Source organism: Neofelis nebulosa, chromosome 2 (assembly GCF_028018385.1).
Source record: "Neofelis nebulosa isolate mNeoNeb1 chromosome 2, mNeoNeb1.pri, whole genome shotgun sequence".
Classification (NCBI taxonomy): Eukaryota; Metazoa; Chordata; class Mammalia; order Carnivora; family Felidae; genus Neofelis; species Neofelis nebulosa.
The window spans coordinates 103,089,913-103,219,869 of record NC_080783.1 but is presented as its reverse complement, the minus strand read 5'-3'; the positions used below and the strand labels follow the sequence as shown (position 1 = coordinate 103,219,869).

General features: G+C 42.8%; 2 protein-coding genes and 4 long non-coding RNA genes across 12 annotated transcripts; 5 read left to right on the top strand and 1 right to left on the bottom strand.

Annotated features, from left to right (window-relative positions):
• Positions 1–19,549: 19,549 nt before the first annotated feature.
• On the top strand, positions 19,550–90,105 carry C2H2orf76 (chromosome 2 C2orf76 homolog). 7 transcript variants are annotated; one of them, XM_058715499.1, is made up of 8 exons: positions 28,239–28,312; positions 40,107–40,231; positions 43,400–43,605; positions 53,213–53,357; positions 68,346–68,396; positions 72,750–72,787; positions 81,268–81,349; positions 89,929–90,105. In XM_058715499.1, the coding sequence occupies exons 4-8, from the start codon at positions 53,225–53,227 to the stop codon at positions 90,003–90,005; spliced, it is 381 nt and encodes a 126-aa protein (XP_058571482.1). In that variant the 5' UTR covers positions 28,239–28,312; positions 40,107–40,231; positions 43,400–43,605; positions 53,213–53,224; the 3' UTR covers positions 90,006–90,105. The 7 variants fall into 7 exon arrangements, with proteins under 7 accessions (XP_058571481.1, XP_058571478.1, XP_058571483.1 ...); XM_058715496.1 differs by lacking the exon at positions 43,400–43,605; XM_058715497.1 differs by lacking the exons at positions 28,239–28,312; positions 43,400–43,605 and adding an exon at positions 39,796–39,989.
• On the bottom strand, positions 22,546–28,182 carry DBI (diazepam binding inhibitor, acyl-CoA binding protein). The gene is made up of 4 exons (XM_058715502.1): positions 28,042–28,182; positions 26,877–26,994; positions 24,250–24,312; positions 22,546–22,842 (listed from the first exon to the last, which is right to left on the bottom strand). Exons 1-4 carry the CDS (start codon positions 28,048–28,050, stop codon positions 22,769–22,771), a joined length of 264 nt encoding a protein of 87 aa, XP_058571485.1. The 5' UTR covers positions 28,051–28,182; the 3' UTR covers positions 22,546–22,768.
• On the top strand, positions 81,357–89,919 carry LOC131503823 (uncharacterized). Its single transcript, XR_009257630.1, has 3 exons — positions 81,357–82,217; positions 82,456–86,933; positions 87,157–89,919. It is a non-coding gene; the product is annotated as an uncharacterized LOC131503823 (long non-coding RNA).
• A 4,341-nt stretch (positions 90,106–94,446) lies between the features above and the next one.
• On the top strand, positions 94,447–103,801 carry LOC131503819 (uncharacterized). The gene is made up of 2 exons (XR_009257628.1): positions 94,447–96,655; positions 97,071–103,801. It is a non-coding gene; the product is annotated as an uncharacterized LOC131503819 (long non-coding RNA).
• A 356-nt stretch (positions 103,802–104,157) lies between these two features.
• LOC131503818 (uncharacterized) lies at positions 104,158–108,386 on the top strand. Its single transcript, XR_009257626.1, has 2 exons — positions 104,158–106,285; positions 106,518–108,386. It is a non-coding gene; the product is annotated as an uncharacterized LOC131503818 (long non-coding RNA).
• A 9,943-nt stretch (positions 108,387–118,329) lies between these two features.
• Positions 118,330–120,429, top strand: LOC131503817 (uncharacterized). The gene is made up of 3 exons (XR_009257625.1): positions 118,330–119,413; positions 119,673–119,862; positions 119,988–120,429. It is a non-coding gene; the product is annotated as an uncharacterized LOC131503817 (long non-coding RNA).
• The last annotated feature ends 9,528 nt before the right edge of the window (positions 120,430–129,957 follow it).

The window sequence follows — 129,957 nt, the reverse complement described above, 5'->3', positions numbered from 1 at the left end:
GAGTACAGGACAATCAGATCCTTTGAGAGAAAGCGAGACCACATTTACATAACTTTCATGACAGTATATTGTTACAATTGTTCTATTTCATTATCAGTTATTGCTATTAATCTCTTACCGTGCCCAAGTGATAAGTTACACTTTATCGTGGGTATGTATGTATAGGAAAACACAGAGCGTACAAAGGGTTCAGTATGATCCGCGGTTTCAGGCATCTACTGGGGACCTTGGGATGTATCCCCCATGGATAAGGAAGGACCACTGTATAAACAGAGGGTCTACTGCGTGCAAGGTGCAGCTCTAATCCCACTGTCTAGTAGGCATGGGACAGCAGATACATAAATAGATCATTTACACACCATGCCTGTGACTGGTCCTCCGAGAGACATGTACGTAGGATATCATAGGATCTCGGAGAAGGGGTTGGCTATGTGTCCATAAAAGGGAAAGACTCCTTTTCCTTACCTTCTGGGGTTAGTACACCAAGTTTTGTTTCCTCCACACAATAAAACCTGGCTGCTTTATGGGGCAGATGCTGAGTGGCAGGCATTTTGTACATCTAAACACATCAGATTTTGTTGAATCCTAATAACAGCCCCCTTTCCGGATGAGTAAATGGAGTCATGGAGAGGTTAACTAGTAAGTGGAGGTGCCGGGATTTGAATCCAGACCTGCCGGCGCTGAAATAAATCCCTTGCTTAAGGCGTTCTGTTCTAGGGTATCCCAGGAGCTGTATGCTTTGCTCATCAGGCCCCCAACTTGCTGACCCAAAATGTCCTCTGCCTTTACCTTGCTTATTACCTTTATTTCTGGAATGCTAGTTGACTCATCATATGTTGTCCCAAGACATGTCTTCCATAATACCTTTATAGGCTTTTAATAGGCAAATTTGAATAGGCTTAAAATATAAGATGTATTTAAAGTACAACATTATATTTTCCTCTGATCGCATATTTTTGTTTAAAAATATTAGCCTTGTTGAGGTGTACTTTAATACAACAAAATGTACCCATTTAAAGTGTATATTTCGATGGATCTTGACAAATTTATTTATTTATTTATTTATTTATTTATTTATTTATTTGAGAGAGAGAGGGAGTGGGGGAGAGGCAGAGAGAGGGGGCGGGGAGACAGAGGATGTGAAGCAGGCTCTGTGCTGAGAGCAGAGAGCCCAATGCGGGGCTCCAACTCAACCAACTGAGCCACCCAAGCGCCCCTTGATGAATTTATACACCATGTTAGACCGCCATAATCAAGATAGAGGACATTCATACTATACAAAAGAATTTCCACGTGTCCCTTCTCAGTCAATTCCCCATTTCCATCTTGGCCCAAGGGAATCACTGATCTGGGTTCTGACCTTATAGATTAGATTTGTCTTTTCTGGAGTTTCATATAAGTGAAACAAAAAATACCTACTCTTGTGTCTGACTTCTTTCACTCAGCAAAATGTATTAGATATTCATCCCCAGACCAGTATTTCTATATTACTGTGGAACAGGAGTTTCATTGTGTTAGTATGGCACGATTTGCTTTTCCATTCTCCCATTATGGACATTGGAGCTTTCTCGGTCATTGACAAAAAAAACGGCTACGGACGCCTGTGTACTGGGTTTTGTGTGGGCACATGTGTCCATTTGTCTGTAGTCGATACCAAAGAGAAGAATTGCTCAGTCATCTGGTAAGATTTTTGTTTAACTTTATAAGAAACTACTAAATTATTTTTTAAGTTTATTTATTTATTGAGAGAGAGAGAGAGAGAGAGAGAGAGAGAGAGAGCATGAGTGGGGAAGGGGCAGAGAGAGAAGGAGAGAGAATCCCAAGCAAGCTCTGTGCTGCCAGCACAGAGCCTGACTCGAGGCTCAATCCCATGAACTGTGAGATCACGACCTGAGCTGAAATCAAGGGTTGGGTGCTTAACCGACAGAGCCACCCAGGTGCCCCAGAAGCTACTAAATTATTAAGTGGTTGCACCATTTTATATTCCCATTAGCAGTGCATGAAAGTTCCAGTTGCTGCACATCTTCAACGCTTAGTAGTGTTAATCTTTTGTAATCTGAGCCATTTTAGTGGCTATGTAATGTTACCTCATTGTGGCTCTAACTTGCATCATTCTGATAACTAATGATGTTAGGCATCTTTTCTTGTGCTTATTGGCCTTTTGCATATCTTCTTTTGTGGAGTGACTATTGAAACCTTTTGCCTAGTTTACAGTTGGGTTACTCGTCTTTTTTTTTAGTGGGCTGTAAGAACTTTTTGCATATTTGAGATACAATTTCTTTGTCAGATAAATGTATTTGTAGTATCTTTTCCCAAGCTTAGGCTTGCCCTTTTATTTTCTTAACTATGCTCTTGAAAGGGTAAAGGTTTTAATACTAATGAAATGCAGTTTATCAATTTTTCTCTTCTAGGGTTTGTACTTTTTGTGTCTTATCTCAGAAATCTCTGCTTACCCCCAGTTTTCAAATGTTGTCTCCTATGTTTTCCTTTAGTAGTTTTATTTTTTTTAATTAAAAAATTTTTCAATGTTTATTTATTTTTGAGAGAGAGACAGAGCATGAATGGGGGAGGGTCAGAAAGAGGGAGACACAGAAATTACAAGCAGGCTCCAGGCTCTGAGCTGTCAGCACAGAGCCCTACATGGGGCTCGAACTCACAAACCGTGAGATCATGACATGGGCCAAAGTTGGATGCTTAACCAACTGAGCCACCCAGGCACCCCTCCTATAGTAGTCTTATAGCTTTATCTTTTATATTTGGGTCTAAGATCCATTTTGAATTAGCTTTTTGTACCTGGTATGAAATACGGGACAGATTTATTCATTTTTTTTTCCCCATAAGCACATGAGTTGTTTCAGCTTCATTTGTTAAAACAAATGAAGGGTAAGGATAGCCTTACCCCCACTGAACTGTTTTGGAGCCATTGTCAAAAATCAAATGACTAATAAAACTACAGTAATTAAAAAAGTGTGGTATTAGGGCCAGCCAGATTAGGCACGTAGAACAATGGAATAGAATAGAGCCCAGAAATAAACCCACATGAATATAGTCCATTGATTTTTGACAAAGGAACAAAGGCAATCCGATGGAGAAAGGGTAGTTTTTCAACAAATGGTGCTGGAAGTATGGCACATTCACATGCCAAAATAAATAAATAAATAAAAAATATATATACATATATATATGGGTTATATAGAATATATATAAATATATATATAGAATATATATATGGAATATAGAAATATATAGAGAATATATACATATATTATTCTAGACACTGACCTTACACCTTTCATAAAGATTGACTTGAAATGGATCATAGATCTAAATGTAAGATGCAAAATTATAAAACTTTAAAAAGATAATGTAGGACATAAACCTATGGCTTTGGTGAGGACATTTTAGGTACAATACCAAAAGCCCAACCCATAAAAGAAAATTTTAAATGCTTGCTTTGTGAAAGACACTGTAAAGAGAATGAAAAGACAAGCCACAACCCAGCAGAAAATATTCGCAAAAACACATGTCTGATAAAGCACTTGTATCCAACCCAGACAAAGAACCCTTATAACTCAACAATACGAAAATAAACATACTGATGCCAATACTACCCCCACTATTTTGCCCAATTAAAAAGCGGGCAAAGGAGCTCCAAAGACACCTCATCAAAGAAGATAAGCAGATGGCAAGTGAATATGTGAAAAGATGCTCGACTTCATAAGTCATTAGGTGACTGCAAATTAAAAGAACAAGATATTACTATACACCTGTTAGAACAGCTAAAATCCAAACACTGACTATACCAAGTGCTCACATGGATGTGGACCCAAGGAACTCTCATTCATGGCTTGTTGGGAATGCAAAAATGGTGCAGCTACTTGGGCAGGCAGTTCGGCAGAGGGTCCGAAAGGATGCCTTCCAAAGATGATATGCAAATGGGCAACAGGTACCTGAAAAGGCGCTGACCATCACGAATCAGAGAAATGCAAATCAAATCCACAATGAGATATCTTGTCACACCGGTTAGAATGGCTGGTATTCAAAGACAAGAAATAACAAGTGTTGGCGTAGATATGGAGGAAAAGGAGCCCTTGTTCATGGTTGACGGGAATGTAAATCGCTGCAGTCACTATGAAAGCTTTTTGAGATTACTCAAAAAAAAATTAAAAACCGAAGTACCATATGACCTAGCATTCCACATCTGAGTATTTATCCAAAGGAAATGAAAATTCTAACTCGAAAGATATATGCACCCCATGTTTATTGTAGCATTATTTACACCGAGAAGTGTGAGCCAGCCAGGGTCTATCAGTGGATGAATGGATAAAGAAACCGTGGCACCTAACAGATGTCGGCGAGGAAGCGGAGAAAGGGAAACCCTCTTGCCCTGCTGGTGGGAATGCAAAGTGGTGCAGCCACTCTGGAAAACAGGATGGAGGCTCCTCAAAAAATTAAAGATAGAACTACCCTATGACCCAGCAATGGCAATCCTAGGTATTTATCCAAAGGATACAAAAATGCTGATTCAAAGGGACACATGCACCCCAATGTTTATGGCAACACTATCAAATAGCCAAATTATGGAAAGAGCCCACAGGTCCATCGACAGATGAATGGATAAAGAAGATGTGGTATATATATACATACAGTGGAATATTACTCGGCAATTGAAAAGAATGAAATTTTGCCATTTGCAACAACGTGGTTGGAACTGGAATGTATTATGCTAAGCAAAACGTCAGTCAGAGAAGGATAAATATCACATGATTTCACTCATCCGTGGAATTTAAGAAGCAAAACAGATGAACTTAGGGGAAGGGAAGGAAAAATAAGATAAAAACGGAGAAGGAGGCAAACCATAAGAGACTCTTAAATATAGAGAACAAACTGAGGGATGTATGATGGGCCTTAAAGAGGGCACTTGTTGGGATGAGCACTGGGTGTTATCTGTAAGTGATGAATCACTAAACTCTACTCCTGAAATCATTACTACACCACACGTTAACTAACTTGGATTTAAATAAAATTTTGAAAGAAGCTGTGGTACATGTGTACAATGGAATATCATGCAGCCATAAAAAGAAGGAAATCTGGCCATTTGTGACAAGGTGGATGGACCTCGAGGGCATTATGATAAGTGATATAAGTCAGACAGAGAAGAACAAATCCGTGTGATCTCTCTCATATTTGGAATCTAAAAAACAAAAACCAACCTCATAGAAACAGAGAACAGATTGGTGGTTGCCAGAGAGGGAAGGAGGGAGTGAAATGGGTGAAGATGATCAAAAGGTACAGACTCCAGTTATAAAATAAAGAAGTTCTGGGGATGGAATGTATAGCAGGGTGGCTATAATTAATAATACTGTATTGTATATTTGAAAGTTGCTGGTTGCCAGAAGCAGATGATGGTGGGCGGGTGAAATGGGTCAAGGGAGTCAAAAAGGGTAAGCTTCTAGTCATAAAATAAATAAGATAAGGGGATGTAATATACATCATGGTGACTATAATAATACAGTATTGTATAATTGAAAAGCGCTAATTTTTTTTTAAATGTTTACTTATTTTTAAGACAGAAAGAGAGAGACAGAGCATGAATGGGGGAGGGTCAGAGAGAGAAGGAGACACAGAATCTGAAACAGGCTCCAGGCTCTGAGCTGTCAGCACGGAGCCCGACGTGGGGCTCGAACTCACGGAGTGTGAGATCATGACCTGAGCCGAAGTCGGACGCTCGACTGACTGAGCCACCCAGGTGCCCCTAACTGAAAAGTGCTAAAAGAGTAAATCTTAAAAGTTCTCATCGCAATAAAAAAATTCGTAACTGCATAGTGATGGATGTTAACTAGACTTATTGTGGTTATCATTTTGCAGTCTGTACAAATACCAAATCATGTGGTACACCTGAAACTGATATAATGTTATAGGTCAGTTATATCTCAATGAAAAAAGATTAAAAAAAATTAATTGGTCGTATAATCGTAGGTCAATTGCTGGACTCTATTCTCTTCCATTGCTATCTGTGTCTACCCTGATGCTAATACTACTCACTACTGTAGCTTTACAATAAGTCTTAAAGTAAGTAGTGAAAGTTCTCTAACTTACTTTTCTCTAAGGTTTGAATTTCCGTGTAAATTTTAGAATCAGCTGGCAAAGCCTGATGAGATTTTGATTGGGATGGTGTTGAGTCTACAGATGCATTTGGGGAGAACTGGCAGTTTAACGTTGAGTTTTCTGATCCATTAGGATTGTATACCTCTTTAAGTGTTCTTGAATTTGCCTAGCAATGCTTTGAGGTTTTCATTGCACAAGTCTTGCAAATATTTTGTTAAATTCATCTATAAGTATTTCACGTTTTTGGATGTTACTGTAAAAAAAATTTTTTTTTTTACTTTTGATTTTCAGTTGCTCATTGCTAATACATAGAAACAGAAGTGATTTTTTATTTTTAAAAAATTTTAATGTTTATTTATTTTTGAGAGAGAGAGAGACAGACAGAGCATGAGTGGAGAAGGGCAGAGAGAGAGAGGGAGATACAGAATTCTAATCAGGCTCCAGGCTCTGGGCGATCAGTGCAGAGCCCAATGCAGGGCTTGAACTCACCGTGAGATCATAACTTGAGCTAAAGTTAGACACTTAACTGACTGAGCCACTCAGGCATCCCAGAACTGATTTTTTAACATCGATCTTGCATCCTATGATGTTGCTAAACTCAATTACTACTTCTTGTAGATTTTGATAGATTCCTTAGGTTTTTCTTCGGATACAATCATATCACCTGTAAATAAAGATTGTTTTACTTCTTTCTTTCCAATCTAAATGCCTTTTATTTCTTTTTCCTTACCATGTGGCCTTGCTAGAAGCCCCAGTGACTGTTGAATAGAAGTGGTAAGAGTGAACATCTCTACCTTGTCCCTGTTCTCAGAGGGAAGGCTTTCAGTCTTTTTCCTTTGAGTATGATGTTAGCTCGAGTTTTATTATCTATGCCTTTCATAAAGTTGGAGAAAATTCTTTCTGGTCTTAGTTTGTTCAGAGTTTGTATTATGGATGGGGGATGCCATCTGTTAAATGCTTTTTCTGCGTTTATTGAGGTGATCACATTTTGTTTTTTGAGTCTTTCAATATGGCGAATTGCAGTGATTCGTTTCTGAATGTTGGGCCAACCTTGTGTTCCTATCATAAATCTCGTTTTATTCTTTTTATATATTGCTGGATTTGATTTGCTATTTTTTTAGTAAGGATGTAACATACATCTATGTTATGTTTTGTCTTTTACCGCACTTACTGCAATATTTATGAGATTTATCTGAATTGTTGTGTGAGTAGTTTGTCCATTCATTACTGTATATTACTCCGTATTACTTATCTGTTCTCGTGTTGATGGACCTGTGGGTTATTTTTAGTGTGGGGCTATTGTGAATAGTGTTGTTATGGACATTTTTGTGCAAGTGTTTTGGTGATGCATTTCATTTGGAATACCCTGGAAATGACTTACTGGGCCCTACGGTATAGACGTGTTTCACGTTAGTAGATACTATCAACCAATGCGTAAGATATTTGAGCTGAAATATTTGTGCTACTAGAATATCAACAGTGTATGAGAGTTCTGATTGCTTTACATCCTTGCCAACTCTTTTTAAAAATTTTTTTTTAACGTTTATTTATTTTTGAGACAGAGAGAGACAGAGCATGAACGGGGGAGGGTCAGAGAGAGGGAGACACAGAATCCGAAACAGGCTCCAGGCTCTGAGCTGTCAGCACAGAGCCCGACGCGGGGCTCGAACTCACGGACCGCGAGATCATGACCTGAGCCGAAGTCGGACGCTTAACCGACTGAGCCACCCAGGCGCCCCTTCATCCTTGCCAACTCTTGACATTTATTTGTCTTTTTCCTTTTTGCTATTCTGGTGGCTGCATACTTGTGTCATATTGTGGTTTCAAATTGCCCTGATGACTAGCAAGGTTGAGCACCTTGTCATGTGTTTACTGGCCATTTGCATAGCCTCTTTTGAGAAGTTCAAGTGCTTTGCTCTTTTTTTCCTTTGTATTACTGTCTTTTTATTATTGATTTGTGGGAGTTCTTTACATATTCTGTATAGGAGTATTTTGTAGGATAGACATTCTGCAAGCCTTTTTTTCCCCTCTCTGTGACTTGCCTTTGGACTCTCTCAATGGCGTTTCCCACTGTTGTTTTAAATTCTATTTATTTATTTTTTTTTTTAATTTTTTTTCAACGTTTTTTATTTATTTTTGGGACAGAGAGAGACAGAGCATGAACGGGGGAGGGGCAGAGAGAGAGGGAGACACAGAATCGGAAACAGGCTCCAGGCTCCGAGCCATCAGCCCAGAGCCTGACGCGGGGCTCGAACTCACGGACCGCGAGATCGTGACCTGGCTGAAGTCGGACGCTTAACCGACTGCGCCACCCAGGCGCCCCTTAAATTCTATTTAAAGGAAAACGTTTTTTTCCCTGGTTACACATGAAAACTAGATTCCCAGTAAGCCCTATAGCTTGCTAGTTTTTTTCCTACATGACAAAGTGTCCTTAGATGAGGTGAAAAAAAAAAAAAACCTCCCATAAACAATACAAATGTATGAATTCACCTATATGAACTTGTAGAACAGGTAAAACTAATCTAGGATAGAAAAAAAAAATGAGAGCAGCGTTTGCCTCCGGGAGCATGGTGAAAGATATCGCCTGGGAAGGGGCATGATGGAACTTTCTGGATTATAGCAGTGCTCTATATTTTGATAGGGATCTGGGTTGCACAAGTAAATGCATTTGTTAAAAGCTATCAAGTGGTATATTTAAGATGCTTGCATTTTATTGGAGATAAATTTTACCCCAAAGACACAATAAAATTGTAAACAAATGTTCAAGTACTCAAGTACTCAAGTACATACCTGTTTAAGTATTTAGGGGGAAGCATACTAACATCTGCGACTTACTCTGAAATGCATGGAAAAGAATTCAGGGAAGAGGTGCCTGGGCGGATCTTAGCTCAGCTCAGGCCTCGATCTCAGGGTGATGAGTTCAAGTCCGGCATTGGGCTCATGTTGGCTGTGAAGCCTACTTAAAAAAAAAAAAAATAGAAGAATTCAGGTTGCTGGATAAAGGAGTGGATGAATTGCTAGATGATAAAGCAACTGGAGTAAAATGCTGTGCTAAAAGTCTAGGTAGTAGAGACATGGGTGTTCACTGTGAAAGTCTTTCAACTTTTCTGTGCGTTGGAAAGGTTCCCTAACAAAATGGAGAGAAATAAATAGTAAGTCGAACACCCTCAAAGTCCCTTGAAGTTGAAAGGAGGCCAGCTTTTCACCAGCTACTGCAGACCTTCCCTCCGTCCGTGGGTCCCATCTGCGCTGGAAAAGGGTTTCCTGCCTAAGAGCCCCTGACACGTTTCCCTCTGTCCGTGCAGGAGCTCAGATTCATGTGTGAGTGTTTGAGTCTTGATGGCTCCATTCAGAAGGGTGACTCTATCACCGCCACACCACCTTCGTTCGTGGAAAACCCTTGGCCTTCTGCTCCCTCCGGCAGAATTAGACTTTGGAGAGCAGAGCTGGGACTGAGACAGAGCCTCCAATTGCAAGAAACCATTTTTTACCCTCCAAATTATAATTTTAAAAACGATAATACTCTGGGCACCTGGCTGGCTCAGTCAGAAGAGCATGCAACTCTTGATCTTGGGGGGTCGTGAGTTCGAACCCCATGTTGGTTGTAGGGATTACTTAAATAAATAAAAACTTTGGGGAAAAAAATAAAATGTTAATACTCAAGGCTGGCAAGGATGTAATGATGAAGGGCCCTTTTATACATTACTATTAAGAGCTTTTTTTTTTAAGTTTATTTACTTATTTCTTTTGTGAGAGAGTGAGAGAGACAGCATGCAGGCAAGCCAGGGAGGGGCAGAGAGAGAGGGAGAGAGAGAATCCCAAGCAGGCTCCATGCTGTTACTGCAGAGCCCAACTGGTCTTGATCCCACAAACCGGACCCATGACTAGACCCAAACTCAAGAGTTAGAGGTTTAACTGACTGAGCCACCCAGGTGCCACACCAGTAAGAGCTTCTTCTGTACCCAAGGGATACAGGAGTACTGATGCATAGGGGCACTTGTACCCCAATGTTTATAGCAGCACTCTCAACAATAGCCAAATTATGGAAAGAGCCTAAATGTCCATCAACTGATGAATGGATAAAGAAATTGTGGTTTATATACACAATGGAGTACTACGTGGCAATGAGAAAGAATGAAATCTGGCCCTTTGTAGCAATGTGGATGGAACTGGAGAGTGTGATGCTAAGTGAAATAAGCCATACAAAGAAAGACAGATACCATATGTTTTCACTCTTATGTGGATCCTGAGAAACTTAACATAAACCCATGGAGGAGGGGAAGGAAAAAAAAAAAAAAAGATGTTAGAATGGGAGAGAGCCAAAGCATAAGAGACTTCTAAAAACTGAGAACAAATTGAGGGTTGATGGGAGGTGGGAGGGAGGGGAGGGTGGATGATGGGTATTGAGGAGGGCACCTTTTGGGATGAGCACTGGGTGTTGTATGGAAACCAATTTGACAATAAATTTCATATATTGAAAAAAAAGAGCTTCTTATGGACATAATTTATATATGTATAAAAAGATTCTATATTCTGAATCAATAAGTTATATCCAAGGATGTACCTATATATAAGTGAAAAATCAAAAATTTTTTAAAGATCTAAATATGAAGATATTTTATAAGTTATAATAATAGCAAAAATGGGATATTACCTATCAGGGTACTAATTAAATGGCAGTTCAGCAATATGTTAGAAATACTATGCAGACATTTTTCATGACATACTCTTTTTTTTTTTAAATATAATTTATTGTCCAATTGGCTAACATACAGTGTGCAAAGTGTGCTCTTGGTTTTGGGGGTAGATTCCCGTGGTTCATTGCTTACACACAACATCCAGTGCTCATCCCAACAGGTGCCCTCCTCAATGCCCGTCACCCATTTTCCCCTCTCCCCCACCACCCCCCATCAATCCTCAGTTTGTTCTCTGTATTTAAGAGTCTCTTATGGATTGCCTTTCTCCCTCCCTATTTGTAACTATTTTTCCCCTCCCTCCCCACCATGGTCTTCTGTTAAGTTTCTCAACATCCATATATGAGAGAAAGCATAGAATATCTTGTCTTTCTCTGACTTATTTCACTCAGCATAATACCTTCCAGTTCCATCCACGTTGCTGCAAATGGCATGATTTCATTCTTTCTCATTGCCAAGTGGTATTCCGTTGTATATATTAACCACATCTTCTTTATCCATTCATCAGTTGATGGACATTTAGGCTCTTTCCATAATGGGCTATTGTTGAGAGTGCTGCTATAAACATTGGGGTACAAGTGCCCCTATGCATCAGCACTCCTGTATGCCTTGGATAAATTCCTAGCAGTGCTATTGCTGGGTCATAGGGTAGTTCTGGTTTTAATTTTTTTTAATGTTTATTTATTTTTGAGAGTGAGAGAGAGACAGAGTGCAAGCAGGGGAGGGGCAGAGGGAGAGGGAAACACAGAATCTGAAGCAGGTTCCAGGCTCTGAGCAAGCTGTCAGCACAGAGCCCAACACGGGGCTCGAACCCACGAATCGTGAGATCATGCCCTGAGCCAAAGTCAGAGGCTTAACCGACTAAGCCACCCAGGTGCCCCTATTTTTAATTTTTTGAGGAACCTCCACACTGTTTTCCAGAGCGGCTGCACCAGTTTGCGTTCCCACCAATAGTGCAAGAGGGTTCCCGTTTCTCCACATCCTCGCCAGCATCTGTTGTTTCCTGAGTTGTTAATTGTAGCCACTTTCATGATATTCTCTTACAGGAGAGAAATGAGGTTATAGAACTTTATACATGATGTGATCCTCACGATATGTTAAAAGATTATGAGAGATTATTTGTTCTCCTTTTTATAGTTTCTGGTATTTTCCAAGTTATCTATAATACATGCACACTGTTTTCAAATTAGAAATGGAATTTCATTTTATTTTATTATTATTTTTTAAAATGTTTGTTTATTTTTGAGAGACAGAGTGCAAGTGGGGGAGGGGCAGAGAGAGAGCGAGACACAGAATCCAAAGCAGGCTCCAGGCTCTGAGCTGTCAGCACAGAGCCCGATGCAGGACTCGAACCAACAAACTGTGAGATCATGACCCAAACTGAAGTCGTATGTTTAACCTACTGAGCCATCCAGGCACCCCAGAAAAGGAATTTTAAAGGCAGCAGTCTGAAACTGGGACATGAAAGAGAGGTCTACCGGGGATTCATAATATGATGCATTTAAGGAGACTGTACCTTGAAAGGTTTGTTTAAAAACTCTTAAAATCATTTGCAGAATATTTTGCTTATAATATGAAGACAGTGCCGATCTCCATTTAGGCTCATTTTGATGGAAATGTTAAGTCAGTGGGTAGAAGGAACAAAGATTACCACTGACGAACAGAACTTTGTCTGCATTGGGCTGGAGCAAATGCGTTACAAAATTCCCAAGAGTATAATTGCAAGCAAGGAACTGTCCATAGTGGCAAAGGTTGCTGCCATTGCTGTCTTGCCACATGGATGGCACTAGCTGCAAATTCCTACCATCCGCAGAGGAAGTGAAGGGTCACTGGAAGGGAAGGGAAGTAACTTTCACTTAGAGAGTCCCTAGAGTTTGCTTCGTGATGTGAAGTTTGCAAGCATTGTCAGTCGTCTAATCCTTAGAGCAGCCTTGTGAGCTGTGCATTATATTGTTGTAGCCAGGAAGTGACAGAAACCCACATCAAACTAGCTCAAGCAAAAAGGGGATGTAATGGTTCAGTTATCTAGGAAGGACAGCTTGATGGAGGCCTCATGTGTTAAGGTCATGAATCTCTGGAAGGTTCTACTCCTGCTAATGACTGCAACCGTGTCTTCCAACGATGGGACTTTGACGCTTCTTCCATTAAGAAATGGGGCTTGTGTTCTCTCTCCTTGAAATTGGGTGAGCTTATGATGATGGCAGAGGGGATGCCGTGTGACTCGGGAGGCGAGGTCGTAGAGATTCTGCCAGCGTCTCTTGGGACACTCACTTTGGGAACTCGTGCTATGAGGAAGCCAACTCCATGTGGAGATGACTGGGTAGGGGTGCTGGCTGACAGCCAGTGTCAGGCACCGGGTGTGAGCCTGAGTGAGGAGGCTCTCAGAGGACTCCATGCCCACCATGGAAAACCAGGTGAGCCATTCTGAATGACAGCCATCCCATGGAGCCCAGTCAAGTCCAGAACGAGGAGAATGAGAATGACATATTGTTGTCATGAGAATGACATATTGTTGTTATTTGTAGCCACTAATTTTGGGGGTGACTTGTTACACACTAACAGAAAAGTGTTTTCTGGGGCACCTGGGTGGCTCAGTCGGTTGAGCATCCGACTTCGGCTCAGGTCAGGATCTCGCGGTCTGTGAGTTCAAGCCCCGCATTGGGCTCTGTGCTGACAGCTCAGAGCCTGGAACCTGCTTCGGATGCTGTGTCTCCCCCACTCTCTGCCCCTTCCCTGCTCATGCTCTGTGTCTCTCTGTCTCTCAATAATAAATAAACGTTAAAAAAGAAAAAGAAAAGTGTTTTCTTTCAGTGTCCAAATGAAGTCTGAGGTCAGATCTAGTCTGTTGAGTCATGTCCACCCCCGGTAATCACTGTGGTCCAAGGAGTGGAGTTCTGTGACCAAGGTTGCCACCCGTACATTCTCCCCTTCCCCTTTTAATGACACCTAGTTCTCTTTGGGTTGGCCAGGTGCCCAGCCTGTCTTATAGCTAGGCAAAGCTACGTGGCTAAATTCTGGTCAATGAGATATAGGCAGAGACGTATGTGGTTCTTTAGGGACAGATCCTGTATTTGTTTCCTATAATCCTGCCTGATCTCCTGTTGCTTAATAATGTATTACAAATTTAGTAGCTTAAAGCAACACAAATTTATTGTCTTATGGTTCTGGAGGTCAGAAGTCTGACACGGATCTCACTAGGCTAAAGTCAAGGTGTCAGGGGGTCTGTATGTCTTCCCGGGGGCTGTAGGGGAGGCTCTCATTCTTTGTCTTTTTTCAGTTTCTCGAAGCTGCTGCATGCCTTGGCTCATGACCCCTTCCATCTTTAAAGCCAGCGATACTACGTCACTGTGATATTGATTGTTCTCTCTCTTTCTTCTACATTTAAGGACCCATTGGGCCCAGCTGGATAACCCAGGATCCTCTCTCTATTTTAAGGTCAGCTAATTAGCACTCTTACTTCCATTTGCAACCTTAATTGCTCTTTGCCATGTAGCCTAACATATTCATAGGTTCTGGGGATCAGAACATGGACATCCTTGGGGTCTCATTATTCTGCTTACCGTAGATGGTTAGAGGAGAGTGGGTGTCCTTTTGTCCTTTCCTCCCCCTTCCTGCTATCTTGAATGGACTCAGATATGTCCACTTCTGGGACGAGGTACTGTGGTTGGCAGCCTGCCAGAACCACTTTCGGCAGTCGCTCAAATGAAAGAGGGAAGGGATGCTGGCTGGGCCAAAACACCAAATGTCTTCTGTAAGCATCTGCTACAATAATGCTGCATAACCAACACCCCCCCCCCCCCCGAGATCTGACGACATTTATCATCAGTGGGTAGTAGCTCACAGGTCTTCAGCTGATGGTGGCTCAGTCGGGCTTCTCTGCGACAAACCGGGCTTAACTTTAGGCTGTGGGTTAAGTTAGGTGTGATCTATCTGTCTCTCATCCCCCTGGGACAGCGGCTCCTCAGGAATATTCTTCTCATGGCAGATGGCAAAGCATATGAGGGCAAACCAAGCCAAGTAGGCCCATTTACAGCTCTTGCTTGCCTTGTGTCTGGTCACATTTCATTGGCCAAAGCGAGTCTCATGACCACACCTCGTGTCAATGGAGTGAAGGTGAAAATTCTGGCCATTTTAGTGGGAGGGTCTTCAAGGTGAGGCAGCAAAGTTGCAGGGGTATGTAATTCTCTTCTTTCTCTTTTTTTAATTTTTTAAAATGTTTACTTATTTTTGAGAGACAGAGCATGAGCGGGAGAAGGCAGACACAGAGTCCAAAGCAGGCTCCAGGCTCTGAGCTGTCAGCTCAGAGCCCAACGTGGGGCTCGAACTCATGAACTGTGAGATCATGACCTGAACCAAAGTCGGATGCTTAGCTGACAGAGCCACCCAGGCGCCCCTGTAATTCTATCCATGAAGGATACAAAGGGTTGGGAGCCATCATCCACTTGGCCACGATAGTGTAAAGCAAACCATTTCCCTCACCACTGGGGGAGGCTTGGAGGGATTTTTCTTTAGGTCCACTTGACCTGAGGGACTACTAAAGTAATTTCTTTTCCTCCCACTATTTAAAAAAAATACATAAAACATATAGAGAAGTGCAGAGACTAATATATCACATACTAGAATATGTTCTTACAACCCAAATTTGAAAGATCATTTTTACTCAAAAGAATCCCCTAGATTCGTATTCTGTTCTTTATATACATATATATACATATATGTATACATATACATACATAGTTATAATTTAGTATATATATTTCATATATAATATATACATTTTTAAGTGGGTTCCACATCCAACATGGTGCTTGAACTCATGATCCTGAGATCAGAAGTTGCATGCTCTACTGACTGAGCCAGTCAGGTGTCTCTATTCTTTTACTACTCCTGGAACATCAAATTTTTGAGACCCCCAGATAATAAATGCATTAGTTTCTGATCCAGAATCCTGGTTCCCATACACTGTAATATTACCATACTTACTTTATGTGGACGTAGTCCTGACTATTCACGGTACCTGCCTGTATCACTTAGGAATTGTATTTGGCTGTGAGTAATAGTACCCTGAAAAAAAGGTGACGTAAATACACAAGGGATTATTCTTTGAAAGAAGGAAGTCTTCAGGTGAGCAGCCCAAGGATGATCCAATACTTCTTCAGAATCATCAATCATCAGGAATCGGGATCCTTCTCTGTTTCCATTCTCGAGATTTCCTCATGGTCCTATATGGCTGCTGGAGCTCCCTCTATCATGTCTGCTTGTATATCTTTTTTCTCTCTCATCACTCCCTGTGTATTCTTCTAAAATTAGGTACTTGGTTGGAGAGGATGACCTTTGTGGACCCAGGAGAATGTCCTTTGGTCAAGTACATTAGTGGTGGAGTACATTTGTGACCTACAACTTCCCAGATTTCAAACCTATTCTCTCCAGCTTACTGTTCCCATTTTTTTTTCTTCCTCCCTATAACAGAATTACATATCCATGTTCTTTGCCAGGAAACTCTGTAGTGCCTCCCATTGGAGTAAGCAGAGTAAACATTCCTGCCCTTCTGCCTTTGGACTTGGCCATGAGACTTATTTTGATTAATGAAATGTGAGCAACTATGACCCAGGCAGAATCTCTGAATGTGCTTGCATGCCTTGGTTCAGCTTCTCGAACTTTCTGCAATCTTCTAGGAGAAGAACACACTCCCAGATACCTGCTAGTTCAAGAATAAGGAGATACATGGACCAGACCCAAACCCAAACCTCAACCTGGATTCAGGTTCAGCTGATCTCAGGGAAGCCCATCAGGGTCATAGCTGAACAGCAGACCCATGAGTGAGAAGTATTTGCTTATTTTTATAAGACTGAGTTTTGGGAACTCTTTGTTACAGAGCATTACAATGACAAAAAGTTGACTAATACATCCACCAGGCAGGTCAACTCAAGAAAAAGAGTTAAGGATACTATTTTACACCTTTTGTGTTGAAAGTAACAAGAAGCCAGCTCATATCAGTATGAAAAGGGAATGTATGGCTCACATTTCTGAAAAGCTCAGGGGTAAATCTGGCATCTTGCCAGCTGAATACAGAACCCAGATGATATTGCAGAGCTTTGTGTTTCCTCCTACCTCTCTTTTGCCCCTGCTTCTCTTTGAATATTAACTTTAGTTTTTGTTATGGTAAATAATTTCTAACATGCTGCTGGAAGCTCAAGCTTATGATTGGGAATCTCTACAGCTAGAGATTCCCAAGGATGCGGGAACTTTCCATTGAGACCTGGCCAATCAAGGTGCTTCATGCTCCTGGCTATGGGATTGGTCCACTCATGGTCAGGTAGCCCAAGAAATCATTCTTGCCTAGAATTTTCGTGCTGGGATCCTTAGGAAAAAGTATCTGTCCTATATTCTAGGGTTCTATTGAGCTAATTCCTCAGGAATAGTGGAGCAGAGATATTTCCTCAAAGAAGGGATGCTGGTCCAACTACACATGAACACAAAAGATACACAATTTAAGACTGGGAAGAGTAGGCTACTTCAGTCAGAACCTCTCAAATCCTAAAACCCTAAAAAAAGATGAATTCATTCTTTATTCAAAACTCTTCTGTTGACCAATAATAGCTATCATGTATTAATTTGTCTTTTGTGTATTAGGCATTTATTCAATCCTCGCTCGTAGAGATGAGGCAATTTACATTTTTTCCCAACATTTATTTATTTTTGAGAGACAGAGAGTGAGCAGGGGAGGGGCAGAAAGAGAGGGAGACACAGAATCTGAAGCAGGTTCCAGGCTCTGAGCTGTCGGCACAGAATCTGACATGGGTTCAAACTCGTGAACCCTGAGACCATGACCTGAGCCAAAGTCAGAGGCTTAATCGACTGAACCACCCAGGTGCCCCAAGATCATCCTATTTTATACACAAACTATCTCGGGCTCAGAGAAGATAAGAAACTTGCTCAAAGAACAAAAGTGGTCACACCGCGATTCAAATTCAAATCTGTCTGCAAAGCCCAGGCTCCTTCCTCCCCAACATATTACCTGATGTACTGGCAGGGCCACACTGAGGCAAGACCATGTTAAGGGTGGGGTAATCACCTCTCCAAAACCCCTCCCACTTTGCAGTCCTCCTTTTCTTTCGGCACCTCTCCTACTCAGTGGCGATGCTCTGGGGCTGGTGGGTGAATTCTGTGTGGTCACCTGGGAAGCAACTGAAGCTCTACCTGTTCATGATAAAACTGCTAACCCCCATGCTTTAAGGCCCTGGATCTCTAACACAGATGAACCCAACCGAGAGTGTTCGCAAGATAGTCCTCCAGGTAATGGTGTCACATTTGCACTTGACAAAGACCTTCAGGGTCTTACTTCTAGAGGGCTGCCGGTGGAGGGAACCAGCCCACAGGCAGCCACACAGAGTGGGCAGGCACATTAGTTTCCTGGGGTTCCTGCAACAAATCACATAAACTAGGTAGCTTAAACCAATAGAAATTTATTCTCCCATAATTCCGGATGCCAGAATTAAAAAAAAAAACTTCTTTTCCCCCAAGGGCAAGAATGTCTTTGTTGAAGTGGGATGCTGGGGCGTGGGTGGGGGGGGAGGGAGACTCTCAAAGGCCTGGGGCTCTCCCAGTACTCAGCTGCATGCCCCACTGGGGCTGGCAGATCCAAGTGGTGGTGACAGCCCGGGGCCAGCAGCCAGGATCAAGGGCCCCAGAGATTACCCCTCCCCACAGTGCTGTGCCACATGCTTGCTTTCTCACCAATTTCCCTGGAAAGACTTTATCAGACTTTACAGCTACATACAAAAGGAAAATATCCGTAGTCTAGAGCTATGTTCATTCATTACTTAGCAAGGATACTCACCCCAAATCATAAAACATTAAGAAAAAGCTATCGGTTGGGGCACCTGGGTGGCTCAGTAGGTTAAGTGTTCGACTCTTGATTTCGGCTCAGGTCATAATCTCGTTGTTCGTGAGTTTGAGCCCCACGTTGGGCTCCACGCTGACAGTGCAGAGCCTGCTTGGGACTCTCTCTCTCCCTCTCTCTCTCTGCCCCTCCCTCCCTCATGCTTGCTCTCTCTCTCAAAAAAAAAAAAACAAAAAAAAACTATAAAGAAAATTACAAAAAAAAAAAAAAAAAGGAAAAGCTGTCAGTTGATCAATTCCTGGTCTTCCAAGGGTTGAGTTGTATCCAAGGCGGGGCAGTGGTGGGGGTGGTGTTGCAAAGCAGGGGGCGGATTCTCTGGATGAAGGCAGAGAGGGCATCCCAGGGCACCTCTGTTGCCCTGCAGTTTGTGGTTTACAGATCTTTCGAGGCGAAGATGGCACCTGAGCTGTCTTTAAACTCTAGACTCCTGAGGGAGCTTTGCTTATTTTCTGGTCTGTTCTTAGCTACCCCTTGTTCTTTCAAAAGAGAAGTCATGCAGAATCACACAAATAAATAAGAGAGGAAACATTCTGATCTCTTCCTTGGGAGCTGCCAAGGGCAGAGGCGTTGTCTTGCCTTGACCCAGGCCCCAAAGGCAGAGCTCTGCTAAAGCCTGCCTCTGCTGGTTATTCTTCCTGCCCTGTCCTCAACTCCAAACACCTGTAATTTAATTTTAAACACCTTTAATCATCTGGCTACTTAAACCACCCCCTCACAACTTCCCAGCCTGACTCACATCAAGGCAGGCATTTCCGGTGCCTTCTCTTTCCCCTCCTATGGCTTTCCTTCCTGTTTATTCTGGACAATGCCCTTCTGCTCAGCCTCATTTTATTGATGAAGAAACTGAGGCATATAGTGGCAGAGCAAGTCCCTTATTGATCTTTGACACTGGTTCCCAGGCTTTTGGCTTTTGGAACTACTCTTGTGTAGGGAGAACATCCTGAGACAACCTACACTCACTTGCATTTGCAGTCACTTCCCACTTCATGGAGCCTGGCCAAGGTGGGGAACAGCCTTCTGTGGCTCTAGGCCAGGACCTGTCCGGATAATGGGGAAGGAAGTATCAAGGGGGAGGATGTGCATTAGGAAAGGCCTCCGGGCTGCTAGGAAGTTGTGTCTGCCAGGCATTGTGAGGTTCTTTACCCATTCTATCAGCCCATTTTCTAGATGAAGAAAATGTGGCTCCAAGAAGATTCGTGATCCGGCACCTGAGAGATGGCAGTGGGAGTCACGGGTAAGTCTGTCGCCAGAGGCAGATTGGAGGTAAGAAGTACCTCAGGGGAGCTGTGGGTGCCTCACCGAGGAGAGGGGAGGACTGGGTGCCCTGCCCTGCTCCTCTGCCCTCCTCGTTTGTTCCCAAATGACACCCTGTGAATCCTCCCTGGGCTGTATATGGACTTCTGCAGAAGCCATTGGAGCAGGCATGACCCCTGAGCCCACTGGTGATGTGTTCTTAGAACACCACAACTTGCTACTTTGGTAGAAATCAGTACCACTACTCTATAGTGTGTGTGTGTGTGTGGGGGGGGCTGGGTGGGGATGGGGGTGCTTCAGGGCTCCCCAAACCTCGCAGAGCCTCAGAATCACCTGAAATGCTTAAAAAAGTATGTTTCACTGGGGCCCTGCTCCATCCTGGGAGATGTGACCTGTCTCCCTGAGCCACTCCGCAGGAAGACTGGCACAGGTGGGGCGTTTCCTAGCACCTTCTGCTAGCCCAGTGAGGCAAGTGTCACCCTTGTCCTCTGAGCGACAGTGGAGATGCAGGTCTGAGTGGCAGCCAGTGGCCACGAGAGAGAATGTGACAGAAGGGGACAAGCAGGGCCTTCCTGGACAGAGACTCCTGGGTTTGGATCCATTCACGTCACCTGGGCCTTAATTCCCTCATCTCAATAATGGGTCCAGCACTCCCGATTACAGAGCATTGAGGTGTGGTGCCCACTTCAAAGCAGGATTAAATTCACCAACCTGAGTGGGAGGCTGGCCCTGCGGGTTCTCACAACTGACAGCCAGTGACTGGAGGCCGTGCCAGTTGTGGGCGGACAGGCCTTTTGCTTCTGGGCTAGGTCCTTGACTCTGACAGACGTTGATTGCGAGGGACTTTCCCAGGGACAAGAGTGGTTTTCAAACTGGCGGGACAAAACTTCTGGATGAAGTGCCACACACCGGGGACCCGCTCTGTGGCAGGAGTTTCTCACACAATTTCATCTCACGCGGACCCCCACCCTCGCGGTAGGCGTGCTGGGCCTGAGCCCGGAGCCAGGTCTGTGTGGACAAGAACCACGCCCTGGGCTCCATTCAGGGTGGTTTTTCCTTTGGTTTACACCAGAAGCAGCCAAAAACTGATCAAAGCAGATAATCCAGATCATAATAGGTGTGTGGCTATGGCTCCCTACCGCCTCCCTCAGGGATCATGGAAGCCTGGGAGTTCTGCGGCCTTGGTGGCTGGCACCACCAGGCTGGTGCAGGGCAACCGGGTGGGAGGAGAACAGATCTGTGGGCCTCCTGCCCCACATGCCCTCAGTCACATTAGCGCCCAGGGGAGACTTCCACCTAAATGGCATCGCTACTCAGGAAGTCACTTCGCTCCAGTTGCATGGCTAGGCTTTGGGACTTTGACCCCATGGGGAGCAGGTTCCTGCCTACCCCTGAGCTTCTGGGCCTAGTTTTCCATGTGCAGGCTGGGCTGGAACCGGACGGTCACCATTCTCAAAACCCACTGATGTAGTCAGGTTCACGGAACGCCTCTGACCACATCTCCTTCCCAGCAGCCGCCTATCACATTTGATGACGGTCAAATTTTGTATTTTTCAACTTCATTATCAAGGCTTCTCACTCTCTAGTCCCATTTTCCATCGAAGGTGTGCCATACTCCAGCCATATCAGACAGTTGCCCTCCCTGCCGTTCCAGCACGGGTCACGCCTGGGGGGCCACCTTGTGTGGTACGGGCACCTGAGCCAGGGAGACGTGCACGTGAATGCTGGCTCTCAGATTATTCACCAGCGGAGTGACCTTGGGCAAGTCACTGTAACTCCTGTTCTTCTGGCTGAACCACGTCTAAGACCAGGGCACAGGCTTTGGAGGGAACGGAGAGCTGCTTGGCCTCGAGGAGCTTCTCCTTGATTTTAGCCTCCGCAGCCACAGCTGCATGGTGGGAAAACCCCAACCTTCCTTGCAAGACCGTGGAAATGAGTGGAGTAGAACATCTGGTGAGGAGGGCCTGCCAGCTGTCTCTTTTTTTCTTTTCAGCAACCTACACCCGCCAGGGTCGAGCTCCAGCCTTTCTTCTCTGTAACCTTAACCCCTGGCCTCCAGGGTCCTGATCTCCTTTTTTCCCTGCTAAGCACCCACACCACCCGACTCGGTTATGCCCGCCCAGCTGCCTGTGAGCCTGGGGCTCTGCGGATGCCCCATGGCAGGTATACAGTTCATTCCTGACAGGGGCCTCTGGCCTTGTTCATTTGCTCTGGAACCACGGACTGGATGGACCTCAGACGAACCTTAAATATTTGTCAACCCTGCTTTCCTCAGAGCTTGAGGCCAGCAATGTCCCCAGCACAGGACTGGCAGTCCCTGTGGCCTGAAGTCTCAGCCAGCGCATGCAACTGATGTGGCTGGAATGGGGAGGAACAAGGAGTTAGGAAAAGCTATTTCTCTAATTCTTTTCCTCCCCATCAGAGGTGTGTGCACTTCAGGCTTAGACTAGGTGGGTCCCCTACCTCGCACCCTAGCAGAGTGGAGGATGAGCTCCAACGCTTCCAGACAAAATCTTTAGAAAAAGGAAGTGAGGAAGAGCCATTAGAACGGAGGAAGTGATTTCAAGAACTCAGATTACCAAAGACTTAAAGTAACAAATGCACTTTTAATTGATCTACAGATAAAAACTACTCAGAGCACGTCAGTAACCATTTCAGCCCCTACTCTGTTAGGGCCCTATCCTGTAGAGTCTTCAGGATCTAGGTTAATGGGCTATTTTCATCATTTCACGTCATCCACAGCATTAGAAAAACAAGGCATTGTTATCAGTTTAGATGAAATGCATTGCCGGCAGCCAAATCCAGTTCCTTATATTCCATATTTTTTCTTTAGCTCTTCTACTTTGTTGATGTAAGCTTTCATGGCATCTTCCTTGGAAGTCCCTGGAAGGAGTCAACAGGGTTATTGGTCAGAGAGGCAGCACGGTAGAAAAGCAGCAGACTGGAGCCCTAGACAGCCCCCAGTTTTAATGCTCTGAGGCTCAGTTTCCCTTGTAAAGTGGGGATTCCACTACCTGCACCTCACAGGCTTGGCCTGAAATGCCTAAGGAGCCTGGCCCACGGTGAATGCTCCACAGAGCCCTGAACCCATAACGTGTGTACAGCTGTCCTGAGGCTTGTCATTGGCCTGCCGGCCATGTGAGTCCCCCACTGCTGGAATGAGCGGTCAACCTGAGCCTGGGCAGAGAGGCTGGACACTCTGGACAGGCAGGAAAGCCTAACTAACACGGGGAGCTGTAGTGACTTTAGTTGTCCTGCTTCCTCTCATGGTTGGCTTTGGCCTATCAAGTAGCCCTCTGCCGGGCTCTTATCTGCCAGATGTGGCCATGAAAAAGCAAAGCCAGATGCCCTCTTCTCCCCAGAGGGAAGCTGTGAGTAAAGTTTCATGAACTCTGAGTGAAAGCAGCTGGCTCATGGAGTGGAAGGAGGCAAAGTTTTGCCTTCGTGCTGTGGTCCAAAGGGCACTGACCGTACCCCTTAGTAGTAACACCCAGTTTCCTGGGTTCTGCGGCGAAGGGGAGATACGCCGGGAATCCGAGTGCTTTCTGAAGCACTGGAGAGTACACGGACACTGGGACAGAAAAGCCCAGTGACAACGGGCAGTCAGACGGGCATTCCTGTCCCAGTTCCTTGCAAATCCTAGGAGTGTATTTATTGTATTCTGGCCCTTTTTGAATTCAAGGGTTTTCCATTTGCAGGAAGACAGAGGGCTTATTCAGAAACGAGCTAGCAAGAACACAAAAGCTGGCAGGCACTTCACTGCCAACTTGCGGGTCCTGCTGCTGCAGGTGGCACGTGATTAAGTCGGAGCCGGGCTCCTTCTTGGCTGCCGTTGCTTAGCATATAATAGCTCCATTCAGGGGCCTACGATGTGCCAGCAGCCTGCCATGCGTTAGCTCATTCCTTTCTTTTATGTGCCTTTCTGGCTGGAAGGGAGCTGGGGAAGGCTGCTTGGGTAGGGGGTCACTACCCGGCCTTGTCGGGGAGAGGAAGGTGCAGGAATATACGGAAAACCCAGGCCAACTAATTACCTCCCAGCCTTTTCTCAGCAAGCCCCAGCCCCTCGTCTCCCGATGATGCCATTGCGCAGAGATGGGCTCTTGGAGGAGCCATACATGGTATTAGGAGAAAAAGTAGGTGGCCCAGTTTTTTTCCATTCTGGCTAGGCTAGGCCGGTTTCTAGCATGGGCCTCATCCACTTTGTTTTCTCTCTTCACCCCTAACACTTCATAATGAAGAGTGTTTCATTACTGGGCTTTACAAGCCGGGGAAACTGATGAGAACAATCACCTTTCAGCTGATTCCAGGCATCCCACTTGGCCTTGCCTTTGAGATCCAACAGTCCAGGCCGTTCTGAAACAAGGGAAGAAAGGACATTAGATCCGCTTCAAGCCTTTTTTTAAAAAAATGTTTTATTTTTGAAAGAGTGCATGTGCATGCGTGGGGGAGGGGCAGAGAGGGGCGGGGGCAGAGGATCTAAAGCAGGCTCTGTGCTGAGAGCAGACGGCAACCTGATGCGGGACTTGAACTCATGAACCGTGAGATCACGACCTGAACCGAAGTCCAACCCTCACCCGGCTGAGCCACCCAGGTGCCCCGGATCTGCTTCAAGTTCTAACGGAGAACATTACCGATGTTCTTGCCCTGAAAGCCATCTTTCACTTCATCTGTTCCTTCCAGGCTCTGTTATGGAGTTAAATGGGTCTAGTATAGTGGGTTCTGTCTTTAGAAACCCAGATGTACAGAAACCCAAACTTATGGTCTAAAGAAAATAGTAAGAGAACTTTTCATTACTAGATGGTCTTTGTTTTAAAAGTTAAACAACTCCAAGATTTCTTTTTTCTTTTTATTTAAAAAAAAAATTTTTTTTTAATGTTTATTTATTTTTGAGACAGAGAGAGACACAGCATGAGCAGGGAAGGGGCAGAGAGAGAGGGAGACACAGAATGTGAAGCTGGCTCCAGGCTGTGAGCTGTCAGCACAGAGCCCGACGCAGGGCTCGAACTCATGAACTGTGAGATCATGACCTGAGCTGAAGTCGGACGCCCAACTGACTGAGCCACCCAGGCGCCCCTCCAAGATTTCTTTTAAAAGGCATACTTAAAGACATTTTTTTTTTTAAAAACACGTACTACATCCATTTATATGGCTTGCTATATAAGCTATATAATGCTATAAAGAGGGCTACTATAAAGTTTCCCTCCCACCCCTGCTCTCAGCCACCCAGTTCTTCTCCTTCATGCTATTATTGCTATCAGTTTTCTGGGAGTCCCTTCCTGTGAACAGTCTGTTCATATCCTTGCCCCATTTTTCTACCAAATTGTTAGTCTAATTCTTGATGATTTGTGGGCAGTTGTTCCCCCTGAAGGCAAAGCATCCTTAAAGTTATACCATGATTTTATGTTCCCAGGCCTGTCCTCAGCTGCACCTGGGAAACACCCTCGCCACCTCCCCGCTGACCTATTTTACTGCCATGCCGAGAGCAAAGGCAAAAGGAGCAGTGGCAGTGCCCACCGCCGGGACCACTGTGTCTGAGAAACATCAAGTCTCCGCAGGTGCTTTCAGGGAGGTATTCCCAGGGGTACCAGGAGGTGCACCTGCAGAGTCATCATCTAGGAGAGCAAGCGCACTCCAACAGCCCTTTTTGTGCAGATGGAGACATACATTTGCACTAACTCAGGGCCACCTGCCTCTTGTGGCACCTGATAGGTGACTTGTGCGACTGAGGACCGAGCTTTGGATTTTTTTTTTTTTAACTCTTTCTAATTTCAATTTAGATGGCCACACGTGGCTAGTGGTGACTGTATCTGGACGGTGCCGCCCTAGAAGGCGCCGAAGCCTCCGCTGTCAGGAAGTGAGAGTTACTCAAGCCAGTCTTTGTATGCTCCTGCAAAAGAAGGGCAGAGGCCAGTGTCTGTGAAAATCCTGTCTGGCAGAAAAGCATCTCAGCCCCTCCGGCCACCCCCACTTCATCTCTCTCCCTCCTCCCTGGGAGGATAGAGAATTTATAAACCTAGCATAAAACTCATCTTTGCCCCTAGACCTCTCTCAGCTAAGCCCTTCCTGTGAACTTTGATTTGGTGCTGCTCATGATCCTTAGCTCTGGGCACCATCTCCTGCTTCCAGATGGCTGGCAGCCACCGACTTGCTCCACCCTCCACCCCAACTGCAGTGGAACTGGGGGCCATGCCACCCTCCTGAACAGACAAGGGGGTGACCCGACCTCCTTCTGGGCTGCCATGGCCACCGCCTCTGAGCCCTTGCATAGAGTGAATCGTGCTGTTGCCTCAGTATACAGCTGGGTTTCAGGGACTTAGGGGCAGAATAAAAACCGTCCAAGGGGGGAAAGGCTGTCTTCAGACTATGGTAGTCTAGACTGTGGCCTCAAAATCTGTACCAAGATTTTTTGATAGGCGAGAAATGGTCATCAGGGCTGTGGTCAGCAAAACGGCTTCTGACCTGCCACAGGAAGCCAGCTGCTTCTCTGCTCCCGATATCAGGCTGCCAAGTGCTCTGACTTCCGTCCTGACTGTCTGGGGAGGCATGCTACTGAAGCAGTGTGGTTCAACAAAGCTACTACTGGGTTGAGACCAAGTCTCTTCCAAGCTGGGGTCTTTGCTTCTTCCCAAGTAGATGGAAAATGCTGGTGATACCCCGCAAAGTCCTCCCCAAACTCGGGTTTGAATTCCGCGACCTGAGCCACTGAGAACAGTGCAGGGTCTGTGAGTCCCATTCAGGAACGTGATCTTCGTGAGGAGCGGGGGGAGCCCCATGAACTATTACCATGTCCCACGTGAAGAGTAGGGCTTCGGGCGGTTTTGAGAGTGCAGTTCCCACAGATTAGAAGAGCTCCAGCACCCATCAAGGCTGCTGAGCCTGCTTTGACGAGGGGCCTTCCCAAGCTCATCTCAGCATACCTGTGTTTATGTCACCCACAGTTGCTTGTTTGTAGTGGCCGTAGATGAACAACATCTCATCATCTGCTGGCTTGGTCTTGAGGTGCTTAACATCCTCAGCAGCTTTGTCAAACTCAGCCTAAACGTGGGGGAGAGGAAAGGCCTAAATAGAGCTCAGTAATGGGGAGAGACAGGTTGGAAAGGCAGCACTCCTGAGATGCCCCTGAGGAAAAGCAGTGTCTTCTCATCTCCCCAAGAGGGAAGCCAGAAAGATTCAGCAAAACAAGGAAGGGAAGCACATTGGTTCACTCATTCGATGGACAACTATGTACTGGATGCTCTCACTATCAGGTGCTAGAAACCCAGTGGTGAAGGAGGAAAGTTAGGAGGGCCTGCAGTAGGCATTCACTTCATTGAAAAAGCAGCATGGCCAACTGCCTGACCACCCCTGGGCCAGGCCGGGGTCCCAGTAAAGCCTGGACTTGTGGACAGGACTAGCACAGCGTGTTTGAAACAGCTGAGATGGGTACAGTTTTGAGTGCGGCTGGCCAGAGGCCATTGGACCCCTCCCCCCCCCCCCCCCCCCCCCCCCCGGGACCAGGCGTCCAGCGCCAACCTCTCTTCTGGTGTTCCAATTGGAGAGAGGTGATGAGTCAGAGGTCATTCCACACAGCTCGGTCTCAGAAAAGAGGCTACATTCCAAGGAGGGAAAGGCCTCTGGGTCACCTCTCCCCTTCTCGTACGTTGGACACTCGGCCCCTGAGTCCCCTGACCTCTAAACTGTTAACAACCACTTCCTTGCTTTCCCATTCTGCATGGCTTCCCTACTCTTGCCCTGACCTTCCGGATGGGGAACTCGGTCCCCTTGCTCCTTCAATCCATGCAACCCTCTACCTGCCATCTTTCTCCCTAGGACCCTCTTCTCCAACTCTTATTCCTGCCTCACCGCGGAGTCCACCCCACGGGCAACTTTCCAGCAGTTACCGGTGGGTACCTAAGTCCAAACCTGGAAAGTTCCGCTCACAAAGCTCTGTGCAAAGAGAGCGGGGCACGGGTCCAGGAGGCACAGCGGGGCCGGGACGGGAAAGACTCTGCGGAGTTCTGCTTACGGGATAGTACCCCCCTCGGCCCCCCCCAGTTTCTAGCCCCGCCGCACCTTGGCAGCCAGGCTAGGCACAAGCTATACCTGAGACATGCCGGCGGGGTTGCAAGGATTCCAGAGAGTGAGCGAGGCGGCCAAGAGCAGGAAGCAGTAGCACAAGACTCGACTGGCAGCGCCTTTAGAGGCGCAGCCGCAGGCGGCTCCAACCGGGCCTGGCCAGCGACAGGCAGCCAATCAGAAGCCAGCCTCACGCGGGGGGCGTGTTCAGCCTCCGCCGCGCGGCCAACCTCTCCCGAACCCACGTGGGTTTGCTCGCACAGGCGCAGAGTGGAGCCGAACGGGACGCCGGGAACAGGTCTGGGCCGCGGAAGTCGGGCGTGCTAGTGGGTCCGTGCAGGCAGTTCCGAGCGGGGTTCAGCTCCGGGCCGCCGTGGGGGAATGCACCGCGGGGCAGAGAGGAAGGGGCGGTGGCTGAAGAGCAGAGGCTTTTAAATTTGTTTCATTAAATCGTGTATCTGGAGTGAAGAGCCCGGAAGTTGCGGCTCTGGACTAGCAACCTCTCAGGCCTGGGGAGGGCGAGTGCGCTCCGCTCCTCTCGGGGGTCTAGAGGAGACCCTCCGGGATCCGTCCGTGGAGAACTGCTCCGTGGGAAGCTGGACCGGCCCCAGAAAGGCAAAGCCGAGGCTTCTTCCCCTGAGCTTTGGGCGTGTCTGTGACCTGCCCGTGGCTTTAAGTTTGCGGTCCTGCAATGCACAGTTTTGTGTTGCATTTCTCCATCGGGTGCATTAAAAGCTTTGCCAGTGTCTTATTTGCCTTAACAAACCCGGCCCGGACCAGGTACCCAGCAAGTGCCTGTCAAGTGAATGACTCTTCATTGACAAATGTTTACTGAACTCTCTGCTACCTAACTTGCGCTCTTTTAGACCTTGATGATACAGCAGTGAAGGAAACAGATAAATTCCTGCATTCCTGGAACATTGGGGATGATAGTTAACAAAATAAGTAGAAAGTTTGTTAGGGAGATAGGGGGTTGGAAGTTTAGTTTTACATGGGAGGTGGAGGGCAAGGGAAGGTAACATTTGAGAAAGCCCCTCAACAGAATTTCCAGGCAGAAAATAAGTGTAAAGGTGTGACCAGGGAGTGGAGGGAAAGAGAAGAAAGACAGGAGACTGGAGAGTTGAAAGAGGTGGCAGGCTGGCTAGGTGACGGAGAGCGTGGCCTTTATAGGTACTATATGGGTTTTGACTTTTATTTTGAGATGGGAAGTCAGGCTTTTAAGCAGAGGATGAGACTGAGAGGTCAGGTCTTTACAAAGTTAGGGTGATATTCTCCATGGGAACAGAAAGGAGCAGCACAGGTGGATGGCAGAGTTTGAGGATGATAAGAATTTTCTGGTAGTGGTTACAAAGCTGGCTGAAGGGAGGGAATTGATGGAAAATTCTCTGGAGATCATTTTAAAAAAGATGGGGCTCCTGGGTGGCTCATTCGGTGAAGTATCCGACTCTAGATTTTGGCCCAGATCATGTTCTCACCGTTGTGAGATTGAGCCCCATGTCCGGCTCTGCGCTGACAGTGGGGAGCCTGCTTGGGATTCTCTTTCTCTCTCTCAAAATAAATAAAAATAAACTTGAAAAAAAGGAAAGGAGATGATTCCTCTTCAATTCCTAATTTGTGTCAAGAGGACTAGACTACAAATCCACACACCCCCCTCCCCAATTTATGGCCATAGGAGTTTAGAAAAAAAGGTGGGGTGGAAGATTTCGGAGGTAATTTCCTAACTAGTGGTAGGCCAGCCTTTATAAAATGTTTGGGGAGAAGTGGAGGCCAGTAGCAAAGAACAAATCCGGAGGCTCTATTTTAGTCTCTGTGTAATTTTGGTAGAGAAAGCAAAGCCAAACAAATTGACAAAAAGTTTGGAGTTACACTGGGGGAGATTACATTTGAATCTTAAGAAGTATAGTTTTTTTTCCCAAAGTGACAATTCAGAGCTGTTTTTGTTTTTATTTTTTTTAAATCCCCTTCTGAGGCACAGATGAAGCCTGGATTCATTTTTGTTCCATCATGTAGTGCTTACAGATGGGCTAATGGGAATTCAGATTATTGCCTGTGTGGGTCAGATTTCTAGTCAAATGTATCTTAAAGTCACTAGGTTTTAACATTAGGTTATTATGTTTGGCACATTTGAAAAGATTAGGTAGCTCTGACAGTGTAACTTCATATTCCTCAGAGATTGGTTGATGTGATTGAGTTTTGACTGGACGCTGTAGAAAGCAGGACTAGTGTTTTAACATGGTAGTCTCCAGTTTATTTTATCTTTTATTTTTATTTTATTTTTGCTAGAGCGTAAGCGGGGAAGGGGTAGAGAGAGGGGGACAGAGGATCTGAAGTGGGCTCTGTGCTGACAGTAGAGAACCTGATGCGGGGCTTGAACTCCCGAACTGCAAGATCATGACCTGAGCTGAAGTCCGTTCAACCCACTGAACCACCCAGATGCCCTTCCAGTTTGTTTGTTTGTTTGTTTGTTTTAATTTTCAAAAATTTCTCATTTTTTTCTTCAAATTTTTATTTAAATTCTGGTTAGTTAACATACAGTGCATTATTGGTTTTAAGAGAATTCAGTGGTTCATCACTTAATATACAACACCTAGTGCTCATCATAACAGGTGTTCTCCTTAATACCCATCTAGCCCATCCCCCACCCACCTGCCTCCATCACCTTTGTTCTTTATCGTTTAGAGATCTCTTGTGGTTTGTTTCCCTCTCTTCCCCCCACCCCGTATGTTCATTTGTTTCTTAAATTACACATGTGAGTGAAATCATATGGTGTTTGTCTTTTTCTGATTTATTTCTTTTAGCATAATACACTCTAGCTCCATCCATGTTCTTCCAAATGGCAAGATTTCCTTCTTTTTGATGGCTGAGTAGTATTCCATTGTGTATATATACCACATCGTCTTTGCCCATTCATCAGTTGATGGACATTTGGGCACTTTCCATAGTTTGGCTATTATTGATAATGCTGCTGTAAACATCAGGGTGCATGTACCTCTTTGAATCTGTATTTTTGTATCCTTTGGGTAAATAACCTAGTAGTGCAATTGCTGGGTCATAGGGTAGTTCTATTTTTAACTTTTTGAGGAACCTCTATACTGTTCTCCAGAGTGGCTGCACCAATTTGCATTCCCACCAGCAGTGCAAGAGGGTTCCCGTTTCTCCTCATCGTTGTCAACACCTGTTGTTTCTTGTGTTACTTAATTAAAAAAATTTTTTTTTTTGCATTTATTTATTTTTGAGAGACAGAGACAGCATGAGCAGGGGAAGGGCAGAGAGAGAGAGGGAGATACAGAATCAGAAGCAGGCTCCAGGCTCCGAGCTGTCAGCGCAGAGCCTGATGCGGGGCTTGAACCCATGAACCGTGAGTTCATGACCTGAGCCGAAGTCGGATGCTTAACCGACTGAGCCACCCAGGCACCCCTGTGTTACTTAATTTTAGCCATTCTGACAGATGTGAGGTGGTACCTCATTGTGCTGATGATTTGTGTTTCCCTGATGATGGATGATGTTGAGCCATCTTTTCATGTGTCTGTTTGCCATCTGGATGTCTTCTTTGGAAAAATGTCGCTCTTCTGCTCATTTCTTACTTGGATTCTTTATTTTTCGGGTGTTGAGGTTGGTAAGTTCTTTATCGATTTTGGATACTAGCCCTTTATCTGATATGTCATTTGCAAATCTCCTCCCATTGTGTAGGCTGCCTTTGAGTTTTGTTGATTATTTCCTTTGCTGTGCAGAAGAGAAGCTTTTTATTTTGCTGCAGCACCAATAGTTCATTTTGCTTTGTTTCCCTTGCCTCGGGTGACGTGTCGAGTGAGAAGTTGCTATGGCCAAGGTCAAAAAGGTTGCTGCCTGTGTTCCCCGCTAGAATTTTGATGCTTTCCTGTCTCACATTTAGGTCTTTCATCCATTTTGAATTTATTTTTGTGTATGGTGTAAGAAAGTGGTCCAGTTTCATTCTTCTGCATGTTGCTGTCCAGTTTTTCCAACACCGTTTGCTGAAGAGACTGTCCTTTTTCCATTGGGTATTCTTCTCTGCTTTGTCAAAGATCAGTTGACCATATAGTTGTGGGGGCAATCTCCAATTTAAGTGGAGTTGATTTGTTGGTTGCTTGTTTGGAATATGCTCCACATTCCTAAAACAAAGCACTTTTTCACATGATGGTTTTGTGCCCAGGTGAATCCACAAAAGTTGCTTAATGCAGTTGAACTATGGAACTAGTAAGGATCGCAGATCCCAGGGAGCAGGGTGCTAAGTGGTTTTTCTTGTTGTGGAGCCCCCGCTAGGCCAGGTTTTGAAATAGGTGAAGGCATGCCCTCCAGCCTGCTTCCTGCTTCCTGCTTCCTTCCCTGGTTCCTCAGGGACTCATTTTGAGTAATTTCTACCTAAGGAAATGGTGTCTTAAGGCCTCCACTTACTGCTTCTAGTGTATGCAGTTGGAATGACATTTAGCTTTTGACCTAAAGAGATAATAGCAAGCTGGCATCTGCGATTTAGTTTTTTAAAGTAAATTTTAGAGTATGTTTGGGGGTCAGTAAATTATATGAAATTTTTAAATGTTTTATGTATTTTTGAGAGAGAGCGAGCAAGCATGAGTCGGAGAGGGGCAAAGAGAGGGGATAGAGGATCTGAAGCAGGCTCTGTGCACTGACAGCAGCGAGCCTGATGTGGAGCTTGAACTTGCGAACCTTTGAGATCATGACCTGAGCTGAGGTCGGGTGCTCAACCAGCTGAGCCACCCAGGCTCCCCTAAATCATATGAATTTTTAATTCTATATTTGGATAGCATTGGAAGGGAAATTGCTTTGCATATCCCCAGAAAGTGCAAGTTCCTCAGCTTTGTTTATATCCTTGCTAGCAACTAGCACACTTTGTAATTATTTTATTTACAGTCATTTTTTTAATTTTTTAAATTAAAAAAAAATTTTTTTTACATTTATTTATTTTTGAGAGCCAGAGAGAGCCAGAGCACAGGTGGGGGAGGGCCTGAGAGAGAGGGAGACACGGAATCCGAAGCAGGCTCTAGGCTCTGAGCTGTCAGCACAGAGCCCGGCACGGGGCTCGAATGCACAAACTGTGAGATCATGACCTGAGCTGAAGTCGGACGCTTAACCGACTGAGCCACGCAGGCACCCCCATAGTCATTTTTATTTATGTATTCTTCGGTCTGATCTCCCTCCTCTACATAAGCCAAGGAGAATAGGGATTACCCTGTATTGGTCAGTTCTGTATCTCCAAGTGCCTGGCACTTCTTAGACACCTGAACAAAATGGCAGGTGAATGAACAGAGTCATTTGCTCTTTAGGAAATGTAGTCATTCTGATTAGCTGTGAACTTGGAAACTATTAGAACTGAATGTGCAACTCTAGGCTATGGTAAAGTAGATTAATTCTGGTAAAAGGACTATGTAACCTCTTTGTATCACAGTCAGCTGGAAACAGAACACCTGAAATATTAAGAGAAGATGGGGAACCTGATGAGCCAACTAGTCAGCCTAATCGGCCTTCCCACTTAGTGGAGAGGCTCTTGTCATTGCCGCAGCCTGCCCTCACATCCTTGGGGTGCCAGTCTTGAGTACTCACAGGCTACCCTTGCTGGGTCTCAGCGTAGAGGCAGCCGGGCAAGATGCCTTAACAGAGGTTGAAAGCAGTGCTTGCCCAGTGGGTGTGAGTCGTAGTTTTATATTAGGTGTCTTGATGTAAACTAAACCTCTAATTTCTAAAAGGAACCTAGTTATTAAAAAAAAATGGACTACAGTTACAGGAAAGCTTTGCTAGAAGGCAAAGGCTAGAGTGCTCACAAATGATGAATTATCTCCATCCAGTATTTATTTTCATTTCTTGGTATGCGATTCCTGAGGCACGGCTCAAGCAAAGCTGGGAGGAGATTAGTGTGTTTTAAAGGGAAGGAAGCACTTGGGAAATGCTTCTGGGGTAGGAGGTGGGCAGAGTTGGGGGCGTTTGTTTTGTGAAGGTGGAGGAAGGAGGTAAATGCTGAGATGGGGGGATAAGAATGCAGCGTGGCTTTTCTCTCTGTTCCCTCTGGTTTTTTCCCCCATTCTTTTCTCTTCCTGTGTCTCTCGTACTCTTCTGATGGCATAACTCGTTTTTGGTGGTCAGGCAGCTGGAGGTGTTAGCCAGTCCCTCCCCTTTGCCATTCTCTTGTTCCTGTGAGTGTTCGTATTCAGAGGAATTGTAGCAAGCTGGATGTGAGAGAAGAGTGTGTGTGTGAGACCTGTATGTGTATGATTCGCTCCTTGTCCTGTGTCTGTCCAGCTAACATGGTGGGGTGGTATTTTGGGCTGAGGTGAGACTAGGAGACCAGGGCTTGCGATCAGGGGGGGCTGTGATAGGAAGTGTCCTACGTTGTCTAGGAGTAGGGAAGACTTTCTTAAGACTTATTTAAATGTAAATAAACACTGCTGAGATATTGCCTGTATCCTGTCTAGAAATACTTATGACTGGGGCGCCTGGGTGGCTCAGTTGGTTAAGCGTCCGACTTCGGCTCAGATCATGATCTCACGGCTCGTGAGTTCAAGCCCTGCCTTGGGCTCTGTGCTGACCTCTGAGAGCCTGGAGGCTGCATCAGAGTCTGCCTCCGTCTCTCTCTGCCCCTGCCCTGCCCACACGCTGTCTCTCTCTTTCTCAAATATAAATAAACAATAAAAAAAAAAAAGTATTATATTTATGACTAGGGATAGGAATTAGAAATATTAAAATATGATGACAGGTGTTTTGACTGATAATTCCTTTGGAGACAATGCCAATTTTTTAGAGATTAAAAAAAATTATTTATTTTGAGAGAGAGAGAACATCCATGCACGCACTTGCAGAGAGAGAGGAGGGAGAGAGAGAATCCCAAGCAGGCTCTGCACTGTCAGGGCAGAGCCTGATGTGGAGCTGGTTCCCACAAACTGGGAGATCATGGCCTGAACCAAAATCTAGAGTCGGAAGCATAACTGACTGAGCCACATAGGCTCCCCGAAACAATGCCATTTTAAAAAAACAAATACTTTATTTTTATTTTGAGATAATGCACTAAAAAAAAAAATCCCTAATTTTTATTTTGAGGTAATCGTAGGTTCACGCGCAGTCGTTAAATAATGCAGAGATCCCTTGTACCCTTTACCTGTTTTCTCCCAATGGTAACATCTTGCAAAACAATAATACCACAATTGAAGTACTTAAGGTACAGGACATTTCCATCATCAAGGAGCCCTCCTATTATTCTGTAATAGCCACAACTGCTTCCCTTCAGCCCTAACCCCTCCTTAGCTCTGATATGATTATGTGATTTTTCTTCTTTAGCCTTCTGCTGTGGTAGATTACACTGATTACTTTTGAAATATTGAACTAACTTTGTTTCCTTGGAAGAAACCCCACTCGGTCATGGCATGTAATTCCTTGTATATATTGCTGAATTCCATTTGCTAATAATTTAAGGATATTTATGTTTGTATTCATAAGACATGTTGGTTTGTAGTCTAGAATGATTCTGTCATTCATAACAAGTCTGGCCGGTGAGTTGATCCTGACCTGAATGTGTTGCGGTGCAAGGTGGTGTTACTAATCACTTTAGCTACAACTGGGGACAGATTTCTCAAAATAAGCCAAGTGAAAGAAGCTAGACAAGAAAGTATAATCCATTTGAGTCCATTTATTTAAAATTCTAGAAAATGCAAATTAATCTATCATGACGGCAGATTAGTGATTACCTCGGGAGAGGACCGGTGATTATATAGGGGCATGAGTAAACTTTGGTCGGGAGGCAGGGGAATGGATATTTTCATGATCTTGAATGTTGTAATGCTTTTACAGGTGTATACAGAAAGTCAAAATTTAAATAATTTTGTAATATTAATTATTAATATTAAACAATTTTATTAAAATTAAATGATTATCAATTAATATTTATTAATAGTAAATATTAATTATTATGTAATTATTATATAAGCAACTCATTGTATGTCATTTATGCCTCAATAAATAAAAGAACTAATACATGGAAAAAACACACCTGGGGACAGATTTCATACTACCTTTTCTAACTGGAAGACTGGTCGTAGGGAAGACTACCCATAGGACATACCTAAAGCAATGAGCCATTTAATCTTCTGGAAGCTCCCGCTGAGTAACTAGATTAGTTTTGGAGTGATCACCTGTGTTGGTTACCCGAGAGCTTGCTTGTGGTGTTTTCTTGAAACACCCTCGGGTTTAAGATGCAAATAACAGCGCTTTTGAGAAGGAGGCAAGTTAATACTTACACACACACACACACACACACACACACACACAAATCACAGGCCTGGTGGTGCACATGCAAATTTCTTTCCTTGCAAAGAAATTTCTTTACAGTTTACCCTGGGAGCCTTGTGGCTCACAGGTTGTCAAGGCCTCCAGTGTAACCTTTGGCCAGCTGGTGGACTGGAGGGTTTTCACTTGAGCACACATCATTGCATGTGGAACTTGCCTTTGGTGGGGCTGCCTCCTGAGGGCAGTCAGTCCTGTCTGTCCTGTCCGTGCTACCAGCTGAGTGGCATTTGTCTGTGGGAACAGGTGGAGGAGACATCTGGAAATGTTGACAAGTATTTTGCATGGGAGGCATCGGAGCTGGGATGTATGTGTCAGATAGACTTGTTGGTAACAGTGATCGTATGGTGGTCAGAGCCATCTTTTAGGGGTCGGCAGATTCAGGTGTCAGGAGATTGGAGGTGCTTACAGTAGTTTGGGGGAAACTCAGCAGGGTATTTTGCCTCATGAGGACTATTGCAGGGGCAGGCAGTTGTGAAAGACAAAAGATCTCTAAAGAGCTCCCTGCCTGCGTTTCCTGGGTTGTAAATCGTTCTCTCCCTAGATGCTGAGGTTATCTCTCTCCCTCCACCTGTACAGAAATCTGCGTGTTTCATTCCAGCATCTATCACTTCACCTTTCTTCTAATCAACTCCTACTCCCTGAAGAGAATTTTTTTCTTTTTAAATATTCTATTTTTAAGTAATCCCTACGCCCAATGTGGGGCTCAAACTCACACCCTGAGATCAAGAGTCGTACGCTCCACTGACTGAGCCAGCCAGGCACTTCCCCTGAAGGGAATTTTTATAAAACTCACAGAGATGCATTATGTCCCCTACTTTGGACTGCGGTGCATTTGAGTGGGTCATTATTCTTGTGATCTGGGACTTGGTCAATTCAACAAGGGAATCCAGGCAGCTGAACCAGAATTCAAATCCCCTAAGCCCCTTTTGGCGACTTGTCACATGGAGGATGTACCAATTAGGCTGGCAAGGGGGTTTCTGCAGAGGAAAGAAAGAAGCATCTTACAAAGGAATGGCCAGTATGGAATCCCAGGATTTCACATTGGTCTGTATCAACCCCCTCACCCCCACTTGCAATATTGTTTGTTCCGATCATTACCCAGGAAGCTCTGGAGAGAGGCTGATCCTTTTCTGGGGACGGCCACATTCAGGGAACAGACCATTGTACTTTGTATGTTATGTGCTCCAGGAGGAGATTAGGTAGGTAGGGTGAGAAATCTTTTTGAGTTGATTTCTCAGGAGCCTTTTTTTCAGATGATACCAGATGGCTGTGGATGGTAGGGAGGAGTAGACAGTCTATGGAATACCTTGACCGTTAGCCCTTTGTTCCTTAGCATTTGTGATGAAAGATGCACCATTGTCAGACTGCAAATAGTGTGGAAAACCAAACGCATGGCACAGATTCTTTTCAAAGGTCACAGTGGTTTCAGGTGATTTGGGACATTAAGACTATAACCTGGAAAAAAAAAATGTCATTGGGAGTGTGGCTTCCTGAGAGGAGGTCCAAGGTCAAGTGTAAGCAGTCTGCCAGAAGCCGGTGGGGGCAACAGTCTGTGTGGTGTGGCCTCCCTCACCACTGGACCAGCGCGTCAGCCTCTGGCTGGAGTCACAAGTCTGGCACGCGGCGGTGGCCATGTATCAGAGGTGGAGTTCTTTTTGTTGTGCCCGCCTGCGAGGATGGACCAAGGCAGCCGTGCGGGCAGCCCGGGTGGTGTAGATGCCATCAGTAGCTGGAGTGCGGCTCCACCAGATTTGTGGGCATCTGGATGAGTTGCCCCGCTGGTTTGGTCAGCAGTCAGCAGCTGAGAATCGTTGCCACGGTTCACAGCCCAGCGGACGGTTTTCCAAGTGGCAGATCAAACCACTAGGCCTTTGGCGACAGCACAGGGGTCAGTACAAACATCAGATTCATCCATGGGAACATCAACCAGAGCTATGGCAACGGCCTTGAGTTCTGCCCACTGAGCAGAGGGGTCATGTCCATTTTCAGTTCTTCCTGGGGAGGGGATGCAGGGGAACTTGTGGTGGCGTTTCTCTGCCTGTAGCTCCTCCTGATGGGGGAGAATCCCCCCTGGCACTACGGACAGGGAAGTAGAAGTAAGTGTAACCTACCATTTATACATTCACGTGAAAAAACTATATAGTACTTTGGATTGGCCTGAAGGGCCCCATCCACTAGGTCACATTAGTCTCTCTCCCCCACTGCGAATCTTATCCAAACCCCATTGGCTGAATCTGAGTACCTCCTTACACAGGGCCAGGTAGGGTGGTGACTGGGTACCTGTATCCACAGAGCCATAAAAGTTGGAGTCCTTCCCTTCTGAGAAGTCCCCCAGCATACTTAGGTGCATAAGGCTTTCTAGTCTCTCCTAAGGACAGGGAGACCTCAGCCTACCCATAATTGTCCTCCTCCTCCTTTTTTTTTAATAAAAAAAAATTATTTTTATTTTTATTTTTAAAATTTCCATCCAAATGAGTTAGCATATAGTGCAACAATGATTTCAGAAGTCGATTTGTTAACGCCCCTTACCCATTTAGCCCATCCCGCCTCCCACACCCCTCCAGTAACCTTCTGTTTGTTCTCCATACTTAAGAGTCTCTTCTGTTTTGTCCCCCTCCCTGTTTTTATATTATTTTTGCCTCCCTTCCCTTATGTTCATCTGTTCTGTGTCTTAAAGTCCTCATATGAGTGAAGTCATATGATATTTGTCTTTCTCTGACTAATTTTGCTTAGCAGAATACCCTCTAGTTCCATCCACGTCATTGCAAATGGCAAGATTTCATTCTTTTTGATTGCCAAGTAATACTCCGTTGTATATATATATACCACATCTTCTTTATCCATTGATCCATCGATGGACATTTGGGCTTTTTCCATACTTTGGCTATTGTTGAAAGTGCTGCTAGAAACATTGGGGTGCATGTGCCCCTGCGAAACAGCATACCTGTATCCCTTGGATAAATTCCCTAGTAGTACAATTGCTGGGTCGTTGGGTAGTTCTATTTTAATTTTTTGAGGAACCTCCATACCGTTTTCCAGAGTGGCTGCACCAGCTTGCATTCCCACCAGCAATGCAAAAGAGGTCCTCTTTCTCTGTGTCCTTGCCAACATCTGTTATTGCCTGAGTTGTTAATGTGAGCCATTCTGACAGGTGTCAGGTGGTATCTCATTGTGGTTTTGATGTGTATTTCCCTGATGACGAGTGATGTTGAGCATTTTTTCATGTGTCGGTTGGCCGTCTGGATGTCTTCTTTGGAGAAGCGTCTCTTCATGTCTTTTGCCCATCTCTTCACTGGATTATTTGTTTTTCAGGGAATTGTCCTTCTTCTTAAAGCAGATCTCAGGGTAGAGGGTGAGGGGAAGGACTGGGGGTGCAGAGCAGGAGAGGGGCTCTCTGCCAGGAAGCAAGGCACACTTTTAGTTCCGAGTGGCCTGGTGGCTGTTCATCGTCCAACTTAATGAACGTTTCAGTCACCCAGAGCTCTAGATCCTCATTGCGGACATCATTTGTTTAGGCTCTGGGGACTCCTTTGCTGATCCAACAGCTACAGCCACATTGCCTCTCATCTGAGAGGTGGCGTGCAGCATTGCCAAGGACGGTGAGCCACAGCCAAAGCACCACTGGACAGCTTGTGTCAGTGCTACCCTTTGCTGCTTATCCTCTAAAGGTTAATCAGCCCTTACTCCCCAACACCCACCTCTTGGACAAGAGCATTTGCTGCCAGACCCCAGGGGATCTTCTTATATCCCCAAAGCCCACAAGACCTTTGTCTTTTCTGTTCCAGAAAGCCATGTCTCTGCTAGCATCCATCGTCAGCAGCAACTGCCAAGAACTGTGAAGAACCTGACATTTTATCCTAGTTGAAAGCCGACAGTCAGCCCGGTTTGCTGGATGCCGGCAGAAGACATGGTAATCTGGGGTCAGAGACAAAGGACTGTCTCTACACGGCGCAGTCAGCAGCATGAATTGCGTGTTTGTGTCAGCGCCTCTTGGCCCATATATCCCATGGGGGCAATGCAGAATGGTCCAGAAAGATGCTGCCCACTCAGTGGGTTTGAGTCATGGCTGTAGAGTCCTGAGTTTAGGAAATCCCAATCTAGGTGCTGGCAGAGAGCATGAGACTCCTGGGTCACGGACAGAGGACTGTAGTACAGCACAGCCAATAGCATGAGTCTCACGTTTGTGTATTTCCTCCTCTTGCCCCATGCGTCTGCGGCTGTAGAACCCTGAGTTGAGGTAATCCAGATTTTTTTTTTTAAGTGGTACAAACAAACCTGCCTAACCTTAGCCTGGAAGGGGACTCTCCTTTTGTTCTACTGGACAGTAAACAACTCTGCCCTCTCCTCTGGAGGGAGAGGATGTCTGTGTTTCTAGGCTGTTTACCAGACACACATCTGTGTGTAGGTAGTCCGGAATGAAAGCAGCCGTTTCCGCATAAGATGTGCAAAAGTGTGAGAGATCCCTGGAGAATTGCCTCCCAATGCATTGTACAAGGGTTAACGTTCTCACTGAGGGCTGTGAATCAAAAAAAAAGTAGAATTTATATTCAATATACCTTGTTTAAGAAGGAAAGTGTGTGGAATATTCTTTCCAAATAGTTAAGTGTCTAACCCTTTGGGAAACTCGACTGTCCAGGATAGTAGTTCTTAGAGAGTCTTACTTGTCTTGAACAGAGAACCCAAATTGTGATTTTTGTGTATTTACCCCAACTTGAGGGTCACAAAGGCAGGTCTGTGGAATTACAGGTGTTGATTTTTCAGGGGGTGATATACTCACGACATTCAACATTTTATTTATTAGAATTGCTTATGACTCTGCCTCAGGAAAGGGCAGGTGCTAATGGCATTATGTAATAGAGTAGTTACAACACTGAGAAGCATTTTTGTAGTCATCAGATTTAGCTGATATTTATTTTGTACTTAAGGTGTTATGTAAACCCCTAAAGAAGAAGACTGTTTTTTTAACCCACCTAACAAATAGTTGAGGTTGGGGTGCCTGGGTGGCTCAGTTGGTTGGAAATCCAACTTCGACTCAGGTCATGATCTCACGGTTCGTGAGTTTGAGCCCCGCATCGGGCTCTGTGTTGACGGCTCAGAGCCTGGAGCCTGCTTCAGATTCTGTGTCTCCCCCCCGTCTCTGCCTCTCGCCTACTCGCCCACTCTCTCTCTCTGTCTCTGTCTCTGTCTCTGTCTCTGTCTCTCTCTCTCAAAAATAAACAAACATTAAATAAACGGTTGAGGTTAAAAACTTCAAAATCATTCATAAGTTAATACATTGAAAATATGTTTCTCAAATGTCTTATTTCCATGAAAGGTGAATAAACTGAGTTTTCTAATAGTGCTTTGATTTCAGTTATACCACTAAATACTTAGAAGAAAAAGGCCAAGGGGTTTTCAAATGTTTATTTAATCCTCATGTGGTCTTAGTCTATAAATGTATACTTAAGTTCATATTTTAAAAAATTATGCTTTCGAGAAAATTTAAAGCAAATTCCTGTTCAGTTTTTCTCTTTTTATTGTAATGACCAGCTTTTACTATTTCATTGTTACTGAGATCTATTTTTACAATAAAAGTTGGTTCTCCCTCTGGAGGTTAAAAAAACAAAATATGCTTTTGAAGTAGGCCAGAAGAGATTAAAGTGGAATGAGCCTTTCACTCTTAGTCATAGTCTTCAATGTGATGTGATTTAATTTATGAACTTCATAAATAATTCTTATGAACTTTAGTTACACTGAAATATTATATAAAGGTATTAATTTGCCAAGGTTAAGTTCTGTTTAAAAGGTGAACATTTATCATTCGCCATCTTAGGATGCTAGGTGCTCAGTACTTTTAAGAGTAATAAAAATAATGAAGGTATTTTTCCCCCCTCCTTCTGGTCTTAGGCACCCCCACCCCCTGACTTTAGTGAAATGACACATTTGGATGACATTTAGCAATGCATAGGATTATTTACAAGCTTTAAAGCAAACTTGATATATGGCAGCTTTGGTTCTATAATACTTAAATTTAGGAAGTAGATATAACTTTACAAAGATGTTTAGTTTTTCAAAGTGATGCACCCTAGGAATCTGTTAAAATTCAAGATGTAATACACCACTTCTCGGAAACCTGCTGGTTGAAGGAAGGAAGGTCACCCAGTGCCCTCTACTGTCTGGTGGTTATAGAATCTTCCCCTCTTTGACTGCTTCAATGTTGACTACTTTCATACTCTTAAAGCTTCTAATAGTTAACTCGTTCTGGATTCCATTCTTTTACAAAAAGGTCAAGAGCATGCCTTCTTCAAATGCTTTTAAAGGCACATGTACTTTTTTTTTTTTTTTTTGGTAAGAAAGTCTTCATTATTTGCATATTCTTTATTTATGAATTCGCCAACCCACTACAATTTATTTGTAACCCTGAAAGCAATACTCAGAGTCGTTTTTTGGTGGAAATAACATGGGCAGAACAGTGAAAAATAGGAGTTCACCAGTGTTCACGCTCCCGGCTGAGGTCAAACAGGGGGACCTTCTTGTTTCAGCTCTCAGGTTGTAAACAAGTGGCTGGTTTATGTTCTGTTTAGTGCCATACTTTTCACATCGTTGTGCTTTTTGTTGGTGAACCCACTCTCCAAAATGGCTACGTGTAGTGCTGAAGTGCAGTCTGGTGTTTCTGAGTGCACGAAGGCTGTGATATGCCCGAAGAAGAAAAATACGTGTATAAGATCAACTTTTTTTTTCCCAGACCCGAGTTACAGTGCCGTTGGCTGTGAGCTGAATGTTGATAATAAATCAACAATATAAAAGAGGCATCTTTAAACATCAACACACATAAAGCAAGGTTATATTTTGGTTGCTTGATGAAAATGTTGTGACCGGACATCCCAGAGACTCATGAGAACCTAACCCTGTATGTCCTTAGGGACAGTGGTTCAATATTCACTGATTCACTTTCTAGACCTTGTCTACTTCAAATAACCGGAATTGGCTGTAGTTCGTTAGAGCTGATAGAGATAACTTAAAGTTAACAATGGAGTATTCTGCGAATATGCATGTTTTGTGCTTGTCCTAATGCTAGGCTCTGAGCTTTTCACCTCAGGACCCTGTGCCAACTGGCTTATAGTGCTTCAGCTTGGAATTTTGCCACGAGGAGGGGGAGCCGGCTTGGAAGGAGAACAGCTGGGCCTTCAGGGAAGCTGGCATGCAGCTTGGCTTGGCTTTCCCTGACCATTCCCTGCTGAATTTCCACCTTTGCTGGTTGTGCTTCTGGAGCCTGGGTCGGAAAAAACAGCTCCAACCTATCCTGTAAGGACCCGGGAATTCTGGTCCAGGAGGGAGGCTGCTGGGCTGCGTCCATTCTTGGCTCTGAATGATGCGCTGGTTACCTGTTAGGGACCTGGGAGCTCCAGGTGAGGGGGTTCCTACACACATTTTGTGTTTGCTTCTTTGCTTTCAAGAATTTATTTATTTATTTATTTATTTATTTATTTATTTATTTATTTATTTTTCAGTTGATGGACATTTATTTAAAAAAATTTTTTTTTTTTAAATATGAAATTTATTGTCAAATTGGTTTCAACACTTAGTGCTTTTAAGAATTTAGTTTGCTTTGGATACGGCTTTTACTTCATGATCCCAAACCAGCTGGGGAAGTACCAGAACAGGTTTTTTTTAGGCAGGGAGGTTTAATGACCTTCCTAAGCCCCAGGCACTGTTATGTTGCTTTTGTCTGTCTGCCTGTCTTCCTTCCTTCCTTCCTTCCTTCCTTCCTTCCTTCCTTCCTTCCTTCCTTCCTTCCTTCTCTCATGCCCCTCACCCCTCGGTGCTATAACATTTCAAACCCCCACCTTACATCATATAAAATGTACCCATATGCTACATAAAACCTGACATATAATTATGAACAGAGCCGAGTTGCTGTTGAAAGGTTATATGTTGTAGGTATTTGATTGAATGTTAATTTTGATTTTTTAAAACATTTTCATATTCTGGAATAATAAGGTTTTTTGTTTTTGTTTTTGTTTTTTTTAAGGTCTCAAACACTTTCACGGGCTGTGGAAAAGCTCATAGACCCTAGGTACCGTGACTGCGCAGGACTGATATGGCAGGGTGTCCGTAGGAAAGGCTTCAGATTTTCCTCATTTCCTCAGCCCTTCAGCTGCACATTACTTCTCCTGACATCGTTGGGGGGCTCTGATGTGCCTCAGGCCACACGTATTGCTGGGTCTACAAAAATAAGCCATGGAACCTTCTTTCCCTCAAGGGGCTTGTACGCTAACCTGCTTTAACAGTTGTCTTCCCTGCGGCATGACCCAGTGCTGTGGGTGAGCAGAGGGGCTGTTGGCTCAGCCTGGGGCAGAGGCGGAGCTGGCAGCAGAGATGTCCCGGAGCAGGTGGTCTGGACTGAGTTTTTTTTTTTTTTTTTTTTTTTTTTTAATTTTTTTTAATGTTTATTTATTTTTGAGACAGAGAGAGACAGAGCATGAATGGGGGAGGGTCAGAGAGAGAGGGAGACACAGAATCTGAAGCAGGCTCCAGGCTCTGAGCTGTCAGCACAGAGCCTGACATGGGGCTCGAACTCACAGACTGTGAGATCATGACCTGAGCCAAAGGCAGCCGCTTAACCGACTGAGCCACCCAGGCGCCCCTGGACTGAGTTTTGAAGGATGCTTGCTTGCACGGTGAGGCAGAGAGGCGAGGGGCAGAGGGAGTTTGGGGGGAAAGCCGGGGGGGTGGGTGGAAAGGTATGGCAGAGGCTTAGAAATAGCGTGGTATGTGTGGGAAACTATGGGCTGTCAATGATGCTGGAGTGATACATGGAAGGTGGACTGTGGTGGTGACAGGTAACATCAGAGACGAGGGAAGGGCTGGGTACCCAGGGCCTTTGTGCCATCTTGGACAAGGTTAGACTCGTCCTGGGCGTGTGTGACCTACTTCTGGTGCCTGGGCTGCGTGTGCTTCAGATTTATTTGGTAACCCTTAATGCATTATTGGTTGCCTGAGTCTCTAGCCTTGTCTATCCTTTACAGTATTGATAAGTCCTGGGTTGTTTGCTTTTGTCCAGTTATCTCTTCTTAAACGGAAATGGCTTCATTTTAAAAATACCTTTTTCTTGGTGCATACCACATGAAAGTAAGCATACAGGGAAACAGCTAAACTTAAAAACACATAATTGTTATTAAAACATCCAGCAATATTAAGAATATATAAAACAGGTAGCAGTCTCTGGTATGTCTGCAATTCAGAGATAGCCACTGTCAGCATTTTGGTAAAGCCACTGTCAGCATCTGGACGTCTTGCCGTGCTTATGGAGATACTACGTACCTGCCGTTTTCTCGCTTGTGTTTATTTTTATTCACTAATATGCCATAGGCAGCTTTCAAAGTTAGTGTCCCTGGAACCATATTGCCCTTAGTGGCTGCAGGGGATTTTATCTTACGGCAACTGTGTGACACAATTTACTTAACCAGTTCTTCACCAGTGGGCCTCTAGATGGATTCTAATTTTTGTTAACTGTTGGAAGCACTCTAGTGAAAAACAGCTTCATTGAATGTACATCTACATGTACTTATCTTTTCTTAAAATATTTTTCTTGTGAGAAATTTTAAACATAAAAAAATAGGATAGTATGACGAGGCCCTGTGTATACCCAGCTTGAGCAGTTGACAATGTTCTAGTTCTATCATTCGTTTTTTTTCCCCCCAAAATTAAGTTTACTTATTTTAAGAGAGAGAGAGACAGAGACAGCACAAGCTGGAGAGGGGCAGAGAGAAGGAGAGAGACGGAATCCCAAGCAGTCTCCTTGTCATCAGCACAGAGCCTGATGTGGGGCTCAAACTCACAGATTGTGAGCTCATGACCTGAGCCAAGATCACGAGTTGGATGCTTAACCGACTGCACCACCCAGGTGCCCCTACCATTCTTCCTCCTCCTCCTCTTCTCCTTCTTCTCCTTCTTCTCCTTCTTCTCCTTCTTCTCCTTCTTCTTCTTCTCCTCCTCCCCCTCCCCCCCCCCCCCAAATCTACACTCTCATACTTACTTTTCCTCTGTCAGGGTATTTTTTTTTTTTTAATTTTTTTTTTCAACATTTTTTATTTATTTTTGGGACAGAGAGAGACAGAGCATGAACAGGGGAGGGGCAGAGAGAGAGGGAGACACAGAATCGGAAACAGGCTCCAGGCTCCGAGCCATCAGCCCAGAGCCTGACGCGGGGCTCGAACTCACGGACCGCGAGATCGTGACCTGGCTGAAGTCGGACGCTTAACCGACTGCGCCACCCAGGCGCCCCTCTGTCAGGGTATTTGAAAGCAAATCATTCATACCATTTTGCCTATGTATACCTTACACTTTTTTTTTTTAATTTTAATGTTTATTTATTTTTGAGAGAGAGAGACAGAATGCAAGTGGGTTAGGGGCAGAGAGAGAGGGAGACACAGAATCAGAAGCAGGCTCCAGGCCCTGAGCTGTCAGCACAGAGCCCGACGCGGGGCTCGAACTCACGAGCCGTGAGATCGTGACCTGAGCCGAAGTCGGATGCTCAACCGACTGAGCCACCTAGGCGCCTTACTCTTTTAAGATGAAGATACCATATACCTTACTCTTTTAAGATGAAGACTCAGAGGGGGCGCCTGGGTGGCTCAGTCGATTAAGTGTCCAATTTCGGCTCGGGTCATGATCTCACAGTTTGTGAGTTTGAGCCCTGCGTCGGGCTCTGTGCTGACAGCTCAGAGCCTGGAGCCTACTTCAGATTCTGTATCTCCCTCTGTCCCTCTGCCCCTCCCCTGCTCATGCTCCGTCTCTAAAAATAAACAAACATTAAAAATAAACATTAAAAAAAAATTTAAGATAAGGACTCAAACGTAATATCAAGTAAACAGAACTGACATTAATTCCTAATAAGATCTAATATTATGCAAATCACAACCCATCTAAATGTTGCTTTGGTTGATATCTGTTTAAGTCGCTTTTAATTTATAATTTTCTACCCCTTCTTTATTTATCATGTTATTTGTTGAAGAAACCAAGTCATTTATTGAGTAGAATGTTCCAGTCTGAACTTGACTGATAGCCTCCTTCTGGTGTCATTTGACGTGTTCTTCTACCTGTCGTGATAGCCCATAAATGGGAAGTCAGATCTGGAAACTAGCATCATTCATGAGGGTTGATTGTTAGTAAGTTCAGGTACCATCAACCCCCGATGTATCTGTTCTAAAGTTTCCCATCAATCTTGTGCCTCGTCATTTTGGCATCCCTTTATGATCTTTCCTTACATTTATTATTTCATAGGATTTTCAAGATGATGATCTTTAGCAACTACTAATTTTGGGATAATTGTAGATTCACATGCAGCTGTTGGAGATGATACAGAGAGCCCCTTTATGCCCTTCATGCAGTTTCTCCCAGTGGTAATACCTTGCTTGAGTATATAGTCCAGCATCACAACCAGGGAATTGATACATTCCATGGATGGTATACAGATTTCACTAGTTTTACGTGCACATGTATTTAGTTCTATGCAATTTTATCATACATGTTGATAAATGTGGATAACACCGCAGTCAAGAATCAGAGCATTTTTATCATAAGGCTCTCTTATGCTACCCTCTTATAGCTACACCTGCTCCCTTCAGGTTGATCAGCTTTTCACATTATTGACTTTGTAAAGATAACCAAGTACCTTTACCCATGTTTCTACCAAGATATTGGTCTTTTCTGACCAATTTCTGTTGTTATACCTATCAGCCTTTTTCTGGATGGTTGCTGATTTTTATTCAGTTAGGAAGGGCTTTCTTACCTTAAGATTATAAAAATATGTGCCCATTCTTCTTGTGCCTGTCTATGATTTTACAGTTAAATGTAAATATTTGTTCCTTATATGATTTATTTTTGTATAAGGAATGAGGTAAGAATGTAACCTTACTTTTCTCCAAATGTCTGACCATTCTCCTAATGCCATTAGTTAAATAAACTATCTTTTCCCCAGTAGTGTAAAATACCACTTTTATCTTGTACCAAATTCTCTGACCTAGAGTCTGTTTCTGAGTTTTCTGTTGTGTGCCACTGATTTGCCAGGTTTTCCTGCTTCATTATCACAGCTTAAATGGCTCAAGTTAATTAAATTACTTAAGTTGTCCTTTAAAATTTTTACTCTTGACTTTTGTAAGAATATGAATCATACCAGCTTATTCATGTATTACTGTTATATGCCTGTTGCTTCATAATGTGTTTCAATAATTGGTGCTTTTTTCATTTTTTTTTTTTTTTTTAAATTTTTTTTTTTTCAACGTTTTTTATTTATTTTTGGGACAGAGAGAGACATAGCATGAATGGGGGAGGGGCAGAGAGAGAGGGAGACACAGAATCGGAAACAGGCTCCAGGCTCTGAGCCATCAGCCCAGAGCCTGACGCGGGGCTCGAACTCACGGACCGCGAGATCGTGACCTGGCTGAAGTCGGACGCCCAACCGACTGCGCCACCCAGGCGCCCCTTTTTTTTTTTTTTTTTTTTTTTTGCTTTTTTCATTTTTTATGACTTTGATGACCAAGCTCACAAATTTATTCTTTCCGATAGATTTTAGAAATATCTGTGACACGTTCCTAGAGCACCTTTTATACTTTGATTGAGATTTTATTCAGTCTATAGAATAATTTAGGGGAGAATTGATTCTTTTACAGCTTTGAGCCTTCATAGTTAAGAACATGGTCATTTCATTTATTCAGATCTTTTGTCTGTCCTTGAGTATTTTTTATTAATTTATTCCCAAGTGTACTGCTTTGGTTTCTCTGTCCCTTCAGTGGAATGTCTTTTAAATTTGACGAGATTCATTTTTTTTTTTTAAGTAGGTTGAACCTCTGGGAAAATGTCACGTTTTATAATCTGTAATATGAGCTTTCTAAACTGGCTCTTCACTATGTCTGCATTCCTAAACCAACAAGCTGTAATTCCCGCAGTCCTTAAAACAAATCCGGAAATGGCTGGTTTCTGACGGTAGCTGTTATTCTTTAGTTACTGATACAAATAACAACAAATTTCCCATGAAGATGGCAATGCATTGTGGACCAAATTAGATATGAATGCAGACTTGCAATTTCAGCTATTTAAGTATGACATTTGGGAAGCTTTGTATTAAGGGAAAGAAACAAACCTGTAATTATAAAGCAGTTTCATAAGGCATGCATGTGCCAGCCTGCCCAGCCTCCTTAGACCATTTACACGATTCATTTATGGCACCTGGGAATCTAGGATCTGCTGCTGCTGTCTAAATGAGCTGCCTTTATGTCCAACCCTATTTTATCCCAAGTTGACTATTGCTAAAAGCAGCTACCACTATTCATTGAGATTCTACTGTGTGGGATCCAACTTTGTATTATAGCAAAGAGGTAGAGGTGGTTTTTAGTTAGTTCTATCTGTCTCTAAACTCTTCGGGCACGTGGACTACTCTATAGGGCTTCCTGGCATGTGTGGCTTGCATGTGTGTGGGTGTCGTTTGGAGGGCTTCTGTGTTGTGGGAGCTTGATGACAGGAGGAAGAAGTAGTCTTTTAACAAACCTGCTAACGCTGCTTCTAAAATACAGAAATTTTAGATGTATTTTACTCAGTTGATTGAGCATCCACCTTCGGCTCAGGTCTTGATCTCACGGTTCATGGGTTCAGGCCCCGCATCAGGCTCTGTGCTGACAGCTCAGAGCCTGGAGCCTGCTTCGAATTCTTTGTTTCCCTCTCTCCCTGCCCCTCCCCCACTCACTCTCTGTCTCTCTCTCTCTGTCTCTCTCAAAAATAAACAAACATAAAAAAAATAAAATACAGGGCTCTTTTATAATACCCCTTTTTTTAAAGGAGTTTGCTTTATTAAGTACTTCAGTATATTTTAAATTGTAATTTTGTGGATGTCTGCTGAAGTGCTATTACTTGGTAGATTCTTGGATCAGAATTTGTGGGGGGGGGGCATTGTAATCCAGTTTAAGAAGAAATAATGTCATAGCTAATATTGGAATTATCAAAAGATTTGTTAATTTTTTTATGTTTATTTTTCAGAAAGAGAGCGAGCTTGAGTGGGGGAGGGGCAGAGAGAGAGGGAGACACAGAATCCGAAGCAGGCTGCAGGCTCTGAGCTGTCAGCACAGAGCCTGACACGGGGCTCGAACTCACGAACCGTGAGAGCATGACCCGAGCTGAAGTGGGACGTTTTAACTGACTGAGCCACCCAGTTGCCCCAAAGATTTGTTAATTTAAGGCCATTAACCACTATGCAAGACTATAAGATGAATCCTTAACTTTATTTTAGGGGGAGAAAATAATTTTCAGTTCATTAAGGACCATTCATTTAAATATAAACAATATTAGTTATAAATTATGTATTAAAGCAGCTTGAACCTTTACTTTTCATATATAATGGTCTATATATTCCCTCAACCTTAGTAAAATATTGTATCAGCATCTTATGATGCAGAAAGACTTTCTAGGCCAAATTAGTGTAGCTTGTGGTGTATATTATGAAGGAGTCCAAACACATTAAAAGGTGTAAAGAATAATGTACGACCCATATACCTAACACCTTGCCTAAGGTATAAACTTCTACCAATATAAGTGGTCTGTGTACTTCTTTCGTATTGCATACTCCTTCCTTTGGCTCAGAAATAACAATTATCTCTTTTTGAAACGTAATACAAGCTATGTTTTTTTAAATTTTTTTATTTAAATAATTTTTTTTCAATATATGAAATTTATTGTCAAATTGGTTTCCATACAACACCCAGTGCTCATCCCAAGAGGTGCCCTCCTCAATACCCATCACCCACCCTCCCCTCCCTCCCACCCCCCATCAACCCTCAGTTTGTTCTCAGTTTTTAAGAGTCTCTTATGCTTTGGCTGTCTCCCACTCTAACCTCTTTTTTCTTTTTTTTCTTCCCCTCCCCCATGGGTTTCTGTTAAGTTTCTCAGGATCCACATAAGAGTGAAAACATACGGTATCTGTCTTTCTCTGTATGACTTATTTCACTTAGCATAACACTCTCCAGTTCCATCCATGTTGCTACAAAGGGCCATATTTCATTCTTTCCCATTGCCATGTAGTACTCCATTGTGTATATAAACCACAGTTTCTTTATCCATTCATCAGTTGATGGACATTTAGACTCTTTCCATAATTTGGCTATTGTTGAGAGTGCTGCTGTAAACACTGGGGTACAAGTGCCCCTATGCATCAGTACTCCTGTATCCCTTAGGTAAATTCCTAGCAGTGCTACTGCTGGGTCATAGGGTAGGTCTATTTTTAATTTTTTGAGGAAACAAGCTATGTTTTTGAACTTTGCCTAAATGGTAATGTGCTCTGACTCTTCAGCAACTTGCTTTCTTTTTGTTTGCCATAATATATATTTTTAAAAGTTTACTTATTTATTTTGAGAGAGAGAGCACAAGGGGGGGTCGGATGGGGAGAGAAGGAGAAAGAATCCTAAGCAGGCTCTGCGCTGTCAGCACAGAGCCCTATACGGGGCTTGAACCCACGAACCGTGAGATCATGACCTGAGCTGGAGTTGGACACTTAACCGACTGAGCCACCCAGCTGCCCCTCGTTTGCCATAATATTTTTGAGATTCATTTATGTTGGTGTGTATAGTCCATTTATTTTTAGTGCCTATACTGTTTCAGCGAATGCCATGGTTTGCTTACCTCTTCTGTTGATGGACATTTTGTTTCCAGTTTTTAGAATTAATAAACAATGTTCTTTTGCACATATTTGGAAGGTTCCCTCAGGTACCTATGAATGAAATTGCTGGATTGAAAGGAGCATATATCTTCAGTTTTACTGAATATTGCCAGATTGTCTCCAAAAGTATACCTGTTTGGGATGCCCACCTTCCCTGATTAAATTCTCATTGCTCTACACCCTTGCCGACACTAGATATTATCAGATTTTTTAGTCTGTTAGTTCAGTAAGTGATCTCATTATTTTGAATTTCTCTGATTACTAGGGAGGTTAGATGTCTAATGTGTAGTATTACAGGTATTTTTTCCCAAATATAATTGTATATTACGGCTGCAAATTGTACGCAGAGTTGAAAGCATGAAGTACTTATTACTGGATAGAAATAGACCATAATTCTCTCATTAGATCATAAGCAACTTTGCAGATTTTTGAGGAGGGAATAATTTGGTGTGATTTTCTGATAGTGTATTAGAGCATGGACTTTGGAAGAAGTAAACAAGGGAGCCACGATTCAGGCATCAGTTTGGAATTAAACGTGGCTCCATTATTTACCTGCTTTACGGCCTTGGGCAATTTGTGCAGTCTCTCCAAGTCTGTTTCGTCATCTTTAAAATCAGTGTAATACCTCATGGTTTGAGGATAGAGTTAGGGGAGATGACATTAACAGCTGGCACATAGCACGAGCATGTAGTTTTAGAATGAGGCAAGCGTGCTTAAACAATAGTGTGAAAGAGGGAAAATACCACAGCAGAAAATGAAATCAGCACTGAAATCTGGCAGCAGTTGTGAGATTAAACTGTGATGTATTGTTAGCTGACTCAGTCTCAGGACCAAGCGAGGGGACGTCTGGCACAGCAAATCCCATTCAGTCATGTCTATGCCATGCATCCATTTGGAAACCCCACTTCTTCCCATACACGCACCCACACACCTGTGTCACTTGTGTTCGTCTGGGCCCTGTTCGTTTTGTGCCAATCAGGACATCAGTGACTGTGACAGAGCTGTCCAGGGTCACAGTGGATAGACGGGGGTAACCTTGGGACCCTTTTGGGTGCCTGGGATCTGGCCTGGGTTTGGGGACTCCGTCAGTAACCATGCAGCGTGGGAACGATGGCCGGGCGCCCTGGAGCTGATGGTGGAAATGCACGCTTGTTGGGTAATTGTGAATGGATGTTATTCAGACTGTTCTCATGTCCCTCGCCACAGGAATTTCTCCGCATGGCTTCCAGAGAAGTGACCATTACAGTACGCCTCATTCGTTCTTTTGAGCATCGCAATTTCAAACCTATAGTGTATCATGGAGTTAATTTGGACCAAACTACAAAGGAATTTATAGTATTTCTAAAGCAAGGTATGAGATGTCTTAATCATTTCATTTTATCAATATTTTGAGAAAAATAGTTGACTACTATATTGATGGTAATCTTTTAAAACTACTTTGAAAGATATTAATTTAGGTTCTCAGCCAGGTGCTAGGCCAGCTCCTGGTCTGGGCTTTGGCATCAGCCAGAATATCTTCCCAAGGCTCTTTGGGCATTGCGTGTGCCCTCCTCGGGAATCATTACCCTCATGTTTGGCTTCTTCCTCCCCCTCCCACCTTTTTTTTTTTTCTTTTTTTAAAGTGTATTTATTTAAATTGAGAGAGGGAGAGAGAGCCTCTGCAGGGAAGGGGCAGAGACAGAGGGAGACAGAAAGAGAGAGAATCCCAAGCAGGCTGTGTATGTACTGTTAGCGCAGAGCCTGACGTGGGGCTCGAACTCACAAACCATGAAATCATGACCTGAGCTGAAACCAGAAGTCGGATGCTTAACCGAGCAAGCCACCCAGGTGCCACTTCCTCCCCCCTGTTTTTTTAATTAAAAAAACTTAAGATCTCGGTTTGCTTGTGGTGGGCTTATGGATTTGGAGATTGATTAACAAGGGAATGCGGTGTAGCTCATGGCGTTACCTGGCTGAGCACACAGAGGGCCTCATGGGGAGCATGCTCGGAAGGTGGCAGGCCTCCGTCTTTATAGCCGGAAAATCATGAGTGCTGTGGGTCAGTGTGATCACAGAAATGACAGCCAGACCAACTGGTGTTTGTTTTTCATTTTGAGCTTGACGTTCGATAGGCATGAAGTCAGTGAAGGCTTTTTGTAGGACCTCGATGGGTTTCTAACCCCTGTTTTTAATTATTGAAGTGTTCCAATCAACTTTGATAAAACATCTAGAATAAGCTTTTATTATTTTAATCGAAATGTAATTTATATATGATGTAATGGACAGATTACATACAGTTCCCTGAGTTTTGACAAATGTATCACTTTATATCCAACTTAATTTTTTTTTTTTTACTTTGACATAATTTCAGACACAGAGAAGTTTCAAAAATAGGACAGAGAATTCCTAGATGCTCTCACAGAGGTTCCTGAAATGTTAGCGGTTTGTTACATTTTTTTTTAACCTTAGCCTCCCCTCCTCCCCACCTTTGTCTCCTTTTCTCCCTTTTCTCTTACTGAACTTACCCCTTCATTTTTTTCTTTCTGAACCATTTAGAAGTATATTGCTGACATGATTCTCCTTTATCTCTAAATATTTAAGTGTATATTTCCTAAAAGCAAGAAATTCTCGTACATAATTACAGTACAATGATCAAAATCAGGAACCTAACACTGAAATATAGCAAAAGAAAATTCAAGGGCACATGCTACATTCAATTCCTTTAATCTGACTTTTTTTTTTTTTTTAATGTTTATTTTTCTTTTTGAGAGAGAGAGAGACAGAGTGTGAGCAGGGAAGGAGCAGAGAGAGAGGGAGACCCAGACAGAATGTGAAGCAGGCTCCAGGCTCCGAGCTATCAGCACAGAGCCCGACGTGGGGCTTGAACTCACGAGCCATGAGATCATGACCTGAGCCGAAGTTGGACGCTTAGCCGACCGAGCCCCCCAGGCTCCCCTGACATTGTGATTCCTTTAGTCTGCAGTCTTCATCACGTTGGCAGCTTTTTTTTTTTAATTTTTTTTTAATGTTTATTTATTTTTTAGAGAAAGTGTATGAGCGGGGGAGGGGCACAGAGACAGGGAGGCACAGAATCCAAAGCAGGCTCCAGGCTCCGAGCTGTCAGCACAGAGCCCGACGCGGGGCTTGAACTCACAAACTGTGAGATCATGACCTGAGCCAAAGTCAGATGCTTAACCGACTGAGCCACCCAGGCGTCCCACGTTGGCAGCTTTGAATAGCACGGGCCAGTTGTTTTATAGAGTGCATCTGGGTTGGATTTTTCTGGTGTCTTCTCACAGTTGGGTTTAGGTTATATGTTTGGCAGAGCAGTCCCGGACGTGATACAGGCTTCTCTGTGCATCACACCAGGAGGCTCCACTGTCCATCAACACCAGTACTGGCAATGGTAACTCTGATCAGTTGGTTGGAGTGGAGTCTGTCAGTTTTCTCCACTGCAAATTTTAATTGTAATCAAAAAGTAGTTTGTAGGGATATATTCTGAGGCCATGTGAGTATCCTGTTACTTCTCAAACTTTGATCCACCAGTTTAGCATTCTTTGATGATTCTTGCCGGGATCAGTGATTATGATGATAATTGGCAAATGGTGATTTTTCCTATTCTGTCCTTCCTCTTACATATGGTAGTTGTTTTTCTCCACTAAGGAACAGCCCGCACCTCCGCCATCCCATTTATTTATTTAATCATTAATCATATCACTGTGAACTCGCAGATTCTTACTTTAGTCAGAGGATTATAATTCTTTACTCTCATTATTTATTTTGTTGGTTTTTTAAAATTTTTTAAAATTTATTTTTTATTTTTATTTTTTTTAACGCTTATTCATTATTGAGAGAGAGACAGAGCATGAGCAGGGGAGGGACAGAGACAGGGGGAGATACAGAATTTGAAGCAGGCTCCAGGCTCCGAGCTGTCGGCACAGAGCCCGACACGGGGCTCGAACTCACAAACCGTGAGACCATGACTTGAGCCGAAGTCGGATGCCCAACCAACTGAGCCACCCAGGCGCCCCTCATTATTTATTTTGATGCTCCAGGTATCCCCATTTTGGCTGGTGACAGCCCCTTCCATCGGGCCCCAGGCCCTTCTAACACGTCCCCATCATTCTCTGAGCACTTCTTTACTTTTTTGGTACAAGGTGTTCCAGACTTGTCCTGTTCTTTCCCTGCTTCAGCCCTGGAAGCAGCTATCTCTCTGAGGAGCTCTGATTCCGTTACTGGAGAATGATATTGCAAAACCAGTATCTTGGTTTATATGTATGCAGTGGAAATGTATATAGCTAAGTTTCTAAAATGTGGTAAATTCCTTTTTTTTCCCCCACCATCATCAGTATTTTATTTATCCCTCACTGCTCTGAACACACGTGTTGTCTCACACAGATGAGGACACCAGTCAGGACTGCAGTGCAGGTTGATTCATTTTTCCATACCCTCCCCCCTCCCCCCTCCCCCCTCCCCCCGCAGCCTGGGATGGACTCCCAGCTGGCCCTGTCCCGGAACATGCCAGATGTGGTCAGACTCTGGGCAAGGCCAGGCATCTGGCAGACCAGCCTCTTCGGGAGCAGCGGTCTCCACTCGGGGCCTTCTTCCATCAGTCTGGGTCTGAGCCTAGAGCACATGCTCCAAATCCAAAATGTGGTGAATTCTTGACATTGTACTTCCTGATTGTCTTTGTAAATCTTCTCAACTCTTCTCCCTCACATTTCCTCCGACCTCTAATTTTGGTAGTTTTACTACTCAGTATTACCTGTATAGGTCAAGGTGGGCGACATATACAGAAGACAGACCAGTCAGTTGGCTTCGTAGTGACTGTGAAAGATTTCATGAGAACATAATTGTTTGTGAAAGTAACTACAGGCTGACGTATAGAGTATGTGTTGTTGTTGTTGCTGTGTTCTTAATTCTTAGGGGGGAGTTGAGAGTTGGCACTAAGATATTGCCAATTGCAGAGTGTCCTGCTTTTGGAAAAGATAACACCAAAAAGCATATTTGGGTTTTGAAGTAAAAACAAACCCCTACATTGCTTACTTTAAAACCTGTCTGTGTGTTATGGCTGACAGCGTTTCTTAGTGTTGACCTTGTAAGCGCTCTGATGTTCTTGGTATGGTGTAGGATAGGTTCTTCCTGAAGTCCTGGAGAATGAGGTGTGATCTTCAGGCTGCTGCAGTGGCAGGAAGAGACATAGTCCCCCCGGGGTCACTGTACTCTTCTCCTTCTAGGTACCCTAGGACGCCTTCTCCGTTAGAGCAGCAGTACCGATCACAGCTCGGTGCTCGGCCGCGCCTTCCCACATCTTTTACCCGTGTTAGTAACAACATGTCTGCTGCTTGTTTTAGTTGTGCGGGTGGGACACTAGAAGGTGAACTTTTGGGGTGTGGGCTCTGTGCCCAAGCCTATCCGATTGGAAGCACTGTGGAACCTCTCTGAAAGGTTGGTGGGCCACCTGTCTACCTTTTACAGTTTTGTATGTGACGAAGACCAAAGAGTTTATTTCTGGGGAATTTTTCAAGTAATAATGATAACCAACTTTGTATGTGGTCCTGTGCTCGGAGCTTAAACTAGGTGATCTCATTTCATCCTCACAGAATCCTTCTAAAGTGGGATCGGTTATGTCCTCATCTTACAGGTGAACCAGCTGAGGGACAGAGAGGTTAACACACTTGCCTGCGGTGACGTGGCTAATAAAAGCCAAAGCTGCAATTCGACACAGGCAGTTTAACTGTACAACGCGTGCTCTTAAACACCGCGCTAAGTTGCCTCCTTTCTGTTCTCCTGCCTCACTTGCTGAGGTGGGATCTCTGAGCTAAATGGACCCACTGTCAGTGAGTCTTTGCGTGGAGTTCACCTTGCTCTAGCGTTTTGAACACGGACAGCGAGCAGAGAGGTTTGCCACCATGGCACAGTGAATTTTGCACACAGCCAAAAGTGGTCATTGTGATGAATGATCTCTTGGGGTTATTTAAAACATTTTTTTAAATGTTTATTCAATTTTTAGAGAGAGAGAGTAAGAGTCGGGGAGGGGCAAAGAGAGAGGGAGACACAGAATCCGAAGCAGGCTCCAGGCTCTGAGCCATCAGCACAGAGCCTGATGCGGGGCTCGAACTCACTAGCCATGAGATCATGACCTGAGCCGAAGTCGGATGCTTAACCGACTGAGCCACCCAGGCATGCCGTGATCTTTTGGGGTTATTTTAGATGACTTCTTGCCTTTCTAACTGTTCTTCACTTTTTTGTCATCCTTCATCTAGTCTCCTGCTTTGTCTGTCTGTACTTCTCCCTCAGCCAAGGAACTTTGGTTAAATTGGATTCATTCTTCATTGACAATCACTGTTCCACAACATCATGCTATTAAAACCTAAAGTTATATAAATGCAGTAAATATAAGCTCATTTATTTATAAATAAGTATATAAATACAGATTATATTTATGTATGAGTATATAAATAAAATAAAATAAACCTGTTATTAACATATGGGGGATGGATGTTATTCAGATATTCTGATCACAGAGGTACTGTATATACTACCTTATATAGATGACTTTCTAGATTCAGAATAGTGTCCAAACCAGCTATCTAGCTAATATAAGACCTTTTCATTAATCTTTGATTTGGAAGCATTTAAATATTTTGTAACACGTGAGACCTTCTAAATGTAAAATCATTTCACCCACAAAACAGAAAAAAGCTGTGGAGGGTTTGTCCAGACTTGGAGTTCAGAACTCCTTCATCCCTCATATATCATCTCTGTATGTATGTGTGTTTTGAGTACTTTCTTACTTTATGGCACTATAAGATGCTTCAGGCTCATTGTGTAGATTTCCTGTCCCTGTCCCAGAATCAGCCATTTCTCAAAGGATCCCTGGTTCCTGAACGCAGATCTGGGTGTGGTCATTACTCTTGGGGTATTCTTTAAAGCTCTCTCAGCTGAGGGGGACCTGGGTGGCTCAGTGGGTTGAACGTCCGACTTTCGGCTCAGGTCATGATCTCATGGTTTGTGAATTCAAGCCCCATGTCGGGCTCTGTGCTGACAGCTTAGAGCCTGGAGCCTGCCTCGGATTCTGTGTCTCCCTGTCTCTCTGCTTCTCCCTCACTCACGGTCTGTCTCTCCCAAAAATATATAAATATTAAAAACAAACAAAAATAAAGCTCTCTCAGCTGAAAGGGCAACCTGTGCGCATACACACATCCCCAAGTGTTTTCATGTCACCATCTGTATCTGTGTGGTAAACATGAGTCCTTCCTGATGTTTTCCAGTCCATCCTAACATGTCTCCTTCTAGCTTCCTCCCCTGGTGGATTTGTGTTTCCACTCCAAGAATGAGAACTCTGGCTCCCATCCTCTGCCATCCACTTACTTAATTCTTTAATTCCAGTTTACATGTCTAGCAGTATCAGAGTTTTTCATCTATACCCTCTGGGAAGCAACTTGATATTAACTAGAGCACAGTGCTTTTGTGCAGCTCCTTTTGCCTTAGTCTTACAAGAATCTCTTCACTGCCACGGTTAATTAGATCAGCAGCCTTTCTTTCACTGCCTTCAGGAAGGTTGCTTCATACATTTGCAATGCAGCTGGATTCTTTGGTCACTATCTGCAATCTTTCCTGGGATCTTCTGCCCTCCTAAATGGTGGTTTCTCACTTTGCACACATTCAAGCTCACTCTTTGTGCTCTAAAGTTCTGTGGGCTTCAACAGATGACTAATGTTGTGCAGCCACCGTGACACTGTTTACAGAATAGTTTCACCACCATAAAAATCCCCCATGGTTTGCCTGCTCATCCTCCCCCACAAGCCACAGGCAACCACTGATCCCTTTAATGCCTCTAGTTTTGCTTTTTCCAGGATATCATGTACTTAGACTTACACAATATATAGTCTTGGCGGACTGGTTTCTTTCATTTAGAAGCATGTATCTCAGGTTCCATTGTGTCTTTTCTTGGCACACCATGTCTTCTTAATTCCTTTTGATCTGGAGCAGCCCCCCTGCCTTTTATCTGTCACTATATTGATTTTTTTTTAATCTCGATTTATTTGATTGTTTTCTCATGATCAGATTCAGGTTAAACATTTTTGGCAGGATTACCACCTAGGTTGCAGGTGGACAAGATACGACAAGCTAAGTCTGACCTGCCACCTGCTGCCCAACCTGCTTCTGTAAACAAAGTTTATTGGAACACAGCCATGGCTGTGACGGAGACCATGTGGCTCACAAAAGCTAAAATGTTGACAAGCTGGCCTTTACATAAATAGTTTGCTGACCTCCGATGGAGGTGACTCATTCTTGTTTGCATCATATCTGAAAGCGCTTGATGCTGCTTTGTCCTGTTACTGGTCATACAGATTTCAGCCATTTGGTTAAGGCACTGGCTGCTGGATTTCTCTGTTGTAAAAGTATCTTTCTAATTAATAAGTAGCGTATGGAGTGATAAACATTGAGACCATATACATATCTTGTTTCCAGCAGTTTTGGTATTTCCCAGTGATCCTTATCTGAATCGCTGATATTGCTAGAAATCAGGATTTTTCTTCTTACTGTGTGATTCTTTCTACATTTATTATTTCACATGCTGCTGTAAAGAAGCAGTCCCCTGGTCCCCCCCCCCCTTTTTTTTTAGAAAGGAACAGGGTAATTTTATAGTAGCGTAGTCACAGCACATTATCACCTTGTCACAAAGAGACTCGTCCTTCAACGCTATGTTGAGGTGATGCTTTCTAGTTTGTACTAAAAAATATACTGTAGATCCTTTAGTGTAATTTTTTTTAATGTTTATTCATTTTTTGAGAGAGAGAGAGACAGAGCACGTGCAGGGGAGGGGCAGAGAGAGAGGGAGACACAGAATCTGAAGCAGGCTTCCGGCTCTGAGCTGTCAGCACAGAGCCCCACATGGAGCTCGAATCCACGAACTGCGAGATCATGACCTGAGCTGAAGTCAGATCTTAACTGACTGAGCCACCCAGGTGCCCCTAGATTCTTTAGTTTAAATTCTGAACTCTATAAACTTAAAACACAAAATAACACTCTGTTTTCTGTGGCTGTGACTTATAGAATGAGAGTATAACAACATAGGGGATATGATAAGTTAGGGGCAGTTAGTGCTTACTTCTAGGAAAGGAGAGATAAGGGGACTAGGGAAAGACAGGTTTCAGCTGTATCTATATTGTCTTATTTCATAAAAAGTAGAAAAGGATCTGAAGCAGTCATGACAGTATGTTCAATTTGGTTGGTGGGTTAAAGGAATTTTCTATTCTCCACACTTTTTATGTTTAGAGTATTTCATAATTAAAATGAATAGCATCTCGATAGAGCTGAACCTTGGAATCTTACTATTATATAGATAGGACCCCTTGTTAAGTTATAATATTGGACATTATTCTGATTAATGGTGGGTGTTTGGTGTTCTTGCTTATACTGATTAGTCATTGAATTGGTCACTTTTTTCCCTTAGGTGTTTGTGCTTTCCCAAAAGTCTAAAAATAAGTTACAAACTGTACTCCTTCTATTTTTATAGCCTTTACTATGAGGTAAAGAATTATTTTATTGCCTGTTGATATTTTAATAATTTTTGAGACTTTATTGATTTTTATATTGAAATGTATGTTTTAACACTTCAGACTTCTTTGGGGGGCATCCTAACTGCCAGCAGTATATTTATTAAGTTGCCTTATTTTGCTTATCAATTTTTCTATGGATGCCTTTCATGGAGACCTAAGTGAATGAGGAAAGTTAGTGGTTACCTTCTCATCAACTTTCCAATAATGAAATATTAAATTAATTTTTGCAGAATTCATTCTGTAATCCCAGATTCTCCTGTAAAAGTTCGTTAGGTCTCAAAGTTAAGTTCAAAGGTGAGGAAAGATAAAGTAAAAGAAAAACTCTGTGTAAAGTTGGACATCCTCTTCAAAATGTAATAGGCCCCAGACTTTTCCTTTCAGCTAAGGTGAGGAACAGGAACTGAACTCACTCTTGCCTGGAACAACTAAAAAAAAAAAAACAAAAACAAAAAAAACCAAACTATGCAAAATTTATGCAACAGTGGTTTTCAGATACCGGACACCAGGCAGCATAAGACAGTGGTCCCTGGGATAGGGGAAGCAAACAAGGTGACCCCTGTGATTGTGCCACCTTACCACCTGGAGGGAGTCTGTAGGCTACAGAGCAGGTAGGACTTGGTGAGTTCCATGAGTTCAGCTCAACAGCTGGCACACTGGAGGGGAGCCTGGAGACTTCATAGGACAGAGACCTGGAACGGAGAGGGCTGTGCAAAGGGAATGCTCTGAAGATTTGCAGAGCGTGTGTCTTCAGTTGAATACGGTCAGCACAAGGGTACAAGGAAACTACCGGCAGTCAAGGTGAAGAACAAGCTGAAGGAAGCAGAAGGCAGCACGCTCAGAGCTCAGACAGGCCTGAGAATAGTTTTTTTGTTTTTTTTTTCCTCCACACCAGCCAGAATGGAAGAGCTTGTGATTCACAGGTTATCAGGCAGAGTACCTAAAGGGGTATTGCTGAAATTGTAAGGCAAAATGAGCCCTAGAGTAAATTCCGCTCTGCTCTCACCTGACAAAGCTCGAAAGCAAGACTCGAAAGGATCTAAGTTTCCAAGTAGTTTAACAAAGCTCAGGATGTTTCTAGAAACACACAAATATCCAGCACTCAACAAGATAAAATTCACAATGACCTGAGTCAAATCAGAACTTACCAGGCGTGCAAAGAAGTGAGAAAATATGACCCATAATTAGGAGAGAAATCAGTCCAGTACAACCAGCCCAGAAATGCTGCAGATGACAGAATTAGCAGACAAGGACAATTGAAAATTATTATAACTATACTGCAAATGTTCAGGAAGGTAGACGGACAGTTGAACATGTTAGCAATGGAAGATGTGAAAAGAAAAAAATCCCACATTGAACTAGAGATGAAAACTACAACGTCTGAGATGGATATTCACCGAATAGGATTAACATGTAGATCAGACGCGGAAGAAAAGATTCTTAAACTGAAAACAAAGCAACAAAAACAGTCTAAAATAAAGCATAGAAAAAAACCCGAAAGAAAAATAAATAGAGCAGTAGGGAGGGGTGGGGCAGCTGCCATTAGCTAGATATACGTGTAATTGGAGACCATGAAGAGGGGAGCTGGGACAGGGGGACAGAAGATGTATTGGAAGAAATGATGGTCGAAAATTTTACAAATGTGATGAAAACTATAAACCCACATATTCAAGCCGTTCAACAAATCCCAAGCAAAAGAAGGATGAAGAAAGCTATACCAAAGCATATATAATGAAGTCGCTTATAGCTGGTGATAAAGAGAAAGTTTAAAAACAGCCCCCCCCCCACCGCCAAAAAAAAGAACACATCATATAAGGAGGAACAAAGAGGAAAGACACAGACTTCTCATCAGAATGAGTGCATGTCAGAAGATGCGGAGCGACATCTTTAAAGTATTGAAAGACAAAAAGTCAATCTAGGATTCTATTCCCATCTTTCAGAAATGGAGGCATAAGAAAGACTTTTTAGACGTACAGAAGCTGAAAGAGACCATCACCAGGAAACATCAACTACGGGAAATGGTAAAGGGCCTTCTTCCAACAGAAGGAAAATGATACCAGATGGAAATTTGGAGGCACACAAAGAAATGAAGACTATTGGAGATGGTAAACATGGGTCAATATGAAAGGCTTTTTTTCCCTTATTTAAAAAATTTTCTTAAAATAGGTTTCATCACATAAAGAAAAACACTAACCATGTTGTGGCGTTTGTGGAAAATATATGACAGAACTAGTACAAGGCCTAGGAGGGGAGAAATAGAAACATAAGATCCTTTTTATTTAAAATTTTTTTGTTAAAACATTTCTGCAATGTTTATTTTTGAGAGAGAGAGAGACAGAGACAGAGTGCGAGTGCGGGAGGGACAGAGAGAGAGGTGAGACATAGAATGTGAAGCAGGCTCCAGGCTCTGAGCTGTCATGTCAGCACAGAGCCCAATGCAGGGCTCGAACCCATGAATCGTGAGATCATGACCTGAGCGGAAGTTGGACGCTTAACCAACTGAGCCACCTGGGTGGTCCTCTTTTTTTTTTTAATGTTCGTTTATTTTTGAGAGAGAGAGAGAGTGCACACAGGCCGGGGAGGGGCAGAGAGAGAGAGAAACAGAATCCAAAGTAGGCTCTGCGCTGTCAGCACAGAGCCAGATGTGGGGCTTGAACTCATGAACCGTGACTTCATGACCTGGGCCGAAGTCAGTTGCTCAACAGGCTGAACCACCCAGGTGCCCCTGGAAGCGTAAGATTCTTTCACTCTCTATAAAGTGTTACAGTGTCGCTTGGAGGTAGACTGATAAGTTAAAGATGTTTACTGCAAATCTTAGAGCAACCACATGTTCGGGCACACACACACATTACCTGAGTTATAGATAATAGGCGAACAGAAGGGTTAAAATGGAATCATAAAAAATTGTCAGAGAGCCATTTGTCAAAAGAATGTAGAAGAGGAAATAACAGATGGACAAAGCCAAACCCAAATAGCAAAGTGGTAGATTTCAATCCAATCATATCAGTAATCACATTAAATGTAAATGGTCTGAACTCCCTAATTAAAAGACAGACATAACAAGCAGTCCTAAATTATGTGTTACCAATAAGGCATGCACTTTTTTTTTTTTTTTTTTTACTGTTTTTATTTATTTTTTAGAGAGAGAGAGTGAGTGGGAGAGGGGCAGAGAGAGAGAGAGGGAGACACAGAATCCGAAGCAGGCTCCAGGCGCTGAGCTGTCAACACACAGCCCGACGCGGGGCTCAAACCCACAAGCCGTGAGATCATGACCTGAGCTGAAGTCGGACGTTCGACTGACTGAGCCACCCAGGTGTCCCAGGGCATGCACTTTAAATATAAAGATAAAAATCAGTTAAAGGTAAAAGGACATAGAAGTTATACCATGCTGATACTAATCAAAAGAAAACTGATATCAGATAAAGTAGAATTCAGAGTTAAGAATATTGCTGGGGATAAAGACTCTCATTTGATAATGGTAAGACACCGATTAAGATGACATAAGGATTCTAAATGTTTATGCACCTGACATGACAGAACTTCAAAAATGTATGAGGTCAAAGCTAACAGAACTGCAAAGAAAAATAGGTGATTCTGCAATTATTGTGAGAAACTTCAGCACTGCTCCCTCAAGAATTGATGGAACACAAAGAGAATCTGTAAGGATACAGAAAACTTGAACAGCACTTATTGGACTAAATTGGCTACATTGACGTTTGTAGAACACTCCACCGGACAACAGAATACACATTCCTCTCTGGTGTACACAGAACATATACCAAGAGACCATATTGCAAGCCATAAAACTAAAGTCATGATGAATGTAGAAGGATTAAATTCATACAACGTAGGCTTTTTTGACTACGGTGGAATTAGATGAGAAATCAGTAACAAGTATCTCTGGAAAATTCGAAAATATTTGGAAACCAAATAGCATACTTCTGAATAACCTACGTGCAAAAGCAGAGGTCAAAAGACGCAGTATTGTGACCTGAAAAAAAATGAATGCACAACTTTGCAAAATTTATGGGAAACAGGTAAAACAGTACTTAGAGGAATGTTTATAGGACTAGAAGTGCCTAAATTAGAGAAGAGCTCTCAAATCAATGATTTCAGCTTCTATGTTAAGAGACTAGAAAAAGAAAAATTAAAACTAAAGTAAGCTAGAATAAAAAAATAAAGATTGCAGTAGAAAATAGAAAACCACAGTGAAAATGGCATCCAAAGCTAATTCTTTTTTCTTCATGATTAAAAATTTATTTATTTATTTATTTATTTATGTATGTATTCATTTATAACTTACATCCAAGTTAGTTAACATATAACATAGTGCAATAATATTTTCAGAAGTAGATTCCAGTGATTCATCTCCTATGTATAACACCCAGTGCTCATCCCAACAGGTGTCTTCCTTGATGCCCCTTCACCATTTACCCCATCAGCCCCTCCAGCAACCCTCGGTTCTCCATATTTAAGAGTCTCTTATGTTTTGTCCCCTTCCCTGTTTTCATATTATTTTTGCTTCCCTTCCCTTATGTTCATCTGTCTTGTATCTTAAAGTCCTCATATGAGTGAAGTCATATGATATTTGTCCTTCTCTGACTGACTTACTTCGCTTAGCATAATACCCTCTAGTTCCATCCATGTTGTTGCAAATGGCAAGATTTCTTTCTTTTCGATTGCTGAGTAGTACTCCATTGTATATGTATACCATATCTTCTTTATCCATTCATCCATTGATGGACATTTGGGTTCTTTCCATACTTTGGTTATTGTTGATAGTGCTGCTATAAACATTGAGGTGCATGTGCCCCTTCGAAACAGCATACCTGTATCCCTTGGATAAATACCTACTAGTGCAATTGCTGAGTCATAGGGTAGTTCTATTTTTAACTTTTTGAGGAATTTCCATACGATTTTTCATAGTGGCTATACTAGTTTGCATTCCCACCAGCAGTGTAAAACAGAGCCTCTTTCTCTGCATCCTTGCCAACATCTGTTGTTGCCTGAGTTGTTCATGTTAGTCATTCTGATAGGTGTAAGGTGGTATTTCATTGTGGTTTTGATTTGTATTTTCCTGATGATGAGTGATGTTGAGCATTTTTTCATGTGTCTATTGGCCATCTGGATGTCTTCTTTGGAAAAGTGTCTATTTTGCCCATTTCTTCACTGGATTATTTGTTTTTTGAGTGTTGAGTTTGATAAGTTCTTTACAGATTTTGGATACTAACCCTTTATCCAATATATCATTTGCAAATACCTTTTCCCATTACGTCGGTTGCCTTTTAGTTTTGTTGATTGTTTCCTTTGCTGTGCAGAAGGTTTTTATTTTGATGAGGTCCCAATAGTTCATTTTTGCTTTTAATTCCCTTGCCTTTGGAGATGTGTTGAGGAAGAAATTGTTGTGGCTGAGGTCAAAGAGGTTGTTGCCTGTTTTCTCCTCTAAGGTTTTGATGGTTTCCTGTCTCACATTTAGGTCTTTCATCCATTTTGAGTTTATTTTTGTGTATGGTGTAAGAAAGTGGTTCAGTTTCATTCTTCTGCATGTTGCTGTCCAGTTCTCCCAGCACCATTTGCTAAAGAGATTTTTTTCCATTGGATACTCTTTCCTGTTTTGTCAAAGATTAGTTGGCCATCCATGTGTGGGTCCACTTCTGGGTTCTCTATTCTATTCTATTGATCTGAGTGTCTGTTTTTGTGCCAGTACCATGCTGTCTTGATGATTACAGCTTTGTAGTAGAGGCTAAAGTCTGGGATTGTGATGCCTCCTGCTTTGGTTTTTTTTTTTCAACATTACCTTGGCTAGTTGGGGTCTTTTGTGGTTCCATACAAATTTTAGGATTGTTACAAACATATACTTATTTTTCCCCCATTTTACTCAAAACGTGGCTTGCTTGAAAAATAATGGTCAGCCTTTCTTTACCTTTAACATATCTTGAAGATCTTATATAGTAGAGTGCTTTCTTGGCCTCTTTTTTTTTTTTTTTTTTTTTTGTACAGTTGAAAACTATGTCTCATTGTTTGGGCATATTATAATTTATTTGCAAAGCCCCCCCACCGGAGGACATTTCTTTGGATTTTCCTAAGCATTTGCTATTGCAACCAGTGCTACAGTTAGTATCCTGGTATATGTGTCATATTGAACACGTGTGCAGAGTGTGCAAAGTGTATCTCTGTGATCAATTCTGCAAGTGGAATTGCTAGATCAAAGGGTATATGCATATGTAATTTTGATATATATCAGATTGCCCTCTGTAGGTATTGTAGCATCAGATGTTATTAATGAAAACTAATACTGGTATTTGAAATACTCCTTTAAAAAGAATATTTAGTTTTTGTTTTTTTGCATTCTTTGCTGAGGTAGAGTAGTTATATTGTAGGTTGTCTGAATTTTGGGAAGAGTAATGACTGTTCTAGATCATTGGTTTCCACTATTGGCCAAAGACCCTGAAGGGGTCATATGCTAAACTAACACCAACTGTATAGAAAATACTACCTCACACATGAATGCTATATATTTCAAATGTGCATAGATGCTGTTGTATTGAATAAAATGCCAGTGCATTTAAGAACGTTGCTGAATCCTTAGTTCAGCTAATAACGGCTCAACATCTTCTCAGTGGTTCCATTATTTTAGGTGACCTTTGGATTTTGGTGGCATGTTAGCTTCATTTTGTGTTCTATTGACCTTTTCAAAGTAGCTTAGTCTGGAGGTCTAGGAGAACAGAGCAAAAGACTATGCATATACCATGAGTGTCTATTTGAATATAATAAAAATAATATTTCTTTTATAGATATTCCTTTGAGGACCAGCCTGCCACCACCATTCAGAAATTATAAATACGGTAACTAATTTTTTGTATTCTTTAAAACTGTATATTAATATAGTTTCACATTAGTTTTACGTTGCTAGCAATTTGAATTTGGTTTTTAAAAATTAGTTTACTATCTGTAAATAAAAACCAATATGGAAGTTTATTTAAAAATCTCGAAATCCTGGTGTATCATTAAATTGTAATTGTGTATGAAAGTGGCCTATTTATGAGGAATAAATAGCATATTTGGCAAACCATGTCTAAAATGAATTTCTTGGGGCGCCTGGGTGGCTTAGTCGGTTAAGCATCTGGCTTCGGCTCAGGTCGTGATCTCGCGGTTTGTGAGTTCGAGCCCCACGTCGGGCTGTGTGCTGACAGCTCAGAGCCTGGAGCCTACTTTGGATTCTGTGTCTCCCTCTCTCTCTGCCCCTCCTCCGCTCATGTTCTCTCTGTCTCTCAAAAATAAATAAACATTAAAAAAAAATTAAAAAAAAATTAAATGAATTTCTTTGTAAGGTGACCAGAAAAGAAAAGTGATTAAAGACTGGGAATTAAAAGAAGAGATTAAACATTAATTTAAATGCCAGTAACTTGAGCATATTACATAGCAGTTTTGTATGTTGCAGTGTTGTTTAAAAATGTAGTAATGAGGCAGGAAGTTGAGTTTCATTATTTGGTAAAAAGATGGCATGGTTATTAACCTTCAGCAGAATGACACTCATCAAACTTTGAGTCTGAGACTTCACTTGAAAATTATGACGCACCTAATAAATATTTCTGTTAATTGGTACAGACATTTTTTGAAGTATAAATTTTTTATTACCTTAGATCATTTTTTTTGGAGTGGCTTTTAATTCTGTTCCCATTTGGTAGAGCAACTTATGACCTAAAATACTTTGAAATCACAATCTTCACCGTGTGTATGCATTTTAATATCCAGAGACTAATTGTGAGGTCATAAGGGGTAGTTCAAGCAGAAGTTGAAGGCGCTGAGTGGAAAGTACTTTGATTTATTGGGCTTAAAGAATTTACATACTAAATATTGAATAAGAGAAAGGAATAAAAAAGCATGGTTAAGTAAATATGAAACTTCTCAATTCTGGCTTTCATGGCTTTCAGAGTATAATCACTTGCAATATAACCTTAAACTTGAATCAACCTACAAATGCCGTTTCCTTTTTTGCATGGTGCGTGCGTGCCTCTCTGTGTGTGTGTGTGTGTGTGTGTGTGCGTGTGTGTGTGCATGTGCATGCATATGCATACATACTCAAACTTGTGTTCCATGTAAGTTATTTTGAAAAATAAGTTTTAGATACTGGCATTAGAATGTCTGACTGTTAATCATCATGGTGGTAGATCATGTGCCTTTTATATTTCTCCACCTTTTTAACACTGCTTTGTTCTAGGATTTGTGTACTATTTAGGTGAATTGGCAGAAGAAGTGAATACACTTATCTGTGAAATTAGAAATTAGAGAACTAGGGTTTTGATAGACTTCCAGGGACTTAGTAACTCAGTCTGGGTTTGGCTTTGTAACAATCTGCTGCTTTGTGTTCACTCAGAACAGCCAAACATTACTTTCTCACCTGTCATTGTCCTTCGGTATTGCTACATACTCTGTGGGAATAGAATCCATTGGGTGATGGGGAGTGGAAAGGGTGCAGAGTCAGATTTCCTCTCTGTTGGTTGCGGTCTTTGTGCCCTTGGGCAAAGGGCTGGCTCACTCGACTTGAGAGTCTGAGATTTCTCATGGGCTCTTCTCCCATTTAATTGTCATCTACATCTATTATTGATTTATCCTGACCAGACTGTGTGTTCTAAAGCACATCGGATGCTGTCTTATTTTTAAACCTTGTCACCTAGACACTGTGCATGTGTGTAATAAATATTGGTGGCTGTGCAGCATGGAGCTTCTAATACTGTTTGTTTCATGAGGCTGTGTCAGATTAAACAATGCTCGTGTGAACACGTCAAATACCTAACAAGTTTTTTATTTTTATTTTTATGAGGTTATGTTCCTCAAGGAATTTCCATTAAGGGTGCAATACCCATAGATGTTGTTTCTGTTAATAATGCAGATATTTTTGGGGGTGCCTGGGTGGCTCAGTCGTTTAAGCATTCAACTTCAGCTCAGGTCATGATCTCGTGGCTTGTGAGTTCGAGCCCCACGTCGGGCTCTGTGCCAACAGCTCAGAGCTTGGAGCCTGCTTCAGATTCTGTGTCTCCCTCTCTCTTTGTCCCTCCCCTGCTTGGGCTCTGTCTCTGTCTCTCTCTCAAAAATAAATAAACATTAAGAAAATTTTAAAAAATAATGCAGGTTTAAAAATTTTTTTTAATTTTTAATTAAAAAAATTTTTTTAATGTTTATTTTTGAGATAGAGACAGAGCATGAGTGGGGAAGGGGCAGAGAGTAGGGAGACATAGAATCTGAAGCAGGCTCCAGGCTCTGAGCTGTCAGCACAGAGCGCGACGCGGGGTTCGAATTCACGGGCTGTAAGATCGTGACCTGAGCCAAAGTTAGACGCTCAACCGACTGAGCCACCCAGGCGCCCCAATGCAGTTTTTTTTAAAAAAAGAAGTAAGAACAAGTGAAAAAAGATTGTTTAACAAGAAAGGGACATTATTATTAATATAATATATTTTGCTAGCTTGTTGTTTCTTATCACATCTTACCCGTTTCTGTTGGAGGGAAAAATCTATAAATTTCTGTTCACATTATTTCTTCTTCTGCTAAAAAAAAATGTAGCCCTCTTATTATGGGTTTGCAGAACCCATTAGAACAAAGATATTTGTAATTTAAAGGCTCATTAGCAAAATATATAGAACATAATTAATATTTGGTAAGACCAAACTACAGTTTTGCATATTGATTGTAACAGGCTTTAAGTGGGATTCTTTTTTTTTTTTTAATTTTAATGTTTATTTATTTACTTTTGAGAGATAGAGAACACACATGTGTGCACATAAGTGGGGGAGGGGCAGAGAGAGGGAGGGAGAAAGAATCCGAAGCAGGCCCCAGGCTCCGAGCTGTAAGCACAGAGCCTGACCTGGGGCTCAAACCCACAAACCATGAGAACATGACCTAAGCTGAAGTCAGATGCTTAACCAACTGAACCCTAAGCAGGATCCTTTTACTTAAAAAACTGTTACTGGCTTTTCTAACTTGTATCTAATAATAAACCAGTATCTGTCTATAGTGAGAAAAAGAGAAAAGGGAACTTGGAATAATAGGTAATCCAAAAGCCAATTTGTTTATTTTCTTGTGTACCTTATAAGCTTATTTTTAGCAATTGTGGTATATTTACCTTCCTAATACTCATTTTTCACTTAGATTAGATTTAGTTTTAGTTCTTAACAATACATAGAGTTTTAGGATTAGGCTGACCTTGTATTAAAAATTGCAGTTGATAATTGAAAGCTGACTTTAAAATAATGGGTAACTCTGAGTGCTAGTTCTTAACTGGATAGCTACCCTATTCTTTTGTGTTATTAGAACAGAGTTAAATCAGGGCCTGTTTTTTTAAAGTAGATCCTTTTGTTTTACTATTGGAATTCCTTATGGAATCAAACGGCATGATTGATAGAAATAAATTTTAGTTTAAGCTTAAGAGTTTATCCAGATATAATAATACATGTAATCACAATACACTAATTAAATGGTGAAATAAAACCAAGTGAAGAATTGGAAACTTTGTGACTTTAAGCCTGTTGAATGCTGAGCCTATTTATAATTAAGAGGTCATTGTTAACAGAGTCAGAATTTGCCCAATGCGGAGAAATTACTTCTTGGAAAAGCACAGTGTGGCCTGACTTCAAGGTAAACAGATGAAAGAGTGAAGGAGGATTGAATAAAGCAGATTAGACCGTGTGAGCCTGTGCATCATTTGAAAACCAGGAGGCAAATACTGGGTACTCTCTGGGCATTAGCAGCCTTGGCCAGATTACCAGGGTGATCCTTTGACCTCCTGCCACTTGTATGCATTCTGAGAGCCGGGTAGATTGTTTTGAACTGCTTATGTTAATGTCCGATAATTTTTTTACATTATTTGCTCGTTGTAGCATTCTGCAAGTCCCCCCAGGAACAAGACAGAGTGACATGATCCATCTGGCTTCTGTTCTAAGGGGAAGGTGTGCCAAGGTGACTGCAGGTTACGGCATATAGTTGTGTGTGCCAAAGGCCACGGCTTTCAGATATCTTTAAACACAGTGATCTTTAATGGCCTATAGGAGTACTTTTTCTTCTACTGCACTACATTTTTAAGTGAACTGGTCGTAAGGCAAGGACGTAAGTTTCTCAGTTCTGTAGCTGTATCTTTCCATTGCAAATTGTTAAAATGAAGTTTTAGAATAATCTTTGTAAAAATACTTCTTTCTTTCTTTCAGATAAACTAAAGATTGTTCATCAAGCACATAAATCAAAGGTACGTTTCATATGTACCGCATCTGGCACGTAGAAAGTAATCGCTGTCGGCTGTCTCAGTGAATAAGGGAACAAATGCATGCACTTCTAAAATATTTTCCATTATAGTAGCATTTTTTTATTTCATAAGTACCCTTCCTACAGCCTTACTTTTCCATTAAGGAAAAAAAAAAAACCTCACCAAGTCATATCCCTGTGAGTAGTAGATCTTGTTAAAAAGTATTAATTTTGGGGGTGCCTGGGTGGCTCAGTCGGTTGAGTGTCCGACTTCAGCTCAGGTCATGATCTCGTGGTCCGTGAGTTCGAGCCCCGCATCGGGCTCTGGGCTGATGGCTCAGAGCCTGGAGCCTGCTTCCGATTCTGTGTCTCCCTCTCTCTCTGCTCCTCCCCCGTTCACGCTCTGTCTCTCTATCTCAAAAATAAATAAACGTTAAAAAAAAAAAAAGTATTAATTTTTAAAAAAGCATACATGGGGGCGCCTGGGTGGCTCAGTCGGTTAAGCGGCCGACTTCGGCTCAGGTCATGATCTCGCGGTCCGTGAGTTCGAGCCCTGCGTCGGGCTCTGTGCTGACAGCTCAGAGCCTGGGGCCTGTTTCGGATTCTGTGTCTCCCTCTCTCTGACCCTCCCCCGTTCATGCTCTGTCTCTCTCTTTCTCAAAAATAAATAAACGTTAAAAAATTAAAAAAAAAAATAAGATTTGCTTCTCATACAGACTAAAGCCATCTTTTTTCTTGAATGTCAATGACTTTGTATCGACGCCTCATTAAAGCTGTAACCTTAGTTTATTATACAAACTAGTCAAGGATGAGGGACCATAATCTGTTCTTCGTATCTCCAATATCTAGCACAATGCCTCATTCATGAGAGTGTTTTTATAACAATTTAAAAAAATTTGTTATGTTTATTTATTTTTGAGAGTGAGACAGACAGAGGGTAAACTGGAGAGAGACACAGAAAGAGGGAGACACAGAATCCAAAGCAGGCTCCAGGCTCTGAGCTGTCAGCCCAGAGCCTGATGAGGGGCTCGAACTCACAGACCACAAGATCATGACCTGAGCCGAAGTCAGATGCTTCATGGACTGAGCCACCCAGGCACACCATCGATTTTTGAATTAAGTATTTATTTTTGAATTCACCTAATTTCATTGTCTTCTCTAGTCATAGATGCCTACCATAAACTCAGTCAGCTTTCAAATAAATGTATACCAGACATTACAAAGAAAATGGCATCAGGGTATGGCTATCAACTGTGAATTAGTAACTTCAAAACACATTTTTTTTCTCTTGTAGCTTAAAATAGCACACATTTATTCTCTTCTAGTTTTGGAGGCCAGAAGTCCAAAATTAGTTTCACTGGGCTAAAATCAAGGTGCTGGTAGGACTAGTTCTTTCCAGTAATTTTACTTTTTTTATACCACGGATTATATGTACCAATTTGACGTTACCCCTTGTCAGATGCTTTAAAATTCAGTGCCACATGTGTCCGGGCTGCGGTGTGGAATCTGCACTTTGTGTGAGTGCTAGAATGTCCCTCCACTATGGCCACCGACTTCATTCTTTTTCTGGGACAGGAGGGTTTACAACCTTGTCTCTAAAATGTGGAGAATAGGAAGTTTGGGCTTGTTGCAGAGGGAGAAAAATATATACGTATACATATATGTGCGTGTGTGTGTGTGTATACATACATATGTATGTATGTATACATATGTACATGTATACATACATATGTATACATACATACGCACACACGCACATATATATATAATAAAGTTATAAGGAAACAATATGCTCTTTGAAAAGGTTGTGAAATAGAGTGATGTCATTCTCCATTCAGTGTTGCATTTTTACATTGTTGGACTTGTCCATATGATCGTACGATTAGGTACAAAGACCTGATTCATAATATTCAAATACTCAATATCATGACATTTAAAAAAAAATCAGGAAATTTTCCTCTTGTAGTTGGAAATCTATTAGAATTGTTTCTTATGTTAAAAATGGTTTTTAAGTTTATTTATTTTGAGAGAGAGAGTGGAGCAGGGGCAGAGAGAGAGAGAGGGAGAGAGAGAATCCTAGGCAGGCTCCGTACTGCCAGTGCAGAACCCAACATGGGACTTGAACTCATGAACTGTGAGATCATGACCTGAGCCGAAACCAAGAGTCTGATGCTTAACCAACTGAGCCACCCAGGAGCCCGTTTCTTATATTTAAAACATATGTTCCAACCTGGCATGTTAGAGTTATACAATTAGAGCTTATCTTTCCAGTTGAACAATGTCTTTATTTAAAGAAATAAAGTTGCTTTAGAATGTTTCTGGAATCTGGCTTTATAAATTTTCATCTAAGCCATAACCATTCTAGTTAAGTACAAACTATACACCCCAGGGATGATTCTTCCACGTTTCCTCTTCAGCTTTTTATAAGGAAAGGGGTTAATATATTTTTACAGATACAGATTTAAAACTTAAGAAAAACTTTACCCCAAAGCCCTCATTTGTGCTTTATCCAGCTTCCAGTCATTTTTCTCATTTCCCCATCTGCATCCTGTTTTCTGTTTTCTGTTCTTCGTCTGTGGGGCTTGTAAAGCAACCCTGGACCAGCGACCAGCCCATCAGTTTTCCAACAACCCAGCAACCCAGCTGTAGTTTTAGTCTCCTTCCTCAGCCAGAGGAAGAGACTTCCAACTGTCTTAATGACCTTGATCACAAAGGCATTTCCCCCATTTCCTCAATTTTCTACTTTTAGAGACTTCTTAATTACCAGGTATCTACAGAAATTTCTTCCCACTATTACAATGAAACTATCTGGATACCTTCCTGTGAGAGCCTCCTGTTTGGAGGAGCCTACTGTTTGGAGCTCACAAGCTCAGTTTTTTGTTTTTTGTTTTTCCCAATGTTTATTTATTTTTGAGAGAGAGAGAGAGAGAGAGAGACAGAGCACGAGCAGGGGAGGGGCAGAGAGAGAGAGACGGGGGGAGACACAGAATCCGAAGCAGGCTCCAGGCTCTGAGCTGTCAGCACAGAGCCCAACACAGGGCTTGAACCCGTGAACTGCGAGATCATGATCTGAGTTCAAGTCAGATGCTCAACCGACTGAACCACCCAGGTGCCCCTGAGCTCAGTTTTTGTTGAATGAATGAGTCAATCAATAGTACAGTGTAAATAATTACTGTAATATGATTTATGGTTATCAAGAAAATGTACCTGTGTGAGTATTATGGGGCCGTTTGTAAAGTCAGAATAATTCCTATTAAAAAGTTTTAAAATGAAAACTCTAGGGGCGCCTGGGTGGCTCAGTCGGTTGGGCGTCCGTCTTTGGCTCAGGTTATGATCTCGAGGTTCTTGGGTTTGGACCCCACATCGGGCGCCGTGCTGACAGCTCAGAGCCTGGAGTCTGCTTTGGATTCTGTGTCTCCCTCTCTCTCTGTCCCTCCCCTACTTGTGCTCAAATAAATTCAAAAATAAATAAGCATAAAAAAATTGTTTTTAAATTAAAACTCTAATTTCTCCTATTTTGTGAGTTTGGAAACCAGGTAACTACTCTTGTTAAAAGTTTATGAGAGGAAGAAGTCATACCCTGCAAGAAATTTTTTAAGAAATGTGCAAGATCTTTTTTTTTTTTTTTTTTTTTTTTAAATTTTTTTTTTAACGTTTTTATTCATTTTCGAGACAGAGAGAGACAGTGCATGAATGGGGGAGGGTCAGAGAGAGGGAGACACAGAATCTGAAACAGGCTCCGGGCTCTGAGCTGTCAGCACAGGGGCCCGATGCGGGGCTCGAACTCACGGACCGCGAGATCGTGACCTGAGCCGAAGTCGGCGCTCAACCGACTGAGCCACCCAGGCGCCCCAAGAAATGTGCAAGATCTTTAAGAAGAAAACTTCAAAATGCTAGTGAGGGTTATTCAGTTGTCCAGGTCCATTGAACTGAACTCCCCTTAAGATCTTTGCATTTTATTTATGTGAAATTCTACCTCAATTTAACAAAAAAAATAGACACACCAAAAGGATCCAACATAAGACTTAAATGGAAATGCTTAGGGTATTTGGATAGGAAGATGCACCAGCTTGAAGATGTCTGTTTTCTCTTAGTTAACTTATGAATTTAATGTCACCCCAATAAAATACAGCAGCAGTTGTGTATATATATGAATTAAAGAAGCTGATTGTAATACTAACATGCAAAAAGGAAGAACAGTCAGGAAAAAGAAGAGAAAGGAGAGTGGCCAGCCCTGACATGTATTAGCCATATGATTAAACTAAAGTAAATAAAACAGCGTAGTACATGAACTGTTAGGTGAATGGCACAGAATTAAAAGTACAGAAAGAGACCCAAATATATATGGTAATTTAGTGGATAGTAAATTCAAAGCTGTAGAGAAAATATGGAGGATTCTGTAAGTGTTACTGGGACAACTGGGGAGACGTCCAGAAAACAGCTAAATTGAATCCGTATTCTTTTCTTCATGCCAAAATAAATATCCATCGGGTTAATGACTTAAGTGTGACAGTAGAGCCCACAGGTAAGAATGTGGATGAAACAGATTGAACATGGGTAGATCATTTGTTCGCGCCAGGTGATGGGTACGTGGAGGGTTCAGTATGCTGCTCGGTAAACAGTGTATGTTTGAGATTCTCCATAATTAAAAGCTTAGAAAAAATGAAATTGATGAACATGTTTGAAGAAAACGTGAAATTTTAGAAGGGATTTTGGAATGAAGGCCGTTCTAAGTAAGATGTAGAAAACCCAGAAACTGTCAGAAAAATTGCTAAGTTTACTTCATGTATTTATTCAACAGGCATTCAGCACTTTTACTAGAAAAAAAAACATTATAAGAAAAAAATCAAGGAAGGAATGAACACTGGAGCAAAATTTTCTTTTTTTTCTTTTTTTTTTACTTTATTTTCGATTTTGTAAAATTTACATCCAAATTAGTTAGTATATAGTGAAGCAATGATTTCAGTAGATTCCTTAATGCCCCTTACCCATTTAGCCCATCCCCCCCTCCCACAACCCCTCCAGCAACCCTCAGTTTGTTCTCCATATTTATAAGTCTCTTTTGTTTGGAGCAAAATTTTCTAAGTTATATTACAGACAAGGCCTAATTTTCTTAGTGTGTGTGTGTGTATGTGTATTACAATTCTATTTAAAAAATTATCATTTGAGGGGCATCTGGCTGGCTCAGAACAGCATGTAACTCTTGATCTCAGGGTTTTGAGTTCAAGTCCCATGTTGGGTGTAGAGATTACTTAAAAATAAAGTCTTTTAAAAAAAATTATCCTTGGGGCACCTGGGTGGCTCAGTCGGTTGAGCGTCCAACCTCGGCTCAGGTCATGATCTCACAGTCTGTGAGTTCGAGCCCCACATCAGGCTCTGCGCTGACAGCTCAGAGCCTGGAGCCTGCTTCCGATTCTATGTCTCCCTCTTTCTCTGCCCCTCCCCTGCTCATGCTCTGTCTCTCTCTGTCTCAAAAATAAATAAAAACATTAAAAAAAATTTTTTTTTAAATTATCCTTTGAGCCCATTAAAAAACAAAATATTTATGACTTTACTCAAAATAAATACAAATTAAGACTGCACATAATCTTCATCTGTTAGGTTGCCAAAGATTAGACGGTGTTGATAATACACCGTGTCAGGGGGGCTGTGAGAAACAGGTACTCTCTCTCAGTAATTGGTAGCATTCCTGTAAAGTGGTACCACTTCTGTGAAGCATAATTTAGCAATATCTGCCAGAAAAAAATTGTGTGTATTCTCTGACCCAACGATTCTACTTCTGGGAATTTATCTTACATATAAAACTTGTGCAAAATCTATCTTAGCCATAAAACTTGTATGTATGCAAAATATCACACGTATGAGAGGTTATTTGTTGCAGGGTTCTTTACGGTGGCAAGAGATGGAAACAATCTAATGGCCATCAGTGAGGACAGAGTGTGTGTATATGTGTTTATGTCTCTTCAGTGGAATACCCTGCAGCCTTGCTAAATTATGAGGCATCTCGTATACCGATTTGGAATGATTTTAAGCTATGTTTTAAGAGAAAAAAGCAAAGTGTTAGAATATAGCGTACAATATGCTGTTATTTGTTTGAAAAATTTTACATGCACATTTCTGCCTGCATGAACATATACAGAGACAGTGTCTGGAAGGATATACCAGAATTAGTAGAAGTTATTTGTAGGAGAACTGGGCACCTGGTAGATAGGGATTGGAAGGAGACGTACTTTACACTTCCATCCATATGTACTTGGAGAATTTTGTATTATGAGTATGTTACTTATTCTAAAATGATTTGTTTTAAATAACATTCCCCCTCCCCCCACCCCACCCCCCCCAGCCGCCGCCTGTTTAATCTCTGTGCTCTGGAGATCAAGCCCTGTGCTCTCTAGTAGGTGAAGTTGTGAACTGTGGAGCATGGCTTCTGGGCCTTCTATTTTGGCTGCTGGAGTGGCCTTTCTGTTGACTCTCCCTCTTAACCATATTCTAGAAATAGACTATGTTGCTAAGCAGCTGCATTCTGGTTGACAAGTGGACTGTGTGTTCATCTCTGTGTGCTTTTTGGGGGCAGATATCAACTCAAAGTCTTCTCCTATAGTTATAATATTTAACTGGATTTGTAAAAAAAAAAAAAAAAATCATTGGAGGACAGATTCATCCACCACCACCTGAAACCTCATCGTGAAAGGTTACAGTCAATATCACATGGGATCAAGTTAATATGACATGGGATCATGTGTTTACTCGATAGGGCAAGGTTTTTAGATACATGGAGGTAAGCTTGTTTTTCCCTGAAGTCAAGCTGGTCAGAGCTCAGGCTGCAGTTCCATGTACTCTGGGTCTGTTTTGTAACCTCTCTGTTTCTTGAAATACTGTGAGGATGAGATGATGATGATGATGGTGATGGTAGTGGCAGTGATGATCATGGTGGTGGTGGTGGCGGCGATGATGATGATGGTGGTGATGATGATGATAATGGTGGTGGTGGTGATGATCATGGTGGTGGTTGTGATGTGATGATGGTGGTGGTGGCAGAGGTGGTGGTGATGATGGTGATGGTGGTAGTGATTATGATGATGGTGGTAGTTGTGGCGATGATGGTGGTGGTGGTGGCAATGATGATAATGATGGTGATGGTGGTGATGATGGTGATGGTGGTGGTGATGATGGTGGTGGTGGTGGTAGTGATGATGATGGTGGTAGTGGTTGTGGTGATGATGATAACGATGATGGTGGTGGTGATGATAATGATGGTGGTGGTGGTGATGGTGGTGGTGGTGGTGATGATGATGGTGGCAGTGGTTGTGGCAATGATGATGGTGGTGGTGGTGATGATGATGGTGGTAGTCGTTGTGGCAATGATGATGGTGGTGGTGGTGATGATGATGATGGTAGTGATGATGGTGGTAGTGGTTGTGGCGATGATGATAATGATGATGGTGGTGGTGATGATAATGATGGTGGTGATGGTGGTGGTGGTGGTGGTGATGATGATGATGGTGGTAGTCGTGGCAATGATGGTGGTGGTGGTGATGATGGTGATGATGATGGTAGTGATGATGGTGGTAGTGGTTGTGGCGATGATGATGGTGGTGGTGATGATAATGATGGTGGTGGTGGTGGTGATGATGATAATGATGGTGGTGATGGTGTTGGTGGTGGTGATGATGATGATGATGGTGGTAGTGGTTGTGGCAATGATGGTGGTGGTGGTGGTGATGATGATAATTATGATGGTGGTGGTGGTGGTGATGATGATAATGATGATGGTGGTGATGGTGGTGGTGTTGGTGGTGGTGGTGGTGATGATGATGGTGATGGTGGTAGTGGTTGTGGCAATGATGATGGTGGTGGTGGTGATGGTGGTGGTGGCGATGATGATGGTGGTGGTGGTGATGATGGTGATGATGATGATGGTGGTGGTGATGATGGTGGTGGTGGTTGTGGCGATGATGATGATGATAATGGTAGTGGTGGTGGTGATGATGGTGATGGTGGTCTCCTGGAATACTGTGAGGATGAGATGATGATGATGATGATGACGACAGCAACAACAGAATAGCAGCAGCTAACGTGAAGAGTCCTTGCTCTGTGACGGATAACATATTGACGGTTTCATCTCATTTCGTCTTCACCACAGGGCAAAAGAGAAGATTCCTTCCTCTCCCCTTTTCTACAAAGGAGGACACTAAGTCTTGGAGAGGCTGTGTAGTTTGTTGAGAATACACAGCGGGGCATTGGTGGAAACCAAATTTTAATCTGGACCTGGTGCCAAAGCCCTGTGCTCCCCAAGCCCTTGCGGAGCGAGCACACATAATGGGTGCTCACATGTGTGTGCTTCTGCCCTGTCGGTGGTGGGAACAGCATGTGACTCCGGTTATTGCCGTGACCCAGGGTTAACAATCCTGTGTCTTCGAGAAGTCTTACCAAACACAAAGCACCTATAAGCACTGGTAAGATGCAGGTTTTCTTTCTTTCCAGACGAATGAGCTTGTGTTGAGTCTGGAAGATGACGACAGACTCATGCTGAAGGAAGACAGCACGCTGCGAGCCGCTGGAATCGGTGAGCGAGAGGGGCCCTGCGGTGCTGGAGGGGCGCTCGCTCCCCCAGCCTCTTTGCTGACGCCCGGCTGATGATGTTTGGATAACTCACCGCAAAGTAAATGCTACCCTGGGTGCTCTTTACACTCCCTGATAATTATTCAGAGGAGGAGGACGAGAATGATGTACATTCAGATCATTTGACTGAGGGCAGGAGATATCTGCTCTCCAAATGTGCAGAATGCAAATAGTTCTTTTCAGCAGGTATGCTCAGAATTCTGCTGAGAGTTATTTTAAGTGATTGACAGGTTATTACTCACTTAATAACCTACTTACTCTCATCAGCATCATTTGAACTGACGGTTTGAGAGAAACGGACCTGGTAGAAGTAACGTGGAATAATGAAGTAAGATGTTGTTTGTATAACGTGCAGCGCAGTTTCTAATAGTCTTCTGGATCACTCAGGGCCCGCCAAGCCGTGGAATTTCAAGCAGGAGCCTAGTGTGTGCGGTTGAAAAGGGGCCCCACCTAGCTCTTCAACCTGCGTGTGGTTCTGTTTTAAAGAAATACCATGTGACATGTTTTGTGACCATTAGATGTCACTCTAATTCTGTGTATGTACACCTAAAGATCATCTGGCGATAGCAGTGAAGATTTTCAGAGGCGTGAGCAGTTAAAGGCACTCTGCCTCTGACGTACCTCTGCGGTCAGTGACTCTAATGAAACAGCACAGATCACACTTCCTTCATAATTATTTACATGTACTGGTTAAGGGGTACTCTAAGTGAGGTCCCTATTAGGAGGCTTTCCATCTTTTTGGCAGGTGTTCTTTTGAGTCATTTTAGTGACATATGTCAGGAGTTTGGTTTCGAAGGGTCCGTGTGGCTAAGGTAAGTTCCTGACATGTCTTCTTTTTTTTTTTTTTTTTTTTTAACGTTTATTTATTTTTGAGACAGAGAGAGACACAGCATGAACGGGGGAGGGGCAGAGAGAGAGGGAGACACAGAATCGGAAGCAGGCTCCAGGCTCTGAGCCATCAGCCCAGAGCCCGACGCGGGGCTCGAACTCGCGGACCGCGAGATCGTGACCTGAGCTGAAGTCGGACGCTTAACCGACTGAGCCACCCAGGCGCCCCCTTGACATGTCTTCTAATTTAAGTAGGATTTTGAATAACACGTTACAAAATCTTAGACTGACTTTCCCTGTTTGTTTCCACTATTAGCTGGATTTAGTGTCTTTTCATATTATAAATAGGTAAGATTGCTATTGTTTGAAAACACAGTTTTTATTTTGGCATTTATTTCTTCAAATGCTATTATATTATTACAGCAAGTGGCACCTGTGTTATTGACGCATACAGCACCTAGAAGTTAGCCCCGCTTGTTACTAACGCATAAAGCTGTAATTATTATAACAGATTGCTGTGGTATTAATGTATGGATTGAAAGCTGCATGGAAAAGATCAGAAGCAAACTAAAAAAGAAGTCAGAGTTCACAATATGATACAGTTTTGACATCTCAAATAAGTGGGGAAAGAGTGAATTAGCTAGAAAATGATGTCAGGCCCATTGCCAAAGCATTCAGGAAAATAAAATTTAAATCCTTATCTCAATCTTTATTCCAAAATAAGTTGTGGATTGATTAAATGTCACAATGTAAAAAAAATTTTTTTTTAAATAAAATGTAGCTTAGTAATTTCATAATTATGGGGAGAAGAGCTCTCCAAGCATGACTTTGAAGGCAGAGCCATAAATCGGGGCAAAATGATATATTTGACCACGTAAAAACTAAAAATTGTAAACAGAGTTAAAGCAGAAGCACCAAACTATGAAAAAAATACTTTGTATATGACAAAAAAGTTATTAGCCTGAATTGATAAAAGCTCTTATAATTAGCTTGAAAAAGATAAGAAATCCTACTGGTGGAAGAAATAGCTAACATATGAAAAATAGTTCAGCCTTATTAGTCCTGAGAGAGAGAGATACATGATGATAGATGCTATTTTATGTAGTAATAGTAATCTAGTGGTTAAGAATTAGAGACTGGAGCCAGAGTGCTTGGGTTTACAACCTCATTCTGCCACTTACTGGCTGGGTGACCTTGGACAAGTACCAATTTGTTATTTATTATTTCTTTTAAACATTAAAAAACATTTAAAAAAAATATTTATTTTTGAGAAATAGAGCACGAGCAGGGGAGGGGCAGAGAGAGAGGGAGACACAGAATCCGAAGCTGGCTCCAGGCTCCAAGCTGTCAGCATACAGCCTGACATGGGGCTCGAACCTATGAACCGTGAAATCATGACCCGAGCCAGAGTCGGCCGCTTAACCAACTGAGCTGCCCAGGCGCCCTGACAAGTAGTGGTTTCAAGACTAGCAGACATGAAGAAAAGTGGTAGTATCCAAGAGAATGTTGGGAAGTGGATACTCTTTTGTACTACTCTTGGGAATGTATATTACCTCTAACTTCCTGTAGGTCAGTTTGGCCAATGAGACTTTCTCGCTCCTTAACTTTGTCTTGTATCTGTTACCAGGCCAACAGGAGTACGCTTCCTCAAACTCTGTGACTCCCCGGAGGTTGAGGTGTGCCTTCAGAGGGGTGGCAGGGGTTCTCTCCCCTTCCCTGTTTGTGAAATCACTGGTGTAGAGCTTTCTTTATTGAATGGAAATAGAATATATTGTGTGATACCATTACTGTTTAAAATATATGTTTACACATCTGTATGTGTATATGGAGAAAAGATCATGTAACAAAATTTTAGAAATGGTTCTTTGGGTGGTGGCACTTTAAACAATTGATTTTTTTTTCCTCTCCATATTGTCTAATTGTTCTTGTAGTGGAAAATTTTTATACAGTTCACATATACTTAATTTGTAAATTAAGGAACCAATTTTAAAGAATAGACTCCTGAAAATTGGTTTGAGTGAGGGCTCTGCATTTCACTTATTTTGTGACCTTTGGGAAGCCATTTAGTGTTTTTGAATGTTCTGATCTCTATAACACAAAACAGAACCAATTAGACCTGTGTCAGACTGTTGTCTTAAGAGTTGAATGAAAAAAATACATGAAAGCATCTGGAACGATGTCCGTAGAGACCCTCAGAAATACTTATTTGGAAACCATTTTGGAGAAGGCAGTTGGCAAATGTGAATTGTTGGTTTAATTGTCTTTAATCTCAGACTCCTGTATGGGCACCTGGGTGGCTCAGTTAAGTGTCCGACTCCGGCTCAGATCATGATCTCACAGTTTGTGAGTTCGAGCCCCACGTCAGGCTCTGTGCTAACAGCTCGGAACCTGGAGCCTGCTTTGGATTCTGTGTCTCCCTTTCTCTCTGCCCCTCCCCTGCACAAGCTCGCTCGCGCGTGCGCACGCTTTCTCTCTCTCTCTCTGTTTCTCTCAAAAAGTGAATAAATAAACATTAAGAAAAATTAAAAAAAACTTTCAGACTCATGTAATGAACCACCTGTGAAGGTAAGCATCAAATCCATCTTTTTGTCATTCCTGTTTTAAAGCCATGGGTCTTTGGCGAGAATCAGATCCTTTCCACGAGTCCCAGGGTGGTACAAGAACCTTGCAAGCCCCTAGCCCTGCTCAGGGGTGACGCTAGTCCCGGCCTGAGTGGCTCTCCTGTCCCACGCATCCCTCCGTGTTGCCTGGGGCCGTGTAGCTGTACCCTGGAGAAGCTTCATTTAACACCTAGGGAAGGACGCGACGGGCCCTGGAGACCAACCAAAAATTCTAAGTGGGAGTAGAGTTGTAAAAACGACCCTTGAAGTGTGCGACTTTTCTGGGGAATTGCCCCTCCCTCAGTGCTGTGTCTGGTTCGGTTTTTAAGAGGTTTAAGGGAAAAACTCGACGTCGTCCCTCTCCCTTTGTACCACTTGATCTTGCTGTAGAGCTGTCACTCTGCCATCACAGCCAGTTGCCATGGGAATAATGCCAATGTAACAAATTTATCATTATGACTTCTCTGCAGAATTCATGAAAGGGAAAGAAGGACTGTGTGTGTGGAGGGGAAATGAGGGGAACAAACTTGTTTGAAGATCTCTTTTCTCACGGAGAAATTCTCCAGTTCCTGCTCCGACCTTTTATCTGCATCGCAGATCCCAATTGTATATTCTGCGCCTGACGTCAGGGCAAATTTTCGCTTGCGGACTCAGAGCTAAAAGACAGAAGTAAAAAGATTTCCTTTTTGGAAGGAAGAAGAAAGCTTGGCTCAGAACTGTTATTTGTAATTGAGAGATTTTTACCTTGTTATTAATGATTGTGGTTTTGTGCACTGATTCCCCTAAGTGGTAGATTTGCATGTAAGTATTTTGGGGGGTATCTCTTTCCTTTTGCAACACTCTGCCACTATTATCTTTTGAGTCTTCTTTCCTTAGGAAAGAAATGGTGGCAGGGTAACTCTTTTCAACCAGTTGTGTTTTGCTGGAAATATTTTAAGACAAGATACAGTGGGCCAAACCAGAAGTGCTGATCTGAGGGAAGAGCTTGCGTAAAACCAGATCCTGGGATCCTTCCAAAGCTCCCTTGTGGTCTGTTTTCCTCCTGCGTGTCAACTCTTGGTGCCTGCCCACGACGAGATCCCTGACTCTGTGCCCAGCACCTTCTGATGACCTCACACGTACAGCTGATATTGTGGGATTCTTTGGCTTCCATTCCTTTATCAGGCTCGTGTTTGATTTGTGTTTCCTGAAGGTTTGGGTCCCTTTCCCATTCTCTTCTGGGTAGTAATATCTTCGGGCAGATGTGCTCTCCTCCCTTGACAGCGCGGGAAGGGGGCTGTTCTGTACTTTAAACATCAACACAGTGGTAGTCTGGTACTCAGGGAAGTAGGTGCTAGACCCAGGAAATTGGGCTTCCAGAGCAAGAGGTCTGGACTGTTTCCTTTCTACCTTCCCCTCACCATTGTGGACATCACAGGCCTGTGTCCAGTCTGTCAAAGGTCAGATTTCTTTTACTATTCATTTTCTTCAAACTGTAGCTTGAAACCCTCTCTGCCAGCTGATCTCAGGAACACCAGACGCTTGAAGCAAACATAAAATAAAAACCACTGTGTTTGGGAACTTTCTGCCTGATCCCTTTGGTGCAAAGTTAGAAACATAAGTCAGCTGTGAGCACAGTTTTGAATGATTTGTACATTGGGATTTTGTGAACCTTGCAAGGGTAAGATGTATTCCTGGGCCAGGAGAGAGGGCAGAACTTTGTCCTTTTGGTCTCAAATTGCCGCAGAAACCAAACCTCGCTCTTCGCGTATTGTGTGTGTGTGTGTGTGTGTGTGTGTGTGTGTGTACGTGTGTCCATAATCTGCAATTATTATCACATTACAGACTGCCTTGATCATTATCTGTCCCACAGAGTCAGCGCACAGGTCTCTGTCTCTCTTCTCAGACAACAGTTCCTGTGCCTTATGCTACATTGGTGCTGACTAGTACAGGCTAGGGAGTTTGAAACTGCAATAAATCCTTGTCGATGGGTGAGTTTTTTGAAATAAGCTAGTTAAGGAGTTTAAGCAGATTGCCTTGAATTTTCCTTGAGATTTCACATTTAAAATTGGTTTTTCTTACATCCTTTTATATAAAGTCATTATTATTTTCCTTTTAAAGGTGAACGTATGGGGCACCTGGGTGGCGCAGTCGGTTAAGCGTCCGACTTCAGCCAGGTCACGATCTCGCGGTCCGTGAGTTCGAGCCCCGCGTCAGGCTCTGGGCTGATGGCTCGGAGCCTGGAGCCTGTTTCCGATTCTGTGTCTCCCTCTCTCTGCCCCTCCCCCGTTCATGCTCTGTCTCTCTCTGTCCCAAAAATAAATAAAAAAAAAAAAAAATAAAGGTGAACGTATATGGTGTCTGACCTGTTTAGACACATGGTATACAATTATTCATTTCATTTTCAAAGTTTGAATGTCCTGGCTTATGTTCATTTCAGCAAACTTGAAAGTCTGCATTAAAATGGTGCGTGGTATTTGAAGGATTCTTACTTGATATCATTTGATAGTAAGACAAAGGATGAACTGGCAATGTATTTATTGGATTTTAGATTTTACATTCATTTCAGATCCACTTGCCAAGGCGCTCTGCACCCTGTCGCCTACAGCACATTTAATTTAAAATCAGGTGCCCTGGGGGACTGGCACACAGTAGCCTTCCCGAGGGTTCTTCTGAGCCATTTTAAATAGAATTGGAGAAGCAAGAATTTAAGGGATGATGGTGCGAAAGAGTGATTATGGAGAGGTCTTGAAAATCTTTTGTAATTTGTTTTCATTTTAAATTCACAAGTAAATTTGCATCATCAATACAGGAAATCGTTGTCTCAAACATTTTCAACAGAATTTTATAGATTTTAAAAAACATTCCATTTTGTTTGAGGACCACATTACTAAAGTTTACAATACGTCTTAAGTCTTACTTTTTAATGTTCCGAGTAACCTGCTTTGAATTTGTGTCTTGTTTTCCAGTTTTTTAAGGGTGTCAGTTTTACCAGCCTGAAGTTTTTGAGTGTAATCCATTTGTCAGTCTTGGTTTTTTTTTGTTTTTTTTTTTTTTGAGGAAAAGTATTCATCTGGAAATAAAATCTTGATCTTAGGAGGATCTCATTTTGAGCCTGTATTATGGGAGAAGGCATAAATACTTTAGATAAATAATGAGTTGATCTGTAAGTTAATTAAACCCGAGCAAACCTGCATGTCAGAACAAAAACGCTTCGTCAGTGTTTTCTTTACATCCGCTTATTCTGAACCTGTTACTGCGGTACTGAGGAACCATACGATGCATCCCTTTTTCAAAAGGGGTACAGATAAATGTCAGCTGCAGTAAGTGAAAACCGTGATTACAGTTAGTGTGTATTGAGCAAAGTGCTGTGTGGGCAAAGCACTGTGTAAAGTTCTGTATGTAAATAGCACATCCTAGATAACACTTTGCATTGTGATTATTAAGAACAGGGTGCCTTTTGCCCATTCTCCATTTGAAGAACGCTTAGCATCGCTTGTAAATGATACAGGTCTACCTTTGGGCTTGCTTCACTTCAAAAAAGGAAACCCCGGGAGCTTTTTATAGAAAGGACAGACCCCAAAACATCTTCTCTTTGAATACTGAATTTTCTGAAGCCCCCTTGTCAACAGTTTACTGATTCCAAGTGCGGGGCCTCTTAGCCATTCTTTTAAAGGCTGTTTTCTTGTAAAATGTAGCTGTACGTGAGCTTCTGGTTTGCCTGGGCTGCATTTGTTTACAGCCCCTCCTCACCGATTCTCAGTTTCTCTCTGCCCACCTCCTCCCCACCCCCAGGCTCATTGTGCCGAGATTGTAATCTGATTTTCATCAAGATTCATCTTCACTTAATCTTGAAGATGCAATGAGACTGGAATGAGGATCTGAGACTATGGGTGTCTTTATTTTCTTCTTTCCACATTTCTGTGTTTTCTGTAATGAGCACGGGCAACTCATGATTGAGAAACAATAAATTTAATATTCTTAAGACCAGCATTTTTTTTTTTTAACTGAAGTGCTGTGCCAAGCTCCTTAATTTCATTCTTTTGTGGTAAATTCTAGCGATGAGATGAGTTTGGTAAACTAAGAGACCCAGGGGTGGTAATCCTTGGCATCTTTCCCTATTATCCTATTTATTTGGCTTGAAGAGTTTTACTTGTCTGTTTTTAGAGGATATGTTAATTGAGTGATCAGTATTCATTACAAATAATCTTGTCTGTTTTCTTGTCGAGATTCTGAAGGCCCTTTTGCTCTTTCTGTAAAAGCTAAGCAGACTGTATTAACTTCTGGTTTAATTTAAAAAACGAATGTGGAACTTGTTGGCACACACCTTAAAGAATTGCATGTTTAATAATTGGAAGGCTTTCCATCAGATTTGTCTCCAGTCTGAATTAATAATGTTGCTGACTTATTGTTTTAGAAGACGGAGTCCTTGACCTGCTGGGTTGAAAGAATGTGACTGCTTTGCCCCTCTGTGGGTCCTTTAGCTGTGCTATATCCCCTGTGAATAATTAGAGGTGTTTGAAGGTATTGCGGTAGAAGCCAATTTGTGTCTTTCACTTTGCATATTGTTGAAGCCTCATGAATTAGTCATAAGCAGGCAAAAAATTAACTTCTTCAGACACATATTTTGATGGGTCATGAGGGAGAATGTAAAGTGATCTGTAAAGTATTCTACTGATCCTCTAAGTATTAAATTATTATACCTACAGGCTAATTTCAGAGAGAGAAAAAAAGAGCATTCTTCCTCCGCCTTCAGTAACTGAGCAGCAGATTTGGGGAAAAAAAAATAAACGTTAATTTTCTGGGACTGTTAAGAGGTCTATAACATGAACAATTTTATGGTTTCCTGGACACCAGAGTCTTGTACGAATTCTTGTTTTTAATTGTTTTCTTGTGTATTTTTCTTTTTAATTTTAAATTATTCGAGTCCAGAATTCTTACAACCAATACTTCTTGTTGATTTGATGAAATGTGAAACCAAACAAGTAGCTCATTTTTCTCACTTTCGACGTCTGAAACACTGAATCAGAGTAATATGGATTTCAATACTTGCTTAAAAATCTAGTTTTACATTAACATTTTTTTTCCATTGTCTTTTTTTTTTTTTTTTTTTCAGCTCATGAAACTGAAATTGCATTCTTCTATGAAGAAGATTATAAGAACTACAAAGCTAATCCCATTTCATCCTGGTGAAAACCCTTTGGGGTCTCCCTTTTTGCAAACCTGTCTTAAGCTTTTTATCCCACTAGTGAGTTTTTTTTTTTGAAATTGATAAATAAACTTAAAAAATCAATCGCAGGCTCTGCGATTTTTGCTGAAGTCTGTGGTGTTTTCTGTCCCTGCAGGTCTGTACTTTTTCTTTTTTTCTTGTTGTAAAATAATGTATTTATTTATGAGAAGAAAACAGACGATTTTTTTTTTTAAGTGAAAGAAATGGTTATCCAAAAATCATCATGGACGATTGGTTCTCTAGTCATAACTTATTTTTCTGAAATTAGGGGTTATTTGGGTGGCTTGCATGTTGGGTTCCTTAAAAAGATTGGAAGATGGGGCGCCTGGGTGGCTCAGTCGGTTAAGCGTCCAACTTGAGATTCTCTCTCTCCCTGCCACTCTCTCTCTCTCTCTCTCTGCCCCTCCCCTACACGTGCTCTCTTGCATGTGTCCACCCTCTCTGTCTCTCAAATAATAAATTTCAAAAATAATTTTTTTAATAAAAAAAGAATGTAAGACTAAGGTCATTCTGTTCATTTTGTGTTCTTCCCATGGTTTCCATTAGAGCCACTGTGGACCGTTACCGTCTTTGGTTAGCAGAGATTATGAGTCTCTCGTGACCACCAGTGGCATCTTTTTGGCCACAGGGAGAGGTTTTCTGATGTAAGAGTGTTTCTTTTCTTTTCATATTTCAGCCCACACAAGTAACACGACTGATTTCCCACCCCCCGAGCTGTGTTTCCTTACTTCAGGAGCAAACTATAATAGAACCAAACTCATTTTTTTGGAGAGAAAAGGTAGCAGGATGTTTGCACTTCTGGAAGAAAATTGTTCATTGAGAACAAGTCTAAGTCATGGAAGGTACATTTTTTTCAAAATAACATGATACTCTGGGTTCCCTATAATGGCTACTACCAGTTCCTAAAGAGTCCTGATTTCAAAGGGGCCTCTCAGACAGCATGTGGATCTAATGAGAACTCCTACGAAGTTAGTCGGCCCTAGAATTATTCCAAGAACCCTCAAAATTGCTAGTAGGACAAATTGGTTTCATTGTGGTAGAGGCCAACTTAAAAAAAAAAAATCAGCTTTGAAAGTCTGATTAACATAATCAAAATATGGTTTTTGGGGGCTTGTTGAAAGATTTAGTATAGTAGAGCCTTACTTAAAAGAGAAAGTTTATTCATGGTTTCATTCATTAAAAAAGGGCTGAATGGACCAATGACCCAGGCTCCTGAGGAGTGAATAAACACTTAAATAAGACACAGTTTTTGCCTCAGCAAGTGGGGAAAGATATTTAAGCAAGTAATTTTAATATAGTAACAGTGGAAGCTGCCATGGGAACAATGATGATGGGATAGTTAATTCTATATTCTGTGCAGGCTTAGTTTTTATTTTTATTTATTTGTTTTTTTAAGTTTATTTTGAGAGAGAAGAGAGCTGGGGAGGGGTAGAGAGAGAATCCCAAGCAAGCTCCGTGCTGTGAATATGGAGCCCAAAATAGGGCTCTGTCCCACAAACTGCAATCATGACCTGAGCCAAAAGTAAGAGTTGAACACTTAACCAACTGAGCCACCCAGGTGCCCTGGGTTAATTTTTATTTTAAAAGAAGTATCCGTTGAGCTTTTTCTTAAAAGATTGAATAGGAATTTTTACTTAGTAGAAAATAAGGGAAAAGCTTTTAGGAAGAGGGACCAGCATGTGTAAAGGCAAAATGCTGTTAAAGAACTCAGGATTTTCCGCAGGAAGTTACAGATTTCAATGTACTAGAGTGGAAGGCCCTTGCACCAGAGGGGAGGAAGAGAAGGCCAGAAGGGAGGTTGAGCTAGGCTTTATCTATCACGCTAAGGAGTTGGAACTTTACCTAGTAGGTAGTAGGGAGCCAATGGAAAGATTTAAACAGATAAATTATAGGACTAGATTTGTATTTTAGAAAGGGAGCTTTGGCCGCAGCATCTAGAAGGCAGAAAGACAGTTGTCATGGACCAGGTAAAAGTCTGGATGGCCTGACCTCCAGAGTTCGGCACAGGGGAAGGGGAGGGGAGGAGACTTTCTCGCGAGATAGTGTTGACATTTGGTCACGTGTTACATGGCAAGCATCTTGTGGGGTACTTTACATATATTATCTCATTCACTTTTTACCCCAGCTCTTCAGTCTTAATAGTATCATATCTATTTGTGGATAAAGAAATTGGGGCCCAGAGAGGTAAGGTAGTTCACCCAAAGTGATGCAGTCGTGTACAGTGGGATTGGACCTGGGTGTATCTTGAAGTCCTGACCTTGCCCTGTCAGCCCTGTGGCCTCCAGTTAGATGCGTGGGGTGGAGGGACTGGGGGAATCTGGGGCTTGGTGAGGGCTGGGTGTGGAGGGTGTAGCAGAAGGAGGAGTGGGGACTTGGTGATTCTTGCCGGAGCGAGTGGCTGGCTTGATGGCGAGGGTGTTGACCCAAGTAGGGGATTTGGTGAGGAGAAGAACAGGTTAGAGCACATTACATTTGCTCGTTTTGCAAACACTCAGTTTACACACAGTTTTTCTTTTCTTTTTTTTTTTTTAATTTTTTTTTTTATGTTTATTCGTTTTTGAAAGACAGAGACAGAGCACAAGCAGGGGTGGGGTGGAGAGAGAGGGGGACACAGACTCTGAAGCAGGCTCCAGGCTCTGAGCTGTCAGCACAGAGCCCGATGCGGGGCTCGAACCCATGAACCGTGAAATCATGACCTGAGCGGAAGTCGGATGCTCAACCGACTGAGCCACCCAGGCGCCCCGAGTTTTTCTTTTCTAAGAAAAATGAAGCCTTTTTTTTTCACCTGTATATTTTCTTTTTTAACAAATAATGCAAAAAGATGCATACAAAGTCCTTTGTTTTGGTGTGTATTTTCCTGATTAGACAGTTACATATAGTTATAAACACAGGTGTGGAAATCAAAACTAGAAATGTCTTATGACTGAAGAGGGCTTTTACCAGGAATGGAAGATTGGTTCAAAACTACAGAAAACCTATCAAAGTAATTCACAAAATCTGTAGATTACAGGAGAAAGAAATTACGGTTCTCTCAGTAGCTGCCAAAAAAGCATTTGATGATCTGCAACCCCGGGCATAAGTGAAAGGCAGGAAAAGGATGTGCCCTTCGCTTAGCAAAAGTTGTCCACAGAGAACCCGCTTACTGGACAAGTGTTCTAGGCAGACCTATCAGAGAAGATACAGGACCAAGGTGACCACTGCTGCCGGGACTATCCAGAATTGTTCTGCGGGTCTTGTCGTAGCCAATACAATAGGAAAAGTGATAAGGAGCACAGATACTGGAGAGGAGGTAAACCATCCCTTTGCAGACAACAGGATTCCAAGCATATCGAGTGACACATTAGGAGAAGTAACGAGAGACTTCCAGAGCACCTGATGACCAACCTACTGAGACGTGTGCACACAACGTTCCTAGAGGATGTAAGAGACCTAAGCGAAGAGGGATCACATGTTCATAGATGGAAACCCTGGTGTCGTAAAGACGTAGGTTTGTACCGAACCTGTAACTTAGTGTAACCTCCATCAAAACCCCCAAGGATTTATATTGGCGTTTGACAAACTGGCTTAGAGATTTTATTTGGAAAAGGAAATGTGCGAAAAGAGCCACGATCAACTGAAAAAGCAAAAAGGAAGGGGGGTTACCCACCAGGTGTCAAAATATGCTTTAAAGGTGTAGTAATTAAAACAACTGGGGAGTGATACAGAAATAGACCCCCCCAAAAAAAAAGGAAGAGAATAGCAAGTAAAACTAATGTATGTGGAAACTTAGTATATAATAAATGTATTTGTAAGAAAAGAAGGATAATTATATGCTTATTTGGATGTAACTTAAAAAAAAATAAAATTTAAAAAAGAAAAGGATATTTTTAGCAGCTGGCTAGGTGTGAAAAGAGTGAGTTAGGGTCCTACTTGCTACCATTCACATAAATTTCAAATGGATTAAATAACTAGGCATGAAAAACAAGATGATGAGCTTATTAGGAAAAAAAATGGATTATATATATGACCATGGGATAGAGAAGTCCTTAAAACACAAAATGCAAATACTATAATTTGCTAAATTTTATGTATCTCTATGAAAAACTCCCTCCCTCAAAAAAAAAAAAAAGGTTGAAAGGCAAGTGAATGGGAGAATCTACTTGCAATTATTTAAAAAAAAATTTTTAATGTATTTTTTTTTTAATTTTTTTTTCAACGTTTTTTATTTATTTTTGGACAGAGAGAGACACAGCATGAACGGGGGAGGGGCAGAGAGAGAGGGAGACACAGAATCGGAAACAGGCTCCAGGCTCCGAGCCATCAGCCCAGAGCCTGACGCGGGGCTCGAACTCACGGACCGCGAGATCGTGACCTGGCTGAAGTCGGACGCTTAACCGACTGCGCCACCCAGGCGCCCCATAATGTATTATTTTTGAGAGAGAGAGAGAGACCGAGCATGAGTGGGGAAGGGGCAGAGAGAGACAGAAAGACATAGAATCCGAAGCAGCTTCAGGCTCCGAGCTGTCAGCACAAAGCCCAATGCGGGACTCGAACCCACGAACCGTGAGATCATGACCTGTGCTGAAGTCGGACACTCAACCGACTGAGCCACCCAGGTGCCCCATACTTGCACTTATAAAGTAGACAAAGAATGGGGCTCCTGGGTGGCTCAGTCGGTTAAGCGTCTGACTCTTGATTCCGGCTCAGGTCATGATCTTACAGTTGGGTTAGTGAGATCGAGCCCGGAGTCAGGCTGTGCACTGATAGAGAGGAGTCTGCTTGGGATTCATTCTCTCTCTCTCTCTCTCTCTCTCTCTCACTCATGTGCGCGTGCACATGCGCTGCCCCTTCCCCCCTCAAATAAACATGAAAAAAAATTTTACATAGACAAAGGATTCGTTTCCTGAATATGTGAATAACTGTTATTATAATAAGTCTATGAGAAATGGACACACATGCCACAAAAAAACAGACACATTTTATGGAGGAGTTCATGAAAAAGGAAACCTGTATGGCTTATAAACATGTGAAAAGGAGCACATGGTGTTATTCAAGGAAATTCAAAACAAAAGGATACATTTTCATTCGTCAAGTTGGCAAAAAGTATAAAAGGGTTTGGTAATAAATATTGGCAGTGATGTGTACCCATGCTGTCAGTGGGAGTAGAAATTCGTGTGCAGTCCCTTAGGTGTGGTATCTATTAAAAAACCAAAAGTGCAGATTCCATTGACCCAGAAGTTCCACTTCCCAGAATCTGTCCCAGGGACACCCTCTCGTGCCTGCAGAAGGAGGCATTTATAAGGGAATCTACTGCAGTGTTATTTGCAATAGAAAAGCACTGTAAACAACCTAATTAAAGTCATAGCAGAGTAAACAAAGTACAGTGTATCTGGATTCTCTACTTAATTTGAAACAATGAGGGGCACATATATTATTTACTGACATGGGACCATCTTTGGGACATCTTGATGGAATTGCAGAGGGACTCAAACTGTGATGTCATTTGTTTAAAGGCACAAAATAATACCTATAATGTGTCTATATATGTACATATATATGAATATACACATTGTATACACATATGTACATATGCAAAAAAGAATATACACCAAATTGGTAACTCTGATTACCTCTAGGGAGGGGACCACAATTGGGAGGTGAAAGTCCTAAAATCGTAAAAGCCTGTAATGTTTTTAAGGAGAATGTATTTGTGTTAAGAATTACTAATAACTAATATCTGTATAGAAATGAAAAGAAATAGGGGTGTCTGGGTGGCTCAGTCAGTTAGGCGTCTGACTCTTGATCCCAGCTCAGGTCTTGATCTCAGGGTTGTGAGTTCGGGCCCCATGCTGGGCATGAAGCCTGCTTAAAAAAATTAATTAATTTTAAAAAATTAAAAGAAGCAAGGAAAAAAACTCGTTAGGCAATCTCCAGTAACATTTTGGTTATCCCATCTAGGGTTATTTCTTCTATATAGGTTTTTTAGTGTTTCTGATCATTTTGGTGTGTTTTATTCTGTTGTTTATTTTATTATTTTATTTTTATTTTTTTGAGACAGAGACAGAGCATGAACAAGGGAGGGTCAGAGAGAGAGGGAGGCACAGAATCCAAAGCAGGCTCCAGGCTCTGAGCTGTCAGCACAGAGCCCGACACGGGGCTCAAACCCACGAACTGTGAGATCATGACCTGAGCCGAAGTCGGACGCTTAACCGACTGAGCCCCCACGCTCCCCAATTTTGGTTAACAAGCAGGTAACATCTGCTTGTTAAAAACAACCAACTTTTAAGGTAAGTAAAAATCCCCTTCTTCCAAGGTCATTCCTTTGCATAGCCCGATATGCCATACTCTTTTCTGCATATATCTCATTATTTACACATGCGTTCTAAAGCGCTATCATTTGGTATTTAAAATATTCTCATTCTCTTAAACACGGTTCGGGAGTATCCTTTTCCTTTGGAATCATCACTATGTTCCAGACACTGCAGGTGTCATAAGTATGATCTCATAAGTCCTCAAGTTGGAAAGAACTCCCAGCAGAACCCCATCTGTAGAATGAGAAGCCAATGCCCACCTCACAGAGTTTTTGGGGATCGAGTAAGACATTGCCTACGGGGTATGCAGGGCTAGCACAAAGGTAAGTGCACAGTGTCTTATGCTTATTATGAGCACTGCAGCAGCCATCAACTTTATTTTGGCACCAAGAACCTTGAGGCTCTCAGACACGAAGACACTCGCCCAAGACCTAAAACCTGAGAAGTCACAGAACAGGTTCCTCCTGGCTTCAAATGCCATACTTAGCAATATTGGGCCCTTGGAGAAACATGGTAGCAAGGGTGTCGCCCAGGAGACGCTGTCCCATTGTTATTGGTTGGCACCCCTTCTACGTGGTTCTGTGCCCTTTTCAATTGTTCTTGTGCCACAGGAACCTACAGGCCCTAGCCCCACATTTAGTCCCACATTTAGCTAAGCCTCGCAGTATGTGAGTTTGAGGAGCTTTCCCTCAGCAAAGCTGTTTTAGTTGCTTTCCTTTCTGCCTCCTCCACACACAGGCAGGGGAGGTGAGGATGTTCCTGCCTCGTTGGGACACCCAGAGAGGCAGCTTTGCCTGGGCCCCTTTGGAAAACTGCCGCTGCATATGGAGGCAAGGAGGGGGTGTCTGAGACTGTGGACTCGCATCTGTAGCGGGAAGAGAAGTCTGAGGATGACGGTGTTCGAGGTACCGACCCTTGTCATCTTTTCTTTGTTGTGTGTGCATGCGTGTTGGGGGCAGGGCTCTGATTACTGGTTGCTCGCAGTTTCCCTTACTTTCCTCAGAACTCTTCTGATTCGTTAGATTAGCATAAGTAACTGAAGCTGGCAGGATAGTTCCTTAATTGGTTGGAGGTTAATATTTTGAACTCCACCATCAAGGCGGTGGGTCTTGGGTTCTGGAGGCCCGGGCAGCCCCCATTGCGCACGTTGGACCCACACTATCGAACTCATTGCCACCCTCCACCTCTCTCTGTGCCCCGCCAGCATTTGTGGGAGGGGAGTTTGTGGTAGGAGCCAGAAAGATCACGAGCTCTCTCCTATCCTTTCAGTGTTAAATTCTGTTTAGCGAAAAACAAACAAACAAAAAAACTCATTTAATTTCCTAATCCTTGTCCTTCCTCCTCCCTGTAACCCCCAACTTTGCTCCCAGTGCCATCAGACTATGCACTGCCTACCTCCCACCCCCTGTTGCAGACTCCTGCAGGCCCCCGGCCGCCCGCCCCCCATTCCTTCACCATATTAACTCCTGGCTCACCGTCACCTCTCCAGTACCGCTCTGGTCAGGGTTCAGTACAAAGAAGCCTCACAGTACTGCGGGGCTCTCAGGTCACTGACCAGCCTGGCTGCGATGTGCTGATCCTGTACTCCGTCTCCGCCTCCTGCTCCCGCAGTCACACCTTAGCCATGGTCATCATCAGCCACACCCCAGTAGGCAACACGGTCTTCATTACTACACCTCTCGTTTTCCAACCGTGGCCCCCTGCCCTTCCGTCCCTCCCCCTCCAGTGCCCACCCCCTCAGCGGTTCTTCAGCCTCGCCGGGCCTAGAGTTCGTGGCCCCTACCACCTTTTCACTGCCCCTCCCCTCCCCAGAGATTCTCTGGTCCTCATCCTCCATGCCCCTGGGTTTAGTTCCACTCTGTGCCTGGAATGCCTGCACACGCCTGGATACAAGCATGTGGACTGACAAAGCTTTGGTTCATGAGTGCCGGGCTCCAGTAAGTTCCTAACGCTGCCCAGCAGCCCCGCACATCCCTGGTTCCTTCGTCCTCCAGTGGACATTCTCCTTGACCCTCGACCTGACCCCTCCTCTCCTCTTGAGGGCTGCTCCTGTTGTTTCCTGTTTCACTGAGAAAACAGGCCATCGGTGGGTGGCTTGCTCCTGCTCCCACTACTGTGTCCCCCTGCTTGTAACGGTGGTGAGCCAGCAGCAGTGCCCCTTTCCAAGTCTGTCCTCCGTCTGGGCATCCTCCCCGGCCCCGCCCCCAAGCACCACCACAGTGCTGTCCTCGCCCCTCCTCTGGGTCATTCCCACCGGCATGTGAACATGCTGGGGTGACTCCCATCTTCCTGTTAACACAAACCCTTGACAGAGTTCTGCACACCCTCCTTTTTTCCACTTCTCAGCTTCTCTTGAACTCTCTCTGGTTGGGCTTCTGTCCCCCTCGGTCTAGTGACACGGCACCGGGCAGGGTCACCAGTGGTTCCCCTGTTGCCAGAGGAATATGCTTCTCCGTGTTTGAGTCCACCTGTCAGGGACATTTGACACAAAAGCAACGGACACCTTCCTCTTGCAAACCCCTGCTTCTTGTGGCTTCCTCGTGCTCCACTGGCCACTCAACCTCATTTCCTCCGCCCGCCCTTATCTCCTCCAATTCTGGAACGCCCAGTCCCCCTGGCTTCTCTAACTACATCTACCTCCGTGGTGAGCTCAGGCATCTCACAGCTTTCAACACCAACTACATGCTGCGGACTCCTCATTTTACCCCACAGCGCAGATCTTCCCCCGAGCCCCACACTCGTACCTCTAACTGGCCACTCTACATCTCCATTAAGGTGGCAAATGAGCTAACAGACATCTCAGACTTTAACATGTCAGAGAACAAGCTTCTGAGCTCTCTCCCCTCCCCTGGTCACCCCTCGGTCTTCCCCACCGAAGGAAAGAACCCTCGTCCATTTGTGTAGACCCAAAACTTTGGAGACATTTTTCTTTTTCCTCTTCTACCCCACATCCAGTCCATCAGCCAGCCCTGTCAATTCCACCTCCGAAGTATATCCAGCCTCCAGCCTCGACTCGCCTTTTTCCCTGCTACTGATTGGTCCAAGGCATCACCATCTCTCCCCTGGATTACTGCAAGAGCCTTCTAACTGGGACCCCCTGCTCCTACTCCTTGCCCTGCTACGGTGTCCCTCCCCCAGCAGTCAGAGTGATTGTTCCGGAACCTAAATCCTGTCATGCTTTGCTGAGGAAAAAAGCCAATTTCTTGCTGAGATTTGTGAGGTCCTATGTGATCAGCCCCTAAGCTTATGTGACTTCAACCAGCATCTCTCCTCTCTCTGAATAGCCACTTTGGCCTTGCTTCTCTTCCTGGTGCATGCCAAACACATTCATAGCCCAGGGCCTTTGCACTCACTCTTCCTTTTGCCTACAATGCCTTTTCTCCTCGTTATTTTTGTGAGTTGCCCTCGTTTCTGTCAGGTGTCTGCATAAATGCTGTTAAAGACTTCCCCGCTCACCCCATATAAAATAGCAAAAGCCTGCCCCCTGCAGTGCTCCCTGCCCCTCTAGCTCTAAAAAAAAAAAAAAAAAAAAAAAAAAATCTTTTTCTGGTCTGACTCCTGCTGTTAGAATGCCCCCAGTGTATAGAACAGTCTGTGGCACTTAGTGGGGCAGCATAAATATTTCTTAAATGAATGAATGACCTTGAGATTGTATTTGAGCCTGAAAGCAAAACTTTATAGATTCTTGAAGCTCATTTCATAGCAAAGGAGACCCGTGTCGATTGGACAAACTCGAGAAGCTTCTGCACTTGAAGAACAGTCATCCACATTTATACATGGATGTAGGCTGTAATTGGTCAGCAGTCCTGCACGCATATGTGTCTTGAATGGAATTGAGGAATTGAACGTGAGATGAAACATCTCATCAAGAGTTAGTTGGTTTTTACTGGCCTGAAGCTGGGTGCTGCGGCACCTGTGGCTTCCCTCTGTCGCCAGGTGTTTTCTGCAGCGGGGTTCTCACGTGAGCTGGAAAAAGCGCCGTGGTGGTTATTCACAAGAGGCAACATAGGTGGCCTAGACTGTCATTTGTTTCTGTTTGAACTGTCCCTGGAAAGCTGTACTCGGTTTCTGCTGGAACTGAACCGTGGATCCTACAACTGTACAAATTACAGCAGGATCTCCCCCCTCCCCGCCCCCCCCCCCCGCCATCCATTTACCTTAAAGCAAAGTTGCTTGTTTTACAAGTGACCCAGAAGTGAACTTGTGGTGACATTTGAAATGACACAAATTCAAAACGGACAGTGGTGCACTTTGGCATGGATCGGAACTGTTTCTCCCCCAGTGTTTGGTTTTGGCGAGCGTGAGGAAGGAGGAAAGAGGAGGGTTTTTGAAGGCAGACAGCCCTGGGTTAGAAGAATGCATATGTTGTCACTAGTTGGGAGGTGTGACCTCGGGCCAGCCACCCAGTCTGTCTGCGTCTCAGTTTCTTTCCCCGTTAAATGGGGTATGATAGCACTGACTTCACAGAAGGGCTCTGAGGTTTTGGTCAGATGACCTGGCTCAGTGCCTGGCACACACATACTCTATTTTGGGGACAACTGTCACGTTGCTGTTGCACAAAGAAGATTCATTGCACAGAGGGAATGTTTAGGCACAGAATGAAAGGTTATCCCACATCAAACATTGGGAAGTGGGGCGCCTGGGTGGCTCAGTCAATTAAGCATCAGACTCTTGATTTCAGCTCAAGTCATGATCTCAGGCTTGTGAGATCGAGCCCCACGTAGGGCTTAGCCCTCGGCATGGAGCCTGCTTAAGATTTTCTTTCTTTGCCCCTCTCCCACTTGCTCGAGTGTGTGGGTGCTCTCTCTCTCTCTCTCTCTCTCTCTCTCTCTCTCTCTCTCTCAAAAGAGAGAAGCACATTGAGAAGTAAAGCCAGACCTTTTCCTACAAGTCAGGTATTTTCCACTGCTTGTGAATTCTCTCCCTTCCACCTGCACCTGTCATCTCCCATAATACTGCCCAGTACTGCTCCTGGGACCCAGGCAAGGACTCAACTTTTCATTTTCCACAAAACCTTCCCTCCCATTCACTTTCCTTGGGTGCCTTGCCCTTGGATGAAGCTAATGCTCAGCATGTTACCTGTCAAAATGTTACCAGTCAAATGTTTCCTGTACTTGTCCTCTTTCTTCTGGTTGGAGTTTTTCCCAATTAGGGTTGAGTTCATTAACAACAGCAGAGCCATTTACATTTCCTTTTTGTAAGAATAAGGCCATTCCTTTCTGTATTCTTTGGCCATAAAGAACAGGAGCAGGGGAGGCGTGGTAGAATGAACAGATGCAGAAGTGGATTCAGAGGTTGCTCAGACAAATATCTTTGGGAAGAACAATTTTGCAAAGGCAGGCTTTGCAGTGTGAATATTCTTGGTACCTGCCGAGACTTCTTCAGTGGTGCTAATGCCCCGCTATTAATCTTTAGATCTTGTAGAGCAGCTCTTCCTCCACAAAACACCTTTCCTGCTGTTTTAGCAGGTGTTCGTTACACGGACTAGAAATCCAGGCAGCAGGTCAGGTGGAGGGAAATCAGCTTTGAACTCACGGTCTGCCACCAGGTGTCAGCAGAGTCTGCCTGGGCCTCGGAGTCTCAAGGGCGAGAGGGCTGGACATTTGTCAGTGACTGTGCTTTGCTGGGGAGGTTTGTCCACCTGTCAGATCAGCCTTGGAGTCCTTTAGCTGAAAGTCAAAGCCTTCAGCCTGTAAATGTTATGTATGGAATGTTGTACTCTTGTTCGAAAGTGATCATGGGACTGCTACTGCCTCAAATTCAGATTTCTTTCAAAAGTCAGTGCCTGATTACTTCAAAACCAGTACTAGCTTTAATCGGTTAGACCTCAATAATCTTACTTATTTCTAAAGTGAATACCAACAACGCATTAACGCTTTGGAAAATTCCCCTGCTTATTTGTCGAGCATTACTTTTGAAAGCTAAAGATTGAAAATTGGCAAGCAAGTTTTAATAGATTCTTTGTTAAAGCTTCCAAGGATACTGCATTGTGTGCAACTCCCTTTGTTTAGCTGAGCTTAGATGCTTAAACAAATCCCTTTCCAAACCAGTGATGTTAGAGAAGACATTGTGCTCGGCGGAGGGGCTTGGAAGCGATCCTTCTGCAGGTGACAAGGTGAGTTTGCAGCAGAGCCCAGAGGTTCGGAAGCAGGGTGACTGCTGCCTCAGGGACATGGCAGTTGTTTTGCACGAGGTAGTATCTCGTCCCTTCTGGAGGCTGGAAGTGCTCACACGCGATGAGGCGATACCATTAACCCTTTGAATAGTTTACCAAAAGGCTTGTTTATTTCTAGATTATTAAAGAAATACAGCCGCAAGGTAGCGAACAGAATAAAGAACCAGCCTGCCACAGTGCAGAACTTCCTCTGCATGTTCTTTTCATGATTCAGCTCGAGTCTGGCCGATGGAAGAAAACTCTAGGGCGGAGGGCAGGGCCCGAGATGGCAGGGTCTCTGTATAGCTCTGGGGACTCTCTTGGGGTCTAACTGTGGTCCTCAGTCCTGTCAGTGCCACTTAGCTCTTTAATGCACACACCGTAGCTGGTAGACGCTTGCAGGCCAAGATGCTGAGGAGAGGCTTGGTCACATGTGACAGTCCTAGGAAGGCCCGCACCAGGCAGGAGCTCATCAACTCCTTCCCAGCTCTTCCTTTTCCAAACGGTTACAGCCCCTGGCAGAATGGGGCTCACGTGACCTCATGAGCAGTCCCTGGTCTCAGGTCTCCCATGTGTGACAGAAACATGTTAAGACCCGTGTGCAAAGGTTCTGCTGACTGGCCTTCCTCAAGTCTCCAGACCAAGGGGACAGAGTAGTTTATTGAGATAGGAATTTGTATGCAATTCTCTGTATTCTTTTCTTCCGTCATTCCAAGGTGGTCAGGCTCTTTGGTGTTTTCACCCAGGGGTGCTTTAAGACTGAAAGCAGAAGAGTTTGAAGGCAGATTCTTTCAGTCTTTCCTGGAGCCTTAGCTGGTCAGGCAGATTTTGCCGTAAGTCTTGAGATGGAGGGGAAGGAGGAGCAGGCCGGGAGGCTGGAATGATTCCACAGGGCAAGTTCTACCACTGGAAGTTTTGTGTGTTCTGGGGAGGAAATTGCTACCCCCAACTGGACAAGCCCTCCCACTGTACTCAAGACTCCAGACCTCCATTCCTCATAGGATATGCCCGGTTGCTCAGCTTCTCGGGACCACATGGATAGCAACAATAGTTTCCTCTGGGAAAGCCACTGTGAACTGATGACTAAAAGAGAATCCTAGAATACTTCGCCCCAGGACCTTTGCATAACCTTGCAGTAGAGGATAAGAAAGGTCAATTAATGGCTGAGATTGAATTTCAAGCCAGATGGGGACCTGGAATCAGACTTAAAAAAGGAAGAAATAGGATGTATACCTGAAACTAATATTACATTCTATGTTAACTAACTGGAATTTAAATAAAAACTAAGGATGGAAAGGAAAGGAAAGGAAAGGAAAGGAAAGGAAAGGAAAGGAAAGGAAAGGAAAGGAAGAAAGAAAAAGAAAGAAAGAAAGAAAGAAAGAAAGAAAGAAAGAAAGAAAGAAAGAAAGAAAGAAAAAGATGTCTTTTATACATGTGTTTGTTATCACAAATTCATATACAACATGCTAGGGTTGGCCCAGTTTAATATTTAAGGAAAGATAATATAGCCACTCAATTTCTGTTACCAGCCAAAAGGATAATTTAATAAAAATAGAGAACAGAATGAAACTCTACTTCCAAATTATCAAAAGAACCCACCCCTCTTTTTTGAGAATTAAAAAATGTGTGTAACTTCTTACCAAGTTAAAAAAAAAATCAATCAGGGGCGCCTGGGTGGCTCAGTCGGTTAAGCGGCCGACTTCGGCTCAGGTCACGATCTCGCAGTCCGTGGGTTCGAGCCCCGCGTCGGGCTCTGTGCTGACAGCTCAGAGCCTGGAGCCTGTTTCAGTTTCTGTGTCTCCCTCTCTCTCTGCCCCTCCCCTGTTCATGCTCTGTCTCTCTCTGTCTCAAAAATAAATAAACGTTAAAAAAAAAAAATTAAAAAAAAAATCAATCATAATGAAAGACTTTTACCTCTGTTTCCTGACCTAACTCTTCTCTCTTTGGTGAAGGGTGTGTTTTAGATTTGGGGGACTGGGCATTTGGGAGACACTTTAAATTTGGAAACTCGTATCTTTGAGTTATGGGAAGTTTTCTTGTATAGGCTCTTTAGTGATTTCTTTCTTCTCTGTTTTGTTGTTCTCTTTGGCATTTTCATTAGCCAGATATGAGACTCCCAGGATTGTTGCTCTAAACTTTTAACTTTTGTCTTTTGGTTTTCCTTCCTGGGAAGTTTACTCAGTTTTATCTTACTATTAAAAAAAAAAAAGTTTATTTATTTAAAGTTTTTTTAATGTTTATTTATTTTTGAGATAGAGACAGAGCATGAACGGGGGAGGGTCAGAGAGAGAGAGGGAGACACAGAATCTGAATCAGGCTCCAGGCTCTGAGCTGTCAGCACAAAGCCCGACACGGGGCTCGAACTCATGGACCATGAGATCATGACGTGAGCTGAAGTTGGACGCTTAACTGACTGAGCCACCCAGGTGCCCCTATTTATTTATTTTTGAGAGAGAGGGGGAGGGGCAGAGAGAGAGAGAGAGAGAGAGAGAGAGAGAGAGAGAGTCCCATGCAGCCTCCACACTGTCAGCACAGAGCCCAATGTGGGGCTTGAACTCATAAACCTTGAGATCATGACCTGAGCTGAAGTCAAGAGTTGGATGCTTAACCAACTTGAGCCACTCTGCCACCCCCTTATTTTTCTCTTTTTAAATATTTCTGCTATCATATTTTCAACTTCCTTCTCGTTCTGTATTTCTTTTCTATCGTATCCTTTCTTTATTTTATGGGTGTGCTATCTTCTCTTTTCTTCTAAAGATATTAATAATTGCTATTTTATTTAAATGTTTTTTCTGCTCCTCATAGTGTCTCTGTTTTCTCTGCATTCCTTTTCCCAGTTGTTGGCTTTGGGTTCTTTCTTCCATCGTAGAGGCATTCCCTAAATGTCCACTTATATTTAACCTTGAGGTGTTTATTTATTTATTTTGATTTTTTTTTAAACACTTATTTATTTTTGAGAGAGCGCACACGGACAAATGGGGGAGGAGCAGAGAGAGGGAGACCCAGAATCTGAAGCAGGCTCCAGGCTCCGAGTTGTCAGCACAGAGCCCGACGCGGGGCTCGAACTCACAGGCTGTGAGATGGTGACCTGAACCAAAGTTGCATGCTTAGCTGACTGAGCTACCCCAGTGCTCCTAAGCTTGAGGTGTTAAAAGCTCCATATAAGTGCTCTGTGTTTGGGTGAGACTTGTTCCTCCAGAATGTTCCAGGTCCCAGAGCCCAGAGAATAAACCTCCAGTCTCCTGCCTGGGAGTGACATGTGCATGTGCACACACTCTCTCTCTGAGAGTAAATACATAAACTTAAAAAAAAAAGCTTCAAGTAATCAAAAAGATCCTTAATGTCTTTGAACAAGCATCATGTCCCCTTTACAGATCTTCAAGGTCATAATCTTCTTTGTTCTTCTGAACAAAAAATGAAATTTCCCTTGTTTTTGACTGTGTGTCTCAGCTCTTATGAAAAAAATATATGATTAGCCATCCTTCCAGTACCTTCTGAAGTGTGTGCACTCAGGCACACAGGGGTGCAGTGAGGGGTGGGTCTTGGGCGGGGGGGCATGTACATAGAGGGAACCTGTGGCATCTATGTGTTAAGAACTGGGGTGTGCTAGTTGCTTGACTTCTGGCTGGTGGCTGCTCCCTTCATGTAGACCTCTTGTGAGTGGCAGAAGCCATATTTGAAAATGCCACGTCTGAGTATCTTTCCCACAACCAGGTTCAGCAACCTCTGCAAGCCAAGCCAAGCCATGAAAAGGGAGACCATGCAGTAGTGTAGTAAAAGCTAATGTAGGGGCACCTGGGTGGCTCAGTCGGTTACGTGTCCGACTTCGGCTCAGGTCATGATCTCACGGTCTGTGAGTTCAAGCCCCGCATCGGGCTCTGTGCTGACAGCTCAGAGCCTGGAGCCTGTTTCGGATTCTGTGTCTCCCTCTCTCTCTGACCCTTCCCCCACTCTGTTCATGCTCTGTCTCTCTCTGTCTCAAAAATAAATAAATATTAAAAAAAAAAAAAAGCTAATGTAGTCACAGCTAGTACTTAATAGCTAGTATTTAGTGAGAGTGTAGTCCGTGTGGGTCCTCACCGGAGCACTTTACATAGATTTACTCAGTTACCCTGCTAGTAAGTGATGGAGGGGACGTTTAGAGCCTGCTCAGAGCCAACTACCGCACTGTCTTTGTAAGGAAGGCAGGAGGGACGCTAAGCGTAAAAGGGAGGCTTCTTATACTCACTGGGTGAGCTAGAAAAAAATTCCTCATTGTAACTACCATGAGTGGTATCTTCTTTGCCTCTCACTATTTTCTGATACCTCCTCAGGATGAGTCAGCTCAGAATTCCTGGAATTAACACTGCATAAGAACGCCCTCCGCTTCTCTTTCTACTGCTACTGTCCTGATTTGGGCCCTCATCATTTCTCATCTTGACCACTGAGACACTCTCCTGTCTGGTGTCCTTCCCTACAGACTCTCATCCATCGGGTCCATCCTTCACACTTGCTGCCAGAGTGATCTCTGTTTTAGAAAAATGCAAGTCTGACTGTGTCCCCCCCTGTTTATTTATTTTTTAATGTTTATTCATTTTTGAGAGAGAGAGAGAGCAGGGGAGGGGGAGAGAGAGAGAGAGAGAGGGACAGAGGATCCGAAGTGGGCTCTGAGCTGACAGCAGTGAGCCCCCCCGATGCTGGGCTCAAATCCACCAACCATGAGATTGTGATCTGAGCCGAAGTCAGATGCTCAACCAACTGAGCCACCCAGGTGCCCTCTCCCCTCCACCCCCTCCCCCGTTTAAAAAACCACCTGATGGGTCCCCATTTCCTTCAGGATAAAGTGCATGCTCTAGCATGGCATTGGGGACTTCTTGGATTAATCGCAAAGCACATCTCCAGCCTTTTCTCTTGCTAGTGAATTTGGCGGCCCCTTCCTCTCTCCCAAAGCCCTCCTCTGTCCCCACCACCTATTCTCTCTGGACACAGCATGCGTCCACCTACCTCAGGATTCTCACACTGCTTTCTGGAATGCTCCGCCCCCTCTCCACCCGACTGCCATTCATCTTGGGAGGCAGTCAAGGACTGCTTGTCTCCAAGATCTTCTCTGACCCCCCTGTCCTATCCCTTCACAGTCAGTAGACTCAATTCTGCCCTCCTTTGTGTCCTCACCATGTCCTGGCCAGTCTTCTACAGCACTTATAGCACACTGCTGCCTTGCTTTTCCATATGTTGATCTTCCCCACAAGATGGGGCTCTCCCCAAGTTTGGGGCTCAAATCTTACTGTTGTAGCTCCCCTGCTTGGCACATATCGGGACTTAATAAATGTATAGGTCTATTTATTTGCATACGAATGAATGGATTCACTTTCCCTATTGCATCGTATAATCTTCTAAAAGCTATTGGGCTTTCTGGAACTTACATTAAGGAAGTCACATACCAGCAATAATATCCAGATAACTCAGCCTGTGCCAAAATTGCCTGACGAGATTATCTGTGCCTCGCAGCTAGGACCACAATTTTCTGCGTCTTTTATATTCTCTTCATGTCCTGACATAGTGTTGGATATGCACTATCTGTTTAAAATGTTTTTGTTGATTTGAGTTGGCTTGGCTAGGGGATACAAAAGAGAAAATGTGGTCCCCGCCATTATGGGCCTGACACATAAAAAGGGAGACAGGATAGGTCCTGTGCGGGAAAAAAAGCCTCATTAAAACCAATTACTGAGACTTTCCTTCAAAGTCCCCAAAGATGCCTGTACATATTCCCAAAGAAGCCCTTACGAATTACATGACCCTGGTGAAGGTCTTCCTTCACCGTATGATTTGTTGCAGGAAAAATAAGGACTTTCAAAGCGGTTAAGGTCACTTTGTACTAAGACAGTGGCACTCTATCATGTTAAATAAAATGTCAGTGGATAGTTACTGTGTCATTCTTTTCACATGATTTTATGCACAGCGGATAATTTTATTATATATAGGTATATATATGTGAATTGGGTATGACTATTGATTTTTAAGAATTTAGTAAGGCTGTGCAAACAAATGTGTATCCCTTATTTAAGGAAACCTGGGAAGGAAATGACAAGGTACTGATGTGTCGTGAGGGCTGCGGTGGGCTTTTTGTGTACGAATGCCTTTATGTGATGTTGTGGCATCCCCTCCTTACAGATGGGAAGACGGAGGCTCACATATACCAATCTGCCTAAGGTCTCTATGGCCGGTGTCACAGAGCATAGGCTCGAAATTTTAGAGGCTTTCACATTATACTACCTATCGGTACTCAAATCTAAATTCATTCACGTGAAATTCCATCTAAAGGATGGATCCTTAGAAAATTGTTAACTGCTAAGATCCTGTTGGCAAATACCTGAAATAAACAGATATTTATTTTTTATCTGTGTACATGTATTTGAGTTTTAAACATGACAAATATTTTAGCCATTAAATTACCAAAAAAATAAAATGATGCATAGTATACAAAATGAACACAGGCTGATGTACCTCTGTGTTTCCATGTAGTTGTTAGTTACTACAGCAGGAGGAAACCTGGAACAGTACTTTCAGGGTGGAGGTAATTTGACAATATACCTAAATTAGTATCACACAAACCCAGTGATTTGGTGAACTCTCTTTGGGAATTCTTTTTCTTTTTTAAAGTTTATTTATTTATTTATTTTGAGGGAGGAGGGGCAGAAAGAGAGGGAGAGAGAGAATCCCAAGCAGGCTCCACACTCTCAGTGCAGTGAGATCACGACCTGAGCAGAAATCTAGAGTCGGACGCTTAACCGACTGCCCCTCTTTGGGAATTCTATGGGCACAGCGACACGGCAGTTAAGAACAGAACCTCTGGTGGGGCGCCTGTGTGGCTCAGTCAGTTAAGCGTCCAACTTCGGCTCAGGTTGTGATCTCGTGGTCCGTGAGTTCGAGCCCTGCGTCGTGGCTCAGCTCAGAGCCTGGAGCCTGTTTCAGATTCTGTGTCTCCCTCTTTCTCTCTCCTCCCCCGCTCATGCTCTGTCTCTCTCTTCTCAAAAAGAAATAAAAGTTAAAAAAAAAAAAAAAAAAACAGCCTCTGGGGGTCTTTATGACTCTGCACAGTTTACTTTGAGCCCCATTTTCCTCATGTGTAAAATTAGGCCAACAGCACCCATTGCCTGGGGTGTCATCTAGATTAAATGACAGGATGTCTGTCAGGTGCTGGGCAGGGGCCTGGCCACAGTATGGCTCAGTGATGGGTAGGTAGCTGGATATGCACACTCCTTACCTGATATCCTCCCCTGGCACACACACTAGGGCTGGGCTGTACATATTCTGGAAAGTTCTGGAAAGGCCATAAGATATTAGCGAGATGAGTTCTTCTGGTCATGAAGATTGAGAGGGCATGGGGAAATTGAAATTGGGTGCTGCTTCATCATGGGGGGCTTCTAGGAACCCCAGTGTTTGGGGGGAGAAAAGGATGTGTGGCTCAGAGGAGGCATCAGCACGATGTCTGAAGCTGTTGTCATATCATGGTGACAGGGTGGAAAAGCTGGATTCTACCAGCTAGCCAACTCTGTCTCAGCCACGCTCCTCAATGTCTGTGAGCATTTCGTCATGCAGTCACATGGAGCTTGTATTCTGGACTTTCTGCGAAGTTTCAGTTTCCAAGATTCAGTGCCATTGTCAAAGCCCAATTTCTGTTTTCCAGATTTGGCAATTATGGTACCCAAGAGTGGGAAAACCCTCCAATCTCGGTCTTTAAGCACTAAAATAGAAACGGGGCACGAAGAAGAGAAAAAGGAGTGGGAGGGAGGTGCACACGAAGGATGGAGGGAGGAAAAAGCACCGTTATAAACCCTGGGCTCGCACCCACGCGTGCTGGTGGAGAGGGCAGGGGTTGGCCGAACATGTTACAGAAAGCAGGGCACGGGAGGGCTGGCAGGTGGCCAGGTGTGAAATCCCTGTGCACCCCCGACCCCCCATTTGCCCATGCTGCTCCTGGATACCACCGCTGGCACCCCGCCTGAAGCCAGGAGGGAGATGGTTGCCAGCATCTTCCAGGGACCCTGTGGAGAGAGCTCCGGGGTTGGGAGGGGGGGTCTCAACTTCTCGATCCACTGTGAGCTGGCCCAGGGAGTTATCCTGACACGCGCCTAGAGTGGCCAGCCCCTGCAGTTTCTCCACTGAGAACATCACAAGTGGGCACTCTTTCAGAAGGACTTAAGGTAATTCTTCTAAGGACAAGAATGTTGTTTCCTACCTCTGCCTCGAGGTTTTAAAAGACTCAGATGAGAGGGTTTTATGATTCTGGGCTTTATGCTTTCACCGGATTTCCCATTCCATCACACCCCTCAGGGCTATGAAATTTGGATTACTTTTTAATCTTCCCTTCCCATTTTCGTTGTTCTGGTGTTGAACTGATTATGTAGAACTGTGTGTTGATGGCTCTGTGGCACCTTCCCTCTGGGGATGGGATGGAGCTCTGCTTCCTAAACATCACCCTTAATCCTCTTGGGGTGGGGGGCACTGTGGCAGGGGTACTCACCCCGTCCATCAGGGCCCCGCGGGGACTGACGCTTTGCAGGTGCTGGTAACCACGCTGCACAGAACGGGTTGGGGGTTGGGCAGGGTCCCCGGTTCTTGCCTGCCCTCTCAGATGACACTGGTGGTTAAAAGAATAAATACATGACAGTTGAGCCGGCTCTGCCCACGAAAGAAACTAGGAGGCAAGTTGCCTATGAGGTGTCATCTGGAATCACCTACCTACCGGGAAGGGAGGTAGTGAGTCACCCAGAGAGGAGGATGGGTGGGTGACATTAGGCACCCCCCACCCCCACCCCACCTGCCCAGCAGCACCTTGTACAACAACTTCAATTCAAAGTGAAAACAGATTCTCCACCTGGGAGCCAGCCTATCAGTATAAGGTGTTTCGTTCTCAACTTGGGACGGGGGTGGGGGAGAGGTTATGATAAATGGATCAACACAGGGGTTCCTGCTTCCTGTCTCCATTTATATGTGCTCCCTCGGCATGCCTCTCACTTTCCCAACTTTTTACGTCCGATTGGCCTTTCCAGAACTTTCCAGAGTAGGTAGAGCCTACTCGTAGTGCAGCAGGGGATGATTTCAGGTGGTAGTACATTGAGAAAGTTATTCTTGTCTTCTCCAGGTCTTCTGCCTCAGTTTGCTGGCACGTCTTGAAGATTTCCTCAGCCTCATGGCCTCCTCTGTGTTTTACATTAAAAACAATTTCTTTTAATGTTTTATTTATTCTTGAGAGAGAGAGAGAGAGACAGAGCATGAGCAGGGGAGGGGCAGAGAGAGAGGGAGACACAGAATGTGGAGCAGGCTCCAGGCTCTCAGCTGTCAGCACAGAGCCCAATGTGGGGCTCGAACCCAGGAACCTCGAGATCACGACCTGAGCTGAGGTCGGATCCTTAATGGATTGAGCCACCCAGGTGCCCTGTTTTACATTTTTAAGAAGACCAGGGCTACTCCACTAAGTGTTTTAGCAGGTAAATATCTAACTAGAATTTAATAACACCATTTCGTTTTTATCTTTAAAATTGTATTTAAGACTTTACGGCAAGTGATGCTGGTTTTCCCACTGACACTAGGGGTACTTGTGTAGCCAACTTATATGGCACTTACTCTCTGGAAGTCTCATTTTAAAGGCTTCTAAAGAGGGGCACCTGGGTGGCTCAGTCGGTTAAGCGTCTGACTCCGGCTCAGGTCACGATCTCGCGGTCCGTGAGTTCGAGCCCTGCGTCGGGCTCTGGGCTGACGGCTCGGAGCCTGGAGCCTGCTTCTGATTCTATGTCTCCCTCTCTCTCTGCCCCTCCCCCATTCATGCTCTGTCTCTCTGTCTCAAAAATATATAAAACGTTAAAAAAAAAATTAAAAAAAAATTAAAGGCTTCTAAAGAGAGAGTGCTGTGATTCGCATAACCTAATTATAAACCTCTGAGATAAGAACGACGATTGCCCTCATTTTATAGATGGGGAAACAGAGGCACGAAGGGGTTAAATAAGGCTTCAAAGCGGTGGAGGCAGCGTCGGAACCCTGACAGCTTGGCCCTAGACTCTGTTCTTCACCTCTATGCTACGCTGCTTCTCCACAGGAGCGCTTTAAAAATTAATGTATTCAAGGGAGAAAGTGAGTCGATTTGCAGAAAACGTTGATATAAAGGCGGTAAGGCCCCGGCACCGTCTGGAATGGCAGAGATGGGGAAGGCGGGCTACATAAAATGAGTGCGGGTGCTGGGTTTTTGGCCGACAGGATAAAGAAGGGCCCAGCCAATTAAGCACCTGACCTTGGACACCGCTCACTCCACCCAAAGGATCGCTGGAGCTTCAGACAAAACTTGCAGGCTGGCTCTGTAATGGAGACGCCTGGCAGGACTAGCTGTATTTGTAATAATATGCGCAAGCATATACACAATGCCCGTATATACACACCCACGTGTAAGTACGCGCACGGATGCTCTTAGGTGCCAGGAACGGAGCCAAGCAGTGCTCTCGTGACAGGCAGTCTTTCCTTTACCGTCCATGTATTCTCTCTGTACTTGTCACAACGGCCTGTGTGGTGGCTTTCACCTCCCACTGCTGGATGAAGACGCCAAGCCCAGGAGGAGAAGCTGCTGAACTTGTCCACCCTGACGGCCGTGCTGGGAGGTCAGCCCGGCTGCCCCTGACCCCAGGCAAGTTCTCTCCCACCGCGTGACACTGTCGGTTCCTTGTTATTGCAGAGTGAGCCCACTTTCCCTACATTCTCTTCCAGAAAAGTAAGCGTTGGGTTCAAATACGACTCTGACAACAGTTCTGTGACTCTGAGATTTAAATAATGAATACTTTAAATCTTGGAGATTGATTTGGAATCGCCAGGTCTTCATTCTACCAAGTAAGTCACATTTAAAACAAAACGGTGGGGCGCCTGGGTGGCTCAGTCGGTTGGGCGTCCGACTTCGGCTCAGGTCATGATCTTGCGGTCCGTGAGTTCGAGCCCCAAGTCAGACTCTGTGCTGACAGCTCAGAGCCTGGAGCCTGCTTCGGATTCTGTGTCTCCCCCTCTCTCTGCCCCTCCCTCCCTCACACTCTATCTCTCTCTGCCTCTCAAAAAAAAAGAAAACTAAAAAAAAAATTTTTTTTAAACGGTACTTCTCCAAAGTATAACAAAGCCTGGCAACTGTCCATCATCATTGTCAATAGATAAATGAAAGGAGATCCTAACCCAGAAATGGAGGGAGGACATAAACTTGGAATAATCTGGGTGTGTGTGTGTGTGTGTATTCTATTTTCTTTGAGTTTTTTAATTTATTTTGAGAGAGCATGCAAGTGAGAGAGGGGCAGAGAGAGAGGGAGAGACAGAGAGAATCCCAGGCAGGCCCCACACTGTCAGCACAGAGCCCAACTCGGGGCTGGAGCTCTCCAACTGTGAGATCATGACCTGAGCCAAGATCAACAGCCAGATACTCAACCAATGGAGCCACCCAGGCGCCCCGTGTATATTCCATTTTTAAGAAAGTTAAAATTTCCTCTTGGAACCAAGTCGGCAGTGTCTGGGAGCCGCTGTCTTGGAGCGCCAGTCTGACCTTTCTGCTGTTTCGTGTTGGCTGTTTAATTGCCTTAATTTGAAAGCCACCTCTGTCAAGGGATACCAGGAAGGTATCTCCCACTCCTCCTGACACTGATTTGCTGACTGTGGATGCTGCTGGCTCTTCTGCGGATGTTGAAAAGCTACTTCACGCTCAGCACCATCTCCAATCCTTGGAGGTTGGGCACCCCAAGAGGGTAGCAGTGGTGTCTTTTCTGTTCACTGCCCTGCCCTTGAACCTCGCCCAGTGCCTGGCATACGGTAGGCACACAACAACTATTTGTTGAGTGGCTGAGTGAATGAGCAAATGGCTGATAAAGGGGAGAATTACATTTTCATTTTTTTCCTCTTCGTGTGCAGATATGATAAACTCTTCACAAAAAAAACATATTTGTAAATTATGAAACCATAATGGGAGGTGCACTGCTAACCCACCACACAGCTTAAGAAGAAAGTTCGTGAGTGCCTATGTTATCTCATCCTCGTTGCTTCCCTGGAAATAAAAAGCATACTGAATTTTGGGTTTCTCATTCATTCTCTTCCCTTTAGAATGTAGTTTAAAAAGTACTGTATGTTATGTGAGTATTCCTTCCTAAATTTTGTATTTACCACCCGTGCTTCCCTAAAAGAATTTTTATTTAAATCTTTTTTTTCATGTTGATTTAGTTTTGAGAGAAAGACACAGTGTGAGCAGGGGAGGGGCAGAGAGAGAGGGAGACCCAGAATCAGAAGCAGGCTCCAGGCTCCGAGCGGTCAGTACAAAGCCTGACGCGGGGCTCAAACTCACAAACTGCAAGATCATGACCTGAGCCGAAGTCGGACGCTTAACTGACTGAGCCACCCAGGCACCACCCGCCCCCACCCCCCAAAAGAGTTTTTAAAATCATATATGTCTGTATACTCTAAACAATGTATTGTATAGCTTTTGCTTCGTTTCTGAAGTTTCTAAAAATGGTATCCCATGGCCTTTTTGTTTGTTTCCTTTTTTGCGATTTGTGTTTTTCAGTCTATATATTGTTTCTAAGTTTCACTAGAGCAAGGCATATTTTATTTTCATTGCTGAATATTCAGCCATCATGTGAATAGTACAATTTATTCATGCATTCCCCTGTCAATGGAATTTGGGTTGTTTCCATTTTGAAGCAATGATAAATAATACTTCTGTAAACATTCTTTTTTAAAAAAAGTTTTGTTAAAATAACCTTATATGAGCACACACATATACATGTATATGTAGCATAAAACAAAGTGAAAGTTGATGAATTAACAAGGGGATGCATTTAAACACCCCTGTGGCAAGGAGACTGACTCTGACCTCATCAGCCTGACATGCTCCCTTTTCCAAACACAGTGCTCTCCCTCCTCCAGCCTGATTTTTGTGCTGATTACCTCTGTTCTTGCTGTATTATCAACCATTCCTAAATTCTACAATTTAGCTTTGCCTGTTTTTTTCTTTTTAAAGTGTCTTTTATTAAAAAAAATTTTTTTTTAATGCTTATTTATTTTTGAGAGAGAAAGCACCAGCAGGGCAGAGGCAGAGAGAGAGACAGAATTGAAAGCAGGCTCTAGGCTCTAAACTGTTAGCACAGAGCCCAACATGGGGCTTGAACTCCCAAATCATGAGATCATGACCTGAGCCGAAGTCTAATGCTTAACTGCCTGAGCCGCCCAGGTGCCCCTCAAAGTGTCTTTTTAATCTCCCTTAATCTGTAGGCTCCCTTTCCATCTCCTCTCCTTCTTCTTGCCATTTTGAAATATTAGGCTACAGTTTCCATCTGGGCATGTCTCTGGACTGCTTCCATTGTCCACAGGGATGTGATTCTGCTCCTTTTTGCTTGAATAACGGTATGGGATTTGATTTTTTAACTATGACTTACATTTACATAATATTAGATTTCCTGAACTTATAGAAAGGAGGTATAATATAAGAGTTATTCTGGGGTGCCTGGGTGGCTCAGTCGGTTAAGCCTCTGACTTCGGCTCAGGTCATGAGCTCATGGTTCATGAGTTCAAGCCCCGTATCTGGCTCTGCACTGACAGTGGGGAGCCTGCCTGGGATTCTCTCTCCTTCTCTCTGCCCCTCCCCCACTTTGCTCGTGTGTGTGTGTGTGTGTGTGTGTGTGTGTGTGCGCGCGCGCGCACACTCCCATGCTCTATCTCAAAAAAATAAACTTTAAAAAAGGAGTTATTCTGGGGCGCCTGGGTGGCTCAGTCGGTTAAGCGTCTGACTTCAGCTCAGGTCACGATCTCGCAGTCCGTGAGTTCGAGCCCCACATGGCTCAGAGCCTGGAGCCTGCTTCCAATTCTGTGTCTCCCTCTCTCTCTCTGCCCCTCCCCCATTCATGCTCTGTCTCTCTCTGTCTCAAAAATAAATAAAACGTTAAAAAAAAAAGGAGTTATTCTAATTGCACAACTTTAGAGTACCTTCTGTCATTTAGGTTAAGTAGTAAAGAACAGCAGCACCTCACTTTTTGAGTGACTCTGCCTCTGCTACTTTTATCTGGATCTTCTTTTTTTTCTTTTCTCTATTTTCCTGACCTGCTCCCTTTGGATTCTGTTCCTAGCCATTGTGCCTCACCTGGGGGTTTGTCCTGGTGGGGAGCCTGGGCTGGTCAGTTCTGAGTGTTTTTTGGACTCAGTCTTCCCCGGTCCCTTTACACTCCACCCCTTGGATTCACCCGCTGTCAGAGAAAGCAGATCCCTGCGCATGTCGGGTGTCCTTCTCTAACTGGCCCACTGGCTTTCCCATGGTTGCCTGTTGGTTTATTTTGAAGTTCTTAGGTCTGACACATACTCTGTTGCTTCCTCTGACTCAGCTGCTGCACCATGCAGGGCTTGTAGGTGTGTTTCTACCCGTTCAGTTTTAGGTTTGAAAGATCTATGTGATCGTCTGTCATAATTATTGCCCAGGGGATTTTAGTTTTGCAATCCTGGCTGCCCTGTGTCTTTATGGGGAATTTGGAGAGATTACACATTTACAACACCAATGTTGCTGCCTTCCCAGAATGCCCATGAATTCTCGTATAGACGTTTGCTCTTGTACACCTACAGGAAGGTTTCTAAGTATAGCCAGGGGGGAAAATCACAGATTGTTAGTTGGCAAATAGTTGACATTACAAGGTAATGCTAAATTGTTTTCTAAAGTTGTTGCATCAATTTATGCTGTCACTGGCAGAATACGAAAGTCTTCACAGATCCACATGTGTGCCAATACTTGTCAGATATCTTTTCCACCTTTGCTCAGTGGAAATAGTTTGCTCTTTGTTGTGGTCTTCATTGGCATTCTCCTTCATTTTCATTTCTTCTTCATAGGTTTATTCCCCTCCCCCCCCATATATCTTTTTCTATGAATTGCCTGTTCACGTCTTTTCTCCAGTTTTCTTTTTGGGTGTCATTTTTCAAAAATTGATTTTAGTTTTTGCAAAATATATTTTCTCTCTTTTTTTAAATATGAGACTTTAATGTTTTTATTTTAATTCCAGTGTAGTTATTATTTAATATTATTTAAGGTGCCTTTTGATAAACAAGAGTTTTTAATATTTTTCCTGAGGTAAACTTCCTATAGTATAAAGTTCACCATTTTAACATGTACAATTCAGTGGCTTAAAAAAATTCACAGTGTAGTTGCCTATATTGTTTTCTATTATGCTTAGTGCCTTTTGTGTCTTGTTGGAGTCTTTCTCTGCCCCTTTGTCATAAAGATGTTCTGTACTTTCTCCTTTAAGTGTTAATGTTTTACCTTTGAAGCTTGAGTCTTTATCTGGAATTGTTTTTAGTAAATGGTGTGAGGTGGGATTTTTTTCTCCATATATGTAATAAATTTGCCAAGAACCATTTATTTCATTACCTCCTTTTCCCCAGTAACCTGCAATGCCACGTTAGTCATGCCATTTTCCACTGACTCTAAGAAGCCATGTAAGATGTAACATGATTTTGGTGCAGCAATAAAAGGCAAATTACTTTAGATTTAAAAAAATGACATAATTCTCTCTTATCAGTTTATTTGAAAAGCAGTTTCATCATAAATCACTCTTCTGAATCCATATAAGGAGAATGTTAATTAAATTGGTTAAGGTATTCTTAAAATTTCTTCCCATTTACTTCTGAATCATTTTCTTTCTTTTAGCTGGGATATAATTCACGTATCATAAAATTTACCTAGTGGGGTGCCTGGATGGCTCAGTCAATAGAGCAACTGACTCTTTTTTTTTTTTTTTTAACGTTTTATTTATTTTTGAGACAGAGAGAGACAGAGCATGAACAGGGGAGGGGCAGAGAGAGAGGGAGACACAGAATCGGAAGCAGGCTCCAGGCTCTGAGCCGTCAGCCCAGAGCCCAACACAGGGCTCAAACTCACGGACTGCGAGATCGTGACCTGAGCTGAAGTCAGACGCTTAACCGACTGAGCCACCCAGGCGCCCCAACTGACTATTGATCTCAGGGTTGTGAGTTCAAGCCCCACAGTGGGTGTGGAGCCTACTTTAAAAATAATAATAAAAATACAGTAAAACCTTGGTTTGCAAGCATAATTCATTCTGGAAACATGCTTGTAATCCAAGTACTTGTCTATCAAAGCGAATTTCCCAATAAGAAATAATGGAAACTCAGATGATTCGTTCCACAACCCAAAAATATTCATATAAAATGATTACAATACTGTAATATAGAAATAAGGAAAATAGAAAATAGTAAGAAAAATAAATTAACCTGCACTTGCCTTTGAAAACCTTTGTGGCTGGTGTGAGGGAGACGAGAGAGGAGGGTTATTGTGTAGGCCAGCTTTCACTATCACTAATGGAATCACTGCTCTCTATGAATCTTTTTCTTTTTTGTGCAACTTTTTCTTTTTGTAGAACTTACCAGGGAACCTATCCAATGACACTTGCTTTGGCCTCCTTTTGAGGATTTCGCAGAAATGTGACATTGCATTGTCGTTAAACAGATTCATTGCTCGCACTGCTACAGACTTATACGGGTGGTGCTTTTCTACAAGATTTTGCGCTGTTTCCCACATTTCACACATCTCCCTGATCTCGTTTGAAGTGAGGGATTCCTCTACCTTTTTCTCCTCCTCCTCTGCAGACGACATCTCCATTGGTTTGTTGGTGGCCAGCTCCTGCCTATCTTCCTCCACCAGCTCTTGAATGTCGTTCTCATTCACCTCCAGTCCCATGGTCTTCCCCAAAGACACAATTTCATTGACAACAGGTGGCTCGTGTTCATGGCAAGCCCCTCTAAGAAGGCAAGAACACAATCAGGCCACAGTTTTCTCAGAAAACAGAATTGAGGATTCTCTTTCTTGGTAACCCCATCCCAGGCTTCATTGATGATCTTGAGGCAGTTCGTGATGTGGAAATGATTTTTCCAAAACTCTTGGAAGGTGAGGTTTGTTCCTTTGGTCACCTCGAAGCATCACTGACATAGTACTTTGGTGTAAAGCTTTTGAAAGTTCTAAATGACTTGCTGTTCCATGGGCTAGAGGATTGGAGTGGTGTTGGGAGGAAGGAACTTGACCCTAATGAACTCAAATTCCTCCAGTAAATCGCTTTAAGAGCCTGGAGGATGAACAGGAGCATTACCCATAACCAGCAAGGCTTTGAATGGCAAATTCTTTTCTAAAAGGTATTTCTTCACTGCAGGGCCGAAGACCTTGTTGATCCACTCAACGAACAAGATATAAGTGACCCAAGCCTTGCTGTTGGACCTCCACAGACCGTTTAACTGGCTCTTCTGCACCTTGCATTTCCTGAAGGCTCATGGATTCTTGGAATGATACACGAGCAGGGGTTTGACTTTGAAATCCCTGCTTGCCTTAGCACAAACAGGAGGGTGAGATGGTCTTTCACGGGCTTGTGACCGGGCACTGCATTGTCTTCTTCTGTAACATAGGTCCTCTTTGACATCTTTTTCCAAAAAAGCCCCGTCTAATCGCTGTTAAAAACTTGCTTCTGCAGGTAACATTCAGAAACCATGAGCTTCTGGAACTTGATAGCGAGCGCCTCAGCTGCCTTAGCGTCCAAACTCACACCCTCTCAGTGCCTCACAACACTACGGATGCCACTTCTCTTAAAGTTATCAAACCATCCCCTGCTTGCCTTGAAGCCTTCTTCGTTTTCTGTTGACGCACCTGGCAGTTTATTTACGAGGTCAGCACACAAGGCCTTTGCCTTCTCACAGGTAAAGTTCTCGGTCACAGTATCACCTCCTAGTTGCTTCTCCTTTATCCAAACCAGAAGCAACTTTGCTACGTCTTCCAGAACACCTGGCCATTGCTTTGATATTCTCATGACTCCTTTTGCTGTATCTAGGCCCCTTATTTCTTCTCTTCTTTAATATTGTGCAAATGGTCGACATAGATGTCTTATAAAATCTTGCAGTTTTGGCCACTTGCATAACTTGTTCATACTTCTTTTTTTTTTTTTTCAACGTTTATTCTGAGAGAGAGAGAGAGAGACTGAGAGCGCAAGTGGAGGAGGGAGCAGAGAGAGAGGGAGACACAGAATCTGAAGCAGGCTCCAGGCTCTGAGCTGTTGGCACAGAGTCCAATGCAGGGCTTGAACCCACAGACTCCGAGATCATGCGTTACTATTTTGATAGGGATTGCATGGAATCTGTAGATTGCTTTGGGTAGTATGGGCATTTTAACAATATGCTTTGGGTAGTACGGGCATTTTAACAATATTAATGCTTTTAATCCATGAGCATGAAATATCTTTCCATTTGTGTTGTCTTCAATTGTTTCTCATCAGTATTTTATAGTTTTAGTCTTTAACTTAGTCGGTTAAGTTGATTCCTAGGTATTTTATTATTTTTGGTGCAATTGGAAATGGGACTGTTTTCTTAATTTCTGTTTCTGCTACTTTGTTATTAGGATATTAAAGCACTGTTGATTTCTGGGTATTTTGTATCCTGCAACCTTATTGAACTCGTTTGTTACTTCTGGTAGTTTTTTTGTGGAGTCTGTAGGATTTTCTACTTATAGTGTTATGCCATCTCCAAATAGTGACAGTTTCACTTCTTCCTTACCAATTTTGATGCTTTTAATTCCTTTTTCTTGTCTGATTGCCATGGCTAGGACTCCTAGTACTAGTTGAATAAAAGTGGTGAGAGTGGGCATTCTGGTCTTGTTCCTGACCTTAGAGGAAAACCTCTCACTTTTTAAACCATTTTTAATATCATATTTTTTTTAATATGATGTTAGCTGTGAGTTTTTCATATATGGCCTTTATTATGTTGGGGTATGGTCCCTCTAAACCCACTTTGTTTAGAGTTTTTGTCAGGAATGGATGTTGGATTTTGTCAAGTGCTTTTTCTGTATCTATTGGGATGATTGTATGATTTTTATCCTTCATTTTGTTGATGTGATGTATTACATTGATTGACCTGCAAATATTGAATCATCTTTGCCATCCTGGAATAAATCCCACTTGATTGTGATGAATGTATTGTTGAATGCAGCTTGCTAATATTTTGTTGAGGCTCATTTGCATCTGTGTTCACTAGGGATATTGGCCTGTAGCTTTCTTTTTGTTTTTGTGGTGTCTTTGTTTGGTTTTGGTATCAGGGTAATCTGGTCTCATAGAATGTATTTCAAAGCTTTCCTTCCTCTTTATGGGAATAGTTTGAGGAGAAAAGGTATTAATTCTTCTTTAAATGTTTGGTAGAATTCACTTGTGAATCCATATGGCCCTGGACTTTATTTTTTGGTAGCTTTTGATTACCAATTTAATTTCATCAGCAGTAATCAGTAATGAATCAGATTTTGTTTCTTCCTAATTCAGTTTGAAAGACTGTATGTTTCTAGGCATATATCCATTTCTTCTAGGTTGTCCAATTTGTCAGCAGATAATTTTTTTGTAGTATTTTCTTACAGTCCCTTGTATGTTAATTGTTACTTCTCTTTCATTTCTGATTTTATTTATTTGGGTCCTTTCTCTTTTTTTCTTGATGAGTCTGGCTAAGGACTGATCAATTGTATTTATCTTTTAAAATAACCAAATCCTGGTTTCCTGGTTTCACTGATTTTTTTTACACTTTTTTTTTTCCTATTTTTTGTTTGTTTGGCCTCTATGTATTTCTTTTTTTTCAACTTTTTTTTTTATTTATTTATTTTTGGGACAGAGAGAGACATAGCATGAATGGGGGAGGGGCAGAGAGAGAGGGAGACACAGAATCGGAAACAGGCTCCAGGCTCCGAGCCATCAGCCCAGAGCCTGACGCGGGGCTCGAACTCACTGACCGCGAGATCGTGACCTGGCTGAAGTCGGACGCTTAACCGACTGCGCCACCCAGGCGCCCCTCTATGTATTTCTTTTGCTTCTGTTCTGATCATTTTGGGCTATCTTTGTTGTTCTTCTAGTTCCTCTAGGTGTAATGTTAGATTGCTAATTTGAGATTTTTTTTGTTTCTTGAGTTAAATTTATTCTTAAGTATTCTAGTATTTTTGATGATATTATTACTGGAATTGTTTACTTAATTGCATTTTTGTATTGTTCATTGCTCAGATAAGAAGTACAACTAATTTTTATGTATTGATCTTCTATCCTGAAGCCTTGCTGAATTCATTTATTAGCTCTAATCTTTTAGTAGATTCCTTAGAATTTTCTATATACAGATCATGTCACCTGTAAATAGAGATAAGTTACTTCTTCCTTTCCAATCTGGATGCCTTTTATGTCTTTTCTTACCCAGTTGTCCAGGCTAGGGCTCCAGTACAATTTGGTGAGACTTGTAAGACAAGCCAAGGTCATCCTTGTCTTCCTCTTCATCTTAAGAAAAAGGCATCCAGTCTTTCGCCATCAACTATGATGTTAGGTAGGGATATTTCATAGAAGCCCTTTATCAGGCTGAAGAAGTTTCCTTCTATCCTTAATTTATCCTGTATCTTTACCATGAAAAAGTGTTGGGTTTTTCATATGCTTTGTTACACATCTAGTGAGATGGTTATGTGATTTTTGTTCTTAGTTCCATTAATATGGCATATGGCATTGATTTCCTACTTGGTCATGATTTGTAACATTTTTTTAATATGTTACTGGGTTCAGTTTTCTAGTATTTTATTAAGGATTTGTTTTGAGTGTCTGTATCTATAAAGGGTATTGATCTGTAGTTTTCTTGTGATGCCTTTGTCTGGTTTCATTGTCAGGGTGATAATGGCTACATAGATGGAGCTGGGAAGTAAGTGTATTAGTGTATTAGATGGGCTGCTGTAGTAACAAAGTACTACAACCTGGGCGGCTTAACCAATAAAAATTCATTGTCTTATAGTTCTTGACTCATATAGTCTCATAGTTCTCCTAGGTCTAGAAATCTAAAATCAAGGTGGCAGCAGGATTGTATCCTTCTGAGATGGCCAGGGAAGGATCTATTCAGGCCTGTCTCCTTGGCTTGTCGATGGCCATCTTCTTCCTGTGAGCCTTCATATCATCTTCCTTCTATGTGTACATCTATCCAGATTTCCCCTTTTTATAAGGACATAAGTCAGATTAGGGCCCACCCTAATGACCTTACTTTAACTTACTTCCTCTGTAAAGATCCCATCTCCGGTGCCTCGGTTGCTCAGTCGGTTGAGCTTCCAACTTTGGCTCAGATCATGATCTTGCGGTTCGTGAGTTTGAGGCCCGCATCGGGCTCTGTGCCGACAGCTCAGAGCCTGGAGCCTGCTTCGGATTCTCTGTCTCCCTCTCTTTCTGTCCCTACCCTGCTTGTGCTTGGTCTCTCTTAAAAATAAGTAAATATTAAAAAGAAAACATAAAGACCCCATCTTCACATGAGGTCACATTCCGAGGTACTGGGGATTAGAACTTCAACATGTGAATTTGGGGGGAACACAGTTCAACCCGTAACAGGAAATGTCTCATACTTTCTATGTCTTGAAAGTATTTGTGAAGGATTATGATTAATTTTTCTTTAAAATTAGTTAGAATTTACTGGTGGAGCCTCCTTCTCTAGGTCTTTTCTTTGTAGGAAGTTTTTTTGATCACTAATTCAATCTTTTTTTTTTTTTAATTTTTTTTTTAATGTTTATTTATTTTTGAGACAGAGACAGAGCATGAACAGGGGAGGGTCAGAAAGAGAGGGAGACACAGAATCTGAAACAGGCTCCGGGCTCCGAGTTGTCAGCACAGAGCCCAATGCAGGGCTCGAACCCACGGACCGTGAGATCATGACCTGGGCCGAAGTCGGACGCTCAACCGACTGAGCCACCCAGGTGCCCCATCAATCTTTTTACCTGTTATAGATTGTTCAGATTTTTTTCTTGACTTGGTGTCAGTAGTTTGTGACTTACTAGGAATTTGTCCTAGAAATCTATCTAATTTGTTGGGAGACAATTGCTCATAGTATTCTCTTATAATCTATTTTATTTCTGGAAGGTTGGTAGTAATGTATCCACTTTCATTTCTGATTTTAGTAATTTAAGGTTTCTTTCTGTTTTTCTTGCTCAGTCTAGGTTTGTCCCTTTTGCTGATCTTTTTAAAGAATCGATTTTTTGTTTTGTGAATTGTTTTTCTCTATTGTTTTTCTCTTTTCTGTTTTCCTTATTTCCACTCTCTTGTCTTATTTTCCTTTCTTCTACTTTTTATGGGTTTCCTTTGCTTTTGCTTTTTTAGTTTCTTAGGTTACTGATTTGAGATGTATGTATGTATGTATGTATGTATGTGTGTATTTATTTAAGTTTAATTTTAGAGAGAATGTGTGAGTGAGAGAGAAAGTGAGCAGGGGAGGGGCAGAGAGACAGGGAGAGAGAGTATCCCAAGCAGGCTTCGTGCTGTTGGCAGTGTAGAGCCCAATGTGGGGCTTGATCTCATTACTGTGTGATCATGACCTGAACCAAAATCAAGAATCAGACACTTAACCAGCAGAGCCACCCAGATACCCCTATTTCTTCTTTTTAAATATAAGTATTTATACCTATAATTTTTCTCTAAGCACTGCTTTAGCTGTATCCTATAAGCTTTGGTATATTGTGGTTTTGTTTTCATTCATCTCAAATTATTTTCTAATTTCTACTTGTTATTTGTTCTTTGCCCAGCTGGTATGTTGCTTAATTTCCACATATTTGTGAATTCCCAAAGTGTTTTTCTGTTGTTTTCCAGTTTTATTCCACTGTGGTTGGAGAAGATACTTTGTATTTCAGTCTTTTAAAATGTATTGAAACTGGTTTTATAACCTACTGCATAGTCTGTCCTGAAAAATGTTCCATGTGTACTTGAGAACGTATATTCTGCTGTTGTTGGATGGAGTGTTCTATAGATGTGTGTTAAGTTTTGTTGGTTTATAATATTGTTCAATTCTTTGATTTCTTTATTGATCTTTTATTAAGATTTTCTACCCGTCACTGAAAATGGGCTCTTGAAGTCTCCAACTATTATTGTTGAGTGGTCTGTTTCTCTCTTCAATTCTGACAGTTTTTACTTCATGCATTTTTATTGTTAGGCGCATATATGCTTATAACTGTTTTAAATTCTTGATAGGCTGACGCTTAGTACTATGAAGTGTTGTCTCCAGTAACAAATATTGTCTTAAAGTCTAGTAGTCTTTTATTGTATAGTCTTTCATGATATAGTTCTGTTTTTTTGTACTGTTTGCCCAGTGTATCTTTTCCCATCCTTTTACTTCCACCTATTTGTGACTTTGAGTCTACTGTGTGCCTCTGCAGCCAACAGGTAGTTGGGTCATATAAAACCAAATTCGTTCTGCCAATCTCTGCCTTTTAATTGGAATTTTAAATCTTTTACATTTAATGTAATTACTGATAAGGTAGGATTAATGACTGCCATCTTGCTATTTGTTTTCTGTCTTCTTTTTTATTCCTCAGTTTCTCCATTCTTTCTTTCTCTTGTGTTAAATAGACATTTTCTAGTGTGCAATTTCAAGTCCTTTGTCATTTCTTTTACTATATATTTTAACTTATTTTCTTATTGGTTGTGTTGGGACTTATAATTGATATATTGCCTGATAACCATTTAGTTTGGGCTAATAACCAACTTGTAACCAACTTGGTTTCAATAGTAACTTCATTTCAGTAACTTTGCTCCTGTTTATTCTGTCCTCCCTCCGTTGTGCTGTTTTACAAATTACATCATTATACACCGTGTGCCCATCAACACAGATATGTAATTATTGCTTTGTGTTGTCTTTCAGATTGCAAACAAACTAATATGTATTCACTCCTTGGTGAATCACAGAAACTACACCAGGTGAGTTGTTGAACAAAAGGAAACTTTATTTGCAGCAAATCAGTCATTATTGCTTGAGGGATAGTTTTGGTTTCCCTCACTGGGATGTTACACCTGTAGGGTCTTTTGCCTGAATTCAGAGATAAGCTAGAAAGAAGAGCTTGAGGAAAAATGTGGGTCAAAGGTCAGTGGGTACAAGCAGGTACGCAGGCCAGGTCTTGGGGTCTCGGTGACAAGATGGGAGAAAGAGTTACAAATAAAAAAGGTGTATTTGTGTATTTATCTCTGTAGTTACCTTTACCAGTGTTATTTCTTCATGTGGATTTGAGTTATTACCTAGTGTCCTATTAATTTGGCCTGAAGGACTCCCTTTCGTATGTCTTGTAATAGCAGATATGCTAGTGATGAATTATCTCTATGTTATATTATATTATATTATATTATATTATTATTAATTATATTAATTATATATATACTCATATTAGTTTTTGTTTACCTGTGAATATGTTCATTTCTCTTTCATATTTGAACATATTTCTAATGTTTTTGTTTACCTGTGAATATGTTCATTTCTCTTTCATATTTGAACATATTTCTAATGGGTATTTGGAAGTTTTTTTCTGTGAAATCTGGTATCTGGTCATTTTCACAGGCAGTTTTTGTTGCCTTATAATTATTTTTTCACAATGTATGGGTTATATTTTCCTGTTTCTTGCATGCCTCCTAATTTTCTGTTGGAAACTTAGACATTTTAGATAATGTAGTGTATAACTCCTCCCCTTCCCCCGCCACACACACACACACACACACACACCCAGGGCTTTTTATTTTTATTTTATTTTTATTTGCTTGTTTGTTTTTTAGTGAGTGGATTATTTTAATGACATCTATTTCCTCCCTGCTGTACAGTGTATTTCCAACTTGGAAATACCCACAGTTCCCTTGGGATGACAGTGGTGTTGGTAGGGTTCTCCTTCTTTCACAGACCACAGTCTAGCTGTTAAACTCCACTAACTGCTAGATGATTGCTCTGTTGTTTCCAGTAATGCCCTGGGGCACAAATTGTTCTACAGACTAATCCAATCAAAGTGTGGCTCCTTAGAAGGAGTAGCTTCTAAGCTCTGTGTTTGATATTTGTTCTGACCCCAGGAGGGTTCCTTCCCGCCATCTCTTTCCATGGTTCTCTTGTAAACTAGCCAGCTGACAGCTAGGCTGTATTTTCTTAAAAATCCATGAAATCTCCTTTGCCTTTTTTCAAAACCTCCAGTGTTCTTGACAGCGCCCTTAGGTTTGAACTTCTCCATGCTTTGTTGAAAATGAAGTCAGTTCCTTTGGGAAAAGATTAGGAGCTCTCCATTTTATAGCCTGCTTCTCTTGCTTAGACAAATCGCTGAGCCAGGGCTCTAGAGCTATGGGTGGGAACAATGGCAAGCTTCTGAGTCCAGCTCTAGGAGCTGAGTGATGACTGTAGGGTGGTGGCAGCAGCCTGAAGTCCCTTTGGTTTGCCTCTCCTGGCATGGAGCCACTACCTCATGAGCTGGAACAAGGGTAATTGGGGGCCCAGTATTCTCAGCATGCCAGGTAGGGGCCTCTGTTCTACGAGTGGGGGCTGAGCAGAAGAAAGGAGGCTGCACCTCTCAACAGTACTTGCTTGGAATTAGCCTCAGCAATAGGAAGCTGGGGATACAATGGGAAGCCCTGAAGTTCTGCTTCTCCTGGGAAGAGAGCTCTTTACCTGCTTCAGCTGGTGGTCTGAGGTTCTTGGCTGGAGCATTCTGGAGTCTTCACCTTACCGAGTTGGAAGAGGGAGAGAGGGAGAGGTCTTGGTTCAGACACCACACACTCTTGCCTTTCTTACAAATTTTGGGGGGTAGATTTTCTTCTATGTTTTGTCATTTGTGATTTGCTAAAGACCATTTCCAGACGCCTTAAATGCTTGGTTTAAAAACTAATTTTCACCAGTTTCATTAGGGAGTGGTCAGTGGAGCTCCTCACACTGTCATGTTGAAGTGAATCTACTTGTCCCTCATATGGCAAGTATAGTTTTGCTGGATTTAGAATTCTTGGTTGACTCTCTTTGTCTTTCAGCAGTTTAAATATGTTATCTTTCTGCCTTCTGGCCTCCCTCAGGCTTCCATAACAAATACCATAGACTTGTGGCATAAACAACAAATTAATTTCCTCATAGTTCTGGACCCTGGAAAGTCCAGGATTCAAGGTCCAACATGGTCAGTTCCTGTCTCTTTGTTGATACTGTTTGGTGAGGGATCATTCTCATGCTTCCCCATAGTTATTTAGACATGATTTCCTTTAGTTATTCAAACGTATTTAAGAATAGCTCAGGGTACCTGGGTGGCTCAGTTGGTTAAGTGTCTGACTCTTGATTTCACCTTGGGTCGTGATCTCGAGGTTTGTGGGGTCGAGCCCTGTGTCAGGCTCTGTGTTGACAGCATGGAGCCTGCTTGGGATTCTCTCTCTCCCTCTCTCTGCCCTTCCCTCCATCTCTCTCAAAATCAGTAAAAAAATATATTTAAAAAAAAAATCTTTAAATAAAAAGAATAGCTAAACTCTCAGGGCACCTGAGTGGCTCAGTCGGTTAAGCATCTGACTCTTGATTTCAGCTCAAATCATCTCACCATGGTCTAAAATCAAGGTGCCCTCCCCCACCCTCTCCCTGCTCCCAGTCAGCTCCAAGCTGGGCATGGAGCCTGCTTAACATTCTTCCTCTCCCTCTGCTCCTGCCCCCCAACTTGCTCTTTCTCTCTCAAAAAAAAAAAAGAAGAATAGCTAAACACTCTTATTACCTATAAAGATTTGTAGATTCTTCCGGGTTTCCAGTATAGGAAATTATTATTACTTGTAAATAATGAGTTTTGTGTCTTTTTCTCTTGTTCTATATACACCATTTGTTTCATGTACTATTTTCTTCTTTCACATTGGCTAGTACCTCTGGCACAATCCTTTTTTTTTTTTTTTTTTTTTAATGTTTTATTTATTTTTGAGAGACAGAGCACAAGTGGGGGAGGGGGGAGAGAGAGAGGGAGACACAGAATCCTAAGCAGGCTCCAGGCTCTGAGCTGTCAGCACAGAGCCCAACATGGGACTTGAGCCCACGAACCATGAGATCATGACCTGAGCCGAAGTCGGAGGCTCAACTGACTGAGCCACCCAGTCGGCCCTTCCTCTGGTACAATCTTTACAATCTTAAGTAGGAGTGGTGATTGTGAGCATTTTTGTTCTTGATTGTAAGTGAACTGCTGCTAACATTTCACCATTAAGAATAATATTTGCTGTAAAGTTTTAATAGATTACCTTTGTCAGATTAAGGAAATTCCCTTCTATTCTTATTTTGCTGAGAGATTAAAAAAAAAAATTAAACCCACACACAGACAACTTTTTGTTTGTTGCAATCTCCCAGTAATGATAAATTTCCCTATATTTCCTCCCTTTTTTTCTTTATGTATTTTGAAGCTGCATTATTAAATACATACAATTCTAAAATATTTAAATCTTTATCATTATACCGTGACTATCTCTATCCCTAATAATGTTCTTTGACATAAAGTGTACTTTGTATAATAATCTAGCCACCTCAACTTTCATTTGGTTTGTTTTTGCCTAACACATTTTTTACTATAGCTTTATCTTTAGTTTTTAGGTATGCCACTTATAGATAGCATATAACTATATTGAAAAATCCAATCTGGCAGTCTCTATCTTTTAACTCAAGAGTTTAATGCATTTG

Bases quoted from the DNA above. Each gene is read 5' to 3' on its own strand.
- DBI (XM_058715502.1), bottom strand. The intron at 24,313-26,876 runs GTATGCTGAGAT...CCCTTGTTTCAG, and splicing joins TGTGGGTGACATAAACACAG to AACGGCCTGGACTGTTGGAT. The intron at 22,843-24,249 runs GTGATTGTTCTC...GACTCCTTCCAG, and splicing joins TGCCTGGAATCAGCTGAAAG to GGACTTCCAAGGAAGATGCC.
- C2H2orf76 (XM_058715495.1), top strand. From the start codon at position 19,921: ATGGCAGTGGGAGTCACGGGTAAGTCTGTCGCCAGAGGCAGATTGGAG. The intron at 19,969-53,212 runs GTAAGAAGTACC...CCCTCGCCACAG, and splicing joins TCGCCAGAGGCAGATTGGAG to GAATTTCTCCGCATGGCTTC. The intron at 53,358-68,345 runs GTATGAGATGTC...TTTCTTTTATAG, and splicing joins TATAGTATTTCTAAAGCAAG to ATATTCCTTTGAGGACCAGC.